The sequence below is a fragment of the Phocoena sinus genome, chromosome 7 (assembly GCF_008692025.1).
Source record: "Phocoena sinus isolate mPhoSin1 chromosome 7, mPhoSin1.pri, whole genome shotgun sequence".
In the NCBI taxonomy this organism is placed as follows: Eukaryota; Metazoa; Chordata; class Mammalia; order Artiodactyla; family Phocoenidae; genus Phocoena; species Phocoena sinus.
This window is the reverse complement of record NC_045769.1, coordinates 22,617,715-22,761,893: the sequence shown is the minus strand read 5'-3', so window position 1 is coordinate 22,761,893 and position 144,179 is coordinate 22,617,715. Positions and strand designations below refer to the sequence as shown.

The following is a 144,179-nucleotide window of genomic DNA, read 5'->3' as shown; positions in this document are numbered from 1 at the left end:
TCTCTAGTCACCTACTTTACTGTATTTAAAATATACCCCTAATATACCATATTTATGTATATTAGATAAACAGGTACCCTTAAAATATTTTTGTGTTTTGTAAAATTTCATAAATAATATTAGATTTAGGGGCTTCCCTGGTGGCGCAGTGGTTGAGAGTCCGCCTGCCGACGCAGGGGGCGCGGGTTCGTGCCCCGGTCCGGGAGGATCCCACGTGCCGCGGAGCGACTGAGTCCATGGGCCGTGGCCGCTGAGCCTGCGCGTCCGGAGCCTGTGCTCCGCAACGGGAGAGGCCACAACAGTGAGAGGCCCGCGTACCACACACACAAAAAAAATATATTAGATTTAAATCTTAGTATTTGTTAAATTTTTCTGGTTACACTTTTCTTGAGTTCTAACCCACACTGTTGTTAATCTAGTTAATTAATTGTGATGGTAGTATAATATTGCACCATGTGGTTTTACCACAGTTCGAGTCTGATTCCCCTAAAGACCATCATGTATCAAGGACCAAATTTTGCCCAATAAAAATGCAGCTGTAAGCTTCGTCAAACACATTCCCTCATGGGTCTGGGCCAGTTTCTCTGAGGTATATACACTGGAATGGGCTTGTGGGGTCTACAAGTACATCTGTATTTAATGTCACTAAGCACAGGCAGGACTTTTCCCAAATGACTGTATGTGATGCTTCCCTTGAACAGGGCCTCCCTACTCTCATCATGACTTCCTCAATTTTGATGTTTGTCAAAGTAGTGTTATTCATAAATTTAAGTTGCATCTCTCTATTTACTGAAAAAAAAGTGAACATCTTTTCATATACTTCTTAGCCATTTGGTTTCCCTTTCTCTGAATTACCTATTCATTGTCTTTGCCCGATTTTTGACTGGGTTTCCTTCCTTTTCCTTGTTAATTTGCAGACATTTCCTCTATGTTCTAGGTTTTAATCCCTTCTTATATTTTAGAAATTGAAAATATCTTCTCTCAATCTACCATCATATTTTAACTTCATTATGGTAAACTTTGTTAAACAAAAAAAAGGTGATTTATGATAAAAGTCAAACATGAAGTTTTACCTGATGGTTAATGCTTTGAGGAATCTGATTTTTTCAAAAATCCTTCCATAATCCAAAGTCATAAAGATGTTCTCATATGTTTGTTTTATTAACTTTAAAATTTTATATTTACAGCTAAGGTAACTATCACAAAATGAGAAGGCTACCTACTAAACAGGAGAAGATATTTATAAATGATATATCCAACGGATTAATATCCAAAATATACAAAAACTCATGCACTCAACACTAGAAAAAATAAACAAACAACCTGATTAAAAGCTGACCAGAGGATCTGAATATTGTTTTTAAAAAGACATACAGATGGCCACAGGCACATGAAAGATGCTCAACATCACGAATCATCAGGGAAATACAAATCATAACCACAATGAGATATCACCGCACACTTGTCAGAATGGCTATTATCCAAAAGACAACAAATAACAGGTGTTGGCAAGGATGTGGAGAAAAGGGAACCCATCAGGCAACTGTTGGTGGGAATGTAAATTGGAAAGCCACTATGGAAAGCAGTATGGAGGTTCCTCAAAAATATTAAAAATAGAACTACCATATGATCCAGCAATTCCACTCTTGGGTATTTATCCTAAGAAAATGAAAACACTAATTAGAAAAGATATGTGCACCACTATGTTCACTGCAGCGAGATTTACAATAACCAAGACATGGAAGCAACCTAAGTGCCCATCAATAGGTGAATGGATAAAGATGATGTGTGTATACACACACACATATGTGCATGCATGCACACTATGGAATATTACTCAGCCATAAAAAAGAATAAAATCTTGTTGTTTTAGACAACATGGTTGGACCTAGAGGGTATTATGCTAAGTGAAATAAGTCAGACAAAGACAAATACTGGATAATTTCACTTATATGTGGAATCTAAAACACAAATGAACAAAGATAACAAAACAGAAACAGAGTTATAGATACACGGAATAAACAGGTGGTTGCCAGAGGAGAGTGAGGTAAGAAGAGGAAAGAAATAGGTGAAATTAAAAATAGGAAATTAAGAGGTACAAACTTCCAGGTGCAAAATAAATGAGTCACAGATATGAAATGTACAGTGTGGGGAACACAGTCAACAATTATGTAATGTCTTTGTATGGTGACATAATTAGACATATTGTGGTGATCATTTTGAAACCTATAGACATATGGAATCACTATGTTATGCATCAGGAACTAACATGGTGTTGTATGTCAGTTATATTTCAAAAACAAACTTGAAGAAAAAGAGATCAGATTTGTGGTTACCAGAGGCAGGGGGTAGGAGGAGGGGAATTGGATGAAGGCAGTCAACAGGTACAGACTCCCAGTTATAAGATAAGTAAGTACTATGGAGGTAACATATAATATGATAAATACAATTATAACTGCTCTATGTTATATATTAAAGTTGTCAAAAGAGTGAATCCTAAGTTCTCATCACAAGAAAAAATTTTTTCTATTTCTTTAATTTTGTATCTCTGTGAGATGACAGATGTTCACTAAACTTATTGTGATAATCATTTCATGATGTATGTGAGCCAAATCATTATGCTGTATACCTTAAACTTATACAGTGCTGTATGTCAATTATATCTCAATAAAACTGGAAGAAAAAAATAAATACATTGAAAACAAAAAAGCTGGTGATTTCGATAAGGATTGGAAAAAAAATTATCTTTACCAGTTTAAATCTTTAACTCATCTGAGGTTCATATGGTATTAAGTAGAATCCAATTTTATTTTTTCTCTCTATAGGAGAGTTTCTCCAAGATCATCTATTAATAATCCACCCTATACCTACTGTCATATACCAAATACCCATAAATATGTGGATCTAACCCTGGGATATTTACACTCTTCCATTAGTCAATTCTCTTTTCCTGAACCAGTGCCATCTTGTTTTTATTTCTTTGCACTAGATCCCAAGGGTTAATAGTTCATAGTCCTCAATTTTATTCTTAAAAAGAGTTTGTTTATTCGTAGACTTATTTTTCCATATAAATTTTAGAAAGCCAGCTTCTCAAATTTCATAAAAGGGTCCTCTAGGAATTCTAATTGGAATTACATTGAATTTAAGATTAATTTGGGGAGAAACTAGGTCTTCACTATATCATATAATCTCATCTTTGAATACATTATATCTATTGACTTATTTGTCTTCTTTAACTTTACAAGCTTAAAAAATTTTTTTTACTGAAGATGTTGTGCATTCTGTTAGTTTTATTCCTCAGTATTTCATAGTTTCTGTTGCTCTTATGAAAGGCATTTTGTTTTCTTATATTTTCTACTTAGTTTTTATTCTCTTTTGCAGAAGAAAGTTATTGACTTTTGTATATGAAACTTGTATCCATCATTATTTACTTAGATATTTTCTCCCTTCCCTTTTTTTTTTCTTTCTGAGATTAATATTAAAGTGTTGGCATTTCTACATCTAGCCTTCATATCTCTTTTCTTTCATTCTTTCCATTTTTTAAAAACCCTTTTCTGATGCCTTAAAACAAAGTCCCTCAACCAGATCTTCCAACTGATTAATTCCTACTTCGACTGCATTTTCTCACTTCATCTCATTCATCGAGTTATTTCAACAGCTTAAATGTTAACTGAGGACCACTGATTCACCCTCACTGATGCCACATGGAGTAAAAGAATCACCTGGGTGAGCTCTGACCTAATCCCTGATGCACAAGATTGTGAGATATAATAAAAGTTTTTCTTAAAGATGCCACTAATTTTGGCCCGGTTCACTGCACAGCAACTGATAACCAGATCGTCATGAGATGGTGGTAAATGAGGATGCAGCTTTGAGAGACAGATGAATCAAATCCCAGTCTAGATTTTGAAAAGAAAACAAAAATAATCTAAAACTGGTTTAATCTAGACTTCAAAAGGAAAATAAATGCTGCCCAGATTGGTCCCAGTGCAGACAGTCTTTTCCCTGCTCTTACCTCTTAGTGGTGTCATGGGAGTCCCGGCCTAGTAGAAATGTCGAGCTCTCAGGGAGCTTTCACATCACTAGATTCATCTGCGTGGACCACTGTGGGGGCACTTCTATTCATAGTGCTGTGGCCTGTTTATTAACTGAAGTAGCTCGCCTCATTATGAATACATCAAAATGTGCTTGTGTTTGCTCTTTGCATTCTCAGAGTGATTTTTAAAACAGCATTTTTACATGCTGAGAGCCTCTAATGAGGAAAACATCAATTCCAAAAAACATTAGGTTTCAAAAGGAACAGCTAACTAACCTTTCTGCTGGTAGCTTACAGCCCACACATACGGGCTGAACAATAGATTGTCATTCATCTAAAGAAGACAACCTACCACAGATCTTGAAAAAACATGTATTTGCCTTTAATTTGCCTCAAGTATGTAAAATTCAAAAGTCACTTGCCCAAGAGAGAACACTGAGTGGCTGTGTGAGGGGAGAAGAGTTGTTATATACAATAAACCCAGTGTACCATGTGGAAAGAGTAGAAAGTTCCTCAGGAAAGTTGTTTTTTTGTTCTTGTCTTTGCTTTTCCTACTTAGCCTCAGTTTTCTCACCCATAAAAGGAAGATAATAGTACTCATTCTCAGGGCCAATGTGAGAATTTAGTGAGAATTTATATCTAAATTGCCTGAGAAGCACTCAATAAATGGTAGCTGTCACTTTTATTGTTATCATTATCATTAAAAAGGGAGGAATGAACCTCAGTAATTCAGAGCAGGGGTAAAACCTAGAGAGATCATGGAAAGAAAGTATTTTGTCAAGATGTCACTCCAAAACCAGTGAAGCTTTAGATTAGCTAGAAAACCAGCAGAAGCACCACAATTATGTCACTTGGGGGTGCTGGACCAGAACCCAAAAAGTCAGGTTAGACAGAGTACTCAAATGGAATCAAAGGAATGAAGACCTCATGTAGAAAGAAAAATTCTGACCCATATAGCCCATCCCACTCTCTATGTCATTTTTAAAGGGCAATATGCCTTGATCAATTCCCATCATAATGTTCAAGAGCAGGGAAGTCTGGTGGCGCAGTGGTTGAGAGTCCGCATGCCGATGCAGGGGACACGGGTTCGTGCCCCGGTCCGGGAAGATCCCACATGCCACGGAGCGGCTGGGCCCATGAGCCATGGCCACTGAGCCTGCGCGTCCAGAGCCTGTGCTCCGCAATTGGAGAGGCCACAGCAGTGAGAGGCCCGCGTACCGTAAAAAAAAAAAAAAAAAAAGAGCAGGTAAGTCTTCTGGTGAAGGGCAATAAGGATAAAATAGGAGAGAAAGATGTCATCAAGAATTCCTCTTGGAAAGGGCAGTCACTATTTGGAAAGAATACTTTGATAGGGTAGCAGACACTGTCGGTGCACAGCCTACATCTTCTTGGGTCCCTCATTCTGTTTCTTTGTGCACCTTCACCCCAGCTTCCATGTGCACTTGCCCCTCAAGGCCCATGGTAGTACCTCTTCTTTGAGGGACTGCACTTAGGCTCCTGGAGTCCTTTGCCTGCACATACAGAGAGCCTCAAATACATGACACTTTATTACCCTTAGGTTGGCCCTTGGCCAATGACCGATGGTGCCTGCGCATGGAAGCCCAGTCTTCTTGCCTTAAGTCACAAACTATGAGGTGTAATTTGTATCACACAGCATCATGTCAAGGTAAGGTTTCACCTGAGGTTACACCTTTGCTTGGCTTCTTCCTGTTCTATGTTCTGCTTCCCACACTTCTCCAATTTCTCCTGGGAGCATCTGAAATAAATCACTTGCACTTGACTTCTCATCTGAGGGTTTGCTTCTGAGAACCCAACCTAAGACAGTGAGCCACTTCAGTGTTGGCTGCAACAAAAAAAGGATGCATAGGTAACAAAAGGCAATCTTCCCTCTGAAACTGGCAGAGCCTATTAATTGGAGAGCCCTTTGTTTCAGTGGATTTGAGAATTTAAGTTTTGCTAAGACACAGCTGGTATTTGTGTGATATAACCACTCTCCCACATACACACATATTCAAGTCATCTCCTCTGTAAAATATCAAGTAATGTCTATGTCACACACTAAGATATTCACACACACGTGTGGATTCTTTTGAAGAACTGACCACGTGCTGAGTTCCTCATTAGGAGAGGCAAAAAACAAATGCCGAAATTGCTCTTGTGAACCTACACAGGTCCAGAGATTTAGGGTGCATTTCACTCTGGGTACACATATAAAATACAAGAATTTAAGTTGTAACAAACAGACGGAATGGAAAAGCAACAGCAATATATTAGTCTTATCTTAATCTGTTTGTTCTCCTCTTTCCTTAACACTTTAGTTATATAAAATGCTTAACTCATCTGTGCCAAATTTCCCATTCTGTTATCAAAAGTAGAACATAATTATAACATTTGTTTCCCTCCTTCCTTCAGTGATCAAACACTACTCTTCACCCTCTCAACTCCTCAGCAGATCTTTTCCCACCTTTCCCTGTCTCCTTCCTCTGGGTGTCCTCCCACCGTCCTGTAATAGAAGAGTGATGTCATCCTGAAGGAACACGCAGTCTCTATTTTCAAGGGCTCTGTCATCACTGCAGCCGTCTGACATCCTGTCATTGCCCGTCTCTGCCAGTTAATACAGAAACACAAACCTTCAGTGACATTATGCAAATGCGTCACCTTCCCTGGAGAAATTCTGCCTGGATGTCATTGTCTAGGTATAACTGAAATAACACATTGTCTACTTAGACAGCTGTAACCTACTCTACTGTGTCAGAAGAACAAATAAAAATTATCTTGACCTCATTTGCTAAGGGAATCTACAATTTCTAGCATGGAGTAGCCTTCTAGACCAAAGCTCCCACAAGGAAAAAATGCTTTAGCAATCCATAATCCATGTCATCTGGGAGGAGCCCTCGATAGAAGTCGAATTTAAAACTGAGTAAAAAAAAAAAAAAAAAAAAAAAAAAATTCACTGAGTAAAATTTCTTCTCCTGGGATCCAACAGGCAACGTAGGCTTTTCAGGAACCATACCACACCCAAACGGAAGGGGAAATCACTCGGTTTTAATCGCGTTCTCCTCTCCTTCAGGTTCATCAGACCAATGCAAGTAACCTACATGCACTAACCTTTCAAGACACTAAAGCATATAAACTCTTGTTATTTAAGCATCCCAATCGACTGGCTCACCGACAATTGCCTCTCATGACCATTTCAGCCACCGACATCCTTAGTCTTCCCTCACTCAACAAATAGTCCTTAACTATTAACTGTGTTCCACACACTCAGTAAGTCCTGGGAAAAACACAGCACTCAATCACCAACAGCCTGTTGTCAATGAGCTTGGAACCCAGAAGGGGAACTAAGAAATATATACACACAAAATCAGTGAGAGATTGCGCATTGTTTTGAAAACCCAGAAGTGCTTCAAGAAGGTAACATTTATAAGCAAATATAGAAAAGGTTACAGCGATTTTCTAGTTGCAGCTGTAACAAATGACCGCAAGCTTAGTGGCTTAAAACAAAACAAATATTGTCTCATAGTAAATACAGTTCTGGAAGTCAGCAATCTACCTTAAGTATTAGAGAGCTAAAACCAAGGTTGTCGATAGGACTGGTTTCTTTTTGAGGCTCCAGAGGAGAATCCAGTCCTTGCCTCTTCCAGCTTTTAAAGGCTACCTTGGCATTTTTAAACGCGTAATAGCATCATTCCAATCTCTGCTTCTATCTTCACATCACCTTCTCCCAATGTGATCTTCCGTGTCTCCCTTATAAGGACCCTGTGCATATATGGGGCACACCTGGATAATACAGAATAATCTTCCCATCCCAAAATTCTTAACTAAACCACATCTGCAAAGTTCCCTTTTCCATATGAGGTAACATATTCACAGGTTTCAGAGATCAGGATGTGGATATCTTTCGGGGCAGGGGAGACGTTATTCAGCCTACCACGGAAGTGTTCCAGGCCACAGACGTTTTCCCGACGAAAGGCATGGAAGCAGGTGGGGATACCACCACTGGAGGAATGGTGAGGTAAGGGTTTATGCAATGGAGGCAGGAAATCTCCATTTAAGTGGTAGGACAAAATGCTACTACGGAGGCTGAAAACTATTTAAAGACAACTAGAAGAAATCAAAAGTGTAGAACAGAAGAGTATTTTTAAAAATCAATATGACAGTATTGTACAGAATGATTTGGAATAGGAGTCTCAAATATAAATGGTCTAGGGGCCAGTTACCTTAAGTGAATGAAGTGCTCAGAGTGTAAAGAGAACCCAGCTGTGGGAGGAAAGAAGCCCACAGGATCCCTTCTAAAAAGGCCAGCACTGGGCAGCCCAAGCCAGTTGCGGCCCTGACGGATGCAGACCCAGTGGTGTCATAGCATCAGTTCTTTCAAAAGAAGTGAGAAATCAGGATTTTATATAACATCTCTCAATTTGTAAATATTAATAACTATTCAGAAAATTTTTTTCTAAAACATTGTAATATTGAAACAAAGCATGTCTGTGAACTTGACACACCCACAGCTGGCAGTCTGCAGCCCCTGAATGAGAAGGCAAAAGGAGTCATTCAGTGCTCAGGGCCAATCTCTGGTCTGTACATGGAAGTGTGACTAGTATTAGGAACAAGGTTATAACCTTAAACCCTAAATTGTCCTTTTGCTGATTTCCACATGTCAAAATATTATCCACCACCATTATCTAGCTGGGGAAACAGAATGTAGACAATGAGAGGATAATTAACTCCAAAAGTTCAGATATGCTAAGTGTCAGTGAGTATTATATCAACTGTTGCTTCAGAGATCAAAAGGACACTGGTGGTTTGGTCTGACAGAAAGCCTCTTGGATAGAATATTTCCTCAAGTCTGATCTCAGTTATTTGGTTCCAGTCATTACATGTTCAATCAAATATCTTCATTCCTATAGCAGTTGTACTTGTGGCCTAATCAACAGCCAATTCCATCTCTGACTTCTTGCTAACGAAGTCTTGATTCTGTGCAAGAACCTGTATCCTCATCTTTAGTGGAAGCTGGGCCCCTCCCCAGATCTGTGGGGAAATCTTGTTTAGTATAAGTCTATCATGGCAATTCCATTCCTCTCCCAAGTGACTGGTTTCAGAATTGGTCCAACAATTCAGTTCTGACCACTGAGATGAGAAAGCAATTCTGTTGATGTAACTTGTAGGGGAGTCTTCTTTGCTCTTATAAAGGCACAGACACTCTTCTAGACATAGAAGATTGCTGTGTGATGTCTGGAGCTGCTGCAGCCATCTTGTGTCCATGCTGGGGCAAGCATGAAGCAAGATCCATCATGTTGAAAGTGGTATGGCCAAAAGATGAACCAGTATCATTGGTGATATTTGCTGCTAAAGTTAAACATGGGAACACCACAAAAGATGACATGTGGCTGGCTGGTTCAAGAACCATAAGGAAAGAAATCCACAAACACTTATAGCAATGGTTAAAATCAGGCCTTTTCAACACCAAAGCCAGATAGGTGGGAAGAACAACATCAAAAGTAAGAAAGAAGAAAACAGATGAACACAGTAAAGGGTCAAGGGAGCAATTAAGAGCAGAGCTGACTGTAGAGATTCCAGGTATAATAATACAGTGACAGCAGGAAGACACCAAGGAGGGCAGCAGGGGAAAGGGACAAGCTACACCCACTTCGGACCCTGTGGCCTTCACTAAGAGCATGGGTGTCCAGCCAGCCCAGCAATCTAGAGAGTGTTTAGTAAAAAATAATTTTTAAAGAAAAATTTCAATAACTGCATAAAGAATCTTAAATGGTACCACTCTGAAACCCTACTACACAGTAACAAAACCTGGGGGCAGTGAATGGGCAGTTTAATTGCTACTCATTTAGTAGCAAACTCAATTTTATCAACTCAAACTGAAATAACTGAGATTATAGGGGCTAATATGTGCAATATGATAAGTTAAATGATAAGGAAGGAAGAGGAAAACAATTGGGTGTATAAGTAAATGCACAAAGCAAAAGAAGCAAAAGAATGAAGACAGAAGCAGAAAAAGCTATAGTCATCCTAAAAGAGGAAACATGAGATTGTTATGCAATTTAAATAATGTAATTAGAAAAGAATTATCAATAAAATATAACTCTACGGAAGTATGACCTAAAGATCAGAAAACAAAAGCTAAACTTATGAAAATTATGAAAACTATGAAAATTAAGGCAATTATGTCAAGTAAAGCTAATAATTCAGCTGTTAGAAACAATTTGAGCATCTTGACATGTTTTGAATGAATCTCAGTAAAAAAGTAGAGAGTAATTCTCTACCCCTAATTTTTGATAAATACACAAATTAATATTTAGTAATAAATGTATTATTTCTGAGTCATATGTATTTCCTGAAGGTGCTGATATTGTTGGAAAACCCAATATAGCTTTAAGAAGCTACATGTATTTTAAGAGGAAGAGTCTGCAAACTATACCTGTTAAACAATTTTCCAAATTCAAATATATTTATTAATATTTATAAACATTATTAATATTTAATACTATTTCACAGGTTGGAATGCAATCCATTTCTTTTTTACATCTTTATTGGATTATAATTCCTTTACAATGGTGTGTTACTTTCTGCTTTATAACAAAGTGAATCAGCTATACCTATACATATATCTCCTATCTTTTCCCTCTTGTGTCTCCCTCCCTCCCACCCTCCCTATCCCACCCCTCTAGGTGGTCACAAAGCACGGAGCTGATCTCCCTGTGCCATACAGCTGCTTCCCACTAACTATCTATTTTACATTTGGTAGTGTATATATGTCCATGCCACTCTCTTTCTTCATCCCAGCTTACCCTTCCTCCTCCCTGTGTCCTCAATCCGCTCTGTACGTCTGTGTCTTTATTCCTGTCCTGTCCCTAGGTTGTTCAGAACCATTTTCTTTTTTTTAAGATTCCATATATATGTGTTAGCATATGGTATTTGTTTTTCTCTTTCTGACTTACTTCACTCTGTGTGACAGTCTCTAGGTCCATCCACCTCACTACAAATAACTCGGTTTCATTTCTTTTTATGGCTGAGTAATATTCCATTGTGTATATGTGCCACACCTTCTTTTTTTTCTTCTGTGGTACACAGCCCTCTCACTCTTGTAGCCTCTCCCGTTGCAGAGCACAGGCTCTGGACGCACAGGCTCAGTGGCCACGGCTCACGGGCCCAGCCACTCCGCGGCATGTTGGATCTTCCCGGGCCAGGGCACAAACCCACGTCCCCTGCATTGGCAGGCGGACTCTCAACCACTGCGCCACCAGGGAAGCCCATGCCACACCTTCTTTATCCATTCATCTGTTGATGGACACTTAGGTTCCTTCCATGTCCTGGCTATTGTAAATAGAGCTGCAGTGAACATTGTGGTACATGACTCTTTCTGAATTACGGTTTTCTCAGGGTATATGCCCAGTAGTGGGATTGCTGGGTCATATGGTAGTTCTATTTGTAGTTTTTTGAGGAACCTCCATACTGTTCTCCACAGTGGCTGTATCAATTTACATTCCCACCAACAGTGCAAGAGGGTTCCCTTTTCTCCACACCCTCTCCAGCATTTGTTGTTTGTAGGTTTTTTGATGATGGCCATTCTGACCAGTGTGAAGTGATACCTCACTGCAGTTTTGATTTGCATTTCTCTAATGATTAGTGATGTTGAGCATTCTTTCATGTGCTTCTTGGCCATCTGTATATCTTCTTTGGAGAAATGTCTATTTAGGTCTTTTGCCCATTTTTGGATTGGGTTGTTTGTTTTTTTTTTTTTTTTTTTTTTTTTGCAGTACATGGGCCTCTCACTGTTGTGGCCTCTCCCATTGCGGAGCACAGGCTCCGGACGCGCAGGCTCAGCGGCCATGGCTCACTGGCCCAGCCGCTCCGCGGCACGTGGGATCCTCCCAGACCGGGGCACGAACCCGCGTCCCCTGCATTGGCAGGCGGACTCTCAACCACTGCGCTACCAGGGAAGTCCAGTTGTTTGTTTTTTTGATATTGAGCTCCTAAATACCAATGCTTCAAGTGTCTCATAAAATATAGACTTATACATGTATACGTTTTTTTCTAATGTAAAAGTTATATTCGTGTCCCCAGATATGTTTTTTAAAGTATAGCTTATTTACAATGTTGTGTTAGTTTCGAGTATACAGCAAAGTGATTCAGTTATACCTATATATGTATAACCTATATATAAATATGGGATATACATGTATGTGTTTTATCCTAATTGCGTACATTAGCGGTTCTCAACACTTTTTTTTTTCAGCTTTAACATATGTAATGGACAATGTTCACAAATTCCATTCCCTTGGTTACACAGATTTTGCTGACACAAAGAAAGAAATAGCTGGGACCTCTGGATGTAATGCAGAGTTATAATTCACATTTTTATTCATACTTTCTTTATCCTTACGGTCTTCCTTACTGGTAAAACTAAATAATAATAATAATAATTGCAATTTATTAGGATTTAAATGATTCATAATCTCTCACATATTATCAGTACATAAGTAGCAGTTGCATTTCAAGGACAAGGCTGTGAAATATGAACATTTACCACTTAGCTAATGAATTACAACTCAACCCCTTTCCTCCCATATCAGAAAGCATGTAAGAGAGAGAGTCTTGGGTATATCTTAATTTTTAACAAAAGGTAACTAACTCATTTATAAACTTTGGTACTCTTGTTAGTAACAAACGACCTATACCTGGGTTCAAAACCCATTTTTATCACAGGTGCGTAAGTGTGGCTTGACATCATTTTGGGGAACTGTTAGCCTGTTAAATGCAAACTAAAGTGTTTGTAAAGAAAAAATTCAATTTCATACGTTGTGTCTGCAGAGGGAAAAAAAAGACATAGTAACTCTGGATCATTATAGAACATGAATTTGGAGAACAGGGTCAGTGTATATTAATAATTTTTATTATTTTCTATCTCCCAAGGTCACAGCCTTCATTCTACCTATGGACCAGAGTTTAATGAAAATATGAAATGTTATTATAAAAGAAACAGCATAAGAAAATTCATCATCATGCAGATCCTATGCATATTTTCAAAATCTCATTATGACCTTAATATGCAATTTCTAATGTTCCTTGTGCCTGGTGTGACATGATGGTGAGGGGGGAGCAGCAGGGAAGAAGTGGCTTAAAGTATTTAGGAGTCTGAGTTGATAGTAAAGCTCAGTATGAGTCAACAGTGGTAGGAGGCAATCAAAACTCTCACATATTCTTTATTAGAAACATAGTATTCAGAATGAGTTCCCTGCCTCACAGACTATGCCTAGATTAATATGTGCTATTTGGTCCTCACCTTCTTGAATGGGATGTGGAAAAAGAAGAGAAAATTAAAAGAAGAGTGAGTGGGATGGGTTTGAAATCCTGCCTTGGTCTTCCCTGGTGGCGCAGTGGTTGCGAATCCGCCTGCCGATGCAGGAGGTGCAGGAGACACGGGTTTGTGCCCCGGTCCGGGAAGATCCCACGTGCCGCGGAGCGGCTGGGCCTGTGAGCCATGGCGGCTGAGCCTGCGCATCCGGAGCCTGTGCTCCGCAATGGGAGAGGCCACAACAGTGAGAGGCCCACGTACCGTAAAAAAAAAAAAAGAGGATTAGGAATAAAACATTTTTATTTGAGAATATCTCCTCACTTAAGAATGTAATTAACCTTTTCCAAGAAATAACTTACTACCTTAAATATGAAGGAAGGATAATAAATAATCTGAACTGAATTATTATCAGAACTGCATGATAATTGTATCTGGGTAATAACTAATGTGTCTGTGATTTTGATAGAGTGTAAACCGTTTATTTGAAAATATCATTGATTTTATTTACCTTAATTACATAACATCTATAAAATATTTCAAATTTAGGTAGGTGGCTAATATTCTGACAATAATATTATAATTATTGCAATCCTGTATCTTGAAACTAGAGAGCATCTGGAGGTGTTATCCATCTCTAAAATATCATACCTGTTTGATGTCAAAAACTTCCCATTTCTCCTGACAGCCAATAACTTTGCCTGCCTGGATCAAGTACAACTATCAGCAAATTTCTTCCCTTGATAGAATAAACCCTGAATTTAGAAAGGCTAGTATGGTGTTAAAAGGCTCTTAAATTATAATTTCTTATATCTATAAAGGACCTAACAATTTACACGCACATTATAACTTAATGTGCAAAGCAACCCCATGGGATAGCCAAAGATGATGATTCTTGTGGTACAGGTCAAAAAAAAGGAGACTGTGAAAAGCCTTGTCCGAGTTGACAGTTAGTAAATGGCGCAGTGGGGACTCAATCCAGGACATGCCTGGTTTAATGCACTTGTTACTGTATCATGCTGTTTCCAACCACACAATATACTTTAACTTGAGGGACTGATAGCAGAACCTACAACTGTTGACTTAAAAAGGAAAGTGTACATTTATTTTATGTGGTATTAGAAATTACAGAATATTGTAAAGGACAGGGACATAACGTGTGGTTATTGTCAAGAAGAGCCCTTGCAAAAACAGCGCCTCAGCAGAACATATATTTCTTCCGCATGTGTCTTCTGATTCACGTCTGCTTAGCTTACTCAGAAAAAATAATTTTTTTACTACCACCCCTTCTGAGGAAGCAATCTTGCTACAGAAGAGCAAAATGCATGTTATTCTGTACTCATAAATCAAAAATATAGCTGGCTAAATTCTGATTTCAGAGTCACCATTGTTGGCAATGATATATAAGCCAAAAGAAACTTTCTTTATAAAAAAAAATGGTTTCAGTGCTATGTTCTTAATATATAAAATAAATACAAATATTTGGCAAAATGTTATATTTGAACGCTGCTTCAGAAATACTTGAATTTGTCCTGATAGAGGCAGAAATTCTTGACATCTTAATTTCTGTATGTGAGAGTGCGCTCTGATGTAAGAGAGGCAGTTGCAGATCTTATTATCAGGAGATGGTGATTTAATTTCATAAATCCTTGACTTTTGTGTGGAAGAAATATGGAGCAAAGCTCCAAGAAATTGAGAAACACTGTACTGGCCCAATCATGCCTAGCAGTGATCTGAAATTAGGTAAAGCAGAATCCTTCAAGCCAGAGAGAGTATATCGACATAAATAACAGGAGATTCTGTGTGATTGCATCAGCTCTTATCTTTACAATGGCAAACACAGAGCAGCTGAAGCCAGCAAACTCCATCAATGCCACAATGAAATGGGCTTGACTCATAACTGCAGGACACAAATATGCCTATCTTCCTCCAAGGGCGATGATGACTCTTAAACACTAAAGGCTCAGTTCTGGATTTTCTGGTAAGATCCCAAGACAGCCCAGCACTTAAATATTTCTCCAATTTTTTAAATGTTTCTTTTTCACTATATGGGAAAATTTTGCCTGTTTTCTGCATTCTTTTGTTACTAGTACATTTTGCCTAACAAGCAAGAATCTCCTCTGAAATAGCCTATCTTATGAAAGGGTAAAAATGAATTTTATTGGACCAGAGGAAAAAGAAATGTATACGGGTCACTGTCCTCTCTCAAATGCAGGCATATTAAAATCACATTACCTTCATATTTTAAAGCACATAGGGGAAAAAAATCATAGTTATCTTTTTCAGCCAGGCTGTTTCCCAGCTTTACTATATAAGAAATTCACCATTAACAGTGAACCTGGGCATTATTCTTCATGGGTTATATTTCTATCTGTTCCATCCATCTTGTATTGGCACTCTTGAAGATTCCTTTATTTAACCCATTACATATACGGCTAAAGAAATGTATGTACCTGTCGTTTATCATCTTAGCTATTAAATACTGCCAGTTGAATTATTTGAGTGAAACTCAGTATCATTAAAATTATTACCCTGTTTTATAGTTACAATTTCCTTGTTTTAAATCAACCTCAGAAATGTGCTTGGCATAACTGTATCTGCATTTACCCTGAGATGAACTGAAGCCTCGTCAAACGAAAAGACACCAAAATGTCATCTAAATATAATCTGATCATGTATCCACGGTTAAATTAACCTTTGATTATATAATTGTTTGAGCAATGGAGCCTCAGCATTGAAAGTCTTTCTTTTTCATTACAGATCAATAAGGCTAATGAAATCAACCATTTGCAGGGCAAATGTCAATCCACTGGACCATGTTGGTAAGGAGATCTCCAATGTGAAAATGTCACTCTAGAAAAGAATACAGTGTGCAGTGGGCTGATGACAAACGGGCCCCTTCTGATGGCCGCAAAGCCCCAAGCCAACCATGTGGCTTCTATCACCACAGACCACCTCTTGTCCTTTAGAGCAAAGATGATGCTATCAGTTCATTATCTACTGAGTGGATGTTTTGTGGTTTGGGTTTGCTTTCCCCATGGGAGAGAAGGTGGGTTGAAAAAACTCTACATTCATTACTGTCTGGACTACACTCATTTATGAGAAGGTTGGCCAGGGACAGATGATAAGGGGACAGGTAATTAATCTCTGTGGAGTTCAAGCCCAATACAGAGGCTTTGTGATAACTCTGCCTAACCAGTTAAGGTACCTTCTTAAGGCGTGAATGTGACCTTTATACATATATAAAATGGCATCTGCACCCCACTGTTTTGCAAGGGTCAAGCTCATTTTTCTGTCTTAATATTTTAATGTTTGTAGCAGGAACATCCTTTCATTCCCTCTCTAACTTATTTCCCCCGGCTTCTACGAGCTGTTGCTGCTCCTTGCATTTGCTGCTGGCTATAGCTTCTACTGCTCCAATTCTTCCCTAGTTTTGTGGTAGTTTGTTCTTTCTGCCATGGCTTCTGGTACATAATACACACATGTAACCACCAGGTATAAATACACATGCACACTCACATACCTATGTTGGCTAGCTCCTGCTTCATTGCTAACAGTTCCATTTTCTGTTGTTGTTGTTAAGGGTCAACACTTTGCAGATGGGGTGATCATGTGACTTTCTGATCAATGAGACAAGAAGCAGATTTTAGGTGTGGTTGACAGAGCTGGTAGCTCTCCAGCTCTCTCCTTCCAGTCTAAAATGCAGATGAGATGGCCAAAGCTATAGTGAACACCTTTAACAATGCTGTAAGGTGGAGAATGGGACCCACTGTACCAGCCTTGGACCACTTGCCTCTAGATTTTTTTGTTACATAAGATAAAAATAATTCCCTACCTCATTTAGACCGCTGCCTTTCAGATCCATGTGACTGATCTATTCCTAAGACAGAGTCCATGTATAATTATTACTCTATTTATGCCAAGCACTTTATACGTATTAATTTAATCTTCATGACCCTTCAAGACATTTTTGTCCCCACTTTACAGATGATGAAACTGAGTGTCAGACACGAATCAATTAAGTTAACTTTATAATTTAAAGTTAGTCCATTACTAACCACTACACTACGTCCTCTTTCACACTGCTTTTCTGAGTTCATCCTCTTTAGAGTTGTTGCTTCAGTGAGCTTAGGGACTGATTCTTTGCACGAAAATCTCTTCTGGAGCTACATGTGGGTTCCAAGATGTTGTGGAGGGCTGAGGTAGTAAATAGTTCACGCCCTTGAGTGAGATTATCTGGATTCAAGTCTCAGCAGGACTAAAGCTATCTGTAAGGCTTTGGCCAAAGTACTTAACTTTCAAATCCTGTTTTCTTATCTTTAAAATGGGACAAAAATTGTACCAAGGAAAGGAAAGCCGTTAAGAATTACTTAACACTTGTAAACCAATGATATGATGTCTAATCATGGTAGGCATGCAACAAGAAAGCATTCCCTGCTTTGATTACTATATAGTCCTGACTTTTAAGGAGCTTATACAAATCAGGTCATGGTTTCTTTAGTAAGAGCCTAAAGACCACTGACTTTCACCAGTAACTTGAAATAAAAGTTTTGGTAATTTTCTGATAGCTACACTGAGTCAATGTTGAAGTAAAACCCAAATTCTGGAGAGAAAAAAAGAGAGAAAGGAAAAAAGCTAATAATTCATAAGGCAAAAAACCCCAAAAAGTAGTGTTTTATTTACTGAAGTGGGTGATGAACCTCTGATGGCTTTATAAAAGTAGACAATTCCAAGAATCCTGTGGAACCTTGTTTCCTCTTGTATGACAAAGCTAGAAAATCACTGGGGAGCATGGAAACTGACTTTTTGAGACTGAATGCCATTGAACAGTCAATGAGAGGTAAAAATACAGAGAAGGCAGGAGAATGGTGATATGGGGGGAATGGAAGTCTAGCTGAAGCCAAAAAAAAAAAAAAAAAAGTAAACCAAAGACAATGCAATCAGTCTTCTGTTCAAGATGTAGATGTAGGGAAGAGGTAGAGGCAGAGACCTTTCTATTAAGGAAGAATGTATTAAAAATATCTGGTGGTAGAACTGGCAATAAGAAAACACTCAAATATAAAGTGGAGAAAAATGGGGGGAAAAAAAACCCTTAGATCCAATTCTGTAGCCTTTTAGTTTATACGTGATGTAACATTTTAAACAAGACAACTGAAGCAACATGCTATATTTAGTGATCCTTAGATCACCTACAAATGGAAATGATTTATAATGGAACAAAATTTTGGAAAAGGTTCAAAACAAGAGAAGAAAATGGCTCAGGATCGAGATTCTAATTCACAATTTCTTGAAACTCAGCACAAGTTGACAGTATTACTAGGGATGATCCCATCAAGGACATGCTGAACTCTGAATTTTTTTTTTTTTGTTCTATGGATTCCTTTCCTTCAAAAATTATTATATAATATTAAGATATTCTCCAGAGACAACCACCTGAATATGATATTTCTATGAATTATTTACCACTCATAGCAGGGTAAGAGGTTTATTGCCCTAAACTCCCACAATGTACAGATATATTGAGAATTGAACGACTATATTTTCTTACAGATGAAAAGCCACAAAACCTCAAGCTTACCTCTGAATGAAGAGATGTAGCTTACCTGCCAATTCTTAAGAAATTATAGTGTAATTTTTGTAGTTATTAAAGCAATTATTATGTATGCTACATTTTGTTTATTCTTTCTTCCTCTTTCCTCAACCATAGTTCTAGGAGATTGATAGACTTTCTACTTGGTATTCCACCCTCCAAAATGTCCAATCGGTCATCATCAATTGGCCTTATCTTTTTGTGTCATCATTACCTGATAGCTTTCTCTTCTTATGCCCTTTTAAAATCCCCATCACCTCCGCTACATCTAGATGACTTTCATTTCATCTCAGCAGATTTCCTGTGAATACTGCCTTTACTTTTAGGCTCTAAGATTTATAAATCTCAATAGTACTACCTAAAGAAAAACATGCCTGGTCAGAAAACATTAGGTGGGAAGGCTTGCTGATAAAAAGATTAACCATGAATATCATGATAGTTTGTATACAGAATACTACAGATGGAATCAGTGGGCTTTTCTGGGCAAAGAATGATTCAGCCATATAAAATCACCATTCAAGGGCCCAAATCTCATTTGGAACTGTTTAACTAAGTTCAGTTAGCAAGTTGCTCCAAGCCTCACATGACTAGCCTGCCTTATTTTGTCAAACATTACTCTAAGAGGGCCAGAGAACACCATTTTAAACAAACTATGCCCAGTTATTCCCAAATGGCAAAGTAGTCCAAAGCACCGTTTTATTAACTAAATATAAAAGGTAAAAATTTCTGGTTTTCAGAAGAATGAGTACAGATGTTAAAGGCATTGTTCCATTGCTTGCCCCTTTCTCTGCCTGGAAATCACACTGCAAAACCCAATATACGGTGGATGAAAACAGTATACAATAGATGAAAATGACTTTGTAGATGGGAGGAAGGTCAAACCCCAGTGCCTGCAGAGGGAACACAGATGAGGAAAATGAAGTTGACTCACCTCTTAAAACCCCACTCTGAGGGAAAACCATTACCACCTAAGAATTATTTACCAAGCCAAATGTCAGTGGTGATGGGAGAATAAAAACATTTTTTAGACAAAATACTTGGAGATTGTATTGCTTCTCATGAAGCTACTGGAAGATATCCTCCATCAAAATATCGGTGTAAAGCAGAAAACAGGGATTCCAATAGAGAAGAGAAGCAGAGGGGTTTCCAGGACCTGGGAGAGAAGAGAAGTTGCAGGATGAAAGCTATGCAGCAGATATTACCAGTGAGCAGTCCACACTGGAGAGGGGAAACCAGAGGGCTTAGGAGGGAAGTGTCCAGAAAAACACTGAAACTAGTCTATTACCCGAACAGGTTCATCTTGAAGAAAAATTATATTGTGAGACCTTTCTCAAAGATGTCAGGAAGGGGCTTCCCTGGTGGCACAGTTGTTGAGAATCTGCCTGCTAATGCAGGGGACACGGGTTCGAGCCCTGGTCTGGGAAGATCCCACATGCCACGGAGCAACTAGGCCTGTGAGCCACAACTACTGAGCCTGCGCGTCTGAAGCCTGTGCTCTGCAATAAGAGAGGTCGCGATAGTGAGAGGCCTGTGCACCGCGATGAAGAGTGGCCCCCACTTGCCACAACTAGAGGAAGCCCTCGCACAGAAACGAAGACCCAACACAGCCAAAAATAAATAAATTTTTAAAAAAATGTCAGGAAGTAGTGGAAGATGTAGACATAGGTTCAAACATTTGAACGTAAATTTTAAAAACAAAAATTCAAAAAAAAACAAAAAGGTTTGCAGAAAGGAAATGCAATCACTGCAAATAACTTGGAAGAGCAGAGAATATTTCCACAGTCATCACGGTGAAAACCCTGAAGAGAGATTTAAGTCACTTATTAGGAAGATTTGGAGAGGAAAGGAGACAGAATCTCAGACTGCCAAGATGACCATGTACCATAAGAGGAAATCAGTAGGTGTCTAGAATGGATGAATCAAGAGAATGCAGGGCACACATACATACTAATGGAGAAGGCAAATACCAAAGTAAACTGCTGAAAGGGTGCAAAATGATTGTTTCTGGGGAGAGACTGAGAGAGAGATTCAGGAGACTGATGCTTTTTCATCTAAATCTTTTAGTATTATTTGACTTTTTAAACTATGTACACAAATTACTTTGCTACAAAATGGAAATTATTTTAAATGCCAACAATCCATATAAAAAGTCTCTCTTACATTAAAAAAAAAGTCCCTTCTTAATGACTACATCTGAATTCATAGAAAACCAGCATGAATATTAAAAACATGCATTTTTTGGGAAAAAAGGTAGATGACATAATCTGTATAGCTTTAACTACTGTTTAAATTATCTTGAGATTAAATGTGATAACTTAGCAAATTAAACACTGATAGCCATAAAAAACCCACCTCATTTCCTATTCATGGCTTCAGCAAGCTACATTTCCTATTTCTGACTTGACTTTCTAATTAAAAAAAAAAAAACCTAATAACATATTGACAAAATGTCATCCTTAGAAATATCACTCAAGGGAAATCAAAAAATGTTTTATGGTGAATATTAATTCATCTGGTCCTAAGAATGAGTCCTAGAAACCTTTTCAAAACATACCTGTCTATCCAGAGCAAACGCTGGTTGGTCCTTCTGCCAAGTCAGTCACGTATGGCTGTGTGTGAGGAAGTCTTCTTGATGCCCCGACACAGAAATGCCCACTAGGGTACAGGTCTCCACCAAGGCGTTCTTCCTGCACAGGTGACCGGCGCCAGCCTTGCCAGAAACAATACCACCTGTGCAGTCATCTCTCTACTTGCTGGTTCTCCTGCTGGAGTGTAAGCCCCTTGAGGGCTACGGCCATATCTTATTCACCTTCGTTGCTCCAAGTGAGCAACAAAGCCTGATATCCAACAGTTTCCAGATAGATATTTGATGAATCAATGTACAAAGTAGTGAGGGAATCAGTGTCAGACTCTTGTTCAACCTCCTTTGAAAAGGAGATCTATATTTTTCAAATGGAAAAGGATAAGATGCTATGTGTAATTACTAGTGAATCTTTGCATAGCACTTGAAGAGGATACTTACTGAAAAAGTCAATTGCCTGCCCTTTGTGCTTCTGTCATATCTGCAAAAAAAAAAGGTCAATGAAAAATAGCTTCACACTTCATTTACTTTTCACAATGTATTAATTCCTTTTTAAAATAAACATGATATTTATGAATCATTACTTCCACAGCCCAGAAAAATAATATGAATTTACCACCAGGTATCAGAACTCCAGCACGCACAGAAAAAAGAAATGATTATTATAGTCAGAATGATGATTTTAAGGCACATGCATCAACCACATTCTATAGCAAAAACCGCATACCTTAGCTTTAGAAATGCATGTCTTGAGGAATCAGATATATTACATACACAATATAGAGTTACATCTAGTCAAATACGGGCACATTTTGCATTGCAATAGGTGCATGAATCAGAATACAATCTCTAAATGGTGTGACCACATCACAAATAAATTTCCAACAATAAATAGTTCCAAAGATGTAACTTGCACTGTGGGAAGTGCAGGCATTAAAATCACCTAGAGAACTTTTTCAAACCATATTCCTCCTTCCCAATTTCTCCCTGTCTTTGAGCTTTTATCCCCCTTCAACCCTCAACTAGGAGGGCATGGCCTCCCAGTTGAGAATCACTTCTATACTGAGCCACAATTAGTGACTGGAATAGGTCCTATACTTCCTGTATGCTGTGGGGAAAGCAATGCACATATAAGGATTCCTTAAGTTTTTCAAGCATGGCTCAGTTTAGTGATGGTAAATACATCCAAACTGATAAACCAACTTGACCAGTTGGTTGTGGCTGCCTGAAGTAAGAGTTGAGAAAGATTTTAAGACCCTTTTTGGTCTCAAAAACAGAAGTAATGATTAGTAACCTCTGCTGAAGTAGAGGCTGGTGGGGGTCACAGCATGCAGGGGATGGATGCCATCTACTCTTCTAGATGCTCTACATCAGCTTAATAAGTTCTTTTAAGTAGAAGTCAGATTATAGGCTCTATAACAGCGAGTGCTTTGGATTTCTTAAAAGAAGCAATGTACCCTGGAAGGTGACATGGCAGAAATAGAAAAATGCATGCTTTTAATCTGGGCCCAGCCAATAACGAGGTATGTGATCTAAAGGTCTCCAGGCCCGTTTCCTCATCTTAACACAAGAGCTCCTCACTGGCAAGATGACCCATAAGATCTCTACCAAAAAGCCTAAAATTCCTTTTCTGCTTCTTTTTCTAATTAGCTTCTAACCCATAAGAGCTGGAGTGTTCTGAACCTTACATGTAAAGCCTCATCAACTCATGAAAATCATAGCAATCAACGAAGGCTCATTTTCTAATTTTTATATTTTAAGCATAACTATAGGTCTTAATTTAAATATGTAGGGTGTGCACTGCATTTTATAGAGATGGTAATGGTAGATACTGACTTGGCTTGACATTTTAAAGAAAATCTCTCCCTTCCCCCAGGACCAAAATGTATTATAAAGACGTTTATCCAGCTTTATCTGTAATGGAAATAACCCAAATATTCAACAGCACAGATTTGATAAATTATACTACATGTTGTTGATAGGCTATGATACAACTACAGGAAATTACATTTAGGAATATTTAATTACATGGAAAAATATGGGAAGTATTTCCAGGGTTTAAATCCTTAGTTATAAAAGCTATATGTGTGTGTGCTTGCATAGAAGAAAAAATAAGAATGTTAATAGTTGTTATTCTGAGTTGTGGATTAACTCAGTATTTCCAAGGCCCAAGTAAGCGAATAAAGTGGAAGCGGGGTAAGACAGTAAGGAGTGATGGGGACTGTGGAAAACTGAAGCATACATGACCTTTCAATAGCATTCAATCTATTTTTTTACATTACGAAAGCCAAAAACCAATTTGTCAGTTTATGGTCCCTGAATTCGGCTATTATTTTCTTCCTTGTGTTTTTGTATGTTGCAAATTTTCTACAGTAACTATGTAATACTTCTGTAAGAAGAGTTATTAAAAAACTTGAAGGTAGCCACACTGGTAAAATTTAGAAAAAGACCTATATACTTCACTGATGGAAGAATATTTTGGCAATATTATTTTAGCCAGCAGGCAATGGGGAGTGGTTTTGAAAATTTTGTAGTATTAATAATGAAAATATGAGTCTCACAAGTTATAAACCAAAGGCAGCCAAAAATCAACCTCTTTTTTTTTTTTTTTTGAGATGTATAAAGTAAGTTTATCCCAAAGTCATACAGCAGAAGGGTTGAGGTGCCCAAAAGGGATTGTGACACAATGCTGACAGGAGAAGTTTGGCCAGTGCTTTCTAAGGGGCGTATATTAAGTATGGAAGGCAAGTAGTCTTGGTACCCAAAGTACATGCATTCAGGGGATGAAAGCCAAACAAAATCTTACCTGAATGGGTAGGAGAGGCTACATAGCTGGGGAAACTTCACTCATAGCTGGGGAGAGAAGTCAGACATGAGACACTAGCCAAACAAGCCAGGTCCTGGATGTTGTTAAGGCCAATGTCAGTAAAGTGAAGATAGGACAGCCAGCAGTTGAGCTGGGGATGGGGACAACAGCCAGGATGATTCAGGACCAAGATGAGCTGTGCTACCCAAAGCCACTTTCCAAGAGCTGCTTTTAGAGATGTCTCTGATCCATCTTGCTCACACAGGAATGAAAGGTGATCCTGTGAGTGCCTACAAGGTGCTCAGTGCTTTATCCACCTTGACATCCAAGTGAGACAGACAGTATTATCCCAACTTTATAACTGTACACACAGGTTAACTAAACTAGTAAAAAGGTGGTAAACAAACCCAAGTCCAATTGACTTCAAAGCTTGTGCAGGAGGCATGCCCTTCCTGGGTCTTCAATCCAATCTTCAAGCCTGATGTTAGGCTCACTGACCTTCTCAGAGTGGCTCGCACAGGCAAACTGGAGCACTGGGACCAAAGGAATCCTTGTAAGTGCTGGGGTGTTAATCACAAACCCTTTAAGCCAGGTCAGAGTCAGAACAGTTTAGTGTTTTCCTCAGTTCTCCCATATCGCCATTCTAATAGAAACTTCCAGGTATAGAAAGGTGCACTCAGAGACTTAGAAAGCTACACCAATAACCAACGATCCCTAATTCATAAGAGAGTATGCAGCTAAGCAGCCAAACATAATACATATCAGCTGACTGGGAAGAAGAATTAGAGCTGCTGAGTTTTCAGTTATTAGTTGCTTCGATGTGCATATTCTTGAAAAGGGCTGACTTATAAAGATAAACATTAAGTTCACAATTTGTAGTTCACTCCGTCTTCAAATAAAATAGTGGCTCATTGTTATCAAATAAACATTATTTCCTGCCACATTTAGAGAATAGACATTTGTGACTATGATGAGGTCCGCAAACCTTTAGAACATCATTGACTCTTTTTTCTACCACAAGTCATGGAGGCAGTAAGAGCTAACGTGTAATGTGGTCCCCCTCTCTGCATCTTATTTCCACAGGAAATATCAATCCTTCCGAAACACAGTCTTCATCTATGCAGAGGTCACTTAATTGCTGAATTCACAAAGAAGGCTCAAAAGAAAACAAGAAAGATGAAATAAATGATAAGTCTTACCTATGAAAATTTAAGTATCTAACTCAGGTGAATCATTAAAACTCACACATTGTTTATTTATCCTTATTTCATCCATAATTCTAATATGCCTCCTATCTGGTTTCCATTTCCCAGAAAGTCAAAAGAAAAAAAAATTAACAAATTAGATAGGGTAATGTATTTATGGAAATAGGTAAGTAGCTATAAAGTAGCAGCTGTCAAGGGGAAAACTGCAAAATACAGGTAGAACTAGAAAACAGCCACGTGTAACACTGTAGAAAAGCTCCCAACCCTCTGACTTCAGTAGAATCCTAAGACTCTGACAGAGGTGATTCAAGACGGCAGCATAGGAAGAGGCTGAACTTACCTCCTCCCACAAACATGACAAATACAAAACTACATTTGGATCAATTCCGTCTGAATAGAACCTGAGAACTAACTGAATACTTGCTCCACAAGAAAAGATAAAAGGAGATCGAGATGGGTAGGAGTGGCAGAGAAACACTCTTGCCAAAAATCCCACCCACACCTGGTGGCACACAGTAAGGAGGGATTTCACCAGGCAGGTGTTTCTCCTGGAGGAGTGTGGGGTTGGTGCCCCACATCAGGCACCCCATCCCCTAGGATCTATACCAAAGAGACCAGCCTCAAAAATGTCTGGCTTAGGGCTTCCCTGGTGGTGCAGTGGTTGAGAGTCCGCCTGCCGATGCAGGGGACACGTTCGTGTCCCGGTCTGGGAAGATCCCACATGTCACAGAGCAGCTGGCCCATGAGCCATGGCCGCTGAGCCTGCATGTCCAGAGCCTGTGCTCCGCAACAGGAGAGGCCACAACAGTGAGAGGCCCGTGTACAGCAAAAATAATTAATTAATTAATTAATTAGGCAGTACAGACAACCACAAAGACCCAAGAGACAACCAAGAGCTAGTGCAGGGTTGAATAAGAAGAATCAGCATCTATACGAGGCCACTCCTTCAAGACTGAGAGAAGTAGTTTTGCCTAATACACAGAAAAAATACGGAGAGCCAAGAAGAGTGAGGAAACAGAGAAATATGTTCCAACTGGAAGAACAAGACAAGACCTCAGAAAAAGATCTTAATGATACAGAAATAAGTAATCTACCTGATAAAAAATTAAAAGTAATGGTCAGAAATATGCTCAGTGAATTCAAGAGAATGAATGAACACAGTGAGAACTTCAACAGTTACAAAATATAAGAGGGAACCACTCAGACTTGAAGAATACCATAACTGAAATTAAAACTACACAGATCAGCAAAAGAAAAAGAACAGCGAAAAGAAAAAATGAATTAAAAAAAAAATGAGAATAGCTTAAGGGGCTCTAGAACAACATCGAGTGTGCTAACGTTCACATTATAGTGGTTCCAGAAGGAGAAAAGAGAATGGGGCAGAAAATTTATTTGAAGAAATGATGGCTGAAAACTTCCCTAGCATGGGGAAGAAAAGAGACATCCAGGTCCAGGAAGGACAGAGTCCCAAAGAGGATGAACCCAAAGAGGTCCATACCAAGACACATTATAATTAAAATGTCAAAAATTAAAGAGAGATTTTAAAAGCAGGAAGAAAAAAACATCTAATTACATATAAGAGAACCCCCACAAGACTATCAGCAGACTTTTCAGCAGAAATTTTGCAGGCCAGAAAGGAGTGGCATGCAATATTCAAAACACTGAAAGGAAAAAACTTACAACCAAGAACACTCTGACAAGGGTGTCATTCCAAATATAAAGAGAGATAAAGAGTTTTGCAGATAAGCAAAAATTAAAGGAAGTCATCACTACTAAACTGGCCTTATAAGAAATGTTAAAGGGAATTCTTTAAGCAGAAAAGACCATAAATAGAAATAAGAAAATAGTAATATATGAAAAACATAAATCTCACTGGTAAAGGCAATATATAGTAAAAGTAGTGAATTAACCACTTACAAAGCTAGTATGAAGATAAAAAGACAAAAGTAGTAAATCAACTATAACTACAATAAGTAATAAATGAATAAGCACCAAAAAGATGTAAAATATGATGTAAAAAACATAAACCTTGGGGGGATGTGGTGTTTTTATTTTTATAAATTTATTTATTTTTGGCTGCATTGAGTCTTCGTTGGTGTGCAGGGGCTTTCTTTACTTGCGGTGAGCGGGGGCTACTCTTCGTTGAGGTGCGCAGGCTTCTCATCGCAGTGGCTTCTCGTGTTGTGGAGCATGGGCTCTAGGCACACAGGCTCAGTAGTTGTGTCTCGCGAGTTCTAGAGCATATGCTCAGTAATTGTGGCCCACGGGCTTAGCTGTCCCGTGGCATGTGGGATCTTCCTGGACCAGGGATTGAACCCATGTCCCCTGCAGTGGCAGGTGGATTCTTAACCACTATGCCACCAGGGAAGTCCCTAGTGTTTTAAACTGTGCTCAAACTTAAGCAACTATCCACTTAAAATAGATTGCTTTATATATAGACTGTTATATATGAACCTCATGGTAACTACAAACCAAAATTTCTAATAGATATATCAAAAAATAAAGAGAAAGGAATCCAAACATAACATTAAAGAAAATCATTAAACCACAAGGAAAAAGAATAGGAAAAGAAAATAGGAACAGAGAATTACAAAAAACCCAGAAAACAATTGACCAAATGGCAGTAAGTTCCTAATTATCAACAATTACTTTAAATGTAAATTAACTAAATGCTCCAATCAAAAGACATAGGGTGAGTGAATGGATTAAAAAAATGACCTATCTATATGCTGCCTACAAGATACTCGCGTCAGATCTAAGGACACAAACAGGATGAGAATGAAGGGATGGAAAAAGGTATTCCATGCAGATGAAAACAAAAAGAAAGCTTGGGTAGCAAAACTTATATCAGATGAAACAGACTTTAACCAAAACTGTAACAAAAGACAAAGAAGGACAATACATTATGATAAAGGGGTCAACCCAACAAGAGGATATGACATTTGAAAATATTTATGCATTCAACAGAGGAGCATCTAGATACATAAAGCAAATATTAGCAAACATAAAGGGAGGAATTGACAGTAATACAATAATAGTAGGGGACTTTAATACCACGCTTACATCAATGACTAGATCACCCAGACAGAAAATTAATAAGGAAATGTTGACCTTAAATGACACATTAGACCAGATGAACTTAAGAGATATACACAAAACATCCCATCTAAAAACTGCAGAACACACATTCTTTTCAAGTACATATGAAACATTCTCCAGGACAGATCACATGTTATGCCACAAAGCAATTCTCAATAAATTTAATAAGACTGAAATCATCATCAAGCATCTTTTCCAACTACAACAGTATGAAACTAGAAATCAATTACAAAAAGAAAACTGGAAAAAACACAAACACGTAGAGACTAAACAACATGCTACGAAACAATCAGCCAATGAAGAAATCAAAGAGGAAATCAAAATATATCTTGAACAAATAAAAATGGAAACACAACTTTCCCAAATCTGTGGAATGTAGCAAAAGCTCTAAGAGGGAAGTTCAGAGAGACAAGACTATGTGAATAAGAAAATTTACACCTGAAACTAACACAATATTGTACATCAACTATACCTTAATAAATTTAAAAAAAAATTAAAAAAAAGAAATAAGAAAATTTACAAATTAACTTTACCCCTAAAGAAACTAGAAAAAGAAGAACAAACAAAGCTTAAAGTTAGTAGAAGGAAGGAACCAATAAAGATCAGAACAAAAATAACTGAAATAGAGACTAGAAAAATAAAAAACAATAGAAAAGATCAATGAAAGTAAGAGCTGGTTCTTTGAAAAGATAAACAAAATTGATAAATCATTAACCAGACTCATAAGGGTGTGTGTGTGTGGGGGGGGGGGTGGAGTGGAGAGAGAAAGAGAAGCCAAATAAAGTCAGAAATGAAAGAGAAGTTACAACTGATACCATAGAAATGCCAAGGATAAGAAATTACTCTGAACAATCATATGCCGAAAAATCAGACAACCTAGAACAAATGGCTAAATTCCTAGAAACACACAATCTTCCAAAACTGAATCATGAAGAAAGATAAAATATGAATAGATTAATTACTAGTGAAATTGAAACAGGAATTTTAAAACTCTCATGGGAATTCTACCAAAATTTTTTAAAGTTAATACTTATCCTTCTCAAACTGTTCCCAAAAGTTGAAAAGGAAGGAACACTTCCAAACTCATTTTACGAAGCCAGCATTACCCTGATACCAAAACCAGACAAGAAAAAAAAAAAAGGCAAACCAAAGTCATCAACAATACATTGAAGGATCATACATCGTGATGAAGCATAACGAAATAGGATTTATTCCAGGAATGCAAAGAGGGTTCAATACCTGCAAATCCATCAGTGTGATATACCACATTAACATTAACAAAAACAAAGGATAAAAATCATGATCAATTCAACAGATGCAGAAAAAAACATCTGACAACATTCAATATCCATTCTTGATAAAAACTCAGTAACGTGGGTATAGGGAATGTACCTCAACATAATAAAAACTATATATGACAAATACACAGCTAACATCATACTCACTGGGGAAAAGTTAAAAGCTTTTCCTCTAAGATCAGGAACAAGACAAAGATGCCCACTCTCACTACTTTCATTCAATGTAGTATTGAACGCCATAGCCACAGCAATCTGACAAAAAAAGAAATAAAAGGAATCCAAACTGGAAAAGAAGTAAAAATGTCACTGCTTGCAGATGACATGATACTATATACAGAAAATCCAACACACCATGAAAAAACTACTGGAATACATAAATTTAGTAAAATTGCAGGATACAAACTTTATAGAAATCAGTTGCATTTCTATATACCAAAAACAAGCTATCAGAAAGTTAAGAAAACAGTCTCATTTATAATTGCATAAAAAGAGAATAAAACACCTAGGAATAAATTTAACCAATGAGGTGGAAGACCTGTACTCTGAAAGAATTTGAAGACAACACAAATAAATGGAAAAATACACCTTATTCATAGATTGGAAGAATTACCACTGTTAAAATGTCTACACTACCCCAGGCAATCTACAGATACGATGCAATCCCTATCAAAATACCAATGGCATTTTTCACTGACCTAGAGCAAAGAATCCTAAACTTTGTATGGAATCACAAATAGCCAAAACAATCTTGAGAAAGAACAAAGCTGGAGGCAAACCATAAAACTCCTAGAAGAAAACATAGGCAGTAAGCTCTTTGACATTGGTCTCATCCATATTTTTTCGAACCTGTCTCTTCAGGCAAGGAAGGGACACAAAAGCAAAATTAAACAAATGGGACTACATCAAACTAAAATGCTTTTGCATAGCAAAAGAAACCATCAACAAAATAAAAAGGTAACCTACTGAATTCATAAATCATATATTCCATAAGGAGCTAATATCAAAACTATATAAAGAACTTTTATAACTTAATATCCAAAAATAAAAAAAAAAAAAAAAAAAAAAAAAAACCCAGAACAACCCTATTTTAAAAATGGACAGAGGACCTGAAGAGACATTTTTCCAAAGACATACAGATGGCCGACAAGCACATGAAAAGATGCTCGACATCACTAATCATCAGGGAAATGCAAATCAAAACAGTGTTTATCACCTTACACCTGTCAGAATGGCAATGATCAAAAAGACAAAAAATAACAAGTGTTGGAGGGAATGTGAAGAAAAAGAAACCCTTGTACACTGTTGGTGGGAACGTAATTCATGCAGCCACTATGGAAAACAATATGGAGCTTCCTCAAAAAGTTAAAAGTAGAACTACCATATGATCCAGCAATCCTGCTTCTGGGTATTTACCTGAAGAAAACAAAAACTCTAACTTGAAAAGATATATGCACCCCGATGTTCACTGCGGCATTATTTACAATAGCCAAGATACAGAAACAACCTAAGAGCCCATCAAGAGAAAGTGGAAAAAGATGTGACTTATATGTACAATGTTTATATACAATATCAACAAATTCAGCCATAAAAAATAATGAAATCTTGCCATTTGTGACAACATGGAGGGACATAAAGGGTATTATGCTAAGTGAAATAAGACAGAGAAATACAATTTCTCTATGATTTCACTTATATGCGGAATCTAAAAAACAAAACAGCAGTCTCACAGGTACAGAAAACAAACTGGTGGTTGCCAGAGGGGAAAGGGGTTGGCGGGTTGGGTTCAGGCAGAATCAGTGAAGGGGATTAAGAGGTACAGACTTCCAATTATAAAATAAAGTCATGAAGATGTAATGCAAAGCATAGGAAATATAGTCAATAATATTGTAATAACTTTGTGCGGTGATAAATGGTAACTAGTTAACAAGGTGACCATTTGGAAATGTATATAAAATATTGAATCACTATGACACACATGAGACTGATACAGTACTACATCTATTACACTTCAGTTTAAAAAAAAATGAACCACAAGGGAATCATTGTGTAATAAATGACAGTCTTCATGATGATTCCAAACTACCAAGGTTACACTGTATTCAAAAAAGTTTATTTAAGTAATAAAGTACCTAATATACTTTAGAAATGCAGTGCTCAAAAAGACAAGCTTTTGTCAGCTGAAAGATTTCCTCACAAGTCTTGCAGAGGCTCGTTCTTCAACAGTGCAGAGTAAGTCACCTCTATAGAAGAAACAGAGATGTGGAAGCACAAAGAACTTTAGTGATTTATGGCGAATAAAAAGGAAGCTTGAATCTATGACTGAAAAATGAAAATAATTACAAGTATATCTATACAGAAAATACAAGTTTCAAGAGCTTAACATCAACTAACTGCTGCCAAAATAAATACTTAAAGAAACCAAGAACAAAACTGCTTAACAGTGGGACACAAAATCCAACAAAGAGGGAGGAGGACAAACCAAGAAAGTGCAAAGGAAAGCGAGTAGCAACTCCCCAAAGTGTTTTTACAAACGGGGATTCAGATCGGAGGAACAAACACAAACCTGTCTAGGAATATGACCAATGAGGCAATAGAAAGTGACTAGAAGTCAGTGATAAATCAAAAATGACAACCAAAATCCCAGGGTCTTAAATTATTTAATCCAGACATTATCTAACCCCTCAGATTTGCTTGGTGCTATGTTGTTTATCATTCTCCATTTGAATGAAATGTGGAACAAACACAATACTGGTTGGATAGAGTGTTTCAGAGCTAATTCACCCTTGAAGGTCAGGGTCAGCTGTATTATTGTGTTCACATAATTTATTTCTTCATATAGAAAAATAACATGTCAAAGAAGGGATTAAAGTAAATTTTATTTTGAAATAATCAGCTGAATCTCAAACTTCAAATAAATGGATCTTAAAATGTCCATGAACTTCAGAATCTCAGTATTCTCATCTAATGGTTACCAAACTATTCCCTTTGGCCCAAAAGGGACCAAACTGGTAAGTCTCAACAGTAACACCCTTTCCATGTCTTTAATATTATAAGTACATTAAATTTCTAGAAAGACTTATTAAAGAATTCTACTTCTTAGAAAATATTTTAAAATGATCTAATCTACCTTATTGATTCACAAATAAGAAATACTCAGACCAGAGTAACCTTCCCAGGTCTCCCCATTCTCAGGTGACATCCTGTCTACCATTCTGCAGCCTTGATGGTCCTGGTCCTGGTATTATGAGTAAGTCCTTTTCACTACTACCATTAAACTTACTATCATAGCCTTTTGTATCACCTGGACAAAAATCTGTTCTAAATCAAGTAATCACCAACTTCCGCCTCCCCAGCAATCCAAAAGTGAAAAACAATTTATGAAGAAAGAAATTAAGACCTACAGAAAAATTATTTTAGCAATACATAAGGTCTACCAGAAAGACTGCTCCCTAATTTATTTACATTTGACTAACAATGTCTCTAAAATGTGTTAGAGAAAATGTTCTACACATTTATATATATAAACAGTTATAAGTTGATTAACAATAAGCAAATATATACAATAAAAATATGTCATGAGCCCAATGTTGACTTTCACCACCAGAGAACAGTAATGTTGAGATTAAAATCATGATTTCCTGATTAAGAGACAAGATTTTTTTAAAAAGGGAACAAAAATGTAGGAAGAAGTAAATTATAAGTAGCAAAATAAATACAACTGTAGACAGGAAAAGAATTTAACACCTATGGTGGCAAATTTAGACCAGGTAATCTATTTTCATTATAACAAAGCCAGAATAAATTATTTGACAATATTAAACGAAGGCAAGTATTTTTGCTGGTGGCAGGTGTGGATTTTTTTCATCAAAGAACATTAAAAGGGTGAGACATAATGATACCACTTGTATGTTTAACCAACAGTTCTGATCCCCTCTCATTAATCTTTGACAGCTGATAATGTGAATAGAAAGACATGATGAATCAACACATATGCCAGTTTTAAAAAGAAAAATCCCTTAAAGCAATCTCCGCATCTAAATGGTAAACATAGAATGAATTCATAATCTGGCAATTTTTTTTTTCATTCAAGGCAAAAAAATGTATGAATGAGTCTACTTATTTGTAAAAATGTGAATGATCAAAACAGTGCAGTCACTGGGCTCTCACACTGTGTAAGTTCAATTTGAAATGTACATTTGGTATAGGATTCAGCTGTCAAGAGGGATCAACTCAAAGGACATCACACAATCTATAAACCAGCTGGAAGAAGCTATCCAGACTTTGCCCTGCCTAACTCTCTCTGGGAGATGATTAGACAAATCCTCATAGATGATATACTGTGTGCAGAAGTGCTGATCAGAATCAGGTTTGGCATGGTAGGCGACTGTATTGATGGTTTGAGTCACGTCACTGTCTGGCTTGGGCTTTCTACTGAGGATCTGTCCCCCAGATGCAGTGACAAGCTTAATAAGGCTGTCCTTTGGATGGTGTCTGAAGCTTCCCCCAAAATAGAAATAGCATCCATCAAACAGCTTTGGCAACTGAAAAAACAAAAAAAAAAGCTCATTAAAAGCAGACCAAAATATTTAAAAACACTGCTTATGAATAGGGAAATAAAAAGAAAAGTCACAAGCAGCTAAGAAGCTACTTAATGAGGTGCTAAGACAAGCTGTATTTCAAATAAACCATTTAGGTAAAAAGTATATATACTCATGCAAATAAAGGTTTCCTATACAATTTTTTCCTTAAGACTCTGGTGCTTTTCACTCTTCTCACATTTTAGGTGTGCTCTGCGTGTGTGTCTCTCTGTGTGTGTATGGTATACATCCATATAAAACCTGTTCATCAAGCGTCTTATATCAGAATATTTATTCATTTATTTTGTGGGACTTAAAGCCCCAAGAATTCCTTCCTAGGGTAACTGAAACATGCTTCACGGATACCAAGCTAAACTTAATTGTAAGAGTAACAGCTTTTCTATGGAGTTTTCCAATTCTGCCCATCCATATTTAGGTTCCTATATACTACCAATCTAAGGTCCCCAGGGCAGTGACGTGGGAGTGTGGCCTCCAGGATTCTAGAAATGTTTTCCTTAGAACACAATACATTATATGGCCATGGCTAGGGATCCAATTAGATATGAAACACACTTCTGTGAGCTTTACTGAAAAAGTTTCACAAGTCCCTTCTACAAAAACTTTTCTTTGGCATTTTTAATATACCTATATGTCAACAGGGTAATAGAATTTTATCCATTAAAACTACAATATATAGTAATAAAGACATGGTTAACTAAATCCGAGCAGTAGTTCTAAGTCTCCTCTCAAGCTACTTCCTATATGAGACTCACCTCAGATTCTGAAAGGTTTATGGGAATGTTCAAGATGCCCAAAATCTAGTAACAGTATGAAATTATTACCTTCTGGTTTTTACTGCTCATTGTAATCATCTCTCAGAATCAAGTGCTTGAAATAAGCACAATTAAAGTTTTAATCAGTCACCTGTACTTGTTGAAAGGGCAGGAGAAGTTTTTCCTGACGGTAATAATAGTATTAAGTTATAATAAGAACAATACAAGTAGTATCAAAAGGAAAATACCAGCTGTTCTCTGTTGAGCCTGCTTCTACGTGGTCCTTCAGGAATTTCATACTTTTCTTCCTGTTCATATTCTTTTCTTTGTAGACATGCTTTCACCCCTGGGGAAAAAAACGAGGATAAAAGCAAAATAAGTATCAAGTGAGCATTACTTCTTTCACACTGAAATTATGCCATTTACCTAAGTGATTTTTCTTCTTCATGGTTAAATATTGTTCTGAAACAGAAAGAGAAACCTTACTTATGCCAAAACAAAATGTAATACAACTGGTTTTCCAGGGCTTCCACGGTGGCGCAGTGGTTGAGAGTCTGCCTGCTGATGCAGGGGACACGGGTTCGTGCCCCGGTCCGGGAAGATCCCACATGACGCGGAGCGGCTGGGCCCGTGAGCCATGGCCGCTGAGCCTGCGCGTCCAGAGCCTGTGCTCCGCAACGGGAGAGGCCACAGCAGTGAGAGGACCGCGTACGGCAAAAAAAAAAAAAAACAAAAAACAAAACTGGTTTTCCATATAAAGAAAGTGTAAGAAATCTTTTCTTCAGAGGACTGAGCAATGAAGTAGTACTGAATACAAATTTTAGTTTTCTTTCTGAAAAACCTAAATCAGTACATTATTTCATGTACCAGAATAAAAATCTAAATTGTAATTTATAACCATTATCAAAATTAAAGTAATAAAAAGTCCCTCGTTTAGTTCAGCCCACAATGATCTGACCCCGAGGTCTTATCATCTGCCCCACTCATTCTGGTGGTCCTATGCCTAACCTCCTGTTAGACTATAAGTGATCTGACATTAAGGAAAGTACTTGAGTCCAGAACACCTCACTTATTTAGCTGGTCAAATAACAGGGGCTCTACAGCTCTTGTTAAAATAAACAGTAAAGCAGAGTCTGGGACATGTTTGGAATTGACAGGTACTCAATGAAGTCACCAGTCTAGAGATTACTTGGTGAATATTTCAAATGTTTTAGAGCTGCTTCAACTGAGATATTCCAAGACATTGCATAATATATAAAAGTTAGAATATTTTAATGACTGAATACGTCTATCTCAACAAAAGCAGAGCTTTGTCAAGGAACTGAATTTTTTCTTAACTTGGGACTATGAATGCATATTCCAGTTGAACACTCAACCCTGGCATATCTATAATTCCCTATCATGTGATTATTAATTTTTTGCTAGTTTTGCCTGGGGACTAAAACATCCCCAGTGTTTTCAATACAAGGATCATATTTATCTAAATTTGCTACGCTGAATTCTACTCTTCTCACTAACTTATCATAAATATGATGGTTTTTATAAAGAATTGTTGGTTTTTTGCATGTAGTAAAAAGTATATTTTAAAAATAGAATTTTTAATAACTACTCACAGGGTATAAAAAACTATCTTTCCAATGAAGCTAATACTAAAATATTAACTTTACTGTATACTGAAAATGAGTCTCAAAATAAAATTTTTGACTAGGTCAAAATCATAGGAGAAACACTGACAGTGTGTGCTTACATGACATCACGTATTGGTTCTACATTAAACACCAATGCAAAAAACATTACCAATCTATCCAAATCACTGACTTACCTCAAACTCATTATTTCATATATAAATTATTACTTTTACTTTTTATCACTTAAGCATGTAACCGCCTTCCTAAACCTCCTTTCCTGATGATATTTGAAGAGCATTTATACCAGTATCTTTAGATGAACTGTATACGCCAGCATATAAAGCCAAGGACTGAACACTGAATACTCCTATAATATCAAGTAACTGTAACAAGTAAAGAGCTTATGTGTAACTACAGAAATAAATAAATGGGCTGTGCCTATGCTGGCTGCTTATCCATTTTATGGGTTTATTTGACTGGTTATTTAAACTATCAAAAAAGCATACTAAAATGGTTTCAATTGATCCAGGCAATATGCCAGCATTACTCAATCAACAGAATGTAGTCTTAACAGATACCAGAATGAGATAAGCAGGGCATCAAGAGAAACCGAGAGGGCAGCATGGCACTACCAGAGGAAGATGCCAGTACTCTTTCAGTGTAAACATGCCTCAAGTCACAAAACTTTCAGCCTTATAGCAATTGTTCAGTAAATTTCTGTAAAGGCAGGCAGAAAAATCCAATGCTCTAATTACAATTACTGAGCCAAATGAAGAATGTGTTCCTGATATCCTTTTATTCCAAGTAACAATTTGCCAACTCTCTCTACCACTTAATATCAGCTAAAGAAGGAAAATATAGCTTCCCCGTGAAAACTAAGGAACAGTTTCTAGGTCTATAACAATCTGTTAGAATTGCCGTTGTAGAACAGAAAACATGGAGAATTTTTTGAAATTCGGGTGTGACATCTAGTCCAAAGACTGTAACTCGAACACCTAAAAGGGCCACTCAAATTATATAATCATGTAGGGAACCTTGTGTTAAGTGGTAGGGAGTTATGGAGACTGTAACTAATAGGAAAATGTACATCATACCTAAAGACACAAAACTTAAATGATTATGCTGAACTAAACCACATAGATTTTATCTGTTTTGGACTTAGATTGCCAATTTGACTTGATGCTTGTCTAATCAACCTCTTCATTTCATAGATAAGGAAACTTAAATCCTAAGAGATTTAAGCAGCTTTCCCAGTGATACATGTGAAATGAGAACTCAGATATCCTCCAACTTCTAGATAAGTGTTTCTTTATCTTTATTTTATTAAAAAAATAAAGCATCTTAGGAAATGCCAGGTACTCTCCACTCAGATTTAATATACTGTATCTCAAAATAAATGACATAACCACTTAACAGATGACTAAACAGGAGGATCCTTATTTTTAAGAGATTAGCCAAAAGGTATACCAAAGTGTCAAAAACTGCTGACTACCTGGGAGTGGGGGGTTGGAGGGGGGAGAACAATGCATTTGGCTTTGTCTTCAGTGAATTGATGAGTTTGTTTAATCTGACTGATGCCAAAGCTGCCACTCTCTCATTTGTACCCTATGAGTTTCAGAATGTTCATACCTCTCAGTAGACATTTACGATAATTACATTTAATATCAACTTCCTAGTAGATTTCTTTTGAGATAAACCAATTGAACTGATTTACCAAAACAAGAATGAAATGCTTTAAACTTTCAGCAACCTAAATGCTGATATATTAACATCATCAATGAAATGGAAGAATCTACAAGCCATAATACGACCTAATTAACAAACCTAAATAATAGATAATACTTTAAGGTTTTAATTACTGAACGTAAGTTAGTTAAGCAAACTGCAGCAAGAAGTGTTAAATCTATTTTCCATGTTAAAAAAACTATCAGAACTTTCACAACATTCCTAGTCATAAACTCATCTAAAGTATAATATATACTGTAATCCTTAATCTCTATAAATATTTTAAAACAGGTCTTTTTCCACCAATTTAAAGATACTTCCTTACTGTATAGCACACAGAACTACATCCAATATCCTATGATAAACTATAATGGAAAACATAAAAAAGAATATATATATATATATATATGTGTGTGTGTGTGTATAACTGAATTGCTTTGCTGTACAGCACTAATTAATACATTGTAAATCAACTATACTTCAATAAAAAAATACATCCTAAAACTCAACCAAATTATATTTTGTATTTGTACTTAATAAAGTCCATATTATTCCATTATCTGCCAATAAAATACTTCATCAGAAATGGATTCTTGTGAAGAAATATGCATATGCAAGATCACTAGTTAACTTTCTCAGCTAGATAGGAGGATCTGAATCCAAACTGAAATGACTATACATGAATAATTTATATTGTTTATGTAAACACAGGAGATTTCTGAATATGCCAGAATGGTATATACTTTAAAATGTGTCAAGCCACTATCCTTGTAAAATGTATGCTTTGTATCATCTTTCTTACTTTTCACATGTTCTATTATATTTTAAGATTTTGACCAAAGCTATCATTTTTCAGAAGTACAGGAATCAACTACCTATCTTATTAAAACTAAGATTCTTTTCAGCGCAGATGTATTCCGGATCATGTGTATACCATTTCAGGTAAGCTTTCCTTTTGCCCTGATTTTATTACTTTTTTATATAGAGGTAAGCAGCCCAATTCCCAAAGTACTGCTTAACTCAAAGTAATTAACTCGAAGTCATTAAAGTAGCTCTGGCTACCTAAGCAAAGTCTAGAATCTGTATACTAATGCAGCTTATGAATTCTGGGATATGATTTTTTTTTTTAAAAGAAGCTTGTACCATCCAGAAATGTATTCCTTTATTCTGAATCTCTAGGAGCCACTCTTGCCTCCTACCTCATAAAAGCACATATATCCATGGATGTATATTTTCATTTCAGCTGCATGAACCACTTATGATGTTCATTAATCTATATTAAGTTTAGTCACTTTTCCTAGTTTTAGAAAGAAAAAAAAGGATTGCACAAGTGGGAGGGAGTAGAAAAAAGGGTTTCTGAATCTACAGCTACATACAAATGATTATAGAATACAACGAAGACAGAATGAAGCGTTCAAATGGAGATCTGTTAAATGTCCAAAGAGGAAAGTATCCCTCCATGAAGACCACAGAATGTGCTTACTCTCTTCAAAAGCTAGAGCAATAAATAAATTCCTAATTTAAAGAACTGTTATTCTTCTGAAGCCACTGGCTGAAATAGCACTGAAAATCAGAATTAAAAATTACTCTTAGCCAACACTAAATGTTATCCTAAAAAAAAAAAGAAGATACAGAATCAAATATTTCATGTCAAAATCAAAAATCCTAATAAATATGTCATTAGATCCAAACTGGGCACTTATGTAACTCAAGAAAACTGCATTATTAGTAAAATAAACACTGAAGAATTTCCTTTCTGATTGTATTGAAAATGAACACCCAAGTTGTAAAAACAACAAAAAATTATTTTTAGATGCTTTTCTAGTAGGCTTTTTAGTCAAATAGGCTATGATATCACTAAACTTCAGACAAAAGGAAATGGTTTTTAAGAGGAAACTTTTTACAACAATGACAAAAATGGAAAAACAACTTTCACTCTCACTGAAATTTTTAAAAAATAGGATGGCAAGTAAAAGAAGAGCTAAGCCCAATACTATGAAATTCCACAGTGAAGAGTGGAAGGACAATAAAATGAAGGCTGAAAATGTAAAATAAAAGGTAAATGCTCCTTTTGTGCCATCATAAACATTTAGATTTAGGAAATCAACTGTCACAGATCATTAGATTTTGTGTTTTCATATAAATACCATTGAAAAACTTTATTTTTGGCTACTTTTTAAGCCAATATTCTAATTATAAGCATATTTATACATAAAAATACATTTCCCCATAGGATAGTTTGCTAAATTTATTTTTTTTACTTAATGCATATTGAGAAGCAGGTCAAATTCTATCACAAAAATATATTACTGTATCATAAAATTTGCTTGGGCAAAATCTGGGTATCAATTCTAAAACTTTGTATTATGAATAATAATATCAAAACAATCCTCAATAATTTAAAAACTCATACTTGGTGTTCTTTGTTAGTCATATATTTAAAACTGAAATATTTATGTAAGACTTCCATTTTTATTGGACAATAACCATATTAACATTTATCTGCTAGGTCTGCACAACAGGCATCAACAATCTGGTGTACCAGATTGGAGCAATATACATACACAGGTTCTAATGTCCCTGATTAAGAATGAAACCCTCTGGTGGCGCGGTGGTTGAGAGTCCGCCTGCCGATGGAGGGGACGCGGGTTCGTGCCCCAGTGCCGGAAGATCCCACATGCCGCGGAGCGGCTGGGCCCGTGAGCCATGGCCGCTGAGCTTGCGCGTCCGGAGCCTGTGCTCCACAACGGGAGAGGCCACAACGGGAGAGGCCACAACAGTGAGAGGCCCGCGTACCACAAAAAAAAAAGAATGAAACCCTCACCTACCCAATTAATTTTTAGAAAAGATCAAAAAGAAGATCTAATTGTTATTAGAACTTGAGAATTTGAACTTCTTCATAAAAAACTTGAATTTAAGAGACATACATTGATTTTGAAACTGTTATAAACTAACAGACCTCTACCTACCAATCTACAACTGTTTTGATTGTTTCTTTCCCTGTACATATTCACACATTTATGTATTGACAGTGAAGATATAATTGTTTTATGCTCTTTAAAAAATTTAAACAAATTTGTTTTTTCATATTCAGTCCTACTAATTATCATATAAAAATAAAATTTTTTTCATAAAACACCTTTAAGCATCCCAGAATGTTCTCAATTTTCTCACATGCCGGTTATTCCCCCCTACTTCTTGTTATAAGAAATAACAATGCAAATAGTTTTTTTTCTTTCTTCTGTATTACTTGCTTGGAGTATATTCTCAGAAGTAGGACTATTATATCAACAGATGTTAATTTTTTTTTATTCTTAGACAATCTCTGTAAAATATTTCTCTAAGCATGAAGTTGCCTAATCAATCTTAGCTGACAGAAATGCTTTGGTACATTTATTTTTTGATAATTAGCAAAATGTGACGAGTAAAAACTACCTGTATTTTTAAAATTCCACAGCTCACTCAACATCCATTCGAAGAAATAAATTTTAATAGAAAAGTATGTTTATTAATCTGATTATGAAGCTATTTACAAAATGATGATATAATGATTGCCTCTTAGGATCAATCTTCCTCATCTAAAACAAAAACAAAGAAACACCGTATCTGGCCATTCCTCTCTTCACAGACACAAGTCCAGTGCAAAATGTCTGGCACATTCCCACAGCAATTCCCTTAGGTGCTAAGGCCTTTCAGAACTTCTATAGCAGCAATTTTATTTAAACTTAGATGAGAGTGGGGAAGAGGAAGAGATTATGAAAGAAAAGAGGACAACCATTTGCTCTCCCCATCACAATGAGATGAGAAATGAAGAGGCAGAATTAAATTTTTTTTAAAAAAAGGTTAAGCTAGATGAGATTTTGAAAGCAGTGTACTGAAAGAACAGGTCAGTAAAACACATTTTCACTTTCTGAAGGCTAGTTTACATCCTTAGGATGCAATTCCAATTTTTTCATTCTCTAAGAGATGAATAAAATGGCATATTTATATATCTTCTAATCTTCATTCTAGTCACCTCTTTCATTACCAAAATTCACCCTGTACGGGGATGGGTATTAGTTGCCTGTGAGGAATTAGCACCAAAACTAGGACTAAAGCAGAATCTCAGGCACAAATTTAATCTTGAAGAAGGAACTTCCCTAGCTGTATCTCCCGTTTCTGTAAAATAAAGATAAATACCATTTGATAAAATATCTGTAAAATAAATATGATGAGACAGAATGGCTACTACAATAGTATAATTATGCCTTATTCTTAGAATGTTCATTCAAAGTTCATTAACTATGACACTGTAAGATGCTCTCTCTATATATATAATATAAAGAAGTAAAAGATATGGACCAATTAAGACAAAATAAGTTTCAACAGAAGCCTTCCAATAGTTAAATTTGGATCCAATGGATCCAGACTGTTTTGTATAATTCTCTTTGTTAATTTGTTTAAATTTGCTTAAGTTTTTAAATAAGACAGTTCTCTGCAGAGAAAGTTTAGATGAAATTTCCTCTTTAATCTACTTGGTTTGTGGAAAATGCCATAAAACGTTGATACTAAACTTTCTATATAGTTCAGCCAGTAAAGCTTCTGTCTACCAGGCAAGCTGGTAGATAACCTCAAACACAAGATCTACTTTTAATAAGTCATAAATCTTTATGATTAATTTTGAAAGCTTTGGTCCACCACATCTTTCCTTAATATAGATGGTTTTCAACTAGTTTTGAATAGCTGTGAACATTTTTTTAAAAATCACACTAAGTTGCCTGACATTAAGAACAACACAGAGACTTCCGGGAAGATGGCGGAAAAGAAAGATACGGAGATCACCAGAAATACATCTACACGTGGAACAACTCCTACAGAACACCTACTGAACGCTGGCAGAAGACCTCAGGCCTCCCAAAAGGCAAGAAACCCCCCACGTACCTGGGTAGGGCAAAAGAAAAAAGAAAAAACAGAGACAAAAGAATAGGGATGGGACCTGCACCAGTGGGACGGAGCCGTGAAGGAGGAAATGTTTCCACACACTAGGAAGCCCCTTCGTGGGCGGAGACTGCGGGTGGCGGAGGGGGGAGCTTCGGGACCGTGGGTGAGAGCGCAGCCACAGGGGTGCAGGGGGCAAAGCAGACAGATTCCCGCACAGAGGATCAGGGCCGACCGGCACTCACCAGCCCGAGAGGCTTGTCTGCTCACCCGCCGGGCCGGGCGGGCCTGGGAGCTGAGGCTCGGGCTCCAGTCGGAGCGCAGGGAGAGGACTGGGGTGGGCGGCATGAAAACAGCCTGCAGGGGGTTACTGCGCCACGGCTGGCCGGGAGGGAGTCCGGGGAAAAGTCTGGACCTGCCAAAGAGGCAAGAGACTTTTTCTTCCCTCTGTTTCCTGGTGCGCGAGGAGAGGGGATTCAGAGCGCTGCTTCAAAGAGCTCCAGAGACGGGCGCGAGCCGCAGCTAAAAGCGCAGACCCCAGAGACAGGCATGAGACGGTAAGGCTGCTGCTGCCGCCACCAAGAAGCCTGTGTGCGAGCACAGGTCACTCTCCACACCCCTCTTCCGGGGAGCCTGTGCAGCCCGCCACTGCCAGGGTCCCGGGATCCAGGGACAACTTCCCTGAGAGAACGCACGGCGGGCCTCAGGCTGGTGCAATGTTATGCTGGCCTCTGCCGCCGCAGGCTCGCCCTGCACTCCGTGCCCCCCCACCCCCCGCCTGAGTGAGCCAGAGTCCCCGAAGCAGCAGCACCTTTAACCCCGTCCTGTCTGAGCAAAGAACAAACGCCCTCCAGCGAACTACATGCAGAGGCGGGGCCAAATCCAAAGCTGAGCCCCTGGGAGCTGTAAGAACAAAGAAGAGAAAGGGAAGTCTCTCCCAGCAGCCTCAGAAGCAGCGGATTAAAGCTCCACAATCAACTTGATGTACCCTGCATCTGTGGAATACCTGAATAGACAATGAATCATCCCAAATTAAGGAGGTGGACTTTGAGAGCAAGATTTATGGTTTTTTCCCATTTTCCTCTTTTTGTGAGGGTGTAAGTGTATGCTTCTCTGTGAGATTTTGTCTGTATAGCTTTGCTTCCACCATTTGTCCGAGGGTTCTATCAGTCTGTTGTTTTTTTAATAATTTTTTTTCTTAATAATTACTTTTTAGTAACTTTGTTTTATTTTACTTTATCTTTGTTCTTTCTTTCCTTCCTTCCCTCCTTTAGATAATGAATCATCCCAAATTGAGGAGGTGGACTTTGAGAGCAAGATTCATGATTTTTTTCCCCTTTTCCTCTTTTTGTGACTGTGTATGTGTATGCTTCTGTGTGAGATTTTGTCTGCATAGCTTTGCTTCCACCATTTGTCCCAGGATTCTATCCGTCCGTTTTTGTTTGTTTTTTCTCTTAATAATTATTTTTTATTTTAATAACTTTATTATATTTTATTTTATTTTACTTTATCTTTTCTTCTTTTTTCCTTCCTTCCCTCCTTTCCCTCCTTCCTTCCCTCCCTCCCTCCTTTTTCTTTCTTGCTTCCTTCCTTCCTTCCTTTCTACTTCTACTAATACTTTCTAATTTTTCTTCTCAGCCATGTGGATGAAAGGCTCTTTCTTGGTGCTGCAGCCAGGAGTCAGTGCTTTGCCTCTGAGGTGGGAGAGCCAACTTCAGGACACTGGTCCACAAGAGACCTCCCAGCTCCACATAATATCAAACAGCGAAAATCTCCCAGAGATTTCCATCTGAACACCAGCACTCAGCTTCACTCAACGACCACCAAGCTACAGTGCTGGACACCCTATGCCAAAAAACTAGCAGGACAGGAACACAACCCCACCCATTAGCAGAGAGGCTGCCCCAAATCGTAATAAGTCCACAGACACCCCAAAACACACCACCAGACGTGGACCTGCCCACCAGAAAGACAAGACCCAGCCTCATCCACCAGAACACAGGCACTAGTCCCCTCCACCAGGAAACCTACACAACCCACTGAACCAACCTTAGCCACTGGGGACAGACACCAAAAACAACGGGAACTACGAACCTGCAGCCTGAAAAAAGGAGACCCCAAACACAGTAAGATAAGCAAAATGAGAAGACAGAAAAACACACAGCAGATGAAGGAGCAAGATAAAAACCCACCAGACCTAACAAATGAAGAAGAAACAGGCAGTCTACCTGAAAAAGAATTCAGAATAATGACAGTAAAGATGATCCAAAATCTTGGAAATAGAATAGACAAAATGCAAGAAACATTTAACAAGGACCTAGAAGAACTAAAGATAAACAATGATGAACAACACAATAAAAGAAATCAAAAATACTCTAGCAGAATAACTGAGGCAGAAGAACAGATAAGTGACCTGGAAGATAAAATACTGGAAAGAACTACTGCAGGGCAGAACAAAGAAAAAACAATGAAAAGAACTGAGGACAGTCTCAGAGACCTCTGGGACAACATTAAACACACCAACATTCAAATTATAGGGGTTCCAGAAGAAGAAGAGAAAAAGAAAGGGACTGAGAAAATATTTGAAGAGATTATAGTTGAAAACTTCCCTAATATGGGAGAGGAAATACTTAATCAAGTCCAGGAAGCACAGAGAGTCCCATACAGGATAAATCCAAGGAGAAATACGCCAAGACACATATTAACCAAACTGTCAAAAATTAAATACAAAGAAAACATATTAAAAGCAGCAAGGGAAAAACAACAAATAACACACAGCGGAATCCCTGTAAGGTTAACAGCTGATCTTTCAGCAGAAACTCTGCAAGCCAGAAGGGACTGGCAGGACATATTTAAAGTGATGAAGGAGAAAAACCTGCATCCAAGATTACTCTACCCAGCAAGGATCTCATTCACATTTGATGGAGAAATTAAAACCTTTACAGACAAGCAAAAGCTGAGAGAGTTCAGCACCACCAAACCAGCTCTACAACAACTGATAAAGGAACTTCTCTAGGCAAGAAACACAAGAGAAGGAAAAGACCTACAATAACGAACCCAAAACAACTAAGAAAATGGGAATAGGAACATACATATCGATAATTACCTTAAATGTAAATGGACTAAATGCTCCCACCAAAAGACACAGATTGGCTGAATGGATACAAAAACAAGACCCATATATTTGCTGTCTCCAAGAGACCCACTTCAGACCTAGAGACACATACAGACTGAAAGTAAGGGGATGGAAAAAGATATTTCATGCAAATGGAAACCAAAAGAAACCTGGAGTAGCAATTCTCATATCAGACAAAATAGACTTTAAAATAAACACTATTAGAACAGACAAAGAAGGACACTACATAATGATCAAGGGATTGATCAAAGAAGAAGATACAACAATTGTAAATATTTATGCACCCAACATAGGAGCACCTCAATACATAAGGCAAAAACTAACAGCCATAAAAGGGGAAATCGACAGTAACACATTCATAGTAGGGGACTTTAACACCCCACTTTCACCAATGGACAGATCATCCAAAATGAAAATAAATAAGGAAGCACAAGCTTTAAATGATATGTTAAACAAGATGGACTTAATTGATATTTATAGGACATTCCATCCAAAAACAACAGAATACACATTTTTCTCTACTGCTCATGGAACATTCTCCAGGATAGATCATATCTTGGGTCACAAATCAAGCCTTGGTAAATTTCAGAAAACTGAAACTGTATCAAGTATCTTTTCCGACCACAACGCTATGAGACATCAATTACAGGAAAAGATATGTAAAAAATACAAACACATGGAGGCTAAACAATACACTACTTAATAACGAAGTGATCACTGAAGAAATCAAAGAGGAAATAAAAAAATACCTAGAAACAAATGACAATGGAGACACGACGACCCAAAATCTATGGGATGCAGCAAAAATAGTACTAAGAGGGAAGGTTATAGCAATAAAATCCTATCTTAAGAAACAGGAAACATCTCGAATAAACAACCTAACCCTGCAACTAAAGCAATTAGAGAAAGAAGAACAAAAAAGCCCCAAGGTTAGCAGAAGGAAAGAAATCATAAAAATCAGATCAGAAATAAATGAAAAAGAAATGAAGGAAATTATAGCAAAGATCAATAAAACTAAAAGCTGGTTCTTTGAGAAGATAAACAAAATTGATAAACCATTAGCCAGACTCATCAAGAAAAAAAGGGAGAAGACTCAAATCAATAGAATTAGAAATGAAAAAGAAGTAACAACTGACACTGCAGAAATACAAAGGATCATGAGCGATTACTACAAGCAACTCTATTCCAATAAAATGGACAACCTGGAAGAAATGGACAAATGCTTAGAAAGGCACAACCTGCGAAGACTGAATCAGGAAGAAATAGAAAATGTGAGTAGACCAATCACAAGCACTGAAATTGAAACTGTGATTAAAAATCTTCCAACAAACAAAAGCCCAGTACCAGATGGCTTCACAGGCGAATTCTATCAAACATTTAGAGAAGAGCTAACACCTATCCTTCTCAAACTCTTCCAAAATATAGCAGAGGGAGGAATACTCCCAAACTCATTCCACGAGGCCACCATCACCCTGATACCAAAACCAGACAAGGATGTCACAAAGGAAGAAAACTACAGGCCAATATCACTAATGAACATAGATGCAAAAATCCTCAACAAAATACTAGCAAACAGAATCCAACAGCACATTAAACAGATCATACACCATGATCAAGTGGGGTTTATTCCAGGAATGCAAGGATTCTTCAATATATGAAAATCAATCAACGTGATACACCATATTAACAAAGTGAAGGAGAAAAACCATATGATCATCTCAATAGATGCAGAGAAAACTTTTGACAAAATTCCACACCCATTTATGATAAAAACCCTGCAGAAAGTAGGCACAGAGGAAACTTTCCTCAAAATAATAAAGGCCATATATGACAAACCCACAGCCAACATCGTCCTCAATGGTGAAAAACTGAAAGCATTTCCACTAAGATCAGGAACAAAACAAGGTTGCCCACTCTCACCACTCTTATTCAACATAGTTTTGGAAGTTTTAGCCACAGCAATCAGAGAAGAAAAGGAAATAAAAGGAATCCAAATCAGAAAAGAAGAAGTAAAGCTGTCACTATTTGCAGATGACATGATACTATACATAGACAATCCTAAAGATGCTACCAGAAAACTACTAGAGCTAATCAACAAATTTGGTAAAGTAGCAGGATACAAAATTAATGCACAGAAATCCCTGGCATTCCTATACACTAATGATGAAAAATCTGAAAGTGAAATCAGAAAACACTCCCATTTACCACTGCAACAAAAAGAATAAAATATCTAGGAATAAACCTACCTAAGGAGACAAAAGACCTGTATGCAGAAAATTATAAGACACTGATGAAAGAAATTAAAGATGATACAAATAGATGGAGAGATATACCATGTTCTTGGATTGGAAGAATCAACATTGTGAAAATGACTCTACTACCCAAAGCAATCTACAGATTCAATGCAATCCCTATCAAACTACCACTGGCATTTTTCACAGAAGTAGAACAAAAAATTTCACAATTTGTATGGAAACACAAAAGACCTGAATAGCCAAAGCAATCTTGAGAATGAAAAACGGAGCTGGAGGAAGCAGGCTCCCTGACTTCAGACTATACTACAAAGCTACAGTAATCAAGACAGTATGGTACTGGCACAAAAACAGAAAGATAGATCAATGGAACAGTTTAGAAAGCCCAGAGATAAACCCACGCACATATGGTCACCTTATCTTTGATAAAGGAGGCAGGAATGTACAGTGGAGAAAGGACAGCCTCTTCAATAAGTGGTGCTGGGAAAACTGGACAGGCACATGTAAAAGTATGAGATTAGATCACTCCCTAACACCATACACAAAAATAAGCTCAAAATGGATTGAAGACCTAAATATAAGACCGGACACTATAAAACTCTTAGAGGAATATATAGGCAGGACACTCTATGACATAAATCACAGCAAGATCCTCTTGATCCACCTCCTAGAGAAATGGAAATGAAAACAAAAATAAACAAATGGGACCTAATGAAACTTCAAAGCTTTTGCACAGCAAAGGAAACCATAAACAAGACCAAAAGACAACCTTCAGAATGGGAGAAAATATTTGCAAATGAAGCAACTGACAATGGATCAATCTCCAAAATTTATAAGCAGCTCATGCAGCTTAATAACAAACAACCCAATCCAAAAATGGGCAGAAGACCTAAATAGACATTTCTCCAAAGAAGATATACAGACTGCCAACAAACACATGAAAGAATGCTCAATTTCATTAATCATTAGAGAAATGCAAATCAAAAATACAATGAGATATCATCTCACACCAGTCAGAATGGCCATCAACAAAAAATCTATAAACAATAAATGCTGGAGAGGGTGTGGAGAAAAGGGAACCCTCTTGCACTGTTGGTGGGAATGTAAATTGATACACCCACTGTGGAGAACAGTATGGAGGTTCCTTAAAAAACTACAAATAGAGCTACCATATCACCCAGCAATCCCACTACTGGGCATATACCCTGAGAAAACCATAATTCAAAAAGAGTCATGTACCAAAATGTTCGCTGCAGCTCTATTTACAGTAGCCCGGAGATGGAAACAAGTGTCCATCATCGGATGAATGGATAAAGAAGACGTGGCACATATATACAATGGAATATTACTCAGCCATAAAAGGAAACGAAATTGAGCTATTTGTAATGAGGTGGATAGACCTAGAGTCTGTCATACCGAGTGAAGTAAGTCAGAAAGAGAGAGACAAATACCGTATGCTAACACATATATATGGAATTTAAGGAAAAAAAATGTCATGAAGAACCTAGGGGTAAAACAGGAATAAAGACACAGACCTACTAGAGAATGGACTTGAGGATATGGGGAGGGGGAAGGGTAAGCTGTGACAAAGCGAAAGAGAGGCATGGATATATATACACTACCAAACGTAAGGTAGATAGCTAGTGGGAAGCAGCCGCATAGCACAGGGAGATCAGATCGGTGCTTTGTGACCGCCTGGAGGGGTGGGATAGGGAGGGTGGGAGAGAGGGAGACGCAAAAGGGAAGAGATATGGGAACATATGTGTGTGTATATATATATATATATATAACTGATTCATTTTGTTGTAAAGCAGAAACTAACACACCATTGTAAAGCAATTATACTCCAATAAAGATGTTTAAAAAAGAAAGAAAGAAAGAAAGAACAACACAGAAACCATAGAAAAATGTATTAGGATAGAAAGTATTTGAGGGTTCTTGCTTTCTTTTTATAAACCCAGCGGCTATTTAAAGTAATTGTCTCAAACTCTAAACCTATTTCTCAAACCTATTTGAACTTTGTATTAGACAATATGGGGATATGAACTTCAGTAAGAGATTCCATCCATCTTTTATCCTGAAAGAACGATAGATATTAGAGTATATTATTCACTACTGTGAAAATCACCAAGCAGCACGCTATTAGGTCAGCTTGAGTCCATCAGTGATTCTATAAAAATGACATGACCAAGCCACTAAAGTGAGAAAACTCCCATTTCTTAAAGAAGGCAGATATTTGGAAATGAATCATGTAGTCTGTATACATAGATGCAAGTTTGGCAAATTCAGAAGAACTAGACTTACTGGGTAAGTGGTAAATGTCTTAATATTCAAAATTTCACATGGCTTCTTTATTACTGAGACCTTATTATTATGAAAATCCATTCCTTCCTATAACCACAGGCAAGGTTTCTGGCACAAGTTCAGTACAAAAACATCTATAATCATGGATCCATTTTAAGTCATTTTTTAAAATACTGAGGCCCAATAAGACTTGCCCCTTGATTAGAAAGGGAAATGAGAGTTCAAAAATAAGAGACATAAAGAGAAACTTTTTTTTCTATGTAAATGGCCAGTCAGTCCAGTTGTTTATCATACTTGTTTAACTGGTTGACTGGCAGAGTCTAGTAACAGATATTGACGAGAACAGATAGAGTAGCATTACTAGTCACAACCGACTCAGACCAAATAAGTGGAGACTACCATCACAAGAAAAGTGGTAGCTGTATTTTATAAAGACGTGAATATCAGTTGCTAAAAGGAAACTTTTTTACAAACCAAGTTAATTCCTAACAACAGATTAAATTAATAATATAAAGATTTTGATTAAATCAAGCATCTCTGCCATAAAACCTTCAAAACATAAAGCTATAAAACAAAAGATTTTTCAAAACTAATCCATCATTTGCTTCTTAAAAGGAAAGGTTCATTAAAAATACTCACTATTCTTTTTTAAATTTTTAATTTGAAATAATTATAGATTCACAGGTGGTTGCAAAGAAACATACAGGGAGGTTCCATGCACCCTGTCTCCAATGTTAACATCTTACACAACAATAGCACAATTATCAAAAGCAAGAATTTGACACCAATACAATCCGAAGAACTTATTCAGATCTCATCAATTATACATGCTCTCTTTCGTGTGTATGTGTGCACACATGCGCACGTACATCTGACAGTCACATGTGTAGACTGTGTAACATAACTACCACCAGGATCAAGATACTCAACTGCATCATAACAAGATTCCCTGTGTACCCCCTTTATAGCCACTATTCTTTTATAAACAATTAGTTAGCAAAAAAGATCATAGTGTCCTATATTAGCCATCATATCACAAGTAGATACTTTAGTGACTGAGGAGTAGAAAATAACCTTGCATGAGCTTTCTTTTTATTTTGTTAAGTCCTAGGTGAATCCAAGGTTAAGAAAAACAAACAAGTGAGAGCTGGGAAGGTGAGAGGCAGCTCCAAAGGTAGTGGTGTTTGACTATATAACTAGAAAGGGGTAATGGGGACACATTTTCATCAGAGGTTTAGAGACTACCTAGTGTATTCGCCCCAAACGAGGTAGTACAGCGCAGTCTAAATTGCCAAATAGCTTCCTAAAATATACCATATTAGCTAAGAGAGCAAAAGAGAGTTATACAGTTAAGTTTTTAGGAATCAAAAAGGGAAAGCAACAAACTACTTTCATTTCATAGTTGTATATTTAAAACATGCATTTATTAAGTTAAATATATCACGTAATAGTAATACAGATTGTTTAAGCTTACAGGTCTGTTACATAATCCATTTACTCTTAATTAAAATAGTTGGTACTGTAGAATAAGAGATTTTGAAACATACTTGTTGATATTTACTAAGAACATCTAAATGATACCATTAATATGAGACGCTTTTTCAAAATGCAGTGACTAACCAGGGGTAAAAAAAAATTAGCATAAGGTCCTTAAATAATTATTGGTAGTAGTGTATTATAAAAATGAAATTAGTCAATTTCATTTTATTTCATTACTTAATTCGTTTTGTAATTCTCCCAAATCCAATACTTACATTCAAATTTTAGGATCCAGCAACCACTGAGAATCCCAAGCATACATTTCAGGGTGCTTTGAACTGTATCACCAGGAACAATGACATGAGTTACTGGAAAACAAAAAAAAGCAATAAGAGAAACAGAAATGTAAACCGAAATACTTTTTTAACCAGTCTGCTTTTTATAGCCAGTTAGTCTACATTTTATAAACTTATACCTGAATTTTCTTGAAAGGCAACAATTTTTATACTTAGGTATAAGACTTCTTTTATTTAGTTTCATTCTCTATTCTGGCTACCAACATGAAAAACCAGATCATAAACCATATATCTTAAAGCCACAGTAGCCAACACAAATTTTTCTTTTCTATTTCAAATTATAACTAAGGAAGTAAAGCATTACGCTGCATTACAATTTATTTGTCATTAGCAAACTCATAAAATTGCTCTGATGTATTGTTCTGTCTTAAAATAGGTGCAAAGCTTTAAACTTTATATTTCCTAACTAAATTAAGACTTGTAAGTAAGTAGTTTATAACTGTAAAAACATTTTAGAATTATTACCAGATTCAAAGTATATAGTCAGATCCCAATGGTTAAAACATATAAATTATCAAAGGGAGCTCTACAATGGAATTACCCATTTAAAAATTTCTTCAACCAAAAATAAATAAATAAATAAATAATCCTCACCTGTACTGTCAAACTCAGCACATTTTTTAGCCTTAAGAATTGCTGCAAGCTCACTGAGCATTTGCTGTTGTTCTGAAGAAAGTCCACTGCCTATAAGTACAAGAGGCCCATCCCTGCGCTGACCAGTGTTTACCTATCAGTGGAAGAGGAGAGGCCAGTGTTAAAAACATTTAAAGATTAGAGAAAAATTAAACTGACTTTCAATTGATACAAGCTTGGATTTCATTCCTTAGTTTATCTAGTAATTCCCCAAAATTTCCATTGAACCTTAATGCTCAATGCGTTTGAATAACTGTTTTTCTATTTCTTTACCCCCTTCTCCCAATAAAACACTACTTGGGCTAGCTGTCTATACCCAGGATGTCTTCTTTCCTTGATTCTATTTTTTTTTAATAAATTTATTTTATTTTTTATTTATTTGTTTTTGGTTGCATTGGGTCTTCATTGATGCGCGGGGGCTTTCTCTAGTTGCAGCGAGCAGGGGGCTACTCTTTACTGCAGTACACATGCTTGTCATTGCAGTGGCTTGTCTTGTTGCGGAGCACGGGCTCTAGGCGCGTGGGCTTCAGTAGTTGTGGCGCACGGGCTCAGTAGTTGCGGCTCACGGGCTCTAGAACTCAGGCTCAGTAGCTGTGGCGCACGAGCTCAGTTGCTCCGCACGGCATGTGGGATCTTCCCAGACCAGGGATTGAACCTGTGTCTCTGCACTGGCAGGCGGATTCTTAACCACTGTGCCACTAGGAAGTCCCTCCTTGCTTAAATTGGGTCTCTCTAGGGTTTTACAACTTCATTCTGTCACCAGTAAGCACTCCCCCCTTTTTTTAAAGTAACCCAAAATACCCACTTAAAATGATCAATTCTCTAACTCCCCCCCACTAACTTATTCCAATAGAGTTAAAGTCAACTTGGTCTTTTTAATTTAAACCGAGATTACATAAAAAATTAAAGAAAACTAAGACTTCTAGAACAGCACTGATCTCAAAGACAGAAAACAAAATGTTAACACTAAAACAGTTACCTCTCGAAACCAAGAAAGTGAAAACAGACAAAGGAATACCAAAGTTACATCAGGTTCACCAACAGTAGTAAGAGTAAGTCAATGCAGCTTATGAAAAGGGAAGTGATCTAACAAAGACTAATATTTTCATTTTAATAGAAAGACTTAGAACTTACAGAAGACAAAAAAGACAAGAATAAACAGGAGGCACCAATGGATACCGTTAAAGATCAGACATGAAAGATTCAAAGAAGCAACGGGACAGTGTTTTCAATAGCAGCCAACAGAAATTTAATAAATGAAATTGGAGTGAGAGTTAGCCAAAAGCTACCGGAAAAAAGAAAAGCAATGACCCAGCAGATAAGAAAGAAAACATAAATCAGCACTACTGTATTACAAGATAAAAAGCCAAACATAATACTTTAATTTTCAAACACCATACAAAGGGTCCTCCTAAATGTATGAGTGTATATGTATTCTGGACATCTGGGCTCTCAAAAGTTCCACAGAACATGAGTGAAACACTGCAGGTATAGTTCAGCAGTATAGTATAGTTCAACCAGTATAGTTCAGCAAGTAGATTGGAGAAAACTGATATTTAAATATTCATTTCACAAATCTGAGTAGTGATAATTTAATTTATCCAGTCTGATGCTGTACAATATTACACATAAACTGTTGGCTACAACTGTAAACAGATTGATCTCAATAATTCATTCACTCAAAATACATTAAGTAAGATTCTACTATGTATTTAAGTGTGTATTCAAGACATTTTAAAAAAGATTTCTATAAAAAGTTTTTTTAATGGCAATATTCAACACTTAAAAGTTCGGCTTACTGAATTACTTCCTTCTCTAAGGTTCAAGTTGCAAAGGTTTTCCTGGATATGCTGTGCACACACCACACACATACTGACATCACATTTCTGTCCACTTATCTTTCCTATTCACTAAATTATAAGATGAGGTAACCATGCCTAACCTAAACACTGTAAACACTCCATAAGATGAAAATAGTTGTTTACTTTATCAATCATTCAATTGCTATACAATGATAATATTAAAAAACAGCATTTCAAATATTTTTGTCAGTTATACAAATAAGTGCCATAAAATAGCTCTAAATGGAACACATTACTTTTCAATTTATATAACTCCACTTCAGCTAAAGTAGTTCTCTGCACGAAATAACAAATGAAAAGATATCAATTCTAAATATAGCGTATGATACTATTTCCACCAACCTCAGGAAAGCACCAAAGTGGGTCAAGCATTTTCCTATCCAGTTTCTAAATTAGAATAAAAAAGAGAAACTAGCACTAATTTTTCATAGTTAAGGAAAGCTCTTTAAAAAATGAATAAAATTGGGCTTCCCTGGTGACGCAGTGGTTGAGAGTCCACCTGCCGATACAGGGGACACGGGTTCGTGCCCCGGTCCGGGAAGATCCCACATGCCGCGGAGCGGCTGGGCCCGTGAGCCATGACCGCTGAGCCTGCGTGTCCGGAGCCTGTGCTCCACAGCGGGAGAGGCCACAACAGTGAGAGGCCCATGTACCGCATATAAAAAAAAAAAAAAGAATATAATAAAGCAAACAGCTATCAAAGCCACATGTCTGATATGGGGTGGGAGGTGGGAGTAGGGAAGGCATCTGATTTGAGAGTAAGCAGAGGTCTCAGAACCAGGAGTTTCAAAAGATGTTCAGAAAACATCCAAAAGTTTCAATACTCTGCTTTTAGAGAGATTAGATATTATGTACACTGGCATTAAATACACTTTTATTTAAGGAATAATTAGATATGAAACTTTCTCTTAGAAAAATTAGCTATTCTGAATTTATCCAAACTAATGAGTTTACCAATAATAGGACCTGAAAAACTATACAAGGAGTCTAAGGGAGTGAGGAAGCATATGCCATGTGTACATCTGGCTCCCTACATTTGTTCCTGGTGGAGAAAACAGCTCATGCTAAGGACCTGAAATGGGACCGTGTTTGGGGGGGATTCAAGAAACAGCAAGGCAGCCTATGTGGCTGAAAAAGATGAGTGAAAGGGAGTCTGATAGTGGCTGGGGAAGCAGATCCCAGAGCTTGATTTTAATGAGTACACGTAAAGAAACAACCCTTTCAGGGGCTTCCCGGGTGGCGCAGTGGTTGAGAGTCTGCCTGCTGATGCAGGGGACACAGCCGGTCCGGGAGGATCCCACATGCCGCGGAGTGGCTGGGCCCGTGAGCCATGGCCGCTGAGCCTGCGCGTCCGGAGCCTGTGCTCCGCAACGGGAGAGGCCACAGCAGTGAGAGGCCGCGTACCGCAAAAAAAAAAAAAAAAAGAAAGAAACAACCCTTTCAACTTAAGGACATTTTACCATTCATTGTCGTTTCCTTAGCCAACGATCTACCATTAAGATAGTAAATAACGATATTCACAGGCTATGTCCATGTGACATGAAGAAAGTATAGGTTTCTTACATTTAATAAAAACAGGATCGTAATTGGATAGTTGAATTAAAAGGAAGATTGCCACTCTCAGATTCCGATAATACCATAAATATATCTTTATTTTTGACATATCTAAAATAATCCTTTCCCAGATTTTACATAAAAGAAACATTGGCAAATGACAACTTATTTATGTTCTGCCAGCAGAGTTCAAGTCCAAATGAATAAAGTGCCAATTTATAGTTAGGTATGATGGGACTGAATGAATACTGACCTAAGATTTAAGAAATTTAAGTTCTAATTGATCCATTAAAAAAGTTCTTTTTTTCCTATGGCTGGTTAACCCTGGGCAAATCACACTACATCTCAATTTTCTCATTTATAAAATGAGGAAATTAAACTGCTAATTTCTAGGTCTTCCAATTCTATAGATGGGGCACACTTAAAAGGCTTAAGTCTAGAGCAGGACATTAAGAGTTTTCAAAGTATAAGGGTAACCAGCCTGTGAGAGCACCTATGACCACCTCAAATTATAAACACTTTCGGTGACCTCCTTATCTTAAACAATGGGGTCAATCACTATGCCACTACCCTCACTAGACAAGAAGTCTTCTCTGAACAGTTCTAGATCTCAGCTCATCCTTTTCTCTCATTTTCCCCCATCTGGGCAGTTGCTAAGATACAGTGCGTCCACCATCCCTGTCTCTCTAAAAGCCCTCATCTCCTCTCCACACACCTCCTCCTTCCCCCACCACTTGTAGTTCCAGTCCTCACCATTTCACACCTGGATCCCACTTCAATAGCCTCCTACCCAGTCTTCAGTCCCGGCCTGCCCCCAACTACCCCCTGCAGAGTCCCATTCCACTTAGAGACACGCTAAAGGCGCCCCACTAACTGGGGAATAAAGTCTAAACTCCTCCACAGGGAACTCAAGGTCTTGCACAATCTCTTTACCTCCAACTGCTCTTTAACACACCTCATGCTCCTCTAACACTGAACTCTAGTTTCTCAAATTTCTAAGGTCCTTCGTGTCTCTGTTTCTCTGACCAGCTGTCCCTTAGATTTGGCCTGCCATCCCTGCTTCGTACACCTGATTGCAGCAAGCAATCAAAAGCCATTCCTCACTCCCTCCACACTAAGAGAATCCTAATTTTGTTCAGACACCCACTCTTCAAGGACTGACCCTATCTTCAACCGTGATGTATGCCAAAAACAATTGTGTGACCAGTCCTGACCAGTAAGACATAAAGGGCAAGTCCACTGGAAGGCTTCTGGGAAAGGTTTTGGTCCTAACGCTGGACACTGTCACATCTGGAATTGTGGCAATTATCCTGCAGCCACTAGGAAGGAGATTAGTGAGGACAAAGCCACCAAGCGGAGGATGGTGAAGTAGAACAAAAGAAATAATTTGGGTCTTTGGTGCAGCCACGTAATTGCTAAACTAACCAAATTAAGAGCTATCCTATATTGGGATTATCTTTATATAAGATAATATGCTGTCTTTAAGCATTTGAGTGAACGTTTTCGTTACGTGCAGCCACTAGCACTCTTTTAGATACCCTGCTAAAAGTTGTACCTTTAAAGGCTTCCTTAAACACCTTGTCACCTTCTCTTCTAATCCCTCCTAAAGTCAGCTTCTTCCTTCATGATTCTACTGTACATTTTCTATGGCAAGTATTACAAATTCACTGCAGTGTGTAATAATTTTTTTACATCCATATTCCCCACTAAACTAGAGGTTCCTAAGGAACAGGCATTCTTTCCACAAGGCAGTAAATGGCACCACCATCTTCTCCACTATTAATTCTACTCCTTCTCCACACTTTGTATGTAATCCATCCAAAAGTTCTGGTGGCATTAACTCAAAAATACATACTAATCTCATTACTTCTCATAATCTCCACTGCTGTTACCTTAATCCAGGACGGTATCTTTCTCCTGTCACAAAGAAACAGTCCTAAGTGATCTCCCTGCTTCCACTCTTGCTGCCACCCCACGTTTCTTGCTTAAAAAGCAGCTAGAGTGAACTTTCTAAAGCATAAATCAAATCATACCATTCCTTGCTTTAAATCCTATCAATGGTTTCCCATTACTCTTAGACATGCCCTATTCACTAGCAATAATGACCCTCTCTCTAATCTTCAAATACACCAGGGTCATCCACTGAAGGGCCTACATACTTGCTGTTCCCTCTGTTTGGACACTTGTCCTCCAGATATTCACCTGGATGCCCGCTCATCGTCATTCAGGTTTCAGACCAAGTATCGGTTCTTTAAAGGCCCTCCTTGATGACCCAGCTAAAACAGTGTCTTTTTTGGAGCCCCCATTCTCCATTCTGTTACACTCTATAAGATCTGCTTCAAAGCACTCATTTATAAGTTTCCGAAATTATTTTATTAGTTTACATATTTACAGTCTTTTTCTTTCCTAGCTCTCACTAGAACGTAAGCTTCTTGAGAATAAGAGTTCTATCAGTCATATTTATTGCTGTATGAGTGCTGCCTAAAAATATAGAGGGGGCAGGTTAATAAATATTTTTTGATTTATGCTGATTATGTCTTTGAACTTGAATTCACAATAGCTACTACGCAGAAAGTGCTCAATAATTGGTGAATGAAAGCAGTTCGCTAACTGGAAATTTTGTCATTATATTCGTTTTATGACTGATTTCAATAAAATACATAAATTTCCCAAAGCTAAAACCATACTCACTACTGAACAATGGCTAGTTGATGATGATTCATTCTTCTCTGGTAGCAGCAACAGCGATTTCATATTTTCACTGTCTGTATAATCCACAGGCCGCAGACCAAATATGTTACTGGTAAAATAAGCGCAGATGGGTTTAAGTAAATAAAATGTGTGATTTGATTCTTAACTAAATGAATACACTAGTGGAACAACTTTTTCGACTTCCTTAATAATATACAATTTTTACTAAAATAAATGACTCAAGAATTCACATAAGGCATAAGGATCAAGTACCACAAGCTGCTGAATAGAAAAAAGATATAAAATTTCAATTTGACACCAGACCATTATAGGGGGTATTTCTAACTGAATTTATTGTTACTTACACATGAAGTTTTTCACAACTCTGTATTCTTGTGTATTCATATTCATATTTTAAAATATAGCTTCATAATCATTAATCACTATGGGGTGAGATGCTTTCAAATGCAAGTAAAAATCATTTACTGTAGCTATTATAGGCTCCATAGTCTATATAAACAAATACAGAAATTAGATAAATTCACAAGACAGGAATTTAGATCCACTAGAAGGAAAACTATGCCACATGACAATTTAATAAAGTAGTAAACAGGGCACTTTTTAAATTAATTTTACTATGTATGTACACTATAATCTACAATAATCACAGCCATCACAGAGCAAACTGACGTGCTGCAGAGAACATGCTGACGCAGAATTCCCAGCATGCACTAATTCACGAGTCACAGAATATTATACTGGAAGAGACCTCAGAAACATCGTACAATGGTTATTTCATAGATTAGAAAACAGAGAGAAAGGTTCCAATGACTTGACAAGGTCACATTTTCCTTCTATTCATTCCAACAATATTCCATATTGCCCATGACTAGTCTTCCAATCATAAATAAATTGTTAAAACTACAGCACCATGTCTATTATTCCACTTCTTTACATATGGTTTCAAAATGATTTTAATTTATTATACCATGGCAGAAAATTTTTCTAAAATGAACATTTCTTTTAAAATTTTCTGTTTTTTTAAGATTACATGGTATCTATATAATGGTCATTAATGTTCATGTAAAAAAATGCAGTGTGGGGGCTTCCCTGGTGGCGCAGTGGTTGAGAGTCCACCTGCCGATGCAGGGGACACGGGTTCGTGCCCCGGTCCGGGAAGATCCCACATGCTGCGGAGAGGCTGTGCCCGTGAGCCATGGCGGCTGAGCCTGCGCGTCCAGAGTCTGTGCTCCCGTAAGAACCAATGAGATATAAGGTCTGCACAGAGCTCAGTGGGGCAAAAGCAGAGGAAAGAAAATAGGAAGAACTTAAAAGCCTGGTGAAGCTGCTTAGATGTGAAAGGAGAAAGAATAAAAGGAGGTACAGAAGTAGAATGAGTCTCCCAGCAGAGAGTAGCGAAGGCCTTCTGCGAAGGCGTTGAAGTGAGCTAGTGTGGCAAATGAGAAACACCAAAAAATTTAAAACCAAAGAGAAGAGCAAGAAAGACAGAAGAGAAGAAGGAGGAGAAAGACAGAAAGAGAAGAGAGAGAATGCACAGAAGAATGGGGTGTTCTGGAAATGTAAGCTGTGACCAGAAACAAAAAGGATGGTACTGAAGACGTGGACTGTCTCCTTAGGGCACAAGAAACCCTGAACAGCTCCCTAGATGGTTGTAAGCAGAAGGGATATCATCAATAGAGGCAGGGTAGCTAAGAGCTAGAGTTACACAATCAGATGGCCTGAATTTAGATTCCAGCTCTGCCACTCAATAGTTGTATGACTTTAGAGGTATTTAACCTCCTATGCCTCTGTTTCCTCATCTGTAAAACGAGAATACAACCTACTTCGTCGGATTAATATATGTAAGGACCAAGTGAATTAATGTATCAAAAGCACTTAAAACAGTGCGTGGCAGATAGTAAGTGCTCAATAATTCCTTGCTATTAATATTAACAGATTGGCATTTGGGGGGAGACAGATACAAAATGAAGATATAGGAACATAAGTTACATCTCCAGTGTTGACCTCTTCTCTTTATTTTCTCCAATTTTATGACATACTTCATGTATGCTTTGTAATGACAATTTAGATATACACTAAAGGGAAGGACAGAAACCTGGTTTCTTAGCAACATTAAAATAGGAGTAGATTTATGTTTTCCTATATGGTACAACATAAAAGATAAAAAGTATGAATGTACAATGTAAAGATAAAAAGTATAAACTAGATGACTCTGAAAAGTCCTTTCCTCACTAGGATTCTTTTTAATCACTAAGGCTAATAAAAAGGAAGTTTAACACTTCAGCATTTTTTCAGGAGTTTAACATTTTGGCTTTACCCCAAAGGTAGAGTTCAGAATACAGTATAGCACTTCAATGTCCTCTTCCCCTCAAGAATGATAGCATAGACACCCGCCTACAACTGTGCCCAAGATGAGTTTTACCACCAGTAGAAGGGGAGAAGGAGAGATGGGCAAATTTAAACTTGCACTTGCACATATAGATCATTCAATCCCAAACACACATGCAAAAAGGCTTTTTTACTAATGCTAAACCTATCATGCATGACAGACTACCAAGAGGGTCCATGATGAAATCCTTTATGAACAACTATGAAATTGCAAACATAGATTTTAAGTTTTCAAGTCACTTGAATTGCGGCGAAGCAAGAAAAAGCAGAGAAATTCAAAAGAGCAACATGTTTTTTTAAACGCTATAAAACATAAATTATCTGTTACAGATTAATTTTTTAAACATTAACTAGGGCAGTGGAATAATTAGTAAGTCCAATGGTCTATATACTATTTTCTAATTAAGAATTCTACATCCTTGCAAGGAAAACTCTGTTAATAGCAGACCAAGTAACAAATCCTAAACTCTGTATTTCTGTTAAAAAAAAAAAAAAATAGTTCTGATGTGACTGGAATAGCTTTGGTTTTAAGTTCACACTGGGATGCACAGAAGGCAGTGCAGATGGATAGCCAATGAGGTTTTGAACAGTTATCAATATAAATATTCTTGAGCAACAAAAAAGTATAGAAGATATGAACCTTATTCTCACATCTGAAGTTAATATAGAACAAATTTTCCTTCTTAGGAAATGGACTCTCATTTTAGTCCTTAAGAAGTAAATTTCTCATGCAAAACACAAGTAAATTCAGAGTTAAATGAATTAACACTGTATTCAAATGTAAGAGGCATTTAAAAAATGCCAAAGTTTGCACAGCAAAAGCTCAAAGCACATAAGAAATTACTCTAAGCAAAATGTGACTTTAAGAAAACAGTAAAGTATTAGAATATTAAAATTAAATCAAAATAAAAGACAAAGTCAGAAGTACACATATGGCCTCAGATAAAACTATAAAATACGTAAACTTTGTATTATAGTCCACAGGGACGATTTCAGAATAAATTTAATGGGATAACAAAAAGTCCATTTCTCTTTAGTTCCTGCACTCTATTATTAATATATTAGTATTTCAGAGTGATAACAACTAGTAACCAAATTGAGAGAGATCTCCAAATATTATACAGTATGAAAGTTATCAAAATAAATAATGTTATATCAGGTTGGAGACAAGGGACAGGGGATGGAAAACAGGAGGCAGGGTGGGAATTATTTCTGTAAGATACTCCATTCACATCCCCCAGACCAGAGAAGGTGGAAAGCATCCTGATTATGTTTAAGAAGCTGTAAGTATGATTTTCATATCAAAATCTGAGGGCAAAAAATGAAACCTAAAAAACAAACCATTCTAACTTACACCTATAGATGCAAAAGTCTTAAATAAAACCCTAGCAAACTAATGTAAAGTATTTGTTTAAAGAATAACACAATACACTAAGTCGTTTATCCCAGGCATGTAACATGGTGTAATATTTTTAAATGTGTTAATGACATCAACAGGCAAAAAGTCTAAGATCATCTCAAAATCACTTAATAAAATAAAATACAGTCTTGTTTAAAAATGGTAAAATAACTGGGAGGAAGTTTTTTTTTTTTTTAATTGAAGTATAGTTGATTTACAATGTTGTGCTATTTTCTGGTATATAGCAAAGTGATTCAGTTATACATACATATATACACATATATATGTGTATTTTTTTCATACTCTTTTCCACCATGGTTTATTATAGGATATTGAATACAGTTCCCTGTGCTATACAGTAGGACTTTGTTGCTTATCTATTTTATTTATAGTGGTTTGTATCTGTTAATCCCAAACTCCTAATTTATCCCTTCCCCATCCCCTTTCCCCTTTGGTAACGATAAGTTTGTTTTCTATGTCTGTGGGTCTGTTTCAGTTTTGTAAATAAGTTCATTTGCATCATATTTGAGCTTCCATATAAAAGTGATATTATATGGTATTTGTCTTTTTCTGTCTGACTTACTTCACTTAGTATGATAATCTCTAGGTCCATCCATGTTGCTGCAAATGGCATTATTTCATTCTTTTTCATGGCTGAGTAATATTCCATTGTATTTATACGTATACCACCTCTTTTTTATCAATTCCTGTCAATGGACGTTTAGGTTGATTCCATGTCTTGGCTATTGTAAGCAGTGCTGCAATGAACATCAGGGTGCATGCAGCCTTTCGAATTATGGTTTTCTCCAGGTGTATACCCAGGAGTGGGATTCCTGGATCACATGGCAGCTCTATTTTTAGTTTTTTAAGGAGTCTCCATACTGTTTTCCATAGCAGCTGCACCAATTTACATTCCCATCAACAGTGTAGGAGGGTTCCCTTTTCTCCACACCCTCTCCAGCATTTATTACTTGTAGACTTTTTGATGGTGGCCATTCTGACCAGTGTGAGGTGGCAGGTACCTCACTGTGGTTTTGATCTGCATTTCTCTAATAATTAGTGATATGGGTACCTTTTCATGTGCCTGTTGGCCATCTGTATGAGAAGATCTTTATTTTTAATATTGATTTTAATAGTGACTTATAAACCTACAGTCACTACTTTTTAAAAATGAGAATAAAACAAGCATGCCAACTATCAATACTATTTTATTGTTCTGGAAGCTGTGACAAAGGCAGTAAGAAATAAAAGTTAATAAATGACCATTAAATCCTTCAAATTAGGTGTTGGCTAGGTATAAGAGAAACATACCAAAATCAACAGCTTTCCTCTATATCAGGAATAACAAGTTTTATTTATTAACAGAATATCCACTTCACCAGGGCAACAAAAGGCTCAAATACCTAGGAAAATCTCAATAAATAGTTAGTTCCATGGGTATACAAACACACATATATAAAACAGATTAAAAACTTGACTAAGATGTATAACAGAAGACTTAAACAAACAGAGAAACATACCATGGTCCTGAGTGAGAAATCAACTTTATTAATCCACTATTATCTATACACTTACCCAATTTTAATCAAAATCATAATAGGATATTCTTGAAACTTAACATAGTAAACCAAACTTCATGTGAAGGAATAAGTTGATAAAAACAGCCAATTCCCCCTCCACCCCCCACTGCTACTGTCACGACTTTAATTCAGACTCTCATCACTTGTCCCCTAGATTACTGGACACACCTCTTCACTGAACTTCCTGCCCAGTGTGGAGGTGAAAGTTTTCAACTTAAAATTTGAACTCTAGGGCTTCCCTGGTGGCACAGTGGTTGGGAGTCCGCCTGCCGATGCAGGGGACGCGGGTTCGTGCCCCGGTCCGGGAAGATCCCACATGCCGTGGAGCGGCTGGGCCCATGAGCCATGGCCGCTGAGCCTTCGCGTCCAGAGCCTGTGCTCCGCAACGGGAGAGGCCACAGCAGTGAGAGGCCCGCGTACCACAAAAAAAAAAAAAAATTTGAACTCTTCAGCACACAAGGCCTTTCACTGCTTCTGCCCACCTTCTCTGGCCTCTCATCTCATCCTCCTCCCTCCCTTCATTCCAGTCTTGTATCAGCTCCTAGAAGTGAACCAACAAGCAGTCTGGCCGTAGTACCTTAGCACCCATCATCCTCTTTCTGAAAAGCCCATCCTCCTATTCTTTTTCTTCAAATTCAGCTGAAGTGCTACTTCCTCTAGAAAGCCTTTCATGACATCCTTTAGTCATATTTCTAGCCCCTACCCTGGATTTTCATAGAATCTTGGGGCATTGAGCTATGAAGGCCTGTATCATACTGTTCTGTAACCACTAATATAACTGTCTGTTCACTCCTACTAGAATACAAGTAGTAGGTAAAACAACTGGGGAGGTTTAAGAAGTAAAGGGAGTGATGGAGAAGAGAATGAGAAAATCTAACAGCATTTCATTGGAAACCCAGGAAAAGAAGGCATCTAAGTAGAAAGAAGACTTCAACTTTGAGATAATAAAGGTTGCCAAAATGTCTGTTCTAGAGCTAAAGAATGTCATTTAGAAATTTAGAATAAGCAAGAGGACCCTACTTATCTACAACTTCAATTAGTCAAAGTACCAAGCCCTAAAGAAGGAAAGATAAAAGAATAGTTTTTGCCCTTTCTTCTACTACTTTCTTCTACTCTAAGAGTAGGGAGAAGGTCTCTACTCTTCTCCCAGGGATGGAAAGAGTCTAGTCCTGGTTATTGAGAAAAGAGATACATTAAGAGTAACAGAGAGGGCTCCCCTGGTGGTGCAGTGGTTGAGAGTCCACCTGCCGATGCAGGGGACACGGGTTCGTGCCCCGGTCCGGGAGGATCCCACATGCCGCGGACCGGCTAGGCCCGCGGGCCATGGCCGCTGAGCCTGCGCGTCCAGAGCCTGCGCTCTGCGACGGGAGAGGCCCGCATACTGCAAAAAAAAAAAAAAAAAAAAAAAAAAAAAAAGAGTAACAGAGAAAAAAAGAAAAGCGTGTTTGCCAACTCAGAGTCTGGAGTCTGAGATATTAATGGCTTAAAAGGAACAAGAGGGCTTCCCTGGTGGCGCAGTGGTTGAGAGTCCGCCTGCCGATGCAGGGGACACGGGTTCGTGCCCCGGTCTGGGAAGATCCCACATGCCGCGGAGCGGCTGGGCCCGTGAGCCATGGCCGCTGAGCCTGCGCGTCCGGAGCCTGTCCTCCGCAACGGGAGAGGCCACAACAGTGAGAGGTCCGCGTAACACATAAAAAAAAAAAAAAAAAAAAAAAGGAACAAGAACTTCAGGCAAAAAAAAAAGAGTAGTAAGAACCCTATATAGTCCCCATGCCCCGCTCCCCATGCTCTCCTTAAGGGATGGAGGAAGGCACAGGAACAAACTCCACCTATTCTCACCTGCCAAGTACTTAACTCTAGAAAGACAATAGATAGAACACTGGCAGAAAGAAAAATGGACCTTAAAAATGCCAAGGCTGGAGGAATTACTTTGGGAAATTATTTTGTGATCCCACAAAAGGTAACATGGGTGCCTAATGGGCAAGAGACTACCATTCTGCTCAGGGAGCACATATCATTTACTCTGACATCTACCAGGAACCCATTCCACCGGCCTAGACAAGGTGCAGCTTACGGAAACTTGGTTTTAGACATTCTCTTCACAATTATAGTCAAGTTGGGAGCAGAGGGTAGCAATTCCTATTCTCAGCTCATCAGCCCCTTTTATCAGGAGAGGAAAAAATATTACCATCTTTTTATGCATTCGAACACTTACTAATTCACTCTACAAATAAACAGACTACGTTAGGCACTCGGCAGGGCCTGGGAGAGCAGGCACGATCCCTGGTACCTAGAGCATACTACCTAATGAGAAGATAGTAAGAGGCAGGTGCACTACCACCTCTGGTCTATGACTGGGAGGAAGCGTCACATACAGACAAAGGATTCGGGAAAGCCAGCCAGAAAGAAATGATACCTAAGATGAAACCCAAAGAATGAGAAACTGACCACCAAAAACGAATACTCCAGACAAAGGGAAAGCATATTTAAAGGTTAGGAAGCAAAACAGCTTGGTACCTTTTAAGGAAATAAAACTTTAGAAATGCTAGTGCGAAAAAAAAGGCTGAAGGAGAAGGGGGACAGGGGGAACTGTGGAGAGACGGGGCTGGAAGGATGAGGAGAGCCAGACTGTCTGGGTCCCTACAAACCATGTTCTAAAGTCTGACTTTTATTTTAAAAACATTAAGAGGTGCCAGTGAAGGGTTTTAAGCAAGTAAGTCATTTGACCAGAATTGCATATTTTTAAAGTTCTTGGGCTGCTTTATGAAAAGTAATCTGAAAAGGAAACCAGTTAGTAAATGGCAAAGCCAATCAGGTCAACAACAACTACCACAAAATAAAACAGAAAGCAGAAAACACAGAAAATACTTAAGTATAATGACCAGTAGTCCACAAAATAAGGATGTTTAGAAACAGCTCCCCCACCTGTTATACCCTAGATTAAATCGACTCTTGCATTTGCCCTATAGTTGCCTTATTATCCTCTATCCAACATCATTCCCAACTTCTGTCACCAAATAAACCTTCCTTCCCTACTATCCTAATTATGTCAACCAGCTCTCTGGAATGCAGTAGCCACTTGGCATATGTGACTATTTAAATTAATTAAAATACATTTTAAAATTTATTTCCTCAGTAGCAATAGCCACATTTCAAGTGTTGAATAGTAACAGATGTCTAGTAGCTACTGAGTGCCCAGCACAGATATGGAGCATTTTCATGAGTGCAGAAAGATCTACTGGACAGTGCTGGGCTATCGATGTACCTAAAACTGCCACTTCACTATGTAAGCCTACTGAGAACAGCACAGCTATCTGAGAAGGCACCTGTGAAAGCGGACCCGCTCACTGTCTCAGGCCCTCACCTTGTGTATTAATGAGCTTCACGATGTAGTGAAGAATCATGGTGCACACACCATAAGACAGGCCCTGTGTTTTGGCTCATTAATCCTCACTATGCTCTGAAGAAATAGAAAAGCAGCCGGCATCACCCATGCTTTATAGGTAAGGACACCAAGGCACAGAAACTAACCTGCCTGAGGCTATAAAGTCAATAAGGGAGCCACAAATAAAAGCTGGAATCCCTAATGCCCTGACTAGTCCTCCATTCATGAGAGTAGTCACGGCTGATTTAAGAACCCATGAATAGAAACTATTCTGTTTCACCTGACCCAAGCAACCACTTGCTCTATCAAATGGATTGCTATGCCCACAGGAGGGTCATATCTGTTAGATATGTATATATATGTATACACACACACATAAATACACACTGTGTATGTAAAAAAACAGAAAAACTGAAAAATATAAGATATGTATTCCCTGAGCTTGCCCTATCTTATTACATGTGATGGGAAATAAAGGATATTAAAAACACCTACAGGGGCTTCCCTGGTGGCGCAGTGGTTGAGAGTCCGCCTGCCAATGCAGGGGACATGGGTTCATGCCCCGGTCCGGGAAGATCCCACATGCCGCAAAGCAGCTGGGCCCGTGAGCCATGGCCGCTGGGCCTGCGCGTCCGGAGCCTGTGCTCCGCAACAGGAGAGGTCACACAGTGAGAGGCCCATGTACCGAAAAAAGAAAAACCACATATCAAAACTAACAGCACCAAGGTATGGTATATTCCTGTGTTATTAACTTGTTTTTCAGTTACATTATATGATTACCTATAAAAAAAAATTACAACCTAGAAGCTCTGCATTTTGTAATCCTTATTTGCCTCTGTAACCAGCGTTAAGTCCTGACTTTTGTGTGCTCCTTCCAAACCTGTAGAAGTAATGCTGGCACAGAGAGGCAATACTTGCATTTTCATTTCAACTACCTCATTAACTGAAAAGAGTAAAATAATATATAGGGAGACATGAACCAAGTTAGAGATTAAAGATATAAAATCCACATACAGCATTTGCTTGTGACACTCTTGACAACAGCAATTTTAAAATGCAGCCGCCAGCATTCACTAATGTGTCTCTCTGCCCTAACACTGCAAAACAATTTACCCAGAGCTCATTTGAATGATGTAAAAAAATCTAAGAAATAATTTGACTGCACTTGCCTAACATCTGAATTCTTACACATTTTAACTGTGGTTACACTAAATATGCAAAAAAAAAAAGGAGAAAAGGAATAGAATATTTAAAACAATTCTAAAGTATTGGGAAGCATACAAAGTAGTTATATGCTTCTAATTCTTGCCTTATTAATAAGTATGAATCACTTTATATAATATAAAAACTAAGTGAATTTTGCCAGAAGGTCAAAGCTTCCAGAGTTAACTTGACAACTGTTTCTGAATTAAAAGAGCAAATCTCCCTCAAATATGTAAGTATCATAAAGGAAAAGGGCATGAACGCTGATTTTAAATCCAGAATACAATGGCCACATTTAAATTTAGTTGTGAAAGAAAGCAGAGCCATCAACTTGGGTAGTAAAGTCTCTGTTTCATCACAGACCTTGATTCAAGAATAAGTCAGCTAAAAAAACAGTTTTTAAGTTGAACTACTTACACCGCGCTCCTGGAGGCTCCATAGGAGAGTAACAGCTTGACTATATCCACGTGCCCATTCTTGGCTGCGTCGTGAAGAGGTGAGTCATTCTGATACCCAGTGGTGTTCACCAACGCCTTGTGCTGGAGCAGCAATTCCACCACCTTCAGGTGCCCGTGATTGCAGGCTTCGTGCTAATTAAAGAAAAAGAAGAGTGATGAGGAAGAGCAATCAACAGCATCATAACAAAACCACACTTCAGAAAAATAAATGTGAACCTCAATCAGTAAATTGGTTCTTACCTAAATACTCGTACTAAACCATAAGTTGTTGACAGAGTAAAAGCCACTATTAATAGTCTTTATGGTAAGATGAATGGCGATCAAGATTTATGTTATTCATGGAAAAAGATTTTTTTCATTTGAGCCTTGGGTCAAGCTCTCTTATTTGGAAGAAAATATAGCTTTGGGCCCATTATGGCTCCTAAATTGTTCTACAGTAAGAAATCTAAAACAAGAAAAAAAAACACAGAAAATATTTAACAACCAGATCATGCATAAAATCTGAAATCCTCCAAGGCTGAATAGAACTCACCAAATCAGGGGCTTAGCCATAAGCTAAGCGGTGCACCTGCATGTATACATACAAGCCCAACAAAGTGAATACCCTAGAATGAGTATTTATAAGAAAAGCCTCTCCAACTGCTGAAGCTACAGATACTGTATGGCTGGTGCCAATGATAACAGAAAAACCACAGAGTAGGCACTCAAAAAGAGCTTACTGAATGAATGTTCAAAGATGCTTTACATACACATCTTTCCTTATGTTTAACGATCTGCTAACAATGCCACTGTGCTGTAGTATTCTAATAAACCTCTGGCATGCCATACTTTTTAAGTACATACATTGAAATCTTATTCGGCGATACACCACATTAAATGTCTGTAGGTCTATTTCTAGGAGAAAGGGATCCAAATAAGGCATCAGGTCCTCTAAATCACTCACCAACTTCTACTACAGTTTGCCTTAGTGGCTTAAAAGAAAAATTAACCATTCTTTGAAAAGGTTTGCCAGCCTGCGGAGTCCAACCAACAAAGTGACTCTGATCCAGAATAAACACTCCCAGCTTTAAAAACTGGCAAGGAGAAGTCATTATATACAACTTTAAAACCCTATGTGCACCTATTCTAATGAGACAGGATAAGGGCATCCACCTCATCTCTTAACACTTCTATGGCTGCATTCAAGACACATGTTACTGTCCTAATGTAATTAGCCGATATAGCACTGGTTCCCATGTATTTGTACTATTCTTTTTCCAGACTACTCTTCACGCTTTTTTTTTTTAGTAATAATAAGCAAAGACTTTAAAAGATGTTTAACATGAGCAAAGATTTCTACTGCCTCTGTGTGTCATACCCTAGATAGGGTATAAGTGAGACTAAGACAGATCCTCGATAAGAATCACTGCCTTGGGCTTCCCTGGTGGCGCAGTGGTTGGGAGTTCGCCTACTGATGCAGGAGGCACGGGTTCAGGCACGGGTTCGCGCCCCGGTCAGGGAGGATCCCACGTGCCGAGGAGCGGCTGGGCCCGTGAGCCATGGCCACTGAGCCTGCGCATCCGGAGCCTCTGCTCTGCAACGAGAGAGGCCACGACAGTGAGAGGCCCGCATACCGCAAAAAAAAAAAAAAAAAAGAATCACTGCCTTGTGATACATTGCTACACCCAGTTCCTCCGACCTCTCTTTGTTCCAAGAAATGTGGTTCCAATGACATGCAATGCTGCAGAATGGAGCCGGGTGTCAGCTGTAGCAGTTACCTCTCCATAAATGAGCTAAATTCAGCAATATGGTGTAACTGGATTCTTAAATCTAAATGTAGTCAGTCAAAAGGCAGCCAATTTTTCGCCCGTCACAACAGAAAAGCTAGATAAAACATAATCATTTACTCTTATTTGTTGAGAATATAAGTTCTTCAGATTAAAAAGAGATTGTATATGTGGTAGAGGATGATATATAGGTGACTACATAACTATAAACTATAATAACTATAAAACATAAACAGAATGATAATAAAAAAACAAACAACTAGAAACTACCAATGGTGTCCATCCAGCATGGTCTTTAACATTCGGGTCACTTCCATTTTGTAAGAGGTATTCAACAGAAGGTATGTCGCCCTAGTAGAAAAATGAAAAGGTAGAAAGAAATTAAAAATCATCAAGGACAGAAAAAAAATATTAAGATTTTACCTTCTTCAAGATAAAATTTAAATCTTTTCTTTTCTATGCCTATTGCTCATGAGTCAATAAATGGTAAGCTATGTATGCATGGACTGTTCTGAGGTACCAACTCATCAAAGCCATGTGGTCCATCACTGAATACAGAGTACAAAATCTCTGCTATTAACAACCTGCATCAAAATTCATTTCAAAATACCAAGGACACTAGCCAAAGATCACCTGATCAAAATGAAGTTTTTAAAGTCACCATTTTGTTTGTGAAAAACATCCTTTCTGAGCACACATGAAAATGGTTTCTGATTTCTGTTTAAAACAAAACTAAAGCCAAGAGGGCTGCTCAGTGAAACGAATGTTAGAAAGCCAAAAACTGTTGTCTTATTGGCAGTTAATCCACTTATCCTCGAAATATTGTTTATGTTCACCTTATTTGCTCAAAGATATTTTTTAGGCAAAAGCAAAGCTTATTTTCTCCAAAATAACTGACAGCTTACTCTGAAAAAGGCTGAATAAATAAAAGTCACATATGACAAAAATTATACATGCCAATGTGTGTTGAGAAGAGCTTCTTTAGGGAGAAGGACGTCTCCTCTCTCCTACCACTCCCAGCCCCAGCACTCTTCTGAAATGAGTTTTTGTCTGTTGGTTTGAAAATGTAGAAGTCACTAAGTCCCCTAAATACAGTAACATTTGCTTTTATTGGATTGTTTCGGACTACCTCTCAAATACAGCAAATCTTAAGATGGTAGCTTACTCAGTTTTCTAAAAAAAACAAACCTGCATACAACATATATTTTTAAGATCCTAAATTAGCAAAATGACCTTAAATATTAAATGGGCCTAAAAAAACAAGTATTCTGTATGTTTCAAATCAATTGCCCCACTTCCAATAAAAAAAATATTTCCCATAGTTCCTTAGAGGTACAAATTCTACACCGCTAGCACAAGTTAACATACACTTAGCACCTTTTGCACTATATTCAAGTCAGTTCCAAATGAGCTCAGGAAAATCTGTCAAGATACAAATTTGGTTTTTTTTAAACGAACCCATGAATATTGGGGCAGATGAACTGCCAGAACCACACACATTCCTGACCTTCAAAATGAAACTATCCACAAAAATATATATGTAAACCTTCTCAAAAATGTCCTCAGTCTAATTCTACATGGCCAGCACAAAAACATATTAACCTAAAGAAGCCTGTAAAATAATATAAACACAACTGTGGAATGGAAGAGTCCCATAGACAATTAGTGACAATGTAGAAGCTAAAAGCAGAATCTCTTTTCAGGGTGCTAGCCAGTGGTATTTTTCTTTCATGTCACCTCTTCATATTATCAAAAGTGTCTTCTGTTAACATTTTACCCCTATACTTCCCTGAAATGTATAGCTGATTTGCAAATTGCTTGCTTTTTATACCCGATCTGCTTTTTCCTCCCTAGTACTTAAAAGTTCGTCATATTTTCTCCTTCTACTTTATGTAAATTTAATGTCATGCACATAAATAAAATTATGATAATTAGATAGGGTCCAAGTAACTGCGTAAGCTTGAACCAATATAAAGTTTCCAGGAAACAAATTAACTTCCGCTTCTGATTTCTTTAAATTAATTTCTTCCCAAACAGAATATTTTCTGAGTAATAAGCACTCACTTTTAGGCTTCTCACAACTTAAAAGAATAATTGAGATTCTCTTAAAACCACGGGGGCGGAAAACCATCTAAGAAAAAAGTATTTACCAAGGCTTATAAAAAATTTTAAAGACTTGGTGTTTTCAAATAAAACCTTAAAGGCTGAAAACAAGGGAACATGAGTGTCACATTGAATTTTCTTATTGCTAACCTTTCATTCATAGGAAATATTCTTCATACATGCATATGGCAGTAGTATAAGTTAACTTTCCAAAAACAAATACACACACACACAAATAAAACTTTTTCCTTATAAAGGTTAGCTCTTCTAAAATACTATTAAGAATAAATATTTTTATAAAAACAGTACAGGACATTACAATTAAGTACAATAATGATGACTTAGCCAAATGGTTAAGCTTTTCCCCATAAATGAACTAACCAGGTACCTAAAATTTCTCCTTTTAGCAACTAGGTGTTGTTTAAAAAAAAAAAAAAAAGTCTAGTCATCTGGAATGGAGCTCTAAAGTTTTTTAAACATTTTCTGGGTGTCTTAGTTATTTACTGAATAAAATAATTTCACAGATGACTCGGACAACCTAGCCATCGTGACAGTAAGTTACTGGTATTACAAAGATGGTGGGTGACAAAGGGAAAAATGGAGACTGACTCCAAGAGGTGCTCTAGAAATTGAAATCTTGAAAATATCACAGATGCCAGTTTGCTTTTGAGTCCTTTGTTATTGTCTGAGGAAGCCAGTATGGAGGATAAGTAATAACATGATTTTACACACAATATAACATGACTGCCTTAAGGTATAATGAATGATTACAAAGTCAAACCCTAAAGGAGATGCCTCACAAGGGATTTTCTCTCTACCTAAGAAATCCTCATCACCTTTGTTATGTTAGGCATACCATCCCTTGTAAGTTGCCTTCAAAATATTACCTATCATGTCTGCACCTTAAATACATCATGGCATGTCAACTTCAAGCCATTCTTCTATTTCTAATACATTCACTGCCATGGCGTGAATTATGAGTAATCGTTACCATTTGAAGAATCTGTGCTAGAGAACTTTGGGGCAGTTTATTCCAGCATCAACAAATTCTCAAGCAAAGGTGAAAAAACAGAATAACAAATCAAATTTTTCTCTCTGTATAATGAAATGTCAAATACTAAGATTTTTCTTATTAAATCAGAAGAATAAACAATGAGTGTTTATCTTAGTTTCTAGTAGGCATAATGCTTCCTCATAAAAATCACTTGTTTATAACATAATGTTCTCAAAATCACTTTAGCCATAGGTGACATAGATATTCAAGTACAAACATGGGGGCATGAAGAGAGCACAGTGAATCTCAACTTTTGTTCTGGTTGAATAAGGATACTCACAACATCCCAGACACAGTATTAATAAATATCCTGCTTGAAATTCCATAGTGTAAGAAAATAAATGTATAAATAAAGAATTCAAGAATAATCCTGTCTAAGGTATGCATGCAAATGGCACTGAATGTCCAAAAACTAGTTGGCTGGCCTATGAGCCCATGATCCTGAGGAGAAAAGGATCTGAGAACTGAGAACATAAACATTATCTGCTGATGATATAGTAACTGTCTACATTCAGGCAGCCTGAATATTTAGGCAATCTGGATATTTAATAAGAGACTTCTACTGCCAAGTACAGAGCGTTTCAAGATAAATAAGGTTAACAGATGCTTTACATTAACCCAAAAGTCCCACTTCTAGGAACTTATCCTAAGGATATACCTGCTCACATATGAAACAAAGATTGCTCACTGCAGCACAGTTTATAAAAGCAGAACAATGGAAACACAGGCATCCATCAGTAAGGAACCAGTAAAATAATAAAAATTCATGGAACGCTATGCTACAATAGAATGTACAGAAAAGTGTGTACTAATATGGAAAGCATTTACTTATGTTTGTATAAAGAAATTCACAAGAAAGTAAGCAAGGGCTTGTCAGCAAGAGGGTGGCTGAGGACAGAAATGGGAGTGAGGCTTTCCACTGTAAATACTTTTATTCTTATTTTTGAAGCATGAAGTTATTACTCACATTTTGAAATTACATTTTAAACGGGCAATAAACTCCACATAACCACAAAGTCAAATTGAGGAGTCACATAATAAACAGAAAGCTAAAAACATATAAATGCAAACAAAACAATGTCACCATAGAGGAAAAACCAACTCTGGGAATTCTGTAAAAGACTGATTCAGAAGGCAGGCTATAAGCTAGATTTTGAACGTTAGATACAAAGGATCATGAGGGAAAAGAGAAAGATTCAGAGGAAAGGATATAAGAGGCAGAAAAAAGAACATGTGCCAAGTATTGGTAGCATTAAAGTTCAGTGTCAGAAGAAGAGGGTTCAGATCATGGCTAAGTGGGAAAATCGCTCAATTATTCAACAAATATCAATCTATTACATACCAGGCAGAGTTCTAGACACTGAAGACAGAACACTGAACAAACAACTCTTGCTCTCATTCTGAAGAGAAAGACAGGAAACAAAAAGATCTCTAATAATGATGTCAAGAAATAATAATAGGAAGAAAAACAAAACAAGCTAAGCATATGGCAGAGACTGCTATTTTATGTATATTCAGAAAAGTCTCTCTGAAGAGGTGGCGTCTGAGCAGAGGTCTGTACAGGCCATAAGGAGGACTGTGGATTTTATTTTAAGTGAGCCGGGAAGTTATTGGTAGGGCAGCACAGAAAAGACAAGTTATGGCTTTGGTCAGATGACTTTGGCTGTTATACAAAGAACTGAGTGCACTAAGTACAAAGGAAAAGCAGAGAAGGTAGTTCAGTGATGTGGATGAAAACTGACAACACCCACACTGCCACCAACAATGTCCACGTTCTAATCCCCAGGGACGTGTGACAATGTTACCTTACACAACAAAAGGAACTCTGCAACGTGATTAAGTGTACAGACCTGGAGGTGGGGAAGATTTATCCTGCACTGTCCGAGTGGTTCCCATCTAATCACATGAGTCCTTAAAAGCAGTGAACTCTTCCCGGCTGGGGCAGAAGGATGGAATACCAGGACTCCACCTGCTGCTGTCAGCTCTGAATACAGAGGACGAGGTCCACACACCAAGGAATGTGACAGCCTCTAGAACCTGAGAGCTATAAGCCAGCAAGAAAACAGGATCTCAGTCCTACAACCAGAAGGAAGTACACAGTTCCTGCCAACAACCCAAGCAAGCAAGGAAACGGGTTCTCTCCTAGTGTCTCCAGAAAGTAGCATAGCCAACGAACTGATTTTAGTATGGTGAGGCTCATACCAGGCTTCTGGCCTACAAAACTGTAAGAAAATAAATTTGCCTTGTTTTAACTCACTAAATTTGTGGAAATTTGTTATGACAGCAATAGGAAACTATTTCAAGTGGTTAGGACAAGAAAATACAGGTAGCTTCCACTAGGGTGATAGTTATGGCCAACAAAGATGCCCAGACGTAGGTAGGTCTGGGGCAAGCTATTAAAGAATTTTATTAATGACGTGACTAAGTTCAAAGATCATTCTATAAAGCCATCACCGTAGCAAGGGAAGCTAACTAGCCCAACAGAAGAGTAAAACTACTGTGGGGTTCTCTGCCCTCAGTGTATCCACCAGGCATGCACAGTGCAACAGTGCACACTTAGGATCTGGGGGAAACATGGAAAATGTGGACACTGCATGTCTATAAGATGTTTCAGGGGAAAATAACAACTACAATAACGACAACAAAATCTATCTTTGACAGCAAAAAACCTCATTTGTTCCGGCTACCTGCAAAGTCATCAGGTCTGTATTCATGACTCAGCTGCAGTAACTCTTTCCTTTTCCCTGCTCCTCATTCCATGTTATAGTACAGCTGACCCTTGAACAACACAGATTTGAACTGTGCGGGTCTGCTCATACACACATTTTTTTCAATAAATATATTGGAAAGTTTTGGGAATATTTGTGACAATTTGAAAAACCTTGCAGACGATCCAGGTAGCACAGAACTATCAAAAAATTAAGAAAAGTTAGGTATGTCATGAATGCATAAAATATATCTGGATAATAGTTTATCCTTACATAGGCATAAGGTGATATTTAATATAAAATTAATAATGTGTTCGTCTTCTTACTGTTTTATAACTTTGCTCTCAAAGAATTACATTACCATACAAGATGCCTCTCTCTTGTAATTGGAGAAACTGCCCATTAGCCTATCATCACAGGTAAGTGGTTTTTAAAAAAACGTAATGATGTTTCCAATACTGTAATATGAATATGACTGTAATACTTAGGCCATAAAATTTTATGATTCATTTATAGTATATAGCTAGGCTACAGTGATGCAACTCTATCAATTACACTAGTCTACCATAAAGCAATCATGTTGCTGCTTCTTTTCAATGCATGAATCATTATACATGTAAATAAATATGAATTTCTTCTTCACAATATTTTTTCATTTTTGATGTCTAGTGTTAGTAATACATATACCAACTACAGTGTTTTGTATCATATAAGACAACGTTGATGCATGTACTGACAGACGATTCATCTTATAAACAGATGACGTAAACTTATGCTATCTAAATGCAGTACAGTACCATAAATGTATTTTCTCCTCCTTATGATTTTCTTGATAACATTTTTCTCTAGCTTCCTTTACTGTAAGAATACAGTATATAATACATATAATATACAAAATATGTGTTAATCGACTTTGTTTTATCAATAAATGCTTCCAGTCAACAGTAGGCTATTAGTAGTTAACTTTTTTTTTTTTTTTTTTTTTTCCGGTACGCGGGCCTCTCACCGCTGCGGCCTCTCCCGCTGCGGAGCACAGGCTCCGGACGCGCAGGCTCAGCGGCCATGGCTCACGGACCCAGCCGCTCCGCGGCACGCGGGATCCTCCCAGACCGGGGCACGAACCCGTGTCCCCTGCATCGGCAGGCGGACTCCCAACCACTGCGCCACCAGGGAAGCCCAGTAGTTAACTTTTAAGAGTCAAAAGTTATACGAAGATTTCGACTATGTGGAGGTCAGCCCTCCTGACCCCTGCCCTGTTCAAAGGCCAACTGTAGCTTTAACTTTAGAGCCACCTCAAATCCTTTTCTGAAGGAGGTGGATACAAAGCATAAACAAGACAGCAGGATTGCAGCACTTGGTTTTCAAGTATGCACAGATTATTCATTCTCGGTTGTAAACAAAAAAATTAGGATAGAAAATGAAATGCATACTATTTATAAAAGGATAAATATACTGATAAATCCTTTGATTTTTCTTCAAGTATTTGTTTGATTATTAAAATCCAGCTGAGACGGGGACATGCATTCAACTTATAATAAATTTGTAAAAGAGGACATTATTGTTAAATAGGCATTTTAAAAAACAATAGAAATCAATTAACTTTTCTTAAACGTACTATATCAGAATCTGCCAATGAATGACAGTATAGTATTTGATAAATTCAAGAGAATCAAAATGAGTAATTCTAATTCTGGCAAGACAACTGCTAAGTAAAATGACAATCTGACAAAACTTGTATTGAAGCAATCTTGAACATATCAATGGAGAAAATTCACCAAGATGGCATCATGCCAGCATTCTTTCCTGTCTTAAGATTCCACTGCGCTTTTTTCCACAGCCTACGCCAAGCACAGATAAACTATGGCCTGCAGGCCCGACACCTAATTTCATGTGTAAAGTTTTATTGGTTTACCTATTATCTATGACTACTTTTGCACTAAAACAGAGTTGAATAGTTAAGACTATATTCCTACAAAGCCGAAAATATTTACTCTAATTGCCCCTTTAAGAAAGATGTGCCAAACCATGGCCTAGACTCTAGGTCCTAGAGATCCTCACTAATAAAGATAAATGATTCTTACGACTGAGTGAAAAATTCTCTACCAATGAAAGCAGATGCTTAACTGCTGGTCTGAAAATAATTCCCAGTAAGCAAAATGTAGAAACTAAAGCAGTCTACATGTATGTATTAGCCAGAAAAATGAACAAAAAATATTTATTATTATGCTAGCTACTTATATCTATGAAGCATTAATAACATTATGTTAGGATTATTATACCTTATATATTATATAATACACAAACACATAGATATAAATAAAACAAAGAGGACAAAAAATATAGTCTGCTTTTTAAAATCATGCTTTGAAAAAAATCAGACTAAAGCGTAACCAGAGCCAACTCCAAAAATTCAAGTTGTTCATAGGATACGAAATGCCTAGAAAGTAGTCATGTTGCAGGTTCTCCCCTTACTGGCATCAGGCGTAGAGATCCTACATTCATCATTTATTGGAAGATAAAGCAAGAAAAAAAAAAGTGTTGGAAGAAACTCACTTTTGTGCTTTTCCCTTTCTCCACAGAAAAATACAGGAATCCCTGGACTCAATGCCTACTCCATGTTCTTCCCAGACATTTTATGTTGCTCACCAGCTTCATGTTCAGGGTCTCAAGGGGCTCTTTCCAGACCTCCCAAAGTTCCCCATCCATGCAAAGGACCCAAGGGTTTCCCAGTAAATTTACTGAAAGATCATAAAAGCTACGCTAATTTAGTACTAATCTCTCCCATATTGTATTTTCATAACACTTGCATGAATTCACAGACCAAAGTCTATAAAGCTACGATGCTAACTGCTCCCCTCTACGTGCGGCACTTGCATCAATTTCAAAGACTAACCACTACAAGTACATACACCACATGCTCAGCAAACTAGCCAGGTTCCAAAAAACGAACACCGCCGCATCCCAGGTGTAGAGGCAATAAAGGTAACTCAGTAAATAGGCTAGGAAAAGGAATGGGATGACTGTGGGCTCCAGAGAAGCCCCTTTGTGGTGAACCACAGGAGCCATTTCTGACAGTCAAATTTTCAGGTCATTGGAGAAATGTACAGACCACGTCTCGCAACCTCCCAGATCCCGGCAGTACCCACTAGGAGTGTCAACAATACAGAAGCTCATCCCCTCTCACACTGCCCCTGAGCTCTGAAGTTAGGTAATAAAGATGTGTTGCCAGCAGTAACTTGGCAATTGTCTGTCTATGTCCATAAAGCATGAGAAGAATGGGTAAACAAAATGGTGAAAACTGACAAAAAACATTATGGAATAGACAAAAATGAAAGCACTTGGCAAAGCTGAAGCTGAAATACGGAAATATTGGTTTTGTCCTGCAAGATCAAGCTCCTCAGGACTAGGGGCCACTGCTCTGAGGTAGGGATACAGTCCTTATGAATTTCTGCTTCTCTGGTTCACAGGAAGTATCACATCTGGTTAGGTTAATTAGCCTAGTAATCTTTTATCATTTTCCACAAACTCCAAAGAAACTGTTTTATACTGGGTCTCATTCTGAAGTTGTATTTTCGAGTAAGCATCCTACCTTAATTGAAGCAATATGGAGCAAAGTCTCTCCTCGATGATTTCTTTTCATAGCCATAAGACTACTGGGCGATAGCTTCATTCCTGAGGGACTACACATCATTCGTCTGTAACTTGGACTATTCAGTGTAGAAGGGGGCGTACCTGGTGAAGGGCTAATGGATTCATCTAATATATTACTGCTTTTCCTCCTCACTGTGTCACCAACTTCAAGTTTCTTTGAAGGTGGTGAAGAACATCCAGGCAATGGCATGTTTTTTGAGAGCACTGTTTGCTTAATAGAATTTTCACTGGTGCTCGGACTGCTGCTTCTACATCTCTTAGAAACAGAACTGGAAAGTCTGTTGCGACGCCCACGTTTCCCATTATGACCTGATGGCAAGGATTTCTTAGATGTAAGATTGTTTTCACAGAGAGTCTTCTCAGGAGTCACTACTTCACTCCTGCTCTCAATTTCTGGAGACTTGTTTTCACAGACAGTCTTCTCAGGAGTCACTACTTCATTCCTGCTCTCAATTTCTGGAGACTCAATTTGCTCAGCCAATGGTAAAGAGACTTCAGTTAAGCTTCTAAAACATTCAGATTTTGTTATGGAGCCACTTGCTAGTAAGTCTATTTTAGCATTTATCTGCGGACTAGCAGTAACAGATGGTTGGCTACAGAAGGATACTGGCTTTTCCTTAAATTCCTCTTCGGAGTCAAGTTTACCGTCTTCTTTTTCTGCCTTTTTCTGTAAATTCCATTTTTGGTTGATTTCAGCCAAAGTTTTCTTTTTCTTTTTTTTTCCAGATTTTGTGGAAGCCTTCTTAGCTCTCTCAGAAACATCCACTGGAGGGCTTGTAGAGACAAATTCGTACATGGAGGCCTGCTGAGCATTTTTATCGTTTATCACAGGAGGATGAGTTTGCACTGAAACTTTACTCACAACATACCTGACCTTCTTACTTCGAGGACTAAACCACATTTTTATTGAATTCTTCTTATATTCTGCATCACTAAATAAACTTTTCCTAGATGTTTCTTCTTTCACATCTGATAGGAAAAAGGAAAAGAAATCTGTTACACGACAATCTCTCCCATCTTGAGCTCCCAAAGAACTTTGTTGATAGTTCTCCTAAGGTGTATCACCTTTTATTTGTGTACTTCTTCCTTCCCTCCTAGATTTTGAACTCCCTGAAAGCAGATATCCTCGTTCAACAAATATTTACAGAATCCTACTTTATTTCAGACAATGTTCTAGTGGCTGGAGACACAGCAGGGAACAAAACACGGGAAAGAGAAAATATACAAATAAATAAGTAGAACATACAGTCTGCTGTATGGTAGTGATAAGAGCCATGGAGAAAAGCTATACTAAATAAATAAACAGACTGATAGACAGGTATGAGATTTAATAAGCAGTAGTCAAAAAAAATTAAGACGCTTTCTACTGCAGACTGGAGCGAAACGAGGGTTGATCATAAGTGCTAGAGTTTCTAGGTGGGCTCATCTCATATGACGCAGGAGATAAGAGGGTGAGACTAGCCATCAAGAACTTATTCCCGGAAATGGGGAAGATGGCGGAAGAGTAAGACGCGGAGATCGCCTTCCTCCCCACGGATACACCAGAAATACATCCACACGTGGAACAACTCCTACAGAACTCCTACTGAAGGCTGGCAGAAGACCTCAGACCTCCCAAAAGGCAAGAAACTCCCCACGTAACTGGGTAGGGCAAAAGAAAAAACAGAGACAAAAGAATAAGGACGGCACCTGCACCAGTGGGAGGGAGCTGTGAAGGAGGAAAAGTTTCCACACACTAGGAAGCCCCTCCGCGGGCGGAGACTGCGGGAGGCAGAGGGGGGAGTTTCGGGACCGCGGAGTGGTGCACAGCGACGGGTGCGGAGGGCAAAGCGGGGAGATTCCTGCACAGACGATCGGTGCCGACCAGCACTCACCAACCCGAGAGGCTTGCTGCTCACCCACCGGGGCGGGCGGGGCTGCGAGCTGAGGCTCGGGTTTTGGTTTTGGACGGAGCTCAGGGAGAGGACTGGGGTTGGCGGCTTGAACATAGCCTGAAGGGGTTAGTGCACCACGACTAGCCGGGAGGGAGTTCGGGGAAAAGCCTGCACCGGCCGAAGAGGCAAGAGACTTTTTCTTCCCTCTTTGTCTCCTGGTGCGCGAGGAGAGGGGTTTAAGAGCGCTGCTTAAAGGAACTCCAGAGACGGGCGCGAGCCGCGGCTGAGGGCGCGAGCCCCCGAGACGGGCGCGAGCCGCGGCTGAAAGCGCAAACCCCAGAGACGGGCGCGAGCCGCGGCTGAGGGCGCGAGCCCCCGAGACGGGCGCAAGCCGCGGCTGAAAGCGCAAACCCCAGAGACGGGCGCGAGCCGCGGCTAAAACCGCGGACCCCAGAGACGGGCGGGAGACGCTAAGGCTGCTGCTGCCGCCACCAAGGGGCCTGTGTGCGAGCACAGGTCACTCTCCACACCCCTCTTCCGCGGAGCCTGTGCAGCCCGCCACTGCCAGGTTCCCGGGATCCAGGGACAACTTCCCCGGGAGTACGCACGGCGGGTCTCAGGCTGGTGCAACGTCACGCCAGCCTCTGCCGCAACGTCACGCTGCCTCTGCAGCTGCAGGCCCGCCCCGCACGTAGTGCCCCTCCTACCCCCATCCCCCAACCCCCGGCCTGAGTGAGCCGGAGGCCCCGAATCAGCGGCTCCTTTAACCCCGTCCTGGCTGAGCGAAAAAACAGACGCCCTCCAGCAACCTACACGCAGAGGCAGGGCCAAATCCAAAGCTGAGCTCCTGTGAGCTGTGAAAACAAAGAAGAGAAAGGGAAATCTCTCCCAGCAGCCACAGAAGCAGCGGATTAAAGCTCCACAATCAACTTGATATACCCTGCATCTGTGGAATACCTGAATAGACAAGGAATGATCCCAAATTGAAGAGGTGGAATTTAGGAGCGAAATCTATGATTTTTTTCCCTTTTCCTCTTTTTGTGAAGGTGTACGTGTATGCTCCTGTGTGACATCTAGTCTGTATACTCTAGCTTCCACCATTTGTCCTAGGGCTCTATCCGTCCATGACTTTTTTTTAAAAATTCTTTTTCTTAATAATTAAGTTTAATTGTAATAACTTTGTTATACTTTACCTTCGTTCTTTCTTTCTTTCCTTCCTTCCCTCCCTCCTTTAGACAACGAATCACCCCAAATTGAGGAGGTGGTCTCAGGGAGCAGGATTTATGATTTTTCCCCCTTTACCTCTTTTTGTGAAGGTGTATGTGTATGCTTCTGTGTAAGATTTTCTCTGTATAGCTTTGCTTCCAACATTTGTCCTAAGGTTCTATCCGTCCCTTTTTTTTTTCTAAATATTTTTTAATTCAATAACTATATTATACTTTATTTTATTTTTACTGTATCATCTTTCTTTCTGTCTTTTTTTCCTTCTTTCCATCCTTCCTTCCTTCCTTCCTCCCTCCCTCCCTCCCTCCTTTCTTTCCTTCTTTGCTTCTTTCTTCCTTCCTTCCTTTCCTCCTTTCCTTCTTTCTTTCCTCATACTTCTACTAATTCTCTCTACTTTTTCTCCCTTTTATTCTGAGCCGTGTGGATGAAAGGCTCTTGGTGCTCCAGCCAGGAGTCAGGGCTCTGCCTCTGAGGTAGGAGAGCCAACTTCAGGTCACAGGTCAACAAGAGACCTCCCAGCTCCACATAATATTAAACAGCGGAAATATCCCAGAGACCTCCATCTTAACACCAGCACCCAGCTTCACTCAACGACCAGCAAGCCACAGTGCTGGACAACCTATGCCAAACAACTAGCAAAACAGGAACACAACCCCACCCATTAGCAGAGAGGCTGCCTAAAATCATAATAAGGCCACAGACACCCCAAAACACACCACCAGACGTGAACCTGCCCACTAGAGAGACAAGATCCAGCCTCATCCAGCACAACACAGGCACTAGTCCCCTCCACCAGGAAGCCTACACAACCCACTGAAACAACCTTAGCCACTGGAGACAGACATCAAAAACAACGGGAACTACGAACCTGCAGCCTGCAAAAAGGAGACCCCAAACACAGTAAGATAAGCAAAATGAGAAGACAGAAAAACACACAGCAGATGAAGGAGCAAGATAAAAACCCACCAGACCTAACAAATGAAGAGGAAATAGGCAATCTACCTGAAAAAGAATTCAGAATAATGATAGTAAGGATGATCCGAAATCTTGGAAGTAGAATGGACAAAATGCAAGAAACAGTTAACAAGGACCTACAAGAACTAAAGATGAAACAAGCAACGATGAACAATGCAATAAATGAAATTAAAATCACTCTAGATAGGATCAATAGCAGAATAACTGAGGCAGAAGAACGGATAAGTGACCTGGAAGATAAAGTAGTGGAAATAACTACTGCAGAGCAGAATAAAGAAAAAAGAATGAAAAGAACTGAGGACAGTCTCAGAGACCTCTGGGACAACATGAAACGCACCAACATTCGAATTATAGGGGTTCCAGAAGAAGAAGAAAGAAAGAAAGGGACTGAGAAAATATTTGAAGAGATTATAGTTGAAAACTTCCCTAATATGGGAAAGGAAATAGTTAATCAAGTCCAGGAAGCACAGAGGGTCCCATACAGGATAAATACAAGGAGAAACACGCCAAGACACATATTAATCAAACTGTCAAAAATTAAATACAAAGAAAGCATATTAAAAGCAGCAAGGGAAAAACAACAAATAACACACAAGGGAATCCCCATAAGGTTAACAGCGGACCTCTCAGCAGAAACCCTACAAGCCAGAAGGGAGTGGCAGGACATACTGAAAGTGATGAAGGAGAATAGCCTGAAACCAAGACTACTCTACCCAGCAAGGATCTCATTCACATTTGATGGAGAAATTAAAACATTTACAGACAAGCAAAAGCTGAGAGAGTTCAGCACCACCAAACCAGCTTTACAACAAATGCTAAAGGAACTTCTCTAGACACGAAACACAAGAGAAGGAAATGACCTATAGTAGCGAACCCAAAACAATATATAAAATGGAAATAGGAACATACATATCGATAATTACCTTAAATGTAAATGGACTAAATGCTCCCACCAAAAGACACAGATTGGCTGAATGGATACAAAAACAAGACCCTTATATATGCTGTCTACAAGAGACCCACTTCAGAACTAGAGACACATACAGACTGAAAGTAAGGGGATGGAAAAAGATATTCCATGCAAATGGAAACCAAAAGAAAGCTGGAGTAGCAATTCTCATATCAGACAAAATAGACTTTAAAATAAGGACTATTAAAAGGGACAAAGAAGGACACTACATAATGATCAAGGGATCGATCCAAGAAGAAGATATAACAATTGTAAATATTTATGCACCCAACATAGGAGCACCTCAATACATAAGGCAAATACTAACAACCATAAAAGGGGAGATCAACAGTAACACATTCATAGTAGGGGACTTTAACACCCCACTTTCACCCATGGACAGATCATCCAAAATGAAAATAAATAAGGAAACACAAGCTTTAAATGATACATTAAACAAGATGGACTTAATTGATATTTATAGGACACTCCATCCAAAAACAACAGAATACACATTTTTCTCAAGTGCTCATGGAACATTCTCCAGGATAGATCATATCTTGGGTCACAAATCAAGCCTTGGTAAATTTAAGAAAACTGAAATTGTATCAAGTATCTTTTCCGACCACAACGCCATGAGACTAGATATCAATTACAGGAAAAGATCTGTAAAAAATACAAACACATGGAGGCTAAACAATACACTACTTAATAATGAAGTGATCACTGAAGAAATCAAAGAGGAAATAAAAAAATACCTAGAAACAAATGACAATGGAGACACAACGACCCAAAACCTATGGGATGCAGCAAAAGCAGTTCTAAGGGGGAAGTTTATAGCAATACAAGCCCACCTTAAGAAGCAGGAAACATCTCGAATAAACAACCTAACCTTGCACCTCAAGCAATTAGAGAAAGAAGAACAAAAAAACCCCAAAGCTAGCAGAAGGAAAGAAATCATAAAAATCAGATCAGAAATAAATGAAAAAGAAATGAAGGAAACAATAGCAAAGATCAATAAAACTAAAAGCTGGTTCTTTGAGAAGATAAACAAAATAGATAAACCACTAGCCAGACTCATCAAGAAAAAAAGGGAGAAGACTCAAATCAATAGAATTAGAAATGAAAAAGGAGAAGTAACAACTGACACTGCAGAAATAAAAAAAATCATGAGAGATTACTACAAGCAACTCTATGCCAATAAAATGGACAATCTGGAAGAAATGGACAAATTCTTAGAAATGCACAACCTGCCAAGACTGAATCAGGAAGAAATAGAAAATATTAACAGACCAATCACAAGCACTGAAATTGCAACTGTGATTAAAAACCTTCCAACAAACAAAAGCCCAGGACCAGATGGCTTCACAGGTGAATTCTATCAAACGTTTAGAGAAGAGCTAACACCTATCCTTCTCAAACTCTTCCAAAATATAGCAGAGGGAGGAACACTCCCAAATTCCTTCTACGAAGCCACCATCACCTTGATACCAAAACCAGACAAGGATGTCACAAAGAAAGAAAACTACAGGCCAATATCACTGATGAACATAGATGCAAAAATCCTCAACAAAATACTAGCAAACAGAATCCAACAGCACATTAAAAGGGTCATACACCATGATCAAGTGGGGTTTATTCCAGGAATGCAAGGATTCTTCAATATACGCAAATCTATCAATGTGATAAACTATATTAACAAATTGAAGGAGAAAAACCATATGATCATCTCAATAGATGCAGAGAAAGCTTTCGACAAAATTCAACACCCATTTATGATAAAAACCCTCCAGAAAGTAGGCATAGAGGGAACTTTCCTAAACATAATAAAAGCCATATATGACAAGCCCACAGCAAACATCATCCTCAATGGTGAAAAACTGAAAGCATTTCCACTAAAATCAGGAACAAGACAAGGTTGCCCACTCTCACCACTCTTATTCAACATAGTTTTGGAAGTTTTAGCCACAGCAATCAGAGAAGAAAAGGAAATAAAAGGAATCCAAATCGGAAAAGAAGAAGTAAAGCTGTCACTGTTTGCAGATGACATGATACTATACATAGAGAATCCTAAAGATGCTACCAGAAAACTACTAGAGCTAATCAATGAATTTGGTAAAGTAGCAGGATACAAAATTAATGCACAGAAATCTCTGGCATTCCTATATACTAATGATGAAAAATCTGAAAGTGAAATTAAGAAAACACTCCCATTTACCATTGCAACAAAAAGAATAAAATATCTAGGAATAAACCTACCTAAGGAGACGAAAGACCTGTATGCAGAAAATTATAAGACACTGATGAAAGAAATTAAAGATGATACAAATAGATGGAGAGATATACCATGTTCTTGGATGGGAAGAATCAACATTGTGAAAATGACTCTACTACCCAAAGCAATCTACAGATTCAATGCAATCCCTATCAAACTACCACTGGCATTTTTCACAGAACTAGAACAAAAAATTTCGCAATTTGTATGGAAACACAAAAGACCCCGAATAGCCAAAGCAATCTTTAGAACGAAAAAAGGAGCTGGAGGAATAAGGCTCCCTGACTTCAGACTATATTACAAAGCAACAGTAATCAAGACAGTATGGTACTGGCACAAAAACAGAAAGATAGATCAGTGGAACAGGATAGAAAGCCCAGAGATAAACCCACGCACATATGGACACCTTATCTTTGATAAAGGAGGCAGGAATGTACAGTGGAGAAAGGACAGCCTCTTCAATAAATGGTGCTGGGAAAACTGGACAGGTACATGTAAAAGTATGAGATTAGATCACTCCCTAACACCATACACAAAAATAAGCTCAAAATGGATTAAAGACCTAAATGTAAGGCCAGAAACTATCAAACTCTTAGAAGAAAACATAGGAAGAACACTCTATGACATAAATCACAGCAAGATCCTTTCTGACCCACCTCCTAGAGTAATGGAAATAAAAACAAAAATAAACAAATGGGACCTAATGAAACTTCAAAGCTTTTGCACAGCAAAGGAAACCATAACCAAGACCAAAAGACAACCCTCAGAATGGGAGAAAACATTTGCAAATGAAGCAACTGACAAAGGATTAATCTCCAAAATTTACAAGCAGCTCATGCAGCTCAATAACAAAAATACAAACAACCCCATCCAAAAATGGGCAGAAGACCTAAATAGACATTTCTCCAAAGAAGATATACAGAATGCCAACAAACACATGAAAGAATGCTCAACATCATTAATCATTAGAGAAATGCAAATCAAAACTACAATGAGATATCATCTCACACCAGTCAGAATGGCCATCATCAAAAAATCAAGAAACAATAAATGCTGGAGGGGGTGTGGAGAAAAGGGGACACTCTTGCACTGCTGGTGGGAATGTGAATTGGTTCAGCCACTGTGGAGAACAGTATGGAGGTTCCTTAAAAAACTACAAATAGAATTACCATATGACCCAGCAATCCCACTACTTGGCATATACCCTGAGAAAACCAAAATTCAAAGAGAGTCATGTACCAAAATGTTCATTGCAGCTCTATTTACAATAGCCAGGACATGGAAACAACCTAAGCGCCCATCATCGGAGGAATGGATAAAGAAGATGTGGCACATATACACAATGGAATATTACTCAGCCTTAAAAAGAAATGAAATTGAGCTATTTGTAATGAGATGGATAGACCTAGAATCTGTCATACAGAGTGAAGTAAGTCAGAAAGAAAAAGACAAATACCGTATGCTAACACATATATATGGAATTTAAGGGAAAAAAATGTCATGAAGAACCTAGGGGTAAGATAGGAATAAAGACGCAGACCTACTGGAGAACGGACTTAAGGATATGGGGAGGGGGAAGGGTGAGTTTTGACAGGGCGAGAGAGAGTCATGGACATATACACACTAACAAACGTAGTAAGGTAGATAGCTGGGGGGAAGCAGCCACAAGGCACAGGGATATTAGCTCGGTGCTTTGTGACAGCCTGGAAGGGTGGGATGGGGAGAGTGGGAGGGAGGGAGCCGCAAGAGGGAAGACATATGGGAACATATGTATATGTATAGCTGATTCACTTTGTTGTAAATCAGAAACTAACACACCATTGTAAAGCAATTATACCCCAATAAAGATGTTTAAAAAAAAAAAAAAAATTAAGACTTATTAACTGATGCTTAATTTAAAAAAAGACTTTTGAAAATCAATCAATATAATTCACTGTATCAACAAACTAAAAGAAAACCATGTGACTTTTCTCAACAGATATAGAAAACAGCAAAATCCAACATCCATTCATTATTTTTAGAAAGGTTCAGCATTAGGGATAAAAGGAAACTTCTTCAACCTGATAAAGGACATCTAGAAAACTACACACCGCTAGTACCATCCTTAATGAAGAAAGACTGGAACTACTGTTTTATTCCTATTATCTTGTTCCTGTCATCAAGAACAAGGTGAAGATGTCTGCTCTCACCATCCCTATTCAACGTCATACTGAAAGTCCTGGATAGCACACCAAGGTAAGAAAAAGATAATAAAAGGCACACAGATTGTAAAGGAAGATATAAAACTGTATCTATTCACAGCTGACTTGATTGGCTATATAGAATATCCCAGAGAATCTTTTTAAAAAAATAAAACAGGTGACTGTAACAAGGTCATAGAATACAAGGTCAATGTACCAAGTTCAACTGCAACTGTATTTCTGTATACTAACAATGAACATGTAAACTGAAATTCTTTAAAAATCTGGTACTGTTTATAATAGTACCAAAAAAATACTTAAGTACAAGTCTAACAAAATATGTACAAGCTCTGATTGCTAAAAATTAACAATATTTATGAAAGAAATCCTATACAATTGGAAAGACATACCGTGTTCATGAACTGGAATATTCATTATTGTTAAGATGTCAATTCTCCCAGACAGATTTATAGACTGTAACATAATCCCAAGAAAATTCCAGTATGTTTAAAAAAAAAATAATAGACAAGCTAATCCTAAAATTTACATGGAAGAGCAAAGTAACTATAATGTGGAAAAGCAAAAGACCTGGATGGCCAACACAACACTGAAGAAGAACAAAGTTGAAAGGACTACGCTACCTGATTTCAACTTACTTCAGACAAAATGAATCTCGGGAATTAAACGTAATAGTCACAACTCTTCAGGTACCATCTAATGTAACCTCGAGCTATATAAACAAAAAACTAACGAGAATGAATGAACTATAACTATATACTCAAACATGCTCTTGAGCAAAAGAAGCCAGATATAAAAGAGTACATAGAACGGCTGTAACTAATCTAACGTGTTAAGTCAGAACAGTGATCATCCCTATGGGGAAAGGAGTCAGTGACTGGAAACAGGCAATGAGAGGGGCTTCTAGAGTACTGTTTATTCTTCTGGGTAAGTTCAGTTTGTGAAAATTCATCAAGTTATACATTTACGATGTATGTATTATATACTATATAAGAAAGTTTTTTTAAAAAAATACGTATTTATAATCAGGAAATAAAACAAAAAGATTCGTTAGAACTTTAAAAAAGAAAATAATCATTGTCCCTAATGACATTTTGTGAGTGAGCACTCTTTTGCACAAACACCTTGCTGCTTCAGCTAAGGTCATGAAGAAAGGCCTCTCTGAGGAACTCACTTTTAAGTTAAGACCTAAATGACAAGAGGGAAGCAGTCACTTACGGATCTAGGAAAGTGTTCCCCAGGCAGAAGGCAGAGTGAGTGCCAAGGTCCTAAGATGGGAACCAGTTTAGCATATTCAATGGATAGCATGCCATTGTGGCTGGAACTTGGAGAAGGAGTAGAAAATGGAGGGAAATGAAGTCAGGCAGGTAAGCAGAAGCATTCTATAAAAAGCTCAGTCTCGGGGTTTTTTGCTGGTACTCCTCATTCCACTCACTTCTGAGGTGGGAGGGATCAGGACTTTATCTGCAGTCTCTCCCTTAATAATCATATATATACATAACATACACACAGTTATTTATGTATACGCTGGCAACTCCAAATGTGTAAGTGCAGCCCATACCTCTACCCTGGACTCCAGGCTCCACTATTCAACTGCCTACTTAACGACTCTACCTGCATGTCTACTCCTAGTAAGTATCTCACACCAAGCATGACCAAAACTTGCTCCTCCTACAATTTTCCCATCTCAGTAAATGGCACATCCATCAGTCCGGCTGCCTTAGGACAAAACCCTTAAGAGTCAAACTTGTCTCTGTTCTCTCTCTCACATCCCATATGCAAATTACAAGTTCTACCAGTTCTACCTGAAAAATACATCCAACATCTGACTACTTTTTGCACCTCCACTCTTACCACCACAGTACCATACTGTCTCACTAGATTACTGCCCCACCCTCCTTTGTCCTCTCCCTGACGATGTCTTTGCCTCCTCCGCTCTAAGTCGATTCTCAACACAGCAGTCAGTGGTCCTTTTATAACTGGTCAGATCCTGTCACTAAAACCCACCAAGACTGTCAACCTGACTCCTAATAAAAGCCACAATTTTAGTCTGAAAGGCCAGAAATAACCAGACCCTCCATTTCCTTCCTGATCTCACCTCCTGTTCTTTCCTTCCTCACCATTCCAGCCACTGGGCCTCCCTGTTGTTCCTCAAACACAAGAGGTATGCTTCTGCCTCAAAGCCTTCACATTTGCTGACCCTTTGCTTAGAGACCTCTTCCCCAAATATCTGCATGGCTCACTCTCTCACCAACTACAGGTCATTGCTCAAATGTCACATTTTTTCTGAGATCATCCCTGACACTCTATTTAAATTTACAAATTCTCACCTCCTACTTATTTTACACCTCTTTTTGTGTCTTGTCTGTCTCATCCTATCAGAATATAAGCTCTAGGAAGGCAGAAGTTTGTATCTCTACCCTGCCATTCCCCAGTATCTACTCAATGTCTAACACATAGTAGATGTTCAATTAATACCTCCTGCTAAATAAATGAACTTAATGGGATCGTACAATCCAGCTAAAGCAAGCTGGATCTCACTCAGACTCAATTCAGGAAGAAGAATGTTTTATGCTTTAGAATGATCACTCTGGCTGCTATTGAGAAGGAACTTTAGAAGAAAAGAATGGACAGTGACCAATTACATAGCTATCATCCGCTAGAAAGATCACAGTGGCTCTGACAAGTACTGTAGCAGTAGAAATGTTAAAATACAAAACCTAAAAGGCTACTAATTAACTAAACAAATAGGCAGGGGAGAGATGATAAAATGCTTAAAGCCCAGTAGCAAGAGGGCGTATGATATATTTCAGTAACTAAAAGACAACCAGTACACTTGCCTTGCAGAGAGACCAAGGAATAAAGTGGTTTAAAGATGAAGACTATAAAGCAATAGTCAGACCGTGCAGATTCTTGCTGGCAATGTTAAAGACTTCGATACCTATGCTAAGAGCAATACAAAACCAATAAATTACTTTATATGAATCAGGTGGCATGACTACACCTGTGTTTTTAAAAGATCCCTCTTGGCTTGAGTGTGGGAGAATAGGTCGGAAGAAGGCAAGAGTGGATGCAAGAATAATCATTAAGAGGCCGAAAGAGGAGTCTAAGTAGAAGATGACAGCCTGGGGAGGTGACAGTAGAAAAAGAAAGAAGTAGAATTATTTGAAAATTATTTAGGAGATAAGATTTACAGAATTTGGTGATGAAATGAATAAAGGAGAAGGTGACAAAAACAATTCATATGTTTCTGGCTTGCATCACTGAAGGCACCTAGAGAAAAAACACTGATGCTGGAAGAGACAGGCCGCCCGGGCTCCTAAACATCCCTACACACTCTTGCAAGATGTACCAAGAAGGCAAGGCCCTGGCTGCTTTTTACCCAGGCCATTTCTCAGGGCTGTGTTTGCAGCAAGCCACCGTGAGGGATGCAGTAGTGTCTCCCCAGGGGAAAAAAAGCATGCCTATTTCTGCTTATTATAAAAACAGTCAGTTCCCCAAAGCTCAGAGCTCCTTTCCTATATCGCAACCCTCTGTACGTGCAGGAGGCCATGACAGGCCCTTCGCCAAGTATCATCAAAGATGCAGCACTGCACTGAGGAACTTCAGGGGCAATGTGATAAAGTATTTGCAAATTTTACACGTACATGCTCTTTCACAAAGCAACTTTACCTCCAGTAACCTATCTTACAAAATATACAAAATAGTCATACATGTGCCTGAAAACATAGATGTGTTAATTGCAGCCATATTTGTAATAGCCCAAATTAACATGCAAACATCCTCAAGACACTTTAAGTGTAGCACAACCCTATTTACCTTTTAAAAATTCTATTGTGTTTATGTCCAAATGTTTTCATAAATTCATAAAAGAAAGACTAGGAAGGTTAAACAATGAAAACAGTACCTCTGAAAAAGATGTTGTGTTTTTTGGTTGCGGATAAAGGGTGAAGGGGGGACTTTCACACTTTACACACTTTTATATTGCTTAATCAGTTACTAAGAGAATGTTCTCTTACATTTCTTAAGTAAATTAAACAAATAGAAAATAAAACTTGCATGAAGTTATATACCTAATTGGTGACAGAGCTGGCATCTGAATTCATGTTTCCACTAAGTAAACATTCAAAAGTTTCACTAAGTACACACTATATGTGATATTGTGATTTACAAGAAATATATATTTGGTCTTTGTCCACTGTCCCAGGCACATAGTTCCTAAAACCCTTGTAATTTCCCGTATGAACCACAGGGGCATCTTTTGTTATATTTAGTTGTGTTCCCAGTTCCCAAAATAGCTCCAATGAAAAAGGTGAAATGGGTGTCTTTTATTATTCATAACAAGCCCCATTTCAACCCCACCTGAGTTTATGTTAATGAGGTGACTTTTGGAAAGCCCCTAATGATGGGGGCTTGTTGCCAAGGGAACCAACCTGGATTATAGGGCTAGAACTTTCAGTCCCACCCCCTGACCTCCAGAAAGAGAGGAGGGATTGAGGTTGAGCCAATCACCAATGGCCAATGATTTAATCAATCATACCTATGTAAAGAAGTCTCCATTAAAAAACCCCCAAAACAGGGTTAGAGAGCTTCCAGGTTGATGAACGTGTGAAGCTGCTGGTAGAGCGGCACACCCAGAGGGGGCATGGAAGCCCCTTACCCCTTCAACATACCTAGCCCTATGCATCTCTTCTGTCTGGCTGTTCCTGAGGTATATCCTTTTATAATAAACCAGTAATCTGGTAAGTAAAATGTTTTCCTGAATTCTGTGAGTCACTCTAGCAAATTATTCAAACCTGAGGAGTTGACGGGAGCTTCCAATCTATAGCCAGTTGGTCAGAAGCACAATCCGGACTTGAGACTGGCACCTGGTGGGGTGGGGGGCGGGGGGGAGTGGAGGCTGGGTCGGTGGGGCAGTCTTGTGGGACTCTTAACCTGTAAGATCTGACACTATCCCCAAGTGGACAGTGTCAGAACTGAGTAAACTGTAGACACCCAGCTGATGTCACAGAATGGCATGATGTGTGGAAAACCCACACATCTGGTGTCATAAGTGGAACAGTACTGTATGTAACACAGTAGTGTGAGTAGAGGAGACACAATGGAGAAGTGAGCCTTTTTCTACACACATATAGTATAATCTTTGTATGTATTGTATTTTTTCAGACCTACTGATCTTGCCTGTTAACAGATGCTCCAGAAAGAGTCAGTGATGAACTGTACAGTTTTCCCTTTCTGATTCTGGCAGTGATCCCTCTTCAGGTTCTCTTGCTTTGTTTTTGCCTTTAAGCCCATTCACTTTTCTTTAAAAAATATTCCCTTGAAATTCTCTTCTCTCGTCCCACACAGGCAGGCAAAACCCAGGTCGGCCCAGCACAGAGGTGTGCACATAAATCGTGCTCAGAAAACACTGATGAATTGATGAATAAACTATCTGATATCCTCTCTTAAATCTTGACAGGTATTGATACAAGGGAGGTTAGAATTCAATTTAAGGGCTAGAAGAAATCTGGAGGATCACCTGTCCAATTCTCTCATTTTAAATATGAGGCATTAAAGTTAAAAAGGAGAGGAAGGGAGTCTCCTAACTCCCAATTCAGTGCTCTTCTCTCCACACAAACTGGATTATCAAGAGGACATTTCAGGTATAAAAAAGAACACCAGAAAGGCAGGGAAACTAGAAAAAACACCATCACCATGACCACCACCACCTGACAGGATTGACAGTGACTAACAAATAATTTCATATTGCCTGATACTCATTCTCCAAATTAACACAGACTGAATCTCCTATGACCAACTAGGACAACTGAAATATGTTTTGTCTTATTTTTTTAAAAAGAAGGAAAAAGGACATTATTTGAATCATGTTTTTCTCCTGAGAGGTCACTCCTCATTCAAGCTGAAGAGAACTCTGTATAACAGTTTTCTAACATTATGGAATCAAGAGAAAAATTTTAATGAACCAAGTTCTAACACTAAGTTACTTTAAGAAGAAAACCAACAGCCACCCGGTACATCTTTCGCCTAAGGACTGGTAACAGCCACTGTGTAGGGAATAAGCATGTCTGACATTACCACAGTGTTATAAAAAATTGTCAAGTGTGCTCTTCCTACAAAGCTTTCATAGTTAAAAGAGACAACGTAATTTTAATTTCATTTTTCTTATTGTTTCTGGGAATACATTTCAACATTTCTCATGTCTTAAAATATTAGCAAAAGAAAAGGAAGTTATGAAATATCATTTTTTGAATTCCTTTTAAATATTCTTTATTCACACAGAACACTTTATCAGTTTAAAATTATTAATACACAAGAGGATTAATAAACTAAAAGCTCAGATCTTCTCTAAAGTTCAAAATCTCTTTTGCCTATTCTTTCACCCCATGTTTCTTAAGTACAAAAGTCCTATCCTTATAAACAGATCTACCAAGTAAAAGACAGCACTTTAAACAGATAAGAAAAAATGAAACAGTGGATTTTGAAAAACAATTAGCATTTATCTCTGTAGAAATTTCAGAGATATGATCCCTGCCAAGCAAAAGAATTCAGTCAAACTCCACTCCACTCCAAAGAAGCTATCCCTTCCTCCTGGAAATGGAAAAGGAAAGCACTGCACTGAAAAGTCAGTAAATGATAAACCCAGCTGGAAGGAGGAGTGGGTATCCGAATAAGAGCAGACCCCCTGACACCCTTTTACATCCGAACTGAACATCACCTGCTCAGAAGAGTGCTGTTAGGACAGGATCGTGGAAATAAAAACAATCAGAATGAGGATCCATGCACACAGACTTTATGTCTAAATTCAACAAGGTCTTTTCTCTGCAGCGACAAGTAGATTTCAAAACCAAGTCCTTTCCGACATAATCTCGAGACTAGAGAAAAGGTCAAAATGAAATGTTATCAAGATTACTTTTTAAGAAAGACTCAGGATTACAAAGACTTAAAGGTTAATCCTCTGGTAGCCTGTAAAAACTCGTACTTGAGTTTTATAAATTTATTATTAAACATAGCTGATGACATTTTCAATTAAAAACAATGTCAAATTCTGAAGTCCTCAACACTTATAAAACTTCCAAAATGTAGAATTAGGCATTTTAAAGGAAAATTGAGGCTTGTAGGTAGTAACAACACACTGAATCAACTAAAAAATCTAAATCTAAAAAGACGACAAAACTTCAAACTCAGGAGCACATATTTCCTAACTTATAAAGGAGTAAATGCAGAGAGCATATATTTATGTAGTTTACATTGTACACAATAATCTCACTAGTCATCCAGTAATAAATTTACTTAAGAAGATTTTGATTATGCATCTTGTCCTAACTAAGCAAGAACCAGTACAGCAAGCACGATTTTAAGTTCTGCATTTTACACAGTATAACTAAGTTAAGACTGTAAAAAGCAAAATCACCACCACTGTTGGAACATGAATCATACTACTAACAGCTACAACAGTTTTTACGGGTGAACGCTTCTAAGCATGATAAATTATCATACTCATTTCATGAAGAAAAATATTGCTCCTTCCTCTACACAGTAAATTTCCTAATGATGACATTTTTAAAAGAATTCTATTCTCTGAATTTAAATATTTCTGAGTACACCACAAAATATCAAGGAACAGACACACACATGTTGCTAAGGAGCTGCTTAGCCAAGTGTTTTTCTTAAAATTTAGTAATAAACTAAAGAAAAGGGAGGCGATTAGAAAATGTGATTTAGCTATCATTAATCTACATCAAAGGATTATAATGATGTACACTGTGTGCCTTTCAAATTATTCTCTATTATAGGTTTCACAGCAGAAGTTGAGAAAACTCTTTGACAAACTAGCCCCTTATTAAAAATCAAAGGAAAGTACTTTGCTACCATCTGTGCAACATTAACACCTTCACTAAAGAGTGATTCTTTTGTAAGTTAAGAAGTATTCAGTTCTATTTAAAACAAAACAACAGCGACACAGCCATTCAAATGCTCATCTTCATCTATTATAAAAAAGTCATAGCATATATGAAACACTATGTAATTTGCTACAGAAAGACCAGGATCTCTCCCAAACCAGAAAACAGAAGGGAAAGTTGGGATCCTATGAAAACATAATCAAAGCATTTTTTTTAATGTCACCAACACCAACATATGCTTCACAAAACCTAACCAGCACCTGCAAGGTCTGATTTAATATGATAGGGGGCAAGAGAAAATAAAAACTTTTAAATTTAACGCCACTGGTAGAAAGCAGACTACATTTTAAAGAATAAGGTAAAATTATCCGTAAATGGTTGTCAGAAAAATTTATGACAGACAACCTCTTCTCTTTAAAGTACACTGAACCAAGAAAAATTTCTTCAAGTATTTAGAAGTTCATTTGAGAAAGTATTACTGTAAATCAAGCTTCTTTATCTCCAGTATACTATATACTATGTCCACCATTTAACCAGTTCTTCCTAATTACCCATCTTAATTATAGTAATTATATATTTTATAGTAAACGAAAGTAACAAGGTTCATTTGGAAGATGAATTGTGAACTACAGGTTTAAAAAAATAAATATAGAAAATGTGGGAGATGTCCAACCATTCCACGTAATTCATCATCTTCAGCACCTGACTATTTAACAGAACCATATGATTTTGGAGCTAGAACTGAGGAATCACTTAATCTAATACCTTTATTTTATAATGATATCATTTTCCAATTTCCTCATTATAAAGAGGATCAACCATTATTCGTCCCCAACTATTAGCTCCCTCTACGCATTCACCTAGTTTGCCTTATACTTTAGTTTTAGAAGTACTTGCTAGATAATAAACTAACATAAAGGTATATATACATGAAATATATTGAATAGATAAACTATAAGGAACCAAGGGATATACCGAAAGAAAACACCTCAAATGACCTTCAAGGCTAAATTTGTTTTGGGGGATCTTAGGAGGAAAAGTTGATAACAATGCAACTTACAATAAGTAGAAAACACTTTGTACCATGGAAATTACACATCCAGATAGAAAAGTATATGTTTATACTCTAGACTTGTTTCATCTTCTCTAAATGTAGCAAAGGAGGATGTCACCATTATAAAATGGATTATTGAAATCAAAACCTAAGAGTTTGTTTTAAAAATTGTTTTAATTAAGTCTAGTCTCTAGGATATGAATTAGTCTTAACACTGCCAATTTTTCTCCAACACAATTAAACAAGTAAAACAAATGCCCACACTTCTAACAAAAGCACCGTGTTAAATGATAAAACAATAAGCAAGAAACTGACAGCATGACCACCCTGCTTAACCTAGGCCCTCAATTTCCTCACCTACAGAATAAAGATCCTAAAATTCTGATTATAGGTTAGGCAATCAGTGAAATTTCAATTCATCTTAAAATAAGTAAACTATTAAAGCCAGCACAGCTAAAGTCTGGTAATGACTAAATGTAATTATTATTCATTATAATAAGGAAAATGAACACAAAATGGCCTTTGGAAAGTGAATCACCATAATTCTCTCCCCAAACTCCACCTCTCCTCTGAGATGAGAAAGACAGCATTCCAAAAGGCCTCAGGTCCCACACAAAAACTTGTTTTCCACTCAGCAATTTTCCTAAATATCTTTTTTAATGATGAAATCTTAAGGCATTTCATATTCCATGGTCCACAAAATATGAAAACCATACTGATAATTCAAACATCACTAACTACAGTAAAATTTCTTGAGGAGTCATCTAATTCTTTGCACCACATGGTACGCAGTACCCTGGCAGGCGATAGCTGACTACAATCAACCCACTGAAGGTTATTCTGCTCCCCCATTATCACCATTAAAAATATCACATTACTTGTTTATGGGTTAAACTATGTCTCTCCCAAAATTCATATATTGAAGTCCTAATCCCATTACCTCAGAACATAACCTTATTTGGAAACAGGGTCATTGCAGATATAATTGGTAAAGATGAGGAAAGTGGGGTTCTACGCAATATGAATGGTGTCCCTACAAAAAAGGGAAATATGACACAAACATGCATACATGCATACCATGTGAACATGAAGACCGCCTTCTACAAGCCAAGGAGAGGCCTGGAACACACACCTCCCTCACAGACCTCAAAGTAACCAAACTCACCTAGCCCTTGATTTAGAACTTTCACCTTCAGAACTGTGAGACAATAAATGTCTGTTGCTAAGCTACCCAGTCTGTGGTACTTGCTTACAGCAGCCCTAGCAAGCTAATATATTACTCTACAGCAACTGAAGAAGAATGAAACATCATGACAGCCACAGACAAAATATAGATAGCACCCAAATTTCAATGCATGGCCAACATTCCTAACAGACCACACATCTTAAAGAATCTGAGGAAAGCCACTTTCACATAGACATGAACCTTTTTTATATTGTACACTTAATTCAAGAGACTCGCTAATTCCCCCCCGCCCCAAGCCCCAACACTGCTAAAAATGCATGGACTCTTTTTTTTTTTTGGTGGTACGTGGGCCTCTCACTGTTGTGGCCTCTCCTGTTGCAGAGCACAGGCTCCGGACGCGCAGGCTCAGCGGCCATAGCTCACAGGCCCAGCCGCTCCGCAGCATGTGGGATCTTCCCAGACCGGGGCACGAACCCCTGTCCCCTGCATCAGCAGGCGGACTCTCAACCACTGTGCCAACAGGGAAGCCCTAAAAATGCACGGACTCTTAATTAACAACTCCTGTTTTAATCAATGGTAAGGGGGTGGGGGGAGGGGTAACAGATCATACACTAATCTGTTTTAAACAGAAAATAAAACACTGTCAGCACTGGCTTTGATAAAGAAGGAAAACATTACAGATGAACTAATAAAACTTTTCCTCACTGTGCTCTTAAAGAGGTGTACTACATATTATTTTTTTAAACTACTTTTTAAAACATGTGCATATATAATTACATCTGAAAATCAGTAAAACTTTATCACCATAGCACATTTTGTCATGAAAGGATGGAGTCTAATACAAAAATCAGAAAACTAGACGAAGAAAACTTTTCTTAGGTAAACTGCGATTTAAATTCTTCTCAGAAATATGGACCTGGTCAATACGACTCAAAGTAGTTGCCTTATTTCTTTATTTTGCCCAATCAACTTCACCTTTAGTAGCTGACAATAACACATCATGTTGGAAAACTAAGATCAAAAGTTTTCAAAACAGAAATTCAACCATTTTATAATGAGCTTTATCAATCATTCATGGCATCCTGCCAGTCAAGAAAAGGTTCTCCCATAAACACAAGCTAAAATGATGGTATCTGGCCAATAAAAAGACAATTTCAATCTGATTATGAAGATTCAAAAACACTTTACTTGCTTTCCACAGCTAATTAGTTCTCAGCGGAAAGCACAATGGGAAAATATATAGTTAATACACAGAGTGTAAGAACAATTTGAAAAACATTAACCTCCATTTAAATAGAAAAGAAAATGGATATTAGATTTTTGCCCTTTCAAAACTGTGCAAAATTAATCTAATTTGTAGAAAAGTGATACCCAAAAGGTTGTATTCTATCTTGTGAAATAATAGTTAACTGAGTTTAAGGACAAAATCACTATTCCATATATATTATACAGAAATTATTATAACTGTAAAAAGCAGGTAGTATAGGTGGTGAAAAAGTCTCTGGACTGACAATCAGAAGAAACGGGCTCTATTTCTCCTGCTCCTGGTACTAACTGCATGTGTGACTTCAGGCAAGATCATTTAACCTCTCTGGACCCTGGTTTCTCATCTATAAAATAAGGGAGTCAGACCTAATTACCTCTAAGGTATCTGTCACCTCTCAAAATGATTCCTAACACTATAAATCTTAACATCTGAAATATGTCATTCATATTTTACATACTTTATGAAATCAATATGAATTTATCAGTTATTTAACTAAGAGAGACAGTGAAATTTCTCACCTGAAAAATCAGTGTCATGTAGCAAATTTCGAAGCTTACTACAAAGCTGGATCATGCTGTCCAACTGTCTATTTATCTTCACATCTTGTATCCAGGCTGGGGTGTAACACACTGGACATGCGGTTCCAATGCAGTCACTTACACAATTACTTAAAAAGGATCAAAAAATATACAGATATCAATACATTCAGCAGGATCTGAATTGAAAAAAATGAAGTTTGAACTGAAGTAAATGAAGCAGAGGCTGTTCTAATAAACAATGGTCAATTATAAAATATTAGTTAAAACAGTGTTTTTGAAAGAGTATGACACTGACACACAAACACACACACACCATATCTAAATCTAAAGTTGCTTATGTAATTTGCTATGTAGAGACTACACTTGGCCAGACAATAGTCTGCATAATTTTTCCCTGCAAATAAATCTATAGTTTCTAAAGAGGGAGAGTACAGAGGGAGATATAAAAAAATATTTAGTACCTAATGCATGTAAGCCATGCATCTCAACCTTTCCTACTCTAAAGCTAACACTGTGCTTCATGGAGATACCTAAAATTACTGCAAAGAAATGGGGAAAGGTGTTTTTTCTTTTATTTTTGTACAAGTGTCTAAAGGCTTTAGTTTTTGAGAAAAGATGTTTGTTTCTTTCAGGTACTTTTATAACCTGTAAACTCAATTAAATTACCTCGGGTTATATGTCCAAGAGTTACAGTCTCATAGTTAGAAAGGTTTTTCCTAACTTTGGGGGTTACAAACCCTTTGTGACTGACGAAGATGTGCACAAGCGTTTGTTCACAATCCCCCCTGAAGCCTATCTGTGAATCCTGAAATAAGAAAGCTCTAAATCCACACCTCCCTTAGCTTCACCAGATGGGCTCTAGCAGGACTGGGTAATATAATAGTGGTAAAAGCCAAATCTCCTCCAAACACTACATCCCTTTTCATGTAACCCTCTCGTTTGTAGGGCCAGAGGATTCTTACAATGGAGCCCCCTTCAAAATATGTGACCTGTCTTCTACTCAGCAAAATAAAGAAATCTGCAAAAATGTAAAAGCAGTGCCACTCTTCTATTTTTTCTTTAGTTTGCAAAATAGTTATTTCTCCTTAAAAAGTGTTATTTATGTTATTATGTAATGGGTTTTTTATTGTTATTTTTAAATGAATTAGTATTTTTTTTAATGTCTCAGTTTTATATGGGAAATACACACACAAGTAAACAAAATCTCTTTGGGGTCATCAATTTTCAAGAGTGTAAAGTGGTCTGAGACCAAAAAGTTTGGGTCCCCCTGCCACATGACTTAAAGACTTCTTTTTCTTTTAAGACTTACGTCTTAAAGAGAGTTCATGGACTACTTTTATTAGAGATTGGCATGAAAGTATTCTGAAGCTAGCAGAACGTGTCAATAAGATAAAAATCTGTGTTCCCTCCAACCTCCCCTTGACTCCAATGCTTCAGTTGCACTGCGACATATCAAAACCATCTTTTAAAACTGCATGGCAGGAGTTCCCTGGTGGCCTAGTGGTTAGGGTTATGGGCTTTCACTGCCATGGCCTAGGTTCAATCCCTGGTTGGGGAACTGAGATTCCACAAGCCGCACAGCGCAGCCCAAAAAAAAGAAAGAAAAAGAATAAAAACAAAACTTCATGGCATTTACAGCACTGCCCAGCAGCTTTACATATCTCCAAATCTGCAAAGAATGCAAACAGCTACCCTAATTCTTGGCATCATATAATAAAAATGAACCAAACTACACTGAATCAATTCTTTCCTCTGTTCATATACAGATGACCATTTTCTCTTTTAAGATGTTCTCATGCCTCCCTTAATCTTTCATTGGCCATTTTAAGTCACAGACCCCTTTAGAATCCAATTAAATGTATGGAACATACACAAGCTTTACATACAATTTCATTACATACAATTTCAAGTTTGTTATGCTCCAGATTCGTCACTAATCTATTATATACAGTGAGTACAACCCCTGAAACAAATCTGCTCGCTTCAGAGTGGAGACAGGGAGCGGCCAAAATTTTATACAGGAATAATGGGAGGGCTCTTGGAGGAGGTAATATCTGAGCTGAAATGGAACTGATGAAAAGCTAGCCTCACAAAAATCTGCCAGAAGTACATTCTAGATGGACGAAATAGTAAGTGCAAAAGTCCTGGGGCAGGAGTGAGTCTGATGTGTTTAATACACTAAAAGGAGAAGGTGGCTGAACAGTGTGAGCCAGAGGGATGTGCGGTCCGAGAGGCAGGCAAGGACTGGGCCCTGCACAGGGTCTCGTGGGCCTCAGTGCAGAGTTTGGATTTCATTCTAATTGTAATAGGAAGTCACTGAAGGACTTTAAGAGCCGTAATGATACGAACGTGATTTACATTTTCAAAAGATCTCCTGTGAGATCACCCACAAGAACGTAGAAAATGGGGAAGCGAACAAGCTATGAACTAGTCTGAGGAGAAATAATTTGATGGTGTATAAACAGTAGTAAATATAGAGAAAAGTGGGAAAGTTCAAGATTTAGGGCACATTTTGAGGTGAAACTGACAGAAATTAATGACGTGGGATAAGGAAGAAAAATAGCAACCAGGTATGACTACTGGTTTTCGCTTTGAGCAACTTTGATACCATTTATTCCAGTGGCACCAGTTACTGCTATGAAGATTACCGAGGCAGGAACAGGGTAAAGGGGAGGACGATCAACAGATCTGCTCTGAACATATCAAGTCTGAAATCCCATTTCGTCATCCAGATGGAGACGTCAGGTAGGCAATAGATACTATTTCCTACCCCATCCTCCTGCTGGATATGCCCTATGTAACAGACCTATGTTTCTAGAAACAAAATTGGGACCCCAAGCATAGGTGCCCTCCACACACCCCCAGCCCACTGAAGTCATACAGTAAATTACTTCCACATGTGCTTAAACTTCATATTGCAGTCTGCGCATGCCGGATAATCACACTCGTAACTTGAAATAATTAAAAGATTGATTCAAAGGAGGATACATTAACCCTGTCTCAGACAATTAAACTATGACATTCACTCCTTTAATTGATTCCTCCTGAGTAAGAAATAAGATGAAATGAAAACCTAATATACTAACCTCTCAGCCAGGGCTTTAATGGATATAATTTTATAATAACTGTTATGGCTTAAATTGTGTCCCACCAAAAGATGCTGAAGTCTTAAACCCGAGGACCTGTGAATGTGATCTTATTTGGAAATAGGGTCTTTGTAAATGATCAAGTTAAGATGAAACCATCAGGGTGAGTACCCTAATCCGATATAATTGGTATTTTATAAAAAGAGGAAATTTGGACACAAAGACAAACACACACACAAGGGAGACTGCCATGTGGACATGAAGGCTAAGATGAGAGTGATGTGTCTATATAAACCAAGGAAACAACGCCAGAATCCAAAGATTCTCCACCAGAAGGTAGGAGAGAGGCATGGCACAGATTTTCCCTCATCGCCCTCATAAGGAACCAACCTACCTGACACTTCGCTGTCACACTTCTAGCCTCCAAAACTGTGAGACAATAATTTCTATTGCTCTAAGCCACCCAGTTTTTGGTACTTTGTTATGGCAGCCCTAGGAAAGTAATCCAGTAACGATAAGAACTAAAGTTTCACAATTTGCAAAGTCTGGATTCAAAACTAACTGGAAAAATAAGAGAGACATATTTGAATTATACAACAGATACTAATTTTTCCCCAAAACTTAGCAAAGCCACTTACTAAGCTTTGTAACTGTCAATAAGTCATCCTCTTTGAGCTTTTAGTTTCTGATTTGTAAATTAAGACAGCTGAAAGGACCAAAATGAGATAATGTACAGTAAGTCACTTTGCAATCTATGAGAGTTACACAACATAAGGTAATACTAGTATCAACATGATTGCATGACTATTACCTAGTAAAAAACATAGTTACACTAAATTTGTGTGCATGTGTGTATAGCTATCATAAACCATAATTACTTACCTACAGAAGATGTGCTCACATCCTCCTAAACACACAGGGTCCCTCAGAATATTAGTGCTGTTTGAAGAAAGAAAAATAATCAAGACTTAGGTCGTTGTTAGATAAACATTTTTTTTTTTTTTTTTTTTTTTTTTTTGCGGTATGTGGGCCTCTCACCGTTGCGGCGCACAGGCTCCGGACGCGCAGGCCCAGCGGCCACGGCCCACGGGCCCAGCCACTCCGCGGCATGTGGGATCCTCCCGGACCGGGGCACGAACCCGCGTCCCCCGCATCGGCAGGCAGACGCTCAACCACTGCGCCACCAGGGAAGCCCAGATAAACATTTTTTACTCAACATTTCACAAGTCCAAGGCCCAACACTACCATATTTCTTTCTCAAAACAGAAGATATTAAGGATGTATTTATTCATTTGAAAGGTTGTTACTCCCTGATTAAATATTGTCTCATCACACACCTGCTGAATTCAAATAGCAACTACCAAACTCAGTACAAATTATAACACTTTTTATAATGCATATACTGTGAAATCATAGAAAGAAGCAACTTTGTTCAGTATCTCTGAACCTCTTACAGGCAAAACCAACCACTGGCTGCTTCTTTCAACTAATGATTCAAAGTGTAGACCATAAATCTCAAAATCAGACCCCCAAGTAGAATGACTATGTAGTGTATTGTCCAAATGAGAACACTTCTGAGAGCGAAGGGGAATGATAACTAGATAGAACAGCAGGACTGCCACAGAAAAATAGGACATCTGGTCACTTTGACCATAAGAATTTATGGTTTCCCATTAAAAAAAAAAAAAAAAATTTGGTTTCCGGTGGCTGTCAAGTACCCACCAATTTTCTACAGATGTCTTATCAAAAATGCAGCCATCCTTTCATTTTACAGTAAGTTGTTTGTTTTCTTTAAAGCAACTGCAAATGGGAATCATTAGGTTGGCTGTCTGCAGACAATTAAGTATTCCCAACGTTTCCATCAAAAAACACCTGCTAAGTTTGATAATCCTAAGAAGGTAATGCTACTTAACTAATAAACACATATCAAGTCATTATATTCAGAGGGCGTAATGAGGCACGAGCAAACAGAAGTAAAGCTTTTAAAGAACGAACATCTTTTGTGCTTGGTTTATTATACTAACCCTGGGACCTGTAGGTATTTACACCATTATTATCCAATTACCTCTGTACACATACCATATATCAATAAAAACAGTTTTCCACACTTCCTGAAAGATCAAAACTATCACACTGCACATTTTAATAGATATGAACATTAAAGTGAAATTGAGCTTTCAGAAAGAGTGCTAAAAACAGAGCACACCCACAATGTTATACTCAAGATATCGAAAATGGGGCTCACTGACATTATAAAACCCATCACTTTTTAAAAACCCAGAATATCTGACTTTTCTATCACACTACACAGAACACGGTGATAAAAATATGACTTGTGACGTGCCAGCCACTTCTGTGATTCTGGCAGTTCAGATGATCCTTACTACAATGCGCATGCTGGTCCTATAATTTTTGTTCATTACTTGACCTACCAAACCTAACCCCTGATCTCGAATCAAGTGTGCTGAATTCTACTTCATTACGAGCTCTGCCTCTAAGATCCCAAAAGTGGTGTGATCTCACTTCCTCCTATCATAATATCCCCCTTCTCTTTTATCCCATCACCCTGACCAAACCTCCATATTCAGGTTGTTTTCCACATGGAAAGACTTCCATTCAGTATTAGCTCCTTGGATTCCCTACCAGCCCAGGCCACAGAGCTAACTTGTTCTGGGCCCTCTTCACCACCACCCTAATTCTACTAACCTCTTAGACACTCAAGGATGCCAATCTATTGATACAATGCTAGACAGGCTCCCCAGTCCACTCCCGTGCCTGCTCTCAGGCTCTGAATAACCATTACAAAAAGACAGGAAGATATACAAACTTGTCTCTATAAACTCATTTGGTAATTTCCTCACCTTTGTATCTCTACCAAAGTGATGTAGTAGACGTTCTGTGGGTAAACAAATGAATAGACGGCTATACAAAACAATCCCCAGGCTCTAAATCCCATTAACCTTACTGAAGGCAAGCAGTGTGAGCTTTTCACCACCAAACTCATTCCTACTTCTCCACCCATAATCTTACCCCTCCCTCCAGGCTCAGAGGAAAAGAACTCCTTCAGTCATTCTTCCTTCGTAAAATGTGCTGCTCTATTGTCCTTAGATCCCTTAACTTCTCTGCTTTCTAACAGTCTATTCTCATCACTACAGTCACCTTTCATCTTCCATCTGTATCTAAACATGCAAAGGTAATCTCTCCTGCAAACTAAAACAAACAAAAAACCCGTTAGACCAGCAGTCCCCAATCTTTTTGGCATCAGGGACTGGTTTCATGGAAGACAATTTTTCCATGGACAGGAGGCGGGGTGGGCACGGCAGGACAGAATCAGGCAGTAATGCCAGGGATGGTTCAGGTGGTAACGCAGGCGATGGGGAGCGAGGCAGATGAAGACTTGCTCCTGCTGTGCGGCCTGGCTCCTAACAGGCCACGGACCGGGGCTTGGGGACCCCAGCGTTATACCGTGCCCCCCACTGTACTGTCTGCCCCAGCTCCTCCCTTTCTTGCAGATGTAAGTTCTGCTAAGTCTTCTGTAGGTGCTCTGTACCAGCTAACTCCATCTCCTTTCCTTCCTAGCTTTAATTCCCACCACTCTGCTCAAACTGCTCACCAAAGCATCTTTTGGTCCTCTTTCTCCCTGACCCTCTGTGAAATAACATCGACCTCATCTTCTTTCCTAAAACCTTCCCTTCCACTGAGTTTTAATTTCCTTATAGCACATTTATATGCTGATTTCAGCTCGTCCTTAGCTGCTTCTTTTCCCATCTCTCCATGTAGGTTTACCCCCAGGATGCAGTCCACAGCCTTCTGGCTTTCTCTGCCAATACCTGACTCAGTGCCTTGATTCTATTTCTAAACTTAAATTTCCATCCTAAGATGACTCTGTACCCCTTGATCTATAGTTCTTACCCTTCACCCTAGCAACGAGATGCTACAGTGCAAGTAGCAATGAATCTAGTACTACAAATAATTGATCAACTGTACTAATTATTCTAATTAGTGACCTAGAAAATACTTTTTATTGCTGTTAATAGATGAGAAAAGACACTGGGAGAGTGAATGAAAAGTATGTGCACACATGTGCTGGGAGAAGGAGCAGAGAGAGGAGTGTTATAGCCAAAGCTGGGAGACGGTAGTGCCAAGTTCAAAAGAATTTTAATGGAAGAGCTCAAAGAATAGATACACTGCACAGAGGGTGGCACGAATCTTTGTCAAAGCGAGACTTTCTGAAAATGTCTACAGCTTAGCTGAGAAGACACTCTGGAATAAAAGAATTCTTATTACAACCAGACAGTATCTATCAAAATTTTGAATGTACCAAACTTTAACTCAACTATCCTACTGCAAGGAATTTATTCTTCAGATAATCTCAATGCTTGAAAAATTGAAATTTCAAAACACTAAAGATATCTATCTAAACAAAATACCAAAAGCTTCCAGGAAATAAGAAATAATAAAATGTCAGATACATGTGTGTGTGTGTGTGTGTGTGTGTATAAATATATATATATATTTTTTTAAAGGATTCAGAATAGCGTAAGTCATCTCACGGGTGACAAGGAAAAAACATTTGGCCTTCACAGTAATGAATGAAAATTATTTTGTACTTTGAATTCTATATCCAGTCATCTTCCATAGTAGAAAGTTGATCATTGGTAATAAAAAAAAAAAAAAAACTCACCCTTTCAGAGTAGGAAGTTAACAAAAAATGTCTAAAATGGAAAAAAAAAATCTAGAACTAGCAATAGAAACACATTTTGTAATCTGGAAATTAAAGAATAAAAAGAGATGAAAGAGGTTGTATCTGGAGTATAGAACTCAAGGGTGATAAGGGATGAAGCAAAATAATGTTTTCATTATAATATTTGTCCTATTGACTTTGCCAACTGTGTTCACGTATAATTCTAATAAAAAAATTTTAATGTAAAGGTACATGGACAATATTCACTCCAGCATAAGTCTTGTGTTTATTACAGCACAAGACTGGAAACGATCTAAATTTCTACCAAGGAAATGGTTAAATAAATCATGATACATCTACCTGATGACCGGTACCCTCTCATCTGAGGTACAAACATAGAGAACCTCTTAAAGGATACACAAGAAACTGATCAGAGTGGGTTCTTGAAGAAGATTCAGACTTACCTGTCGTTCATTTAACAAATATTTAATAACCGTATACCATGTTATTTTAATTCTTTGGCATATACATGTATTACTTTCAATTTTAAAAAACTTTAAAAGTTCTTCACAGTCTGGTCACTCCAAAGCCAGGCAACCTTTGTTCTCACTGCTCCTCAACAAAAACTGCTCTTATCAGGCCAGTCAGTGTCTGTAACATTTATCAAATACCTTATGACCAATTCCAAGTCTAGTACTGCTCAGACTGTCCCCAGCCTAGAATATACTTCCTCCTCCCACAAAACTATTCAAGCCGAACACATTTTCCAAATACCATCCAGGATGATACAATAAAAATGACACTAAACAAAGAAGCACAATTTCTTGGAATTTAGTTTCCATGCCATCACTCGTGCAGAATCTGTACCCTGCAGCAGACACATATAAAGGACACAAAATTGACTGCATTACACTCTTTCCTAAGGGGCTTACAATCTAGCTGGGTAGTTTTATAAGCCAAGTTAACATATGACTTAAGTACAAAATGCTCTAAAGTTCCAGAGATGGCATCAAGCTGGGGCTCTGGAAATCAATGCTGAAAACTAAGTATTTTGTATTTTATCTGCCTGATTCTTTCTTTTCTTCTTTTTTTTTTTTTTTAAGTCTCCAAATAGATTGTAGTCCTACAGACAAGAGATCCTGACTTTCAATTCTTCAGAGCTCCCCAACACACCATTACCTACCTAGCATGGTGCTATGCGAACAGCAGGATTTCAATAAATCCTTAGTGAATGAACTAAGTGGAAGACTACATACAAAATGCATTTATATTAACAATTCTATTTTATCCTTACCCTATTTTTTGTTTGATATACATATATATTAGAAGGGAAAAAAAATCCAGAAGAATAACAAAAGACATTTGCATGGTAACAGGACTTCTGTACCTTGAAAATTCAGCTACTTTATTTTTTTCCATCTGCAGTCATACTTCTGTTACTTTATATGTAGTTCATTTGGAAAGACCGGTACAGTCAGAGGATTATAACTTAGGGAAGAACTAAATAGGGAAAACAAACTTTTTTTTTTTCTTTTTAAAGGTCCTATTGAGAGAAAATTTTCTTTGCAAAGAAGAAAAGGAAAGTAAATTCAGTTGAGATTACAATACAGAGGCAGACCTATTTCTTAACTGAATGACTCCCTAAGCTTCCATGAGATATCAACTGCTATTTAATATTAGGCAAGATAGCTACTACAGCGCTCTTGCATTTTAGAAAATTCCCATGCTATTTTTAGGTGTGGACCAACACATTTAACACCAAAATGCAGAGGCTCCCCAAGCCAATTAAACAATTGGCTTTATTTTTCTTGAGGAGAATAAATAAAATTGTTAACAAGTCAGGGATATGGATAATGACATGAAAGCACCTTATTTTGTATAGTTATTCTGTATGCCATATTAAAGTAAAACATATGGGAAAAACAGTAACTCATGTCTAATTGTTCAGTGTCAATAAATACTGAATAAATCAATGAGTCAAATATCCCCAAAATCAAAGGGGTAATAGAATTCTATCTATTAATGACTATTTATAATAGAATCTACTATTAGGAGACAGATAAGCCACAGAGAATATCATGTATACCCAGCTCAAACAGTTTAGGTTATTTTGTCTTCTATATTCCCTTTCCTCCAAAGCAAAACAGTATCTAAGTAATTGCTGATATTCCTGTCCTTAAAGCATCACTTCCTCCACCTGATGTTCAAATACTGAGTTTCCAGGCTCAGACATAGGCATTCACCTTTTTTTTTTTTTTTTTTCGGTACGCGGGCCTCTCACTGCTGTGGCCTCTCCCGCTGTGGAGCACAGGCTCCGGACGCGCAGGCTCCGCGGCATGTGGGATCCTCCCGGACCGGGGCGCGAACCCGTGTCCCCTGCATCGGCAGGCGGACTCTCAACCACTGCGCCACCAGGGAAGCCCGGCATTCACCTTTATACCCTCTTTTCAACCCACTTCCAGAAGTATGCCTTCAATTGCCACATATACGTAGGTAACTTTCAACTTTGCCCTCCACCCTGAAAACTGTCCCCTGGGCCCCAGACCTGCATAACAGTAACTTCACTTGTAATTCCATCTCCTCTGCTATGGAGGACAGTACTAAAGGGTGCTCAATGTGTCTGTCTGGTAAGTCTCCCTGGCAGTCCCAAGCCCTATATAACACCAGGCATGTGTAGCCTGTAACAGGACTGTGCATGTCGTGGTTCTAGCTCTAAATCCCAGGGGGAAAGACCTGCACCTTCTACATCTCCCCTGAAACTTTAGTCACTGTTTACTACCAGGAGCCTGTGGAGGATTCTTGGCAATTCAAATGTATTAACCAGGTCCTCTGGTATTTCCACCTGCAATGTGATCCTAACTTAACCTAAATTTTCATGTCTTCATTTAACAAACGCTAAGAAACTATGTGTCCAGCACTGTGACTGCAGATGTGAACCTGTCTTTATGAAATGTAGAGTATAACTGAAGGAGACAGGTGTCAAAGAATAAAAATACCACAAAAGTAAATAAATCCCATAATTTGGAGGGACATATGATACGTGAACACTAATGATTTGTGCCCTTTTCTATGTGTATGTCAAACTTCACTAAAAAGTTTTGTTTTTTGTTTTTTTTGCGGTACGCGGGCCTCTCACTGCCGTGGCCCCTTCCGTTGCGGAGCACAGGCTCTGGATGCGCAGGCTCAGCGGCCATGGCTCACTGGCCCAGCCGCTCCGCGGCACGTGGGATCTTCCCGGACCGGGGCACCAACCCGTGTCCCCTGCATTGGCAGGCGGACTCTCAACCACTGCGCCACCAGGGAAGCCCTAAAAAGTTTTAAACAATATTTTGCATCCAAAAGACACTAATAATTCCAGAGTCTGTGAATTGGACAGAGCCTGAAAAATCAATTCATCCATTTTCCTCATTTTACATATGAGGACACCGGGGTCCCAGGAAAGTTACACAAATTGCTCTCCTCAGGTAGTAACTATGTGAAGCAATGTTAAGCTTCTAATCCGTAGGATCTGACCTTGTCTTTAACACTGCCCACCTGACTCACTCCCCCTCTATTCTACATACTTTTTAGCATATTTTTATTTGCTATAATCCTCTACCCGGCTCACCTATAAAAATCTCTCCAAGCCCCAATTCAAAAGTCCAGGAATCTTTCCTCCACTGATCCCACCCAAGTACTCTTCTCTGCATCCCCTTGGCCTTCATCCTAATTTACCCTGAACTGTGTGTACACTTCATCCCTTATAACTAAGGATAGCACCTTAAGCGTGGAAAGCCTCACTGCACCACCACTTACCCAACTTTCAGTGCCTCAGGGATTGTTTCCTAACAATGAAGGGAGTAATCATCCCAACAAAGGATGAATGGCCTATAAGAATGCCTCTCAACATTCCAAACTAATGAAGAAAGACAAAGGCTAATGCTGGAGTCAGGGAATCTACCCTTTATTTTACAAGCATTCATACAGCACTTAGAACATAACACACACTGCTCTGAGTACCTTACAAATTAACTCATTTAATTCCCCTAACAAACTTAAGAAGTAGAAACTACTACTAACTCATCGGCAGATCAAGAAAAGGAAGCATACAAAGATGAAATAATTTGTCCAAAATCACTGAGCCAGGATTTGAAGCCAGGGTCCAAAATCCATTCTCTTAACCACTAAGCTATGCAGCCTCAAAATATGAGAAAACAATCTCAATCACCTTTACTAAAACGACGAGATAATTTAGAAAAATAAAATCACCTATCTTAAAAAATCACAAGGCTGTTTTTTGACTTTTTACTAAAAGTTGATTAAAAAATCACTAGAGGGCTTCCCTGGTGGCGCAGTGGTTGAGAGTCCGCCTGCCGATGCAGGGGACACGGGTTCGTGCCCCAGTCCGGGAAGATCTCACATGCCGCGGAGCGGCTGGGCCCGTGAGTCATGGCCACTGGGCCTGCGTGTCCGGAGCCTGTGCTCCGCAACAGGAGAGGCCACAACAGTGAGAGGCCCGCGTACCGCAAAAAAAAAAGAAAAGGAAAAAATCACTAGAACAAGGTCCTATAGTATAGCACAGAGAATATTCAATATCCTGTAATAAACCATAATGGAAAACAATGTAAGAAAATGTACATATATGTATAACTGAATCACTTTGCTGTACACCAGAAGCTAACACAACATTGTAAATCAACTACAATTTTAAAAGTCACTAGAGGACTTCCCTGGTGGTGCAGTGGTTAAGAATCCGCCTGCCAATGCAGGGGACACGGGTCTGACCCCTGGTCCGGAAGATTCCACATGCCGCGGAGCAACTAAGCCTGTGCGCCACAACTGCTGAGCCTGTGCGCCTAGAGCCCATGCTCTGCAACAAAAGAGGCCACTGCAATGAGAAGCCCGTGTGCCACAACGAAGAGTAGCCCCCGCTCACCACAACTAGAGAAAGCTCACGCGCAGCAAGGAGGACCCAATGCAGCCAAAAATAAATAAATAAATGAAATGAAAATAATAATAATAATAAAAAATAAATAAAAGTCACCAGAACTTCGAATTAAAATTGTGGTAGATGCTAAACCCCAGCCCCCACCAAAAAACAGATCAAGAGGTATCTAGTTATTTAAATTCCCAAAACAGTGTCATAAGACACCTGGGCTTTTTCACTACAGCTCCCATTTCCTGCTTCCTTTAGGAACCCATTATTCTCATGCTTCCTGTCTCAACTTCCCAAATCTTTAAATAGCTCCTATCTGGTTGTGAGGCTTGGACCTAACACATATGTCACATCTGGCCTCTTGAACAATTTCATCAGCTTCACCTTGGAGTCATACTTATGTTACAGGTCAAGAAAAGACGCCCTGTAATGTAGCCAATCCACCCTCACTCACAAGTAATGCTTGCCGCAAAACAGATCCAATATGCTACACAGGACAGGTGACAGCTGGGAGCACGAGATGGATGACAGCTGCAAACTGAATGTGAGGGTAATTGGGGTAATCACTAGCCCACTGGGTAAAACTTTGAGGCTCTGTAAAAAGGACAGACACACTGACACACAATTTCAAATAATATGACACTGTTTTGAATGATGGGTAGCAAAAGCAAGAAGCAGGCCATCCTGAGTTGCTCCTTTGGAGTAATGATGTCAGGCAGCTACTAGGCAAAGCACAGGAGGGAAGAATGGGTTGGTTTTTTCCTATGCTTTACTCACTACAGACAGTGCCAAACGTGCAGTGACAGGCAGAGGAACACTAATCATTTCTAAACACTAAACCCCATGTGACATTAAATTTTACACCAAAAAGGATTTTTAACCTTGATGTTTTACCTGTTAAAACAGTTTTGCAAACTACTGTCTATGCACCAAATCAAGCCAGTAGCCTGTTTTTGTACAGCCCTTGAGGTAAGAATTATTTTTTTATGTTTTTAAGGGTTGTAAAAAAAAAAACAAAAAACAAGAACAGACACTGTTTGTGACAGCAAAGCCTAAAATATATACTATATGACCCTTAACAGAGAAAGTTTGCAGAGCCCTATGTTAAAATATGCACCAAAAGAAACAGATGAGATTTAGTTAATCCATCAGTGGTTCGTATATTAATTTTTTTTTTTTTTTTTAATCACTGGAGAGGATTTCCTGGCAGGCCAGTAGTTAGGACTCCTCGCATTCACTGCCAAGGGCCCGGATTCAATCCCTGGTTGGGGGACTAAGATCCCATAAGCCACATGGCGAGCTGCGGACCAAAAAAAAAAAATGTTTTTTCATGAATAAACAAATCACTGGAGTTCAGTATCATTAACCATCCACGACAGGTTGTATTAAAAGTCTGGACCTAGTTACTGATGTCTACTTTCAGTCTTTTGGCTCCTACTGTCTGCTCACTTTAGTTAGAAACTGGAAAAATACTGGTAGAGGATAAAAGTGAAACTGGCTTTATTAGATTTCAGGACAACCTATAGATTATTCCTCTTTTATTCCTCTTTTGTCTCCCCCAAACCATTCAGCAAGCAGACTGTATTTTTGTATTTTCATAAAACACCAGCTGTTAATCACTTATTCTATAACAATCACCACATTTACCACTTTACATGTATAATTTCATTTAGTTTCTTCCCTCCCATAGAATGTTAGCTTCATAAGCGTTGGGGTTTCTGTCTGCTTTGCTTACTAATGAATCTCCAATGCCTAGAGTAGTCTGGCACTTGGTAGGTGTTCAATAATATATTTTTTTATTATTAATGAATCCTCACAGGAGGATGAGCTGAGCACCATCGTCACTCAGATAAGGAAACTGAGGCACAGAGATGTTGAATGACTAGGGCCATTCAGCAGTATCAAAGCCGGAACCTGACCCCAGCAGTCTGATTCTATGGTCTAAGTGAGGCATCACGCTGCCGCCCTAGTGCCTTCCATACAGAAATGTGCCATCTGAATGTCTAACTTTCGTTGACTTATGAAGGTGTGACTACAATTGCTTATAGCAACCAGCAGAGCCAGTTTTAAATTTTTTAGTCTCTGATGGATGACCCTTGTGCTATGGGAAAACACACACAACATCAGAATGTCTTCATGTACAAAAGTGCCACTTTTCTAAGGAGGGTAATGATGTCATTTTGTCACAAGGTTTAAAGATTTTGTAAAACAAAATATAAGTGCGAAACTCTGACAGTTACGTCCTTTCCATTTTTAAAGAAAGAGTTGCTATGTTACTTATGCTTTACGTACAACAAAGTTCTGCAAGTTGGACATCAAAGGGGGGGAAAAAAATCAAACAAAGTCCCAAAAAAGAAATAGGGCAGAACAGCTACAAGCAGAGAGAAAACCTGCCAGAGTGATACGGATGCAGAAATACTGAGCTGTGCACACAGCAGGCGCTCAATAAACGCTTTTGGAAGAAATGAAATGTGAGATAAGCCCTTCTTGGGTTTTATAAACCTTCTTTATTTCTATACTAGGAGGAGCTACAGGAAAAGGAGAAGCAAGGAGTACCAGTCAAGAAAGTGATGTCTTCAGATGGAATGAAAACTTTGAACTTAAAGGATTCCCATGGTGTAACAGCATGAAGGAAAATAAGCAAAAATAATAAACAGCATCTCTTAAGAGCTGGAGCCCCAAGCCATACAGTCTTTGATCAAACCAAGGAAATGTGATACTGAAAGAGAAATTGGCGATGTCCATCACCCCGCCATCTTCAATCTACCCCTCAAAAAAGTCCCCAAAACTCTCCTCCCTCACCAAACAAGGCTGCGACAGAGAAAAGGTCAACGGGGCCAGCTCAGCAAACGGTGACAGCTGCTTCAAATTTAGTGGGCCTCTTCAAACCTAACAGCCCTCGGCCTAAGGTTCTGGTATTACCCTGGTCACAAAAATCACGGGCCCGGTGAACAGTGCAGGTGCCTCAGCGCTACAGGTTCAAACTCTGGAGGCGGGAACAGGGATCCGCATCTTTAGCCACGCCTCTAGGCTCTCAGGCCCGCTAAAGTTCGAAAACTACCATCTTAGTTGGGTTTGGTGCAAGAAAGGCTAGAAAGCCGCCCAGAAAGGGTTGAATGGGGGCCCGGAGTAGGGATAAATAACACCAGATCCCTGGTACTAACCCTGCTCGGCGGCCCAACTGCTGGGGGGAGGTGGGGAGACGGGAATGAACGGAGGAAACCGGAGGTTTGAAAAGACGCCTGCCCCCCGCCGAGGCCCTCCCGGCAGCCCCCTCGAGGGTCGGTCTTTACCAACGCGAGCAGCGCAGCAGCTTCTCCAGCCGGTAGAGCGCGGCGCGGCTGTGGGCCCATGCGTCGCGACCAGCCGGCTCCATGGCGGGCGTAGGATGAGGCTCGTTCCCGGAGCGGACCCTCGGCTGCTTGTTCCCCCGCATCGCCCCGCCCTCGCGGAGGAGCCTCCTGGGAAAGCGGGAGGCTGGGCGAACTCGGGCAACCACCCAGACAGCGCAAGCCTGCGACCTGACAGCCGGCCCCCCGCCCCAGCTGTTCCCACTTCTGTGCCGGCGGGACGCCTAGGGCACCAGGCGCGCGGGGTGGGCGGGGCATGGCCAAAACGCGCCAAAAGTCCTGGCGCGCGGGACGGGGAGCGGGTCCTCGGCGAGGGGCGGGGCGCGGCCTTGGTAGGACACCAGCTGTCGTTGGGAAAGGGGGCGGGGCCACAGGCTGCCCTGAGGCGTAAAGGTAAGAAAGTGAGCAAGTCCTTGCTTTCCCAGAGTGAGGATTCTAGGGACCCTTAGCCGAATTTAATCAATGGAAAGTCACAAACCGAGAAACTTTTTAGTTGAGCATGGTCTGTGCTGTTTCGACTACTGCTGAGCTTGGAAACGCTTTGCTTGTAACATTGACACTCTTTTAATTCCTAAGAAGGTAACTTTCTTTTCTCTCCCCACCCCCACCGCCGGCTTTTCATTGATGGCCATATATACAGATACACCTACTACGCACCCCTTCACCCTCCCCATCCAGTCCGCTGCCAAACCCTTGCATTTTTTCCCCCTTACTCTCAAATCTTCCACTTCTGTCTTCACAACAGGCCCAGTTGTATCATTTTCACCTGGAGTGTTCCCATAGCCTTCTAGCTGATACCCTGGTGTCCACCCAAGTCCCGCTCAGTCTTTAAGCTACACGGTAGCCATCTAAAACATTTCCAAATAAACACGTGGTTAGTAGACGCAGAACGAGTAAAACTAAATAAGGTCTTATAGGGTGTTTTACCTGACCTATGATAGCACATGAAATTAACCAAATATATATAAATATATGTATTTAACCTCACAGGTAGCCAAGAAGTTAATCCTTGATTTTTTTTTTAAGCCATTGCTTACCCTTTGCACAGAAATCAAACTCTAGAGAACTTAAAATGTTAAATGAACTTGGAGAGATGCTATGGTGTATAATGGAGTTAGTTGGAGACCTCAGGAGCAAGGAAGTCCTACTTCTAATCCCACTTCCTCCACTGAATAATTGTGTGATTTAAGTCAAGCCTTAAGTTCTCTGAGCATTTGTTTCCTTATCTGCAAAACGGGGATAATAGTATTTATCCTGTAGATTTCTGGGATTACAGTAAATGTAAAAGCACTCAGATTTACTTACAGTAAATGTAAGTACTCAAAACTAATGTGAAGATGATCAGTACTGTGAATGCTTTACTTACCACAGAATGACACTGAATATTTTTATCAGATGCTTTTTTTTATTAGGGCATAATTTAACTGTGATCAGAGTAAATGAAAATTTCACACTTTGGTCAAATGCTTTGAGGACCAAACAATTGTTACTGGCCTGTTCCTACAGTGCTATTAAATGAATTATGACGCAGGTGCAATGACTTCTTTCTCCTATTAGTTTCCTCTTCCTTCTACCACTGCTCCATTACCTCTCCCCAAACTCACAAAATTCTTGGCAGCTGTTTCATGGTGGCCATAGTACACTGGTCAAGAGAATAAGCAAGCTTACTCTTCCATCTGCCACTTCCCCTTCCATTTGCTTCCTCCCAGCCCTGCAGTGCTACAGCTCAGGTGACTGATGCTTAGCTTTTAGTGGAGATGGGATATGTGGGGGGTTTTTTTCTGCTTTTATTTATTTTTTTGTGTGTGGTACGCGGGCCTCTCACTGTTGTGGCCTCTCCCGTTGTGGAGCACAGGCTCCGGACGCGCAGGCTCAGCAGCCATGGCTCACGGGCCCAGCCGCTCCGCGGCATGTGGGATCTTCCCGGACCGGGGCACGAACCCGTGTCCCCTGCATCGGCAGGTGAACTCTCAACCACTGTGCCACAAGGGAAGCCCGGGATATGTGTTTTTGCACCAACTCTTCCTCTCAGGCCTGGATCCTGAATTTCAAGAGCCAATTCTTTCTCCCATGTCCATTATGTGTGCAGGTGAAAGATGGGTGACCTACCCAGGATGAGGTACACCAACAGTGTGAAATCCTGAAATTCTGTTCCCAGAAAAAACTTCCCCAGGCAAATGCAGTCCAGCTATAGGGTCCTGGTAAAGCCTTAGCTTAGGGCATTAACAGTATCCCCTCTCCACTTTAAAAAGGGATAAATGGTATCTTATTTCCCTTTCCGTTTCCCTGCAAGGACCCCCTGAGTCCATCAAGTTTAGGTTTGTTGCTCCATTTCACTCCTAGTCTATCCTCCTCTCCTTCCAGTTAAGCAGTATTCCCCAGAACCTTAGAACCTTCAACCCTTCCAAAATTATTCATCCTACCCCAGTGTAACTCTCCAGTCCCAGGGGGGCTTCTGAGGCATACAAATTGGCTTGCTTTAGCCCATTTACCCATTCTCTTTCCATGCCCTGCCCACATCACTTTGATTACCATCTGTAATTCTACTGTACTCCAAAGGCATCTCCAGCCTGGATCTCTTTCCCAATCTTCAGGCTCAATATAACAGTTCGTTGAAAACAGTCTAAATGCTAATTTTTTTATTCTGTTGTGTTGTGAAGTATTTTACAAGTAGTAAATCTTACTCATATTCACTTAGATAAACATATATAACAAGTAAAATGGGACAAGCGTAACACCCAGACTCTCAGCCCGTGGAATGTGAAGCTATCTCACAAATTCAGCACGTACACTAATTCTTCTCTGGCTTTGAATTACGGTGTCATGCAGTGAAATCGACCACCTCAATTCTTTTGAGTGCACTCTCTGACAGATATAAATTTTGTTTGCAAGGACCTCTACGAAACCCAGAGTTACCCCCAGAAAATGCAGTTTGAAAACAATTGAATGTGGTAATTGATGGAGTGGAACAAACCTCCACAGCATCTAGGAGTGTGGTGTCTGCTGCCTGCATTTGACTGAGCTAGACTTCCTACGTGAAAATGCCATTAACCTAAGTTAAAGTCATAAGCTCTGTGCCATTTTTTCTGGAATCCAATGTGGCATAATGATTAAGTGCCATAGAGCTCTGGAGCCAAGCAGAACTGGGTAATAAACTGACCCCTGCCATTTCCTAGAATTGAGCCCATGGGTCCATTGTCTAACCTATCTTGGAACTTAGTTTCATCTTTTGTAAATGTCAGATTAATGTATATCGATCTCTCACAGGGTTGCTGTGAGAAAGGAATTACGAACTATGAAACTGTTCTAAACCAGGAATGCAACACAACCAACTTCACAATGGACTGTCCTGAACTTTAATACATATATTGAAGCTTAAGTCACAGCGCACAACACATTTTCCCATCTTTAGAACTGGTTTTAGCATTGTTGAGTTGCACTAAGCCAGTTATGCTTGCTTTAAAATTCTCTTACGAAAGAGTACATCTTCTGAGCTAGAGGGAGCCGCTCAATTCCGCGACTATGAAACAGAGATACTTGCCGTAGCAATTCCTTTGCAAATATGGTGCAGTAACTCTGAAAGGAAGCTTGAATTTTGCTTAATGACCATAATCTCTCTTAGTATCATCGCAAATGAAGTTATCTACTGAATTCCTAACACCATCCTTGGCATGGTGTTAGGACCCGTTAACGAAAATCCTTATAGTTTTGTTCAGTTAACTTGGAGATCTGTTATTTATTTTGTTCTTCCTTTAAGAGCAAGGAAACCTCAACAATTAAAAACAGTAACTTTGCCCTATGTACTACAGACAGCTTATATGAAGCAAACAAAACAGTATGGCCAAAACTAATCAGTACCTCCCACCCACAGACACCATATGATGAATGTGGGCCCCTACTTGGGCAGTACAGTTGTACGTACATGTATTGATCAAGTTAGTGGTTACAGTCTCTCTGAGTTGCACATACAGACACAGTCTCAATGTCATGCAGGCCTTGGCATTTACTGAAAAATTACCTAAGTCACTAGAAGCATCTAGATATTTTGAAATGGTTTTTGAAAGGATGTTAACCCCATTTTTGTGGGCACCTGCCAAATTTCTGTTACAGAATCAAAAGTATGTAGTCTAAGGACATAGATATATTATTATGTCCCTTCAGCAATGCTTTTAAAGGTTTTGGTGTCTTCTGTATTTCCTGATCATTTATCAAATTCAGTCTGACACAGATATTTCACTCGTCATTGTTTTTGGTTCAACAGACTTCAGAGTTCAGCTCATTCCACTGCCTTTTATTGCTTGCTGTTTTTAAGGAGAGATCTCAGTAGAAACCCCCTTTTTCTGTACAGTGTAATTACTGAAGCACATAAAGTGGTTATAGCAGGAATTTATCACTTTCAGGTGGAAATACTCACAGCCAAATAAAAGATAGAGTAGGAATGCCAGAAGCAATTTATAACAGGCTCACTGACATTTTGTGTTGAGAAGCTCTACCACTGAATAAGTATTAAGTCATAAATCTCTGTAAACGTGATTAAAGCCAGCAAGTTGTTCTTTGACGGGACACCATAATGAAAGAATGTTGTGATGCAAAGCAGGAAGATTCTGTTGACAAAAATCACCAAAAACAGCTGTCTGTAAAATTTACAAACTGCTTGTTTTAAATTTTGTTGAATTCCAGCAGCTGTTTGTTTGCACATAAAATGTTCATTTAGGAAATGAGCATTGACCCTAGTTTGGGTTCCATTGTGCTTCAAAATTTTGTAATCAGTGCAATCAAAATTCATACAATAATTTAAATTTCTTTCCAAGGACATGTAAGAGGTAACCAGTATATTTAAGTATGCCTTGGACACATTATACATTCGATAAATAGGGAAATGAGTGAATGACTGTATACCATTGTTCCCGAAAGCAATGGCCAGTTACCAAGTGCACTTCAGCTTTATTTTTTTTTCCATTCACATATACTGTTTTGGAAATTATGCCTTGTTCATATTAGATTCATTTTGCTAGTATTGATAATAACCCTTAATAGGCCTTTAGAAATACATTTTGGAGTTTAGAACATTGAATTAATATTTAGTTACTGTTGTAAAGTCACTCTCTGTGACAGAAAGTTTATTAAATCTCTCCTCAGTATTTTTGCATTGCCTTCACTTAGTTGCTTTTCTCGCTGTCTCAAGAGATAGCTTATATATTTTTTCATCTGTGAAGTAGGGATAATAGAAAATACCTCATTGCTGTTGAATGAATAAAATAAGCTAATAACCTTAGCAAAGTCCTTGACACACAGTAAGTTCTTAATAAATTCTGTCACTTATTACTCTATAAAAACTCTAGGTTCAAGAATAATAAAATGGGGCTTCCCTGGTGGTGCAGTGGTTAAGAATCCTCCTGCCAATGCAGGGGACACGGGTTCGAGCCCTGGTCCAGGGAGATCCCACATGCCGCGGAGCAACTCAGCCCGTGCGCCACAACTACTGAGCCTGCGCTCTAGAGCCTGCGAGCCGCAACTACTGAGCCCGTGAGCCACAACTACTGAAGCCCGCACACCTAGAGCCCGTGCTCCACAACAAGAGAAGCCACCGCAGTGAGAAGCCTGCACACTGCAACGAAGAGTAGCCCCCGCTCACCACAACTAGAGAAAGCCCACGTGCAGCAATGAAGACCCAACACAGCCAAAAATAAATAAATAAAATAAATTTTTAAAAAAAGAATAATAAAATGATAAGAAATTTATTCTTAGATAATAAGAACAATATCCTCTTGGATAGTCAGGTAGATTGCAATCCAGTATATTTCAACTTTTAAAAATATCTGTTCCCCCCGGCCTCAAAATAATATATATATATATATAAAAATTGCATGTATATATATATGCAATTTTTAGGTGTTAATTGGGAGATTGGGAAGTTACCTCAACGAATAAACCTTATCTTAAAAATAACTATAACAATACTTTGCATTGTTAAGCCAGACATACATAATGATAGTCTTTCCTATGAATTAATCAAATCATTTGAATTAATCAAATCATTGAGAATAATATACAGTCGTTCCTCAGAATGGGACAGGGGTCAGGGGGATAGGGAGGGGGTGTTGGTTCCATGACCTATCACGATACCAAAATCCAAGGTTGCTCAAGTCCCATGTAAGCCCTCTGTATCCAGGGTTCCATATCCAAGGGTTAAACCAACCTTAGATCATGTATTAAGTTTGGGATCCATGGTTGGTTGAATCCGTGGATGCTGAAACTACAGATATGGAGGGGCTACTGTGTTTATTGAAAAAAGTCCACAGATAAGTGGACCTGTGAAGTTCAAACCCCTGTTGTTCATGGGTCAACTGTATCCGTTGGTTTTAAACTTCCACAAAGAGTCTATATAATTTAGACTTACCATATAATCCTATCAATCACCTGGAGGTAAAGAGGTCATTATCTATCCAATTGACAGAAGGGGGAAAGGGGCTTCAGGTTGTTTAGTAATCATCCCAAGGACACACAGGTTATAAGCGGCAGAGTAGGGAAAATCGACTCAGGTCTGCCGGACTTCAAAGCCCAGGTTTTAAGCACCTGCATAACCTAGTTTTAATTAACTTCCAAGGACTTTAAGTCCAAGTCAGTTTAAATATGAGGGTGTGTACTGATTTTCAGCACAATTATGCATTGTACGATTATAGAAGAAGTTTAACTTATAGTCTTTCCCCTCAGAGAATTTACTGTCTACAGACAAGATTAATATAAGAAACAATACAAATAATATGATATGAGACAGGTTATAATTAAGTGTTCAATTATGTGGTGCACATGTAAGTATCACAAAAGGTCAGGGAAGAGAATGCTTAAAATTGCTTACAGGGTCCAGTGGTTAGGACTCAGCGCTTTCACTGCTGTGGCCCAGGTTTGATCCCTGGTCGTCAGGGAACTAAGACTCTGCAAGCCTTGTGGCCCGGCCAAAAAAAAAAAATATTGCTTACAGAAGACTGGGGAGGACTTCCCTGGTGGCACAGTGGTTAAGAATCCACCTGCCAATGCAGGGGACACAGCTTTGAGCCCTGGTACGGGAAGATCCCACATGCCGTGAAGCAACTAAGCCTGCGTGCCACAACTACTGAGCCTGCGTGCTTCAACTACTGAAGCCCACATGCCTAGAGCCTGTGCTCTGCAACAAGACAAGCCACCACAATGAGAAGCCTGCGCACCGCAATGAAGAGCAGCCCCCGCTCGCTGCAACTAGAGAAAGTCTGCGTGCAGCAACAAAGACCCAACAGATCCTAAAATAAATAAACTTATTTTTAAAAAAAAGAAAAAAAGAAGACTGGGGTGATCGTGGATATCTTTGTGGAAGAAGTGAAAGCAGAATTTAAGTCTTATAGATAGAGAGGTTTAAAGTGGTAGAAGGATGGAGGAAGATTATTTCAAATGGGCAAAACGATATAAACACAGACACAAATGACGCGGGAACATCGGCACCAGTTTGACTAGAGCAAAGACATTGAACTGAAGCGTAGGTCAGAAATGGTCAGATAACAGCAATTTCATCTGGCTCAACCTAATGCATATTAGATAGTAGTGATTACATATAGTACATAGCTGAATGCAATAAGGAACTTCTGGAATTTGGGGAGGAATTAGTGAAAAGTCACCTTCTTGAGAGGGAAGCTAGCAGGAATCAACACATAATGGTTGAGATTATTATTTGCTCATTCATGCACTGTAAGAGAGATTTGGAAATAGGTTGCTTAGAGATTCAAAGAAAAGCCCCAATCCAATCAAAGCAAATAGAGTAAAATTAAAGGACTGAATTTTTTTTTTAACTTGCCCTTTCAGGGCAACTTGAGCCTGAGAATAAAAATTGTCACATTATTAATAATAACAATCTACATGTATATAGTTTTGGCATCTACCAGTGATGTGTGCTAGCTGGTTTATACAGGCTCATGAGAGCCAACCTTATATTTGTAGGAATTTTACTAGCTATTTGTTAAACATAGCCATTATTAAAAACCATATTGCGTAAACTTAGAATTAAATAATTTCTTAAAACAAAAGTAATAAATATTTAAAACTCATCACTTCCTAAATGTTTTACTACATTTTTTTTATTATCTAACCTCTTAATGTGAATTACATTTTAAAAAAATGTCTATGATGGACATGCCATGGTATATAATGGTATGTCCTTGCACATTTCTTGCCAACTCCACATTCAGTAACATCACCTTGGTAGCTTGAAATCTATGTTAATAATACAGATTAATATGTCATATCTATAGCTCTTGTATCGTGAATAGGTACAAAAAAATGATGATTTATTTTTCCAGTATTCAAAACTGACTGAGCAAACAATTCACTCACATCACTGACAAACAAGTTTCACTTTTATCTTACTCATGAATTGAACACAAATATCAGTGAACATGTGTGGGAATTACTCTCAGAAAGCCAGTTGTTCAACATTTACCCATACACCAGAGCATCTTCCTGCTGTGTTGGATCTGGTGTCTCCCCCGCACCACCCCCACCCCACCCACCCCCCCCTCCCCACCGCCTCCCCGCCCAGTGGAAGTCTTCAGGCTATATTTCACATTTACTCACAAACACAGTGCTATTGGCTACAGTATCTGCATCTAGATTTTCCCCCTTCCTAGGCTTTGATTCTGAGCCCTGCAGAGACTTCTGCTGCCTCGGCTCAGAAACCTGATATGCTCTGAGGTGGTGAGATTCTTACTCCTTTGGACTCCACAACCCCTCTAGCTCAAAATTGTCTCTAGCTGCTGCCTTTGGAAGGTACTCTGGGTCAACACTGCTTTATTAGAATAGGGAGATTTCATTTTCCCCAATCTTGTACCTACTCTGTACTAATTATGTTACCTAGTGCCTTCAGTATCTCCCAAAAAGAATGTATGAAGTTGACGCTTCTGGTTTTGCTGTGCTTTTATGTTCACATCACATGCCTGTCAGGGGCTGGACTGGAGGAACACTTCCTACCCTATTTTACCTTCTCTGTGTGTTTCTGGTGGGTATCACTAGCTAATACATTATATATTTAACTTATATTGATCTAATTTAGTATCTGTGTTTCCTCATGGAATGTAAGCTCCAGGAAAGCAGGGATTTTTGTCTACTCATTGTTATAACCCCAGCACACAGAACCGCGCCAGAAGCTTAGTAGGTATTTACATGAATGACTGAGTGAATGAATGAGGACAAAGCGACAGATATGCTGTAGTCAGAATCAGCTTGGCCCTTTGATGCTGGGGGCATTATTTCTGGACCAAACTTGCTCTACTTTCTCTTTAATTAAGATAAGTTTGTTGTTGTTTTCTCTAGACATTCCTAAATCATTTGTGCCCTCCAAGTTCTCTAAAGATGATTAAATTCTCCTTGGTGGGTGTTGCTTAGATTCCACTCCCCACACCACTCCCTAGTCATACATGAAGCCATAAGTGGAACGTTATAATGTAATCTAACTGAATGAAGAGAAATAAAACCTATGAGTGTGTTAAATCAGAATGTTAAAAAAATGCATTTTCTTAATGGTTCAGATTGGAATTTCTTTTGTGAGATGGTTTGGGAAAATTCTTGATAAGGTTCTTGGCTAAGAGGGATATTAGCAAAAGCCAAAGCAGCAACAGGCAGTGTTTAAACTACTTTCCATGGACAAGAGAAATTAGGTTTGGGGCTTGGGAAGGAGGAAGGGGAAGAGAGGGAGAGGGACAGAAGGAAGAAGCAACAAGATTGTCACGAGATGGGAACTTCAACTAGAAAAGGCAGCCAGTGAAGGGTCCCAGGAGTTGTGTGACTGAGAACCTTAAGAACAAGTCCTAAGTTATGGAACTCTTTTAGCTGGATATAGGATTACTGTGGAAACAAACCGGAAATCTATGGATTTATGGGGCCTGGCTCCCTGGAAAATGCTATGGATGTTTTCTGTGTACACTGAGTGTAGAGGTGATAATATTTCATGTCTGAACAGGTAGGTCTCTTGTGCAAGTGAACTGGCTGAACACATTATTACTTACAGATCAGAATCAGAACACATCACCATGTGGCCAGAAAAAAAGGTAGGAGCTGGCCGACAATCCAGGACCTTGAAATGATGAGGAAAGTATGAAATTGTTAGCAAAGACGGTGAGAGCTCAGATTTGCACCAGTCTGGTTTGAAATCTAATCTTTTGTTTTATCTCAGTAGGGCTGGGTAAGAAGCTTCTGGTTTTTGTTTTTTTTTAAATATCAGATACTTCCTGCCCCCAAGGGGAAATGGTTTGCTACCAGAACAAGATGGACAAAGGTCGTTGTGCTGGAAGATGTTTCAGGCTTTTATCGTCTCACTCTCAAAACTGTCCAAACAGCCCAGCAAATGAAGGCTTATCCTGCCAGAGGCAAGAAATGACCGTCCGTGTGGGTAAAATATATTACCTGAAATTTTTTCTGATCATATTATCTTCTCAATAGAATTCTATTTTCACTCAGTGACTTGATGTCAAAGATTTTCACATCTCTCTGGCTTATTACTTTAGGTGAATGTGGATGCTGTGATAGCAGTAATTATCAAAACCCAGAAAGAACAGGAAAAGGAAAAAGACCCTTTGTTTTCCAGCTCTTTTTAACGGTTAAGGGTATTTAAAACTAAAAGGAGAAATATACTTTAAAAGTATACACATTTTTAAGAGAATTCATGAGCATCTCTTGGGGGAGGAGCAGGCAGGAAAAAGCTGGAGGGGTGGGATAACAACTAATGAATAAGCAAAACAAAAACAAAGACAGGACATTGTTCTTGAAACTGTAAGATACATGGTCAAGCCCTGGCCCTGTCATTTGCTAATTTTTTTACCTAAGCCATTTAATGCATTCTTCCAATTATCTCATGCATCAGATGGTTCTTGAGTGCTTACATACCAGTCACTATCTTAGGTGTTGGAAGCCCAACCTGACCCCCTCATCACAGAGTTTACAAACTCTGCTTCCCTTTTATTAACTCTACAATGGGAAAAATAATAATTGCCTTCTCATAGTGCTTCTGTGACGATCAAATGAGAATACCTTACGTAAAAGCAGTTTGTAAACTACACACGTGAATGATTATCATTATATTTCTCTTTATCCAAACTCAAAATAAGAGGTACTCAGCCAACCCTATATTTGTTAAAATTAAAACAAATTTTTTAAACTTCAATCGTCAGTGCACAATGGTCTCTGCGGAAATAAATACCTTCTTTTAAAAAAATCTATCAAGATTTTGTGCAACTCCCATTATGATCAATAGACAATGTGGCTTGCTTTGAAATGTCTCCTCTTCATTTCATTTCTAAGTAGGAATTAAATTTCTTTTCTTGAATTATAGGGTGCCAGAATAAATGACTGAAGCACTGGGGGAGAATCACAAAATCGCACTCATTCTGTTCTGATATTTGAACCACAGCCAAAAAATCAATATCCTATAATTTGAATAGAGATATCCTCAGACTTAGGTAGTATTTAATTACACAACATTAGTACAACATAGTTTAAAAAAAAATCTAAAGATCATTTTTTAAAATACTGAATTAAAGTAACCATTTAATCTGCTTACTCAGAGAATAAATTTAATATCAAATCAAACAGAACCATAGCCCCACATCCTCTCTTATTCTCATTCATGTGCTATATCTCTTTAAATAAAATTACAGCACTAACATGGTCACAGGTCGAGCAATCTTGACAAGCTCAGCTCTGCTTAAGTGTGTTATAATTATTCAAAAATTGTTAAGTATTATTTGAAATGAGTATTTCTTGTATTTTAAGTATTACTTGCTGACAAGCATACCAGTTTTGAAATAGTGGTAATACCTATTTTAAACAGTATTTGATCCATTGATCTTCTAAATAAAGATGCCACTAACTCTTGAAAATAAAGGTTACCATAAGACAATAAAATAAATACATCACCTTCTTTCCTACAAACTGAACTATGTTTGCAGCCTTTGTCAATAAATCAGTATGTGTATTCATTTCTCTGTTGTGCTTTACTTAAATTTACAACCAAGTAAACATAGAACAAACCACTACATAATACAACTAAGATCAAATTGCATATAAATGTAATAGTACATACATACAAATATATTATTGTAGTAGGATATAGGATTAAACTTGACTCATTCTTAAATTCATAAGGTTAAAGAGTTGCAGACTCTAGAAACATAGGAAAGAGTTTTTTCTGCAGTAAATTATTGCAGACAGTTGGACATTCCAAAGTGCTAACAACTGGGCCCAAGCAAGCATAAAGAATAAACAGATCACTAAATTTGGTTTATGCAATGTTTAAGCATAAGCAATGCAGTTTTCGCCTTTATAAGGCACATGTATTTTAAAATCAATTTGTAATGTGACAGAAAGACAATAAAATAGTTTCAGTAGTCGTGTGATATACTGTGATGGTTTAGTTCTGCGCAAACATGAATCGAGACACCCATATCCTGTCAAGGCAACAAAGGACCTAACCTTGCTAAGAGAGAGCAATATGAATTCCAAACAATGCGCTTCTTAAAGGAAACATTTAAGGAGAAAAAGGGCACCAAGCTCTTTGGAAGAGAAGTACAATCTTATTCCAAGTTGACTGTACTGCAGCCTCTGTATTTTAAAGTAACTTCACTTGTTATCTTCTTCTTTGTATACTACTTAATACATAAAGTATATTTATTAAAATTCCTAATGAAAATTTGAATACAAATACAGTACTCATTATTTTACAAGGTTTGGCATGTTTTTTTAATATAGTAAAAGTTAAAAATATTCATGTTTGTGAAAATCAATATTTTTAACTCACTGAAATGAAGTATAGGAAGAAAAACTTTACAATTGTGAATTTGTTTTTAAAATAATAAACTTCCTTTTGTAGTTTTCCAACATGACTTCAGAGGGGATGACAGCTCCTTTCTATGATATATTATTCATATTCTGCATAAATGAGATGAAGAATATCATGAAACAATGTATAAAAGTTTATAATCAGTCAATGAACTACATTTTACTTAATAACTATTTAGGTGAAATATAATAAAATCCTGTATAAACCATGTTTTTTATAAGGCACAATGATTTCACATTTTATATTGGAGCTATGTCACTGGTGAGATTTTCTTTAAAATAATCTATTAAGATCAGTTGTAAGGTATCTGAAGAAAATAAATTGCAAACATGGACAGCCTCTTAAGATTCAAACTCAACCTAAAATTTATGCTTAATATTTTTATTGGCCATCTACACTAGAACTAGGGGCGACCAAAAGACCCGGTACTGATGACCTATGGTTCATTAGAAAGCACTGGGAGGGTAGGTACCCATAGTTCTTATTCCTCACTTGTATGGATGCTCTTGGCTGAATCATAATGAGCAAAGCTGTTCAGTCATATCCCCTTTTTCAATTACTCAAGCCGGGGAGAGACTGAAAATTTATTCCGGTGACGGTATTCTCTGATACTTAGAATTAACAAAAAGAATACATTGAATAGAAGGAGATTCCTTTTCAAGTCCAGAATGAAAAGGAAGGATGTGAGAGATTTGTTTCCACACGTTGCAGAACAGTAATGCAACCAGAATGGCCTCCTCCTGGGATTGTGCGTGTTGTACCTGTTCGATTTGTTGAAACTTGATTTTCATTAGAAAAACTTTGTTTGGTCAGACAAGTATTTAGAAAGATCTCTAAAATGTCCCTGTTTACCACATGGTAAATAAAACCTGATTCTCGATATACAGGACATTCAAGGAGAAAGTCTTGAGGAAGAGGGACAAGAACCTTAGGGAACTGATGACATTAGGAGGCAGGAGAAGCAAGATGACACAGAATAAAAGAAAAAATTCAGGTATACAGGAAGCATCACTTAAGTTTGAAAAAACTTATTTTGAAGAAGAGTTTGGGAGTGTACGTGAATAAAGTGGGTGCAGGGGGGAAGAGACTGAAAAACATCGCGATCACGTTCTTCTTTTTAAAAAACTCTCCTCCAGAGCTGAGAGGTCAAGGGTTGAGAACTGGGAAAAGGCCACTGATTTTGGATATTCTACCCCCAAAAGATGATGGCATTCCAGAACAAGTGTTGTTACCTATGTCCCCAAATGCCTGCTCTTTCATCTTTTTCAGAATATTGAGATCTGAAATGGCTCTGGCTCATTCCTTTTTCTGTTTTTGCCCAGTAGGTCCCTGGGATCTGACACTATTTCGTACTGGGGAAGGTCCACTTGAGGTGGGTCCTCTTAACCCCGGGGCAAAACTTCATAACAAATACTAAAGTAGGAGAATGAAAAAAAAAAAAGAGAAGGAAGAGGCGATGGAGAAGAACGAAGAGGAAGATAAAAGAGATTTGATGGATCTTTAGCTTAAAAAATGAAATTTAAATTGTGAAAATAAATTATCTTATTTAACATTTAGGTTATAACTGCAATTATGTGTTCGTGTTTTTAAAAATAAATTTATTTATTTACTTATTTTTGGCTGTGTTGGGTCTTTGTTGCTGCGTGCGGGCTTTCTCCAGTTGCCGCGAGCCGGGGCTGCTCTTCGTTGCAGTACGCAGGCTTCTCAGCGCGGTGGTCTCTCCTGTTGCAGAGCACGGGGTCTAGGCGTGCGGGCTTCAGTAGCTGTGGCTCGTGGGCTCCAGAGCGCAGGCTCAGCAGCCGTGGCTCATGGGCTTAGCTGCTCTGCTAATGTGGGATCCTCCCGGACCACGGCTCAATCCCATGTCCCCTGCATTGACAGGAGGACTCCCAACCACTGAGCCACCAGGGAAGCCCTTGTGTTCATTTTTAGAATGAACGAAGAATGAGCTAAAAATTCATTGGTTTGCGGTGTAACATGGCAAAGAAATGTTTTTGATAGTTGGACATGGCATTATTAATCCACTTTTTCCCAGGGGCCTCTCTTAATCCTTTGATAGTCAAATAATTCTCTTTTGAAGCTCCTACCTTGTCATCATTGCTACTGCTTTCTTTTCTCTTCTCCAGTGGTTGAGTGGTGAAATTCTCTTTGCTCAACATTCTAGAAACTGCCCATTGTCACTTTCAGTGACTTCAAGAGAGTTTGCATCTTAGGCAATATTTGTATTTTTACTTTGAATTTGATTTGCATTGTATTTATATCATATTGTCCAGGTGCTGACGCTTTAAGCAACAGGGAGTATAGAATCTAGTGTTAGGCATAGAGAATTCTGTGTTGAGTGAGTACTAATTTTATAAATGGCCAGTTTTGTATTATGTATTTATAAGTATTTTGTATTTTCTTTCCTATACAATCTTGTATAAATCCAGGAATTTGATTATGAAAACTCAGAAGAAAGACCTCTCTGATCTCTAAATCATCAAGAATGGCCTGTCTTCCCAAACATCCTATGAATGACTTGATTTTTATATAAATGAAATGTAATCATTGAGAAATGATTTCTCAAATCATTGAGAAATAAATTGAGCAATATTATTTCACCCTCAGAAATCTTGTTATGCTATTCTCATGTCATAATAATATATTTTGGGAATATATGCCTAGTCTTTAACAAGTTAATCGTTCATCTCAAAATTTAACTTAAAAAAAGCAGAAAAATAATTGCTTACCCACTGTCTGACTGGTGAGCTGTTAACAAACGAAAGATTCTCTATTTTAATTGTTTTTCTCTGTGGCAGTTTAAACTGGTAAAAAAAATGATTAGTCAGATTGTTAGGTTTGTCTTTAACTTTGTTAAGTTGTTTGTATATGTAGGGAAAAGATAACTGTAAATTATGACAATTTGAAATGCAATTATAATCTTATGATACAATGCATATTCACAGTCAGAAAAATACAACGTTGGAATGAGACTTGTTGCTAGGAAATGAAGCTCTCTATACCAATTAGCATTTCTGGAAATTTTCACTTAAAGTGATGTATTGATTCATTTTGAAAGTTTCTCTGGATAAATCTGAATTTTCAAATCTGGTTTACATAAGGAACTAAGATGATAAAAAATGTAAATCAAACTTAAATCTATCCAATCCTTTTCAAAAAATAATTAAGAATGGGCATTCTGGCAAAATCCCACATATAATTTGAAATCTCCACATTCTATCTGACTAGTGATTTAGGAAAAATCATCATAACGCATCATAAAATTTACTTGTTTGGCTTTACAAAGAAAAAAAAAAGATTTCCTTCTGGAAGAAGCACTTTCAGGGCCCAAATTGTTTTGCATTTGGTTGCATTAGAAACCAAGCCATTATTGGCCAACAGATATTCAGTAAATGCAAAGATTCAATAGAGATGCACCTCCTTTCTGCCATCTTTAATGCTTTTCTATTCTAGTAATTTGGTCCATATCTTGCCCTTTTAAAAACATCCTTTTTTCCCAGTCATTTCTTTATATAGAATCCTGTGAACCTTCTCATTGCTTTAAACAATGGGGACCACTTCTGACAATACACTGTTGATTCCACTTTTCCCCCATTGTCAGCCACAAACATGCTCTAGTGATTATTAGAAATGACCAACCAATTTCCCTAGGACAATGGCCATAAGATTTGTTTTTAGAACTTGGTCCATGGCAGGAGCAAAAGAACTCTGTCTCATATACACTATTTCTCTCACTTTCAAATGAGTAACAAAGAAGTAGCATCCTATAAGAATAGGTCAGGGAAATAATATAAACAACAATGATGTCTTAGGATGATTCTCAATTACTGTTAGTCTTGTTTTGAATTAAATTCTTCAATAAACTCAATCACACAGTAATTTTAGTCCATGCATATCAAAATTTAGTAAGTTCCTAGAAAGTTAGCAGTACATAAAAATTACCAAATGATTTAAATTTCCCAAGGAGGTCTAAAAAATTATAGATTACTGTGAGAGGTGCATGAGAAAAAATAGATTATAAAAATGCTAGACCATGGTAACTGCCGTGCCTTTCTGCCCAACAATCTCTATGGAAACTATAAACATCATCTGTCATTTTACTCTACCTCTCTGAAGCTTTCAAATTCATGACAAAATAAATGACAGACACCAAATTATGATAGAAGAACCCTAAATTGTGGGTTTCTCACTCACTAGAGAAGTCATAATACCCATAAATGTAAGCTTCTGTTGCATCCCCTCATCTGCTTTGCTCCAACTTAATTTGTCTGCTGAAGTCAAACAAATGGCACCTTGATCTTTCCTATGTGTTTCTCACACTTTTATTTTCTTCTGTATTTACTCCTGCACTGAAAGTATTTTTCCCTTCCTTTCTTCCAAAGAGAAGGACCTTTCTTTGTGCAAGAAATCAATAAAGATATAACAACTCCTGGACAGTTTTCTCAAATTTAACCCACCTTCCTCTTCACCCTAAGCACTTAGCAATCCTTTTAGCCTTGTATATAGCTGTAACTGATAGTGAAAAAGATTTCATAAATTTGGGTATTCTTCCTTGAATTTATCCTATCTCCTCAACTGTAGCAATTTAGTGACCCTCATTAGTGCATAGGCTCTAGAATCACGGAATCCATTCCAATTTTACTAAAGAAATTATGCAGTTAAACTTGCATTTAGATTGCCCACTTCTGAGAAACTGCCTACCTTCCCCAGAGAAAGTGCTTTATGCATAACTGGACCTGCTGACGCTTACTCCATAACTGTTAGCCCAGGCTAGACAGCCTGGCACAAAAGCTCTGTCCAAAGGAGATAACCTATTATAAATGCTGCTGGGCAAACCAACTGAATCCTCATCCTGGGGAAGTCAAAACTCAGGCTCAGAGGAGCTAAATTGCTGTGATGGTAGACAAACAGACCAGAGAGATTCTATGTGCTGAAAAATGTGATAGTCTGAAAAAATAAGCCGATTCATGCATGGATCACTCGGATGGCCAGCAATCTCATGCTTGTGTCTACACTGCATTTACATTTTATGTACCAAGTAAAGGCCAACTAAAATCAGTGCAAGTTTCCCAGGAATGAAACTTGAGAAGTGTTGGAAATATTGAGTGATCACACAACATGCTGAGTTCAAAAAAGTCTTCACCACAGTACAACCACACTTGCAAGGAAATTGCGGCAGGCTTATAAGAGGGAGGTAGAGGGAGACTTGACTACAGAGACAGAAAAGGAGAAGGTGGTGTGATGGTGAAGGAAAGACAGATCTGAAGACGGAGGAAGGAGTCATAAGCCAAGGAACACAAGCAATGCAGCTCTAGAAGCTGGAAAAGGCAAGGAAACAAATTCTCCCCTAGAGCCTCCTGGGGGAGCTTGGCCCTGCCAACACTTTAGTCCAACCCAGTGAAACCGATTTTGGACTTTTGACTCCAAGAACTGCAAGATAATAAATACGTGTTGTTTTATGCCACCAAGTTTGTAGTAATTTATGCATCAACCATAAGAAACTAATACAGAGATGTATGTGCATATTCCGGCTTTGTATTTGGTAAATAGAATCATAGATACACATTAGAATTTTTTTTTTTTCTTTTCCTCATCACTAACTGGAGTTAGGTGCCTATTTAATACAAATTTCAATAAACTGACAATCAAGGGTTGCTCTGGACAAAATTTAGTTAATTACAAGATCTGATTATCTTCAAACAGCAAGCAAATTCTTGAAATTATTAATATTAATGTGAATTAGCATTATTAGTATTATTGAGGTTAAAAATGTACACATATTTTAACATATTATGAGGTTGAAATAATACTGTAAGATGGTAGAAAACAGAAAAATAGAATAAAGGTCCTTGATTGTCACAGTGGTTAAAAAAAAAAAGTATACATAAATATAAGACCTGAGTCTGTATCTTTCAAATCTTTCTATTATTTTATCCAGTCTTTTATTCAGTTTTCTATTTAACTTTACTGAAATGGTAGCATGAGACATAGTTAATGTTTTCAATTTAAATTGCATTAGACTTATACTTTGATTTATATTTATATTTATACTTTGATAAATATTTAATTTGAAGTTTTGTTGATTTTATATTTTATTTATGTATTTATTTTAGTTTATAAGAGCTACTAGCTTAAGGAGTTTAGGCTTAGTCTTACCTTTGTGTATATATATATATATATATATATATATATATATATATATGTGTGTGTGTGTGTGTGTATATATATATATATATATGTCAACCTCAGTATCAGAAACTTTTTTTTCCCTTTAAAAGCCACTATTTTTAAAGCTATTTTAAAAGCTACTTGACTCAGAAACATTATCCAAAGTTTCTGTGAGGCTTAGCTAGGCAATGGCTTTCTATTCCTCCATACCTGCCCAACAAATTTCCAGGAATAGAGTATGTCTCTCAAAGCCTGAGAAAACTTACAGCACCCATACACATGTGCACCTTATTGTTAAAGATATTCCCAGATACGTTTGCTCTGGGAGGTAATTTGCTAAATTCAATCTTTATAATGAATTCAACAATTATGTGAGTTAAGCATAGTTTTCAGAATAACTACATACTCACTCTGGTTGGAACTCTTGTAGTTTGAATATGCAAAGTTTCAGTTAAGATTATATTGTTCCTTAGATGACAGTTTACATAGTATAAATTCCACAAGTAAGGAACAACAGACAGTTAATAGACAATGGTGATAGATGTTAGAAATGTGAACTCCTTAGATCTTACTCATCTCTGAAAACTCAGCTGCTTTGTCATTCCCCTCCAGAAAGGCTTCCTGGGTCACCAGGCTCCAGCCATGGGCTTGGTGCTGCTCATCTGGACTCTCAGGGTACCTGTCCTTGCTGTGCTGCTTCCCCACTAAACAGTGGAGAGGGCTTCCCTGGTGGCGCAGTGGTTGAGAGTCCGCCTGCCGAGGCAGGGGACACGGGTTCGTGCCCCGGTCCGGGAAGATCCCACATGCCGCGGAGTGGCTGGGCCCGTGAGCCATGGCCGCTGAGCCTGCGCATCCGGAGCCTGTGCTCCGCAACGGGAGAGGCCACAGCAGTGAGAGGCCCGCCTACCGCAAAAAACAAGCAAACAAACAAAAAACAGTGGAGAACGGAAGGGGGTAGGAGTTGGTCTAGTTAATCTCTGTATTAGATAGAAGGCCTGTCTCAAGGCCTCAGACCAGCATGCCTAGTGTATAGTACACCCTCGATTAGTGTTTGTTGAATGAGTCTAGTTCCTACAAATGCTATGTGCCAAGAGGAAGAACACTTTTAATAAGAGGTCCTTTCTCAGGGGCTATTCAGCAAATGTCAAGCCTTTTAAACTGTTGCCTAGGAAAATCTGACACTGGAAACTTCATCCTTTAGAAGCCATATCAGCGTTTCCTTGAAAGCTATGTTTCGCAACGAATAACAGGCTACACCTAAAGTCAGCTAACTTGAACTCCGATAACACAGATTTAACAAAAATGTAAAGTGGATAGTGAAATTATCAAAAACCATAAACTCCCAGCTTATTACTCTAAAGCAAAGAACATATTCTCGAGTTCATCTTCTATTTCCCAATGATCTATGGCCACTTAATCATCCGTAGAATCCAGCCAAATCAATTATAGCATTAGTTCTTACAGCTTCCAGAAAGGAATTTCCTTCATCTGGCCACATCCTCACGTTTCCTTGTGGATGCAGAGTTCATCGTATCATCAGGTGAAAGCTGATTTTTAAAATGACATGTTCTTTGAGTGATTTTCCCTATTTGAAAAAAAAATGAAAAGATAGGAGCTGCGGAATCAGCAACAGTACAGTTGCACTTAATCTGTGTCCACTCGGGCTTTCTCTATGCTAACCACTTTGCTCAATGCATCTATAAATAGTTTATGATTCTTAGTCTAGTTTTTCATGAACACACGTACTCATAATTATTTTATATTTTATACATATTTGCATTCATTCAACAAATATTTCTTGAGCATATACTATATACCAGGCATTTTTCTAGTTCTATATGTATATTTCTGCTAGTAAAATATTTCTAGCTTATATGATGAAATTAAATATATCAATGTTTTGTAAAACTGTGAATCTATGTGTTCTGCAGCTAAACGCAATCACAGCCCTCCCAAGATAGAGCCCATTAAATTATTTGTGCCCATTGTTTAGTCTTTGAAGCAGAAAAAAAGATAAGTCTGGAAGAACCATGTTTCATGCCTCCCTAACTGCAGTTCTGCTACCAGTGACTGGTTTATTTTTTGTCTCACCTGATAGATATAGTATTCTGTTATGTTAGCTTCTCCTGCCCGGTTTCATACTCTTCATGGAACCCTTGATTTATCAAAAACGTATCCCTTCCTTAGCCTTCCTATCTCAGTAAATGGCATGGCCATCAACATAGTGCATTTCAAAACTTTAGGAGTTATCCTTGATTTCTCTCATCTCCTCCTCAGTATCTAATCTAGTATTTTGATAACTATTGGCTTTACCTTCAAAGGTACCACAAACCCATTAACTTATCTCCATCCCCTCTGCTCTCACCTGGTCCACCACCATCTCTCACCTAGTCTACTGCAATTACTTTGCTATTAGTTTTCCCATTTCTGCTCTTGCAATTTTGCAATTCATTCCCTGCAGAGCAGCCAGAGTGATGCTGTAAATGTAAACAGACCCTGTAACTCCAGTACTTAAAGCTCTTCTGTGGCTTCTTCTTCCACACGGATTATAACTCAAACCCCTTTCTGTGATCTTCATAAGCTTGATGATGTGGGCCCCACTTCCATCTCTAACTTCCTGTCCTGTCACTCTCCACTCTGCTCACTAAGCTGCAGCCACTCTGGCTCCTTGCAGAAATACTAAAAAGGCCAAGTGTCTTCCTTCTTCATGGCCTTTGCATTTCTATCCCCTAGGCCAAGAACATTCTTCCCTAGTTCTTTGTGGGTTTGGCTGCCTCTTGCTCTTCAGATCTTCAAACAGATTTCAGATTTCTGATTCAGAAATCAAACAGATTTCATGTTCTCAGAAAGGGCTTCCTGGCCACCCAATCTAAATGAGTCATCTTCCCTTTGTTTGCCGATCAGTCTCCCTCATTGGAGTGCTTCATGATCTTGTTTTATGTATTTGTTTATGGTCTGCTTCTACCCACTTGATCGTAATCTCCATGAAGGCAGGGGATCATCTCTCTCTTATTCATCTGAATGCCTGGATCAGGCACTTGTTCACCTAAATGGTTGCCGGGCACACAGTTGGCCAAAAGTACTTGTTGCATGCATAAGTAAATGAATACTTGAATGAAAAAAATTTGTTGAAAAGGCCAACACGCTCAGAGTTTCAATGTGACCCATGACATTGCAGTTCGCTTTTCTGACACTCAGAGCTCTGTATTTACATAAATGGCCCCATGATGTAGGTACTTGAGTTTGAGGATGGATAGATGGATTTATCTGTTTGTTTACTGTGCATCAGGGTCTGTAAAGCTCAGTGGCTCATTTGACTTGGGTTGAGAGGGCACTGCCTCTGATTTAGCAACACGAGCAGCCATACTGTTACCTAGTAGATATCACTTTAATAGAAAATAAACTAACAGATTCTTTTGTTTCTTTTTTCCTAGGATAACTCACTGCCTATTTTCTGAAACTATTTTCTGGCTTCAGAGAAAAACAGATTCACAAAGCCCACATTAAACAGAGACCAATCTTTACACAAACTTTCAATATGAATAGGCAGTGATCATTTTTATTCATGCAAATTCAAAACATTTGATTAAAGGAAAAATTAAGTGGCTTAGTGATATGCGGGAAATATGAAATGCATGCTAATGTTTGAACTGCACACATTTGGTAGGCAGAAAAAAGTTTTTTAAAAGATGTGTTTCTATAGCTCTGTGTAAGAAGTAATAAGTATAATATTTTCTCCTAATTAACTAGGAGTTAATAGAGGATCTGATCCATTTTTATTGAAAATGAAAAAGTGAGTTATTTTAATAAATATTAAAGTTTAGCTCTTGGATCAGACAGAAAAAAAAATCAAGTCATATAGGAAAATAAAATGCTCTTCTGGGATAAAAGTAAGGAAGGCTGGAAGATTCCCACTGAGACAAAAGACAGAATTCAAAAAGATTTAAAAAATCATTGCAAGACACGTATCATTTTATTCTTAAAGAAAAATGCTTTCTTGCTTTATGACAATATTCAGAACCTCTCCCTAAATCTACGTGGAATTACAAACTCTACTGAATGCAGAAGAGAATACAGCAACTTTGTCTGAGGTCTGGGAATTATGAATAAGGACTCTCTAGACTTGCTTTGAATGCCAGTGAATGTCAAATTCATAACTTACTAATAATAGCACTAACATTTGTGTAATATTTTATAGTTTATGGACACTTTCAAATACATTATCTCATTTGGTTTTCAAAATAACCCTTGGGAAAATCAGAATATGTTTGGTGATATTTAACTGATAGGGAGATTTTAGGGCAGGCCCAAAGTCACTTAATACCCTTACTGAAATAAGCAAAATCCTCCCTACGACTTAACTTCATTTTACTTGGGAACAAAGCCTCTCCCAGCTGCCCTGGGAGACTTAACACAGCAATTTACATTTCCATTAAGATGCAAATGACTGATTACAGATCCTTTTCTGTGGGAAGGTTTTAGGAAAAGGTCAAAGAGTCTCGGTGTGCTCAGCTCCAGAAAATGTGGACTTCCTTTAGTGAGGAGGTTGCTGGAAGGAAGTAGGAGCCCTTGAAGAGAAACCTGGCCTTATTCACAGGTCATCTCAGGCCACCCTGTCCTCACTTTAAGCTGTGCTCGTGAACATCGTGTGTGAAAGTGTATTACTGTTCTTGAAAATGTTCAGCTGTGCTGATTTTTTAAAATAATGAATCAAGGCATAGTTTAAATTTGCTAAGTGATGTTTAGACTAAGATGGGAAGAGTGAGTAGGAGTTAGTCAGGTAAGGAGGAAGGAAAAGCAGCAATATTCCAGGCAGAGAAAGTGACATGTGTGAAAGTCAGAGGCAAGAGGTGGTATAGTCCTCTTTACTACTATGTGCCAGAATCATTCATTGAGGAATGAATTTGTGTTTTGTTTGCACAGCTATAGATGGATCAGAAGCACAAGAATTTTTTTCTCCTCCACAAACCTGTCTGTCCCAGTTAGGCTTTTGGTTGAAGGGAGAAGTGGACCTTACTTTGCAGAGTTAAGAAAATTTTGTTTTGTGAAAGAGAATAGTCCAAGAAAGGGGATGGGCTTTGAGGCCCTAGGATCAGGAACTGGACATGACAAAACTGAAAGAGGGTCCTAGGAGGGTGGTGATTAGGGGTCCTGGGAGTAGCAGACCTGCACTAGTCTACCTCTTCAGTGCATCCCAAGGAGGTCTTAGGAGCTTGAAGAATGGCTGGATCCAATCACCAAAGCTCCCAGCCTCTGCAAGGGTCTCAGTGCTCATGTTGTCAACGATACCTCTTGACAAAGAAAAGTCCAGGCCTGGACAATAAATTGTGACCTATTTGGGCCAAAGACAAGACCTACTGAATCGGAGGTGGTGGGGGAGTGGGTTGGCAGAGGGAGAGGTGTGTTAGTTTTCTTAGAAGTATGTAGTTGCTGTAAATACTCATTTAGGATATGTTGATTGCTTATCTCAGACTCAGAGACCTTCAGACTCAGGTCTGATCCAGGCCTTTGGAATATGAGCGGCTCATATTTACTCTTGTCTCCAGAGTTTGTGGGGTTTCTGAAGGTCTCGGGATCATCATTTCCAGCACATTCATACATTTAGAATTAGAGATACTCATTTTCACCATGATTTAATAAACTATACTTTACAGTTGTCACGGTCACAAAGAACAGAAACCAATATGAACACAGGCCATGCAAAGGTAGAACATTTACCACAGAAAGGTAAAAACAAGAGGAAACACTCATACACACAGCACAAGCTCTTTTCCAAGTACTGTTTTAAGTGAATGAGCTAGATTAAGTTGCATGATACTCTTAACAACCCTATAGATAGGTATTATTTTTATCCCAAGTGTGACTACTGCCATGAGAAGGATGGTGGATGAAGAAATGCAAACACTGACTAGGTAGAATTTTCCATCAGGAGAGAAGATGATATTGAGCACCAATGAAGTAAAGCTAAAGGTAATTCCTGGATCAAAATCAAATACGATCAAAAGAGAAAAATAATCTGTTATTTTTACCAACGTTAAAACCAGACACAGAAGGACTTTTGCCACATAGAGGATGGATGACGTGATTACGTGAACTTATTTTGCCCCCTCCTTTCTGGGAGTCAGTTGTTTTTTGCATATAAGGCTTTTT

The 144,179-nt window shown here is 38.4% G+C and overlaps 1 protein-coding gene across 2 annotated transcripts; it reads right to left on the bottom strand.

Moving 5' to 3' along the window:
* Positions 1–32,507: 32,507 nt before the first annotated feature.
* On the bottom strand, positions 32,508–119,225 carry BARD1 (BRCA1 associated RING domain 1). 2 transcript variants are annotated; one of them, XM_032638538.1, is made up of 11 exons: positions 118,949–119,225; positions 106,939–106,995; positions 102,950–103,098; positions 81,464–82,494; positions 72,280–72,360; positions 70,203–70,375; positions 59,810–59,918; positions 53,664–53,796; positions 52,989–53,081; positions 35,521–35,618; positions 32,508–34,463 (listed from the first exon to the last, which is right to left on the bottom strand). In XM_032638538.1, the coding sequence occupies exons 1-11, from the start codon at positions 119,089–119,091 to the stop codon at positions 34,131–34,133; spliced, it is 2,400 nt and encodes a 799-aa protein (XP_032494429.1). In that variant the 5' UTR covers positions 119,092–119,225; the 3' UTR covers positions 32,508–34,130. The 2 variants fall into 2 exon arrangements, with proteins under 2 accessions (XP_032494429.1, XP_032494431.1); XM_032638540.1 differs by lacking the exon at positions 102,950–103,098 and having other exon boundaries at positions 118,949–118,990.
* Between the last annotated feature and the right edge of the window lie 24,954 nt (positions 119,226–144,179).

Excerpts from the sequence above, each read along its gene's own strand:
- BARD1 (XM_032638538.1), bottom strand. The coding sequence starts at position 119,091 with ATGCGGGGGAACAAGCAGCCGAGGGTCCGCTCCGGGAACGAGCCTCAT. Across the intron at positions 70,376-72,279 it reads ATGCTGGATGGACACCATTG|CACGAAGCCTGCAATCACGG; the intron begins GTAGTTTCTAGT and ends TTCTTTAATTAG. Across the intron at positions 53,082-53,663 it reads TGCTGAGTTTGACAGTACAG|TAACTCATGTCATTGTTCCT; the intron begins GTGAGGATTATT and ends TTTGTTTTCCAG.